The sequence below is a fragment of the Somniosus microcephalus genome, chromosome 2 (assembly GCF_052327205.1).
Source record: "Somniosus microcephalus isolate GS21.2 chromosome 2, FLI_Smic_1.0, whole genome shotgun sequence".
Taxonomy (NCBI): Eukaryota; Metazoa; Chordata; class Chondrichthyes; order Squaliformes; family Somniosidae; genus Somniosus; species Somniosus microcephalus.
This window is the reverse complement of record NC_140988.1, coordinates 325911499-326033394: the sequence shown is the minus strand read 5'-3', so window position 1 is coordinate 326033394 and position 121896 is coordinate 325911499. Positions and strand designations below refer to the sequence as shown.

Below are 121896 nucleotides of genomic sequence, written 5' to 3'. Positions count from 1 at the left end.
CTTTGACAGCAGGAGGTAGGCTACACACTGCATACACATCGATAACATATGCTGTATGTTATATGTGGTATATATCTGTATATAATGTAAAGAAATAGATGAACTTCTAGCCTTGCACTTCCTTTTGGTTAAAACTCCTCGGCCGCCATCAATACCCCTTTGTGATTAGCCAAGGGTGTTTGTGCTTTATTGCTGGGGAATGGGATCTTGTTCACCTTTCCTCCCATAAAGAATGCTCCTTTCTAATGAAGAACTCCACCTGACAAAATCCTGTCAAGGCTGAAAATCAGTTAAGACAGGAAAATCAACCTGAACCTCTGAATGGGAATCTGGAGCAGACAAGCCCGGGATCAGTTTAAATGCAAAAAGAAACGTCCCTGATGGGGAAGGTGCGGGGTTGATCTGCTGAGTGAGGAGGTCACACCCAGAGCAACAGTTAGGAGTGCTGCAATTTGATTCAGCACCCCGCGTTAGGGAGGGGGAAATCGGCCAGGGTTCCCGCTCACGATTGTTATCTGGTGGCCCACAATTGCTCTGAAGTGCGTGTGTAAAGTTTAAGTAAGGAAAGGGTCGGGTTCAGTTGTGGTGATGCCCATGCTCAATCAGCCTGCCGACACTACCAGAACAATGCAGATATTAGAATGGTGTCTGGTATTACTGGGGCTGCAGCTGAAGACCAGGTCTGGAGGTAGTTGTGGCAGCAGCAAGGCACTCCTCTCTGAGGGTGAGCAAGTTGAAATGTACAGCTCAGGAGGGGCCTCCAAAATGCAGAGCCCAAGGCCTGAACAAGGCCAAAGATATAGGTGCATTCAAAAAAAAATTAAATTCAGGGAATAGCAGGGCCATTTAGTTAAGGTAATTGATGCCTCTGCTCTTGTTACTTTTGAGGTCTTCTTCGTGCCCAGAACGAGAGCTATGTTTGAACTCAGGCACTTTGTGGGGAATTCCAGGGGTAGCCCCCCGCAGAAAATGCTGCCAGATTGTCTGTGGATTGGAACGGGAGTGGGCATAAGAAGCACCCGCCCCCCCGGGGCTTCACCACAGTACGCCTCAGCGAGGCTGACGCACCTGATGTACTCCACTCTACGCACGGACACACGCCACAAATATTCTAATGATACCATCTCCGGGACCAGGGATGGGTTCTCCCGCGGGTCACAGTGCCAGGCAGAAATCCCCACCCTGCCGCACTTGCGCCGGAGACAACAGTACCGTGGAATTTCTAGTTTCAGCCGTTTCTTAAAAAAGCAAAAAAATGCTACTGTTTCATCCAAATGAGATTCATGCAAACCCCGTGTGACGTAAACAGTTTTATTTCATATGGTAAAACTTGCAAGTCATTTTTTTTCTTTCTAATAAAATATATAATTTATGTTGACTAACTTATTTTCTGTCATTAAATTAGAGAAAAATTTGCGACGGTTGTGTTGCATTCCTTCATCTTTCCGTGCGGATACAATCACACAGCTGCCACACACAATATCCTGGCTGCTGCTGTCCACCTAAACACAGAGCGGCAGCAGGACAAAAGCCAGAGAAGTAATGGATACAATAGAGTGATGACAAAGCTGGAAGTGTTATTATAGGGTTCACATGATTTCTGGTGTCACAGAATTCTATTAGTGAGATTACTACCTAGTGCTCAGCCCTGGTGATCACTCACACATTTTCATCATTCTCTCTCTTTCTTAAATCACGTTAGCCACCCACAAAAAATCCAATTATTTAGAAACTTCAGTCAGCTTTTTCCATCAATTCCTCTTCACGATCAACTAAAAGTGCACAGTTTATGACAATTTTTAAAAATACAGAAACCACACTGCACTGGAACCTTTCAATAGCTGCTGAGTCGAGAAATTGTTCAATAGCTGTTTATCCTCTTTAATAAGTTCAACATCCCTGAAGTGTGATACTTTCTTCACTTCCGTCAAGATAGATTAAAAAGTTCATGAGATCAGCGGCATAAGAAACATTTGGTTGAACTTTCAATTTGATTGGAGAATTCAAATCGTTCGAATACATCATGTGCTTGGCATCATGGGGGTAATTTTCCAGCTTTGTATCCAAGAGCTGGGAGGGCATATTGCAAATTTAGGAGCACACGCCATTCTGACCATTTATTTAAATGGAATGCACTCTAATCTCTGCAATGACCACCCAGTGAGGGACCTCGCCCGCTGGGAGTGCAATGGCAAGAAAGCACCCCTCATGTAGACTCTCAAAGCAGCAAAGACCAGGTTCATTTCTCAGGTGGGTTAATTTTTTATTTCTCATTTTTTATTCCATATGTCAAAGGACGAGATGAGCCTCAATTAAAAATCATTTGGAATTTTTCACCGCAACATAAATTTGATTTTTTTTTTGTTAGAAAAATAAAATCTTGCTCACATGGTTTCTATATTTTGTTGGGGGGAAAATAGTGGAAGGGTTGCCTGCAATTCCCTGATCGGTGCTCCCAGAGGGTCAGGCTCCTTTTCGGGATCATGATTCTTGTAAAAATCGCCCCCTATAGTTCAATTAGTGGCCCTCTAACACTTCCTCATCCTCTTCCAAAGTGTTTTCCAGACTTATACTCAGGTTCATCCTTTCCATCATCTCCGTCACAAAATCGACTTCTTTATACCTAGGAACCAAAAGAGTGCATTATCAATATACAAACAGAAAATGCTGGCAATACTCAGCAGGTCAGGCAGCACCTGTGGGGAGAAAAACACAGAGTTAACGTTTCAGGTCGATGACCGTTCGTGAGTGGATTATCAACCTGTGGTTTGTTCATTCAATGGAGAGTGACAACAGCAGCAACTTGCATTCATATAGCATCTTTAACGTAATAAAATGTCACAAGGCGTTTCACAGCAATTGCTAACACTCCCATTTCCAAACAGCAGTGTGCGAAAACAATCGTTCTAATGAATCAGTTATAGAGAAGGGTGGCTCGTTTTCTGGATGGACAGAGTTACATTTTTCAGGTCTGTGATGGCTGTGGGGAACTGAGCCAAGTTGGTAAAAACTCAAAGAGGGTGAATTTTCCTTGGGGTTCCTCCTGCTCCTTCACCGTAACTTTGGCGCGAGTTCGGCGGGAGCATCGCAGGGTTTCCGCTGAACTTCTGCTGAGGTTATGGCAGGGGAGTAGGAGAAGTCCTGAGGAAGATTTCCATTGGTTGCTATTTATTAGCTCAGGTTGTAAAAGCCTGTGATGTTGCTCCCCCATTCCCCACCCCTCTGCCCACCCCCCAACACTCACTGTTGAGACTATCACAGGCCAAGTGGCAATTTGGTTGCGGTTCCAGACGATTGTTGAAGCTCTCGGAACTGTACCACAGCACAAGTTGCCAACTTCAGTGTAGTGTATGTACCTTTAAGAGAGAACTACTTTTACAGCTCCTGTATACTGTAGTACCGGCAGTGACCACACCTGTATATAAGCCTTGAGCATGCCTCTGTACTGTTAGTCTTTAGACTACCCTCCTCCAGTAAACACCTGTTGATTGTTAATTTACAGCCTCCGTCTAGTTATTGGAAAACATCATGCTTTAAGAATCACGGATTCAACAGTGGCGACGAGGTCGATTCGAATCTACCTGCAACTCTGCATTTCCTTTCAAGGATTTGCTCCGGGAGGATGGTGGAAGAAAGTCGAGGCCAGAAGCATGGGCGTCGACCACGAGCAACCGCCCAGTCATCCGGCGGAGAGTGAACATCGCAGGGGAGGCTGTTGCGAGCTGGGCTTGGTTCTCCAGCCACGACGATCCAGCAACAGACTGGCAACAGGTACAGCGCAGACCCTTCCCAGACAGCGGCGGCTGGAGCCGACCAATGGCACAGAAAAGGCCGAGCAGCGTCGACGGGGTAAGAGAGAGGGTGAAGCGCACAGGGCACAGCCGGGGTTGAAGAACGAGCGGCGTCGACGGAAAACAAAAAGAGAGAGATGGTAGAGCACAGCCGGGGTTCAGGACCGAGCGGCGGCAACGAGAGAGGCGCACAGGAGAACGCGCAGAGCGCAGCCTAGGGCTCAAGGGCTGAACAGCGTCCGTGGGGAAAGAAAGGAAGCGCGGGAGACGCCATTGAGCCGCGGAGAAGAAGGGAGAGCGCGGGAGGCGCCATTTTAGAAGCCGCAGCGGAGAAGAAGGGCGAGCGCGGGAAGAAAGGAAAGCGCGGGAGACGCCATTTTGTGCCAGCGGAGAAGAAGGGAGAGCGCGGGAGATGCCATTTTAGACAGTTTAACCACACCCAGGGATGCCGAAGAGTGGCAGTGTCACTGCATTCGACAATGAAGTCGAAGATTGGGCGACATATGTGGAACGCATTGAGGTGTACTGCAAGGCGAATGAAGTGCCAGATGCTAGGAAAGCACTGGTTTTGTTGAATTCCATGGGTGCAAAAACTTATGGCTTACTGCGAAACCTAATAACCCCAGAGAAGCCAGTGGATAAGAATTTCAAAAGCATAGTGGAAATCCTACAGGACCACTTAAACCCCACACCGCTGCTGATAGCAGAAAGATTTAAGTTCCACAAAAGGAACCAGCATAAAGACGAAAGTAATGCTGAGTACATAACGGAACTGCATAAGCTATCGAAACACTGCCAGTTTGGATTGGGACTAGCAGATACGTTAAGGGGCAAGTTTGTGTGTGGGCTTCAAAGTGAAGGAACCCAGAAACGGCTTCTATCAGAAAAGGATCTTACGCTGGACAAGGCTTTCAGCATGGCAGTGTCACATGAAGCAGCCGCACGGGGCGCTGCAGACATACAACGGAGACCGCAAGAATATGGCACCAATGAAATGTCATATGGAGCAGGGAAGTGTTATCGCTGCGGCAGAACAATACACGACCAGAAGGATTGTTGGTTCAAGGACCAAGTGTGCAGACAGTGTGGAAAAGCAGGACACATAGCAAGAGTCTGCAGGTCAGGGAAGAAAACCAGCAGCAAGAAATCTCCACAGGAGAAGTACAAAAAGGTACATAAGGTGATGGACAGTAGTTCAGACTGATGTAAGCCCCCAAAGTGTGGACTAAGTGATATACAAAGTCGACAACACTGGCTTGATGTAAGAAAGACAGACCCAATAATTGAAGTAAAAACGGTTTATTCAGGCCTGGGGAGCTGTGGCTCTTGCGTCACAACACAAGGCTCCAACTCCACCGAATCTCTTGAGGTTTGCACAGTTATACACATATTCCGAGACCTCCTACTCCAGAGGTCCAATCGATTTAAAAGTCTATACATTAATCACTAACTAGGTGTGTCTAACTTCTACAAGGTAACCAATAACATAAGTTTCACTTTTCACTGCAGGGGCCTGTGGACCCTCTGATTTCTTGGAAATGAGTCATCAGGTCATGTGATTTCTGAGAAACGAGACCCTCTCTCTCTTGACCACTACTGAGTTTCGTTTTTCCAGAAAAGGGTTATGTCAGTGTCTCTTTTTGTAAGTTTAATCTCTCTAAACTGGTATGGTCATTTCTGCAATTAAACATACGAATAATTAGTACATTTCATCTTTACACATTTTGCTGCGCAATTGCGTTCTACTAAACGTGCCCTGTTACGTTCAGTATTAAATCTTACTTCAAGACGAACAGAAAAGTGATACAGACTCCGGAAGCAAGGAGCTGGGTTGTCCGAAACTACATAAGGTAATCAAAATGGAGGATCACCAGACTATCTGGGTCACGCTCAAGATAGACGGAGGCCAAGTGAAAATGGAATTGGACACAGGATCAGCCCTAACAGTCATAAACCGAAGGGACTACAAGCGGCTATTCTCACATATACCCTTGAAAGCTACAGAGATTGTCTTGAAGACGTACACAGGGCAAAAAGTCTACCCCAAAGGAAAAATAAGGGTGAACGTGATATACAAAGGCCGGGAAATACCCAAAATGGACCTATATGTATTGCCAGATGGAGGACCACCACTACTAGGACGTGAATGGATCCGGAAGATACAATTAGATTGGCATTCCATACAGGCACTGAAGGTTGAGGCCAAAAAGGATGATGATGTCACACCTGGACGACTGTCAAAAATGCTAACTGATGCACAAGAAGTGCTCCAGGAGGGACTTGGAACACTAAAAGGCATAACAGTGACGATTAAAATAGAGGAAAATGCAAGCCCAAAGTTTCTTAAGGCCAGACCGGTGCCTTATGCGATCCGACCAGCCGTCGAAGCAGAGCTGGAAGGGTTGGAACGTTCAGGAGTACTGTCCAAAGTGGACTGGAGTGAGTGGGCTACACCCATCGTTCCTGTAATGAAGAGGTCGTTGAGTAATACGCCTGGGGAACCAAAGAAGGTTCGCATCTGTGGGGATTTTAAGGTGACAGTGAACCCAGTCCTTCACACGGTACAATATCCACTTCCACGGATTGAGGATATTTTCGCCTCGCTATCTGGAGGTAAACGCTTCACCAAGATTGATCTGGCCCAGGCGTACCTGCAAATGGAGGTAGAAGAAGCCTCGAAACAATACCTCACGATCAACACTCATAAAGGTCTCTACCAATACAACCGGCTGGTGTTCGGGGTAGCATCGGCTCCAGCTATTTGGCAAAGGGCAATGGATCAAGTCCTGCAAGGGATTCCAGGGACCCAGTGTTATTTGGACGACATCCTGGTCACGGGCGAAAATGACAGTGATCACCTCGCCAACCAGGAGAAGGTGCTCACTAGATTAAAGGAATATGGGCCACGGGCTAATCGCCACAAGTGCGAGTTTTTCCAGAAGCAGATCTCGTATTGTGGCCACGTTATTGATGAAGAGGGGTTACATAAGTCCCCTGAAAAGATTGAGGCAGTAGTCAAGGCTCCAGCACCGGAAAATGTGTCACAACTGAGGTCGTTCCTCGGGCTGGTGAACAACTACCATAAGTTCTTACCAAATTTGTCTACAGTATTACACCCACTGAACACCCTACTGCAAACAGGGGTACCATGGAAGTGGAATGACGAATGTAAACGAGCTTTCCAGAAGTGCAAAGAATTGATCACATCAAAAGAGGTGTTGGCCCATTTCAACCCAGCACTACCAATTCGGTTGGCGTGTGATGCATCACCCTATGGTATTGGAGCGGTGCTGTCGCACAAATTCCCAGACGGGTTGGAGAGGCCAGTAGCCTTTGCGTCTCGGTCACTAACCTCAGCCGAGTGCAACTACGCCCAGATTGACAGGGAGGCCCTCAGCCTAGTATGGGAAGTAAAAAAATTCAACCACTATCTGCATGGGCAGAAGTTCACCTTGCTGACTGACCACCAACCACTTGTCTCCATCTTTAATCCAAAGAAGGGCGTTCCAGTGATGACTGCACAACGGCTACAAAGATGGTCCCTTTTTCTAGGGGCGAACCAATATGAAATAGAGTATAAGGGCACAAAACAGCATGGAAACGCTGATGGGCTATCACGCCTGCCACTGCCTACTGTGGAGGAAGCACCAGCAGTGGAACCTATCAAAATATTTTATTCGTCGATAATTGAACGATTGCCAGTAACTAACGCGGATATAGAGAAGGAGACCCGCAATGATCCGACACTGTCTCGGGTATATGATTTGACGGTGAAGGGATGGCCAACACATGGCGACTCACTGTTGCCAGCATTCTCATCCAGAAGAGAACAGCTGTCAGTATGCCAGGGGACAGTGATGTGTGGATCCCGAGTGGTAATTCCACCCAAGTTAAGGGAGAGGGTGCTCAATGAGCTTCACGAAGGCCATCTGGGAGGGGTGAAAATGAAAAGCCGTGCTCGGGCTTATGTGTGGTGGCCGGGGATCGATCAACAAATCGAGGACCTAACAAAGAGCTGTTCAGGATGCCAGAAGGTCCAAAATGCACCACCGCATGCCCCTCTACACCCATGGGAGTGGCCCTCCTCTCCATGGCAACGGGTGCATATTGATTTTGCTGGTCCATTCATGGACTCAATGTTCTTAATAGCAGTGGATGCGCACTCGAAATGGCCTGAGGTGATCAAAATGCCCTCCACCACTGCAGAGAAAACGATTGCAGTCCTACGGACCATATTTGCCAGGAACGGCTTGCCAGAGCAGATTTGCTCTGATAACGGACCACAGTTTGTGTCCGAAGAGTTTCAGAAATTTATGAGAAGGAATGGGGTAAGGCATTACACATCCGCCCCGTATCATCCAGCCAAAAATGGATTGGCTGAGAGGTTCGTACAAACCTTTAAAAAGGCGATAAGGGCCATGTGCGATGATAAAATTCCACTACAGCATAAGGTGGACAATTTCCTGTTAGCCTACAGAAATGCGACACATGCAGTTACCAACCAGACCCCGGCCATGATGTTCTTTAACCGAAGGTTGAGATCTCGTCTGGATTTGCTCAGACCAAATGTGCGAAGAAATGTTGAGGATAAGCAATTCCAGCACATCAATGAGAAGCCGACAAGGAGCTTCAATGTAGGACAACCAGTCTTTGCCCGCGATTACCGAACAGAGAAATGGCAACCCGGAACGATATGCACACAGCAGGGGCCACTAATGTACACAATGGATGTCGGGGAGAACATTGTGAGACACCACGTCGACCAGATCCTAGCGTCACAGGAACGAGTCAACCCCATGTCTCGCGTACCTGGGGATGAACCCGACATACCAGTAGCATCTACCCCAGAAACAGTAGCAGCGGAAACTGATGAACTAACCGACGAAAGGGGGCCAGAATCGCCTCTGCACCAAAAACAAGAACCTCAGGAACGGCGCTATCCAGAAAGGATCAGGAAGCCGCCCCAAAGACTGAATCTATAAATGGACTATTTCAGTTTAATGTGCATGTTAAAGTGTTAACTGTTATTTGAATGTTATGGGTACTGTTAATCTAAAAGGGGAGGAATTGTAGTGTATGTACCTTTAAGAGAGAACTACTTTTACTGCTCCTGTATACTGTAGTACCGGCAGTGACCACACCTATATATAAGCCTTGAGCATGCCTCTGTACTGTTAGTCTTTAGACGACCCTCCTCCAGTAAACACCTGTTGATTGTTAATTTACAGCCTCCGTCTAGTTATTGGAAAACATCATACTTTAAGAATCATGGATTCAACATTCAGGAGAAGGTGGGATATAAGGAGTACGATAGCAAAATACTGCGGATGCTGGAAATCCGAAATAACAACAGAAAATGCTGGAAAAACTCAGCAGGCCAGGCAACATCCGTGGAGCGAGAAACAGAGTCAACGGTTCAGGTCGAAACCCTGTGGTAAACCACTGTTTGTATTCCACTGTGTACATGCCTGTACATGCCTCGGCTGACTCCACCCACGAGTCCAGGTATAAAGGTGACTGCTCCACAGTCCCTCTGTATTCTGGACCGGTCGACCACTCAAGGCACACCTTCATTCTCTTGTTAATAAAAGCCTGTTAGTTACTCGCTTAATCTCAGTCTTTTGAGTTATTGATAGCGCATCAATTTTATTAACAAGATTTTTATAATGGAGAAGATCCTCACACCAGCATGCCTGGACTTAGATCATCGGGAGGCGGACTCATCCACCAAGTTTACTCACTGGCTTAGGTGTTTTGAAAAATTCCTGATCGCCTCCGCTGCAACGGTCAAATCGGACGAGGACAAACTGGATGTCCTGACCTCCAAAGTGAACCACCGAGTGTACTCGGTCATCCAGGACGCGACCTCGTACGCGGATGCTATCAAGCTCCTCAAGGACCAGTACACACGCCCAGTGAACGAGGTGTACGCTAGGCACCTCCTGGGGAGTCGTAAACAACAACCTGGGGAATCGACCGAGGAATACCTTCAGGCACTGTCTGTGCTTGGCCGGGCCTGTGGTTGTAAGGATGTAAAGGCCGCCGTGTACACAGAGGAACTTATCCGGGACGCTTTTGTAGCGGGCCACAGGTCCAATTACACCCGACAGCGACTGTTGGAGCAGAGTGACCTCGATCTCAACAAGGCCTCTGAACTCGCACTATCATTGGACGCAGCCTACCGGGGCATGGATGCCTACTCCTCGGCACCGTGGACGCCGTGGGGAACGACAGCCTGGGACACGGTAGGACCGTCTCATAGCGCCGTGCCACCCCAGCCACATCCCAGCAACGGCCCAACTACCGCAGCAGTGCCCCAAGGCCAGACAGCAGTGCCCCAAGGCCAGAAATGCTACTTCTGCAGCCAGGCCAAACACCCCAGAGCGCGCTGCCCGGCGAAAAATGCGATCTGCTCGGGCTGCGGGAAGAAGGGACACTACGCCAGCGTCTGCAGAGCCAAAGCCACCCCGAACCCCAGCAGCGCCGCGTGTGGGCCGTGCGGGCCGCCATCTTGGGCCTCCCCAGCCATGTGCGAACCACCGGAACAGCAGCCATTTTGGACGCCTCCAGCCACATGGGGATCATGGACGCCGCCATCTTGGACGACAGCCGGGACACAACAGGCCCCCAACACCGCCTCATCTGATACCCGCAGCGACACACCGACCCCTACGCTGGCCTCCGTCACGCTGGACCAAGCGAGACCGCACCAACTGGCCCGGTCCACAATGGACATTAAGGTAAATGGTCACGAAACAATCTGCCTTTTTGACTCTGGGAGCACGGAGAGCTTCATCCACCCCGACACGGTGCGGCGTTGCTCTCTCCCAGTCCTGCCTGCGCGCCAGCGGATTTCTATGGCCTCCGAGTCCCAGTCGGCGGACATTGGCGGCTACTGCGCAGTGACACTCGTAGTAGACGGGACTGTGTACGATAATTTTAAACTTCTGGTCCTGCCCCACCTCTGCGCTGCCGTTCTACTGGGGTTAGATTTTCAGTGCCACCTTAAAAGTGTTACGATGGCGTACGGTGGACCCCTCCCCCCACTCACAGTCCGCAGCCAGCAGCTTCAAAATTGCCCGCCGTGCACCAGGTGCAACCTCTCCACACTCAGAGTCACCCCCCCACCACTGTTTGCTAACCTCACCCCCGACTGTAAGCCCATCGTCACAAAGAGCAGGCGATACAGTGCTGGGGACAGGGTTTTCATTAAAACCGAAGTGGAGCGGCTCCTGAAGGAGGGGATTATTGAGGGCAGCACCAGCCCCTGGCGAGCCCAGGTTGTGGTCGTTAAGACTGGCGAGAAGCAGCGCCTGGTCATCGACTACAGCCAGACAATAAATCGCTACACCCTGCTGGACGCTTACCCACTCCCCCGCATAGCTGATATGGTCAACCAGATCGCGCAGTACCGCGTCTTCTCGACCATTGACCTGAAATCAGCGTACCACCAGCTCCCTATCTGCCCTGAGGACCGCCAGTATACTGCCTTTGAGACAAACGGCCGCCTCTATCACTTCCTTAGAGTTCCCTTTGGCGTCACCGTCTTCCAAAGGGAGATGGACCGGATGGTCGATCAAAATGCGTTGCAGGCCACTTTCCCATATCTGGACAATGTGACCATCTGCGGCCATGACTTGCAGGACCATGACGCAAACCTCGAAAAATTCCTCCGCACCGCCCAACTCCTGAACCTGACGTATAACAAGGAGAAGTGCATATTCCGCACAACCCGCCTCGCCATCCTTGGCTGTGTTGTGGAACACGGAGTCATCGGTCCCGACCCCGACCGGATGCGTCCCCTTATGGAACTCCCACTGCCCCACTGCCTCAAGGCCCTGAAGAGGTGCCTAGGGTTTTTCTCCTATTACGCCCAGTGGGTCCCCTACTATGCGGACAAGGCCCGTCCGCTGATCAAGTCCACCTCCTTTCCCGTGACGGCAGAGGCCCGCTTAGCCTTCCACCGTATCAAGGAAGACATTGCCAAAGCCACCATGCACGCAGTGGACGAATCCATCCCCTTCCAGGTGGAAAGCGATGCGTCCGACTTTGCCCTGGCCGCTACCCTTTATCAGGTGGGGAGACCCGTGGCCTTCTTTTCACGAACCCTCCAGGGCCCGGAGACCAGACACTCCGCTGTTGAGAAGGAGGCCCAGGCTATTGTGGAGGCCATGCGTCATTGGAGGCACTACCTGGCTGGAAAATGATTTACCCTGCTCACTGACCAGCGTTCAGTTGCTTTTATGTTTAACAACAAGCAGAGGGGCAAAATCAAAAACGACAAGATCTTGAGGTGGAGAATCGAACTCTCCACCTACAATTACGAGATCTTGTACCGGCCCGGGAAGCTCAATGAATCCCCGGATGCTCTATCGCGTGGCACCTGCGCCAGCGCGAAGATCGATAGATTGCGGGCCCTCCACAATGACCTCTGCCACCCGGGGGTCACCAGGTTCTTCCACTTCATCAAGGCCCGCAACCTGCCTTACTCCATTGAGGAGGTCAGGACCATGACCAGGAACTGCCAAGTCTGCGCTGAGTGCAAACCGCACTTTTATAGACCAGACAGGGCTCACCTGATAAAAGCCACTCGCCCCTTCGAGCGCCTGAGCATCGATTTTAAAGGGCTTCTCCCCTCCTCCGACCGCAATGTGTACTTCCTCAACATTATTGATGAGTACTCCCGTTTCCCGTTCGCCATCCCCTGCCCGGACATGACCAGTGCCACGGTCATTAAATGTCTGAACGACCTCGTCACCCTGTTCGGTTTCCCCAGCTATATCCATAGCGACCGGGGCTCATCGTTTCTGAGCGACGAACTCCGCCAGTACCTGCTCGCTAGGGGTATTGCCACAAGCAGGACCACCAGTTACAACCCCCGGGGGAACGGACAGGTGGAAAGAGAGAATGCGACGGTTTGGAAGGCCGCCCTGCTAGCCTTAAAGTCTAGGGGCCTTCCGACCTCCCGCTGGCAGGATGTGCTCCCCGATGCGCTCCACTCTATTCGGTCACTGCTCTGCACTGCCACTAACACCACCCCTCATGAGAAAATGTTTGTCTTCCCAAGGAAGTCCACATCGGGGACATCGCTACCGCCATGGCTGACGTCCCCAGGGCCGGTCCTACTGAGAAGACGTTTGAGGACCCATAAAATGGACCCCCTGGTCGAGATGGTCGACCTCCTCCATGCCAACCCCCAATATGCTTACATTGCATACCCGGACGGGCGGGAGGACGCAGTCTCCATACGAGACCTCGCACCCTCGGGGGCCGCAGTAACCCACAACCCACTACCACCCCCCCCCACGATCCAATATCCAGCCCCAGCAGACGGCAGGCCTGGTCCCCGCGACCCACTCGACACCCACGAGGACTACACACCAGTGCCCCAGCCTACGCGGGACTCGACGCCGGAAGCTTCACTACCCCTGCCATCGCCACGTCGATCACAGCGGCAGACAAGACCTCCGGAGAGACTACAATACACTAACTTTTAATACACTTCACCCCGCCGGACTCATTTTTAAACAAGGGGTGAATGTGGTAAACCACTGTTTGTATTCCACTGTGTACATGCCTGTACATGCCTCGGCTGACTCCTCCCACGAGTCCAGGTATAAAGGTGACTGCTCCACAGTCCCTCTGTATTCTGGACCGGTCGACCACTCGAGGCACACCTTCATTCTCTTGTTAATAAAAGCCTGTTAGTTACTCGCTTAATCTCAGTCTTTTGAGTTATTGATAGCGCATCAAACCCTTCGTCAGGGATAAAAGGAGTATTGGGAATATAAAATGAAATGTCCACTACCTAATAGGATATATTTTCATTTTAGTTATTAATTTTTACTACATTGGACAGCTACTAGTTTTGTGCCTAGCAGATTTTTGGCTGCAAAACGGCCTCCAAATATGGCAGGCAGGAAGTGCACACTCATTACGAGCCGCAAGTGCACCACCCGCTATATTGGTAAAGGCCAAAAATTTGGTGTGCAGCACCCACGCCTGAAGCAGACATTAGGGCCTTTGCATATACAAATTAAGGGCCCAATGCCTGTCTGAGGCCCCCACTGCAAGATTGGCCCACGCTGAGGCAGTGGGCACCAGTGCCGCCTGCATTCAGGAAAGCCAGGCCGAGCTGCAGCCTAACAGGTGGTTCTTAAAGGGACCGCTTGTTAGGCTGCAATCAACAAGTTAAGTTTAAAAAATATACTTACACGAATGTGGAGCTGGAGATAATAGGATGCAGTTGGCAACCCTTTATCATATGGTCACTCCCTTCCCCCCCCACCCCCACCCTCCACCCCCGATCGCCACCGCTCCTTTCTCCCCGACCACTGCACCCGACCCGGTCGCCCTCCTTCCTCAATTATCTGGGGGCTGCTGTGACACCAGCAGTGGCCGATCTTCAAATACAATTCATCGGCGAGCTGCCTACTATTCTCCACAGCTCACCAGCTCGATGAAAATAATGTCCGGGACCCAATATCAGGCGCCACTGGGGCCTCACCATTGAGGTGCAAGGATAGATACACCCACACGGCCAAAAGTGGGCGTGCCCAAATTGCCATGCCTTGGTCTCCACACGGATCTGGTGACACTCCAATGCCATACGATAAGGGATTGCCATCTGCATCCCACAGCAGCTCTATTCATTTCTGCGTCAATGCCAGCACTTCATTCCAACATTTAGGTGAATTGAGAAGTGCCAAAACTGGAAGAGCAACTCCAGCTGGGCATTGCTTCATACTGAAAGCATTCACTTAAGTTTTCCTTCTCTTTTAATACTCCTAACTAGAGAAGGAAGAAAGCAAAAAGGAAAGCGAATAATGTAGTGAGTTAGGGGGTGGAATAAATCCTGTCAAATTGAAAGTTAAATCAATAGTTTCATTAAGTCATAGACTTATGATCGGTTGCTGAAAGTGCTAATGTATTAATTTGATAACATGAATCATTCAGTGGCTGCCTCACTTGAGCTGTTTCTGTAAATTGGAGATTTGCATTCTGAGCTGTTCGCTCAACTCCTCCTGTTCCTCAAACTCTCTTTGGTCTCGTCTGCAATGAGCATCAAGCCGCTCGATCTCTTCCTCACTTTCATTCAATTGCCGTTTGAGGGTCTTTATACGTAAAAAAAACTGTAAAAGACAATTTTTAAAAAAACATAGGGAGTTAGAGGATATCACACAGTTCATCAAAGTCAGAAAATGTTGCATTTTCTTTTTTATTTCAGATTTCCACCATTTGCAATTTTTCTTTTTTAATGTCCATGTGAACTAAAGGCCTCTCTCTGACCGCACTGTATCAGGATTCCACAGAAGAGATTGCAATCGCACCAGGTAATGCTTAAGAATCAGGAGTGCTGCTCACTTCAGAAAGGATAGATTTTCAACAGCCGCATCTTCTTTGTTGCTAGAAAAGATGACAGGGTAGCTTTTCCTCTTTGTTGCACTTGGGGAGTCAGGTTAGGAGGGACAGTAAGTAGTGCCGATGGGAGCAGGAAACTGCAAAGGGGCACAGACAGATTAAATGGACGGAATTTTCACAGGAAAAAAAACAGGTGGATTGGAGGCATGAGAGGGAAGTGAAAGTTGTAAAAATATAAAACCCGACCGCAACACACCTCCAACCCGACCACTTTCACCTTTTACTCAGGCGGGGTGGGTGGGCGGGCTGCCAACCCACTGCCAGGAAGCGGGTTGGCAATTTAAATATGATAATGAAGCCTGAAGCCTCTACTGGGTCAAAATCCTGGAACTCCCTCCCTACAAGCATTGTGGGAGTATCTTCACCACACGGACTGCAGCGGCTCAAGGAGGCAGCTCACCACCACCTTCTCAAGGTCAATTAGGGATGGGCAATAAATGCTGGCCTTGCCAGCGACGCCCAAAACCCATGATCAAATTTTTAAAAACTTTAACCTGCTGTGCTGGTTTTACTGCAGGCGGCCGGGGATCCCTGGGCTCGGGATTCCCGGTGGCTGCAACAAGGCGGCTACAGCTTCGGGGAGCAATCCTTGTAGGCCGGGATGAGCAGGAGTGCTTCCTCCCAGCCCCACAAGCTCACCTAGCAGCAGCCTGCAAACCCCCCCCCCCCCAACCACTGGGTCCGGTATTCTGACCCCCCAGGGATCGGAACCCCCCCCCCCACCCCACGGGCTTGGAACACCAACCCCCCACCATCCTGGGCCCAGCACCTAGCTGGTCCTGCGGCCTCCTGGTCCGCGTTCACTGCCTGACTGGAAGCCAGCCTTTACATCGCACGCACGCTGTGGCGTTAAAACTCCATAGCCTGCCGGGAAACCCGAACTTCTGGGTTTCCCGCCGTCTCCTTGGTCCCCCCACACCGTGCGGATGGGAAACAGGAAAATCCCGGCCCACGAGTGGGCAAAACTATGCCAAATGGAATTCAATGTGGGCAAGCATGACATCATCCACTTTGGACTGAAGAAAAATAAATTGGAGTACTTTTTACATGGTAGGTAACTAGCAACTGTAGAGGAGCAAAGAGATTTGGGAGTCCAAGTAAACCAATTATTAAAAGCTAGTAGACAGGTACAAAAAACAATCAAAAAGGCATAAACTAGGCTTGTGTTCCCTTGAGTATAGAAGATTGCGGGGTGATCTGATCAAGGTGTTTAAAATGTTAAAAGGATTTGATAGGAAAGATATGGAGAAACAATTTCCTCTGGCGGAGAAATCAAGAACAAGGGGACATATTCTTAAAATAAGAGCCGGGCCGTTCAGGAGCAAAATCAGGAAGCACATTTTTCCACACAAAGGGTAGAAGAAATCTGGAACTCACTCCCCCAAAAGGCTGTGGAGGCTGGGACAATTGGAGCTTTTGGGACTGAGATTGATAGCTTTTTGATAGGTAAGGGTATCAAGGGATATGGAGCAAAGACGGGTAAATGGAGTTGAGGCGCCGATCAGCCATGATCTAATTAAATGGTGGAGCTGGCTCGAGGGGCTGACCTACGCTTGTTTCCCTTAGCTTCTGTTATCCAGCATCCACAGCCTTTTGGGGGAAAGGATTCCCGGTTTCCACGACCCTCTGTGTGAAAACGTACTTCCTCATTTCACGCCTAAATGGCCTCTTGTTCTGGATTCCCTAACCAGAGGAAGCAGTTTCTCTGTAGCGACCCTATCAAATCCCTTTGTCACTCTAAACATCCCCATTTTGCACATAGTCCACATGAACCTTTCCTCTGCCAAATGTCATCTCCTTACATTTCCTTATATTAAATTGCATCTGTCATTTCTCCATCCATTAATCAATCTTTTAAAGTTCCTTTTGAATTTGTGTGCATTGATATTCACCACTTGCCACATTCCCAATTTGGTACTGTCTGCAAAAATTGGACACTTTGGACACAATTCCTGCCTCTAAATTATTTATAAAAATTATAATCAACAATGGCCCCAACACTGAATCTTGCATCACTCCACAGGTAATTCGTTGGCAACCAGAGACCTGTTTGTGCACTATTACTCATTTTTGTCTAGCAACCAACCATTTGCCAATCTATGTTAAGACATTCCCATCTATCCCATAGGCTTGGACATTATATAGTCACCTGTTATATGGGACAGTGTCAAATGCCTTCCTGAAATTCAAGTAGATAATATCCTCTGGGGGTAATTTTAACTTTGGCCGATGGTGTAAAATGGATGACATCAATTGACCGCCCATTATACACCACGTCTGACTTTCCCTTCCATTGACTTCAAAGGAAAAGAAAATCAGGCAGGATGTATAAAGGGTAGTTAATTCAATATCACCCGTTTTATGCCATCACCCAAAAGTAAAATTACCCCGTGTCTCTCCCCTATCTAATCGGCCTGTCATCGCCTCAAAAAAGTTCAATAAATTAGCCAGGCATGATGTCCCACTCCTAAAACCATGCTGACTGTCTCAGATTAGCTCATTTCCCAAAAGATACTCCCTTATAGTATCCTTCATAATACTTTCAAATGATTTCTAACGGTGGAAATAAGGCTTACATGTCTACAATTTGGTGGTACAAGAAACTCTTTGGCATCCAGTACTGACGTGTTGCCGGTTGATCAAAAATTCCAGATGACGGAGAGGGTTATCTACCGAGGCTATTTTTAACAAAGAAAAATTAAAAAACCAAGAAACATGCAGTATACAGTAATTGGGTACTCACCTATGGAATGTTGCGTTAAATGTATGGTGGATTTTTCTGTTTTAAAGTTAACACCACTCTCTTCCTTTTGCTTGGACCAACTTTTGGGATTTCTATAATGCAATGCAATGACTACCAGCAGCGTGGGAGACACACATACCCCTGTAAAATGGCGGATCAGAAGAGACTACCGGCAGCGCGGGAGAGTCAGACTCCTGTTACAGGGGCATTGAGGTGTTCCGACTTCTGACAGCGCCAAGAAGCCGAGTAGTGGCAGTTTAGAGAACTACCCCCACTGACTAACTCGGCCACCGCGGGAGACTCGGACTCGGACTCGGCAATATTGCCAGTTATTCAGGTGTTGTTTTCGGAGTGAGAATTTTGCCGGTTAATAGAGAATTCTGGATATTTAGGTGCCGTTTAAACAAGAGTTTCCTGTACATCCATTTCACTTTTTTTGAAGATGGGAGTGAGTCACATTCATTATTTTACAATCCTCTGGAATTTAGTCCCGAGTCCAGTGAACTCGGAAAACACTCCGGAAGATGACTCACAATCGTTTGAGCCAATTCCTTCAGAACCCTGGGATGAAAGTTGTCAGTGCCGGGAGACTTATTTACCTTGAACTTCAACAACCTCTCTAATATGTCCTCTCATGATTTTAAGATCTCTCAGTCTACATTTATCTTTAAACAGTAGCCCCAATTCTCCCTCATTTCTTTTGTGACTATTGTTGATAAATAACAGCTAAGAACTTCAGCAATTTCTATATCTTCAGACACCAATTCACCGCTATCATGTTCTAGTGGGCCAACCCCACCTTTGCACCCTTTTTGTTTACTCATGACATACTTGAAGAATGCTTTACTGATCTGCTTTATGTTTCCAACTAGGTTTTCCTTGTGATCTCTCTTTGCAGCCCTTATCTTTGGCACTCCTCAACCTATATGTAACCCCACTATTCAAGAAAGGAGGGAGAAAGAAAACAGGGAACTACAAGCCAGTTAGCCTAATACAGGAAACTTTGTGATATCCGGCACCGACAGGACCAGCGTGTTGCCGATCTATCAAAATTGCCGGACATACAAAGTTAATGTTGAAGCATACGGGGGTTTTCATCTCCGTATCTGACAACAAACACTGTTGCTTAGCAATAGCTACTAAAGAGTCGGCTGCAGCTGCAAGCGTCTGTAGTTGAAGCTGTTGCTATAGCTACAGACCTTGCAGTGGCTGACTGGGAAAAAAAAAGAACGAGATCTAAAAAAAACTTACAGAAAATGGCTCCTGATTTTTGCTGTTAGATCGAGTATTCCGGACATACAACCTCCGGATAAACCAAAGTTTCCTGTATCAGTCGTCGGGAAAATGCTGGAATCCATTATTAAGGAAGTGGTAACAGGGCACTTAGAAAATCATAATATGATTAGGCAGAGTCAACATGGCTTTATGAAAGGGAAATGGTGTTTAACAAATTTATTAGAGATTTTTTGAGGATGTAACTAGCAGGCTAGATAAAGGGGAACCAGTAGATGCAGTATATTTGGATTTCCAAAAGGCATTCGCTAAGGTGCCACAGAAAAGGTTGCTACGCAAGATAAGGGCTCATGGAGTTGGGGGTAATATATTAGCATGGATAGTGGATTGGTTAATGGACAGAAAACAGAGAGTAGGGATAAACGGGTCATTTTCCGGTTGGCAGGCTGTAATTAGTGGGGTGCCGCAAGGATCAGTGCTTGGGTCTCAGCTATTTACAATCTATGTTAATGACTTAGATGAAGGGACCGAGTGCAATGTATCCAAGTTTGCTGATGATATAAAGCTAGGTGTGAAAGTAAGCTGTAAGGAGGACACAAAGAGCCTATACAGGATATAGACCGGTTAAGTGAGTGGGCAATTAGGTAGCAGATGGAGCATAATGTGGAATAATATGAGGCTATTCCCTTTGGTAGGAAGAATAGAAAAACAGAATAATTTTTCAATGCTTAGAAACTATTAAATGTTGGTGTTCATAGAGATTATGGGGTCCTCATACAGGGAGCACAGATACAGGTACAGCAAGCAATTAGGAAGGCAAATGGCATGTTGGCCTTTATTGTATGAGGGTTGGAGTACAAGAATAAGAAAGTCTTACTACAAATGTACAGGGCTTTGCTGAGATCACACCTGGAGTACTGTGCACAGTTTTGATCTCCTTATCTGAGGAAGGACATACATGTCTTAGAGGCAGTGCAATGAAGGTTCACTAGATTGATCACTGGGATGAGAGGGCTGTCCTATGATGAGAGATTGAGTAGATTGGGCCTATACTCTCTGGAGTTTAGAAGAATGAGAACTGAGCTCATTGAAACATACAAGATTCTGAGGGGGATTGACAAGGTAGATGCTGAGTGGTTGTTTCCCCTGGCTGGAGAGTCTAGAACTAGGGGGCATCATCTCAGGATAAGGATTCAACCATTTAAGACTAAGGTGAGGAGGAATTTCTTCACTTAGAGAATTGTGAATCTTTGGAATTCTCTATCTGAAAGGGCTGTGGATGCTGAGTCATTGAGTATATTCAAGGCTGAGATAGATAGATTCTTGGACTCTAGGGGAATCAAGGGATATAGGGATCGGACGGGAAAGTGGTGTTGAGGTCAAAGATCTTATTGAATGGTGGAACAGTCTCAAAGGGCCGTATGGCCTACTCCTGCTATTATCTCTTCTGTTCTTATATTTATAGGTCTAGAAAAGGGAAGACTCAGAGATGACCTAATAGAAGTCTTTAAGATTATGAAAGGGTTTGATAGGGTAGACGTAGACATTTGCTGGGGCAGAACAGAACCAGGGGCCATCAATATAAGATTGTCACTAATAAATCTAATAGGGAATTCAGGAGAAACTTCTTTACCCAGAGAGTGGTTAGAATGTGGAACTCATTACCACAAGGAGTAGTTGAGGTGAATTGCATGGATGCATTTAAGGGGAAGCTAGATGAACACATGAGGGAGAAAAGAATAGAAGGATATTGTAAAGTCTATGGGTTGCATAGCGAAGTAATACACAGACTACAAGAGTAACTTAAACAGGACTTTACCATTCGAAGGTCAGGGCGAATCTGCCCAATAAATTCTGCCACAGCACTTATATACCGGTGTGGTCACCGTCAGTATTACAGTATACAGCAGCCAGGATAAAGTAGTGCCACACCTAAAATAGTTCTCTTAAAGGTGGACGGTTACATACAATAGTTCTCTTAAAGGTAGAACAGTTACATACACTACAATCCTCCCTTTTTAGCTTACAACATACTTATTCCCCATTAACATAACATCATAACATATCCAACTTCATGTTATAACAGTTCACAGAGGTAGTCTCTGCGGAAACAGTTCACAGATTCAGTCTCTGCGGGAAACAGTTCACAGATTCAGTCTCTGATCTTGACTCGGTCCGGACCACGCCTCCGTGGTGTAGTCGGGTCACCTTGCTAGAGGGACTCCTCCCATAGTCCTTCCCTAGACTTAACAGCTTTACTTCCATCACTTCTGAACCAGCATTGCTGACTTTTTTTAAACAAACAAAAAAACAGTTGGATTGCCTTGGGAAATTTTCCTACTTTCCAACTGATTTGGCTCCGTTCGGGGGACCACGTGTGTGATCGGGTAGAGGTAATAATGGTTCAGATGGTTATCATCTTCTGCTTCGTCTTTTCCTTTTTTGCTTCTTGGAGACTCTCGGGGCTCCATTGTCAGCTGCCAGCTGTAACGCCACCATCTCCCTATGTTCCTTAGACTTTAAGTGATTCATCCTGATTTCGGCACTTTGGGAGTTCTCGGCACAAGCTGGGCAGACCAGGTCCTCGTAATATTCAGTGTCACTCAACAGATCATGGTAATATTCGGTGTCGTCCTGAGCTAGGCCAGCGAGAGGGTCTTCTATTTCCTCCTTACCCAGCTGGACGTTAGCCAGCTTTTGTTCCAAATCCAGACATCTTTCCTGAAGAGACTTCTTCATGTGTTCCGCTTCATCCAGCTTTTTCTGGGCTTTCAGCAAGTCTTTTACTAATGACCTCATTTGTGATTTCAATACTTCAACTTCCTTCGGAGATTGATTGATCGGACTATTCAATCCCTCTACTGAAGTAGCTGTTTCAGCATTCTGTTGTTCTACATTGACGTGAGTCAGCGTACTTTTGGCATCCAAGGGCTGCTCTGCTGCAGTCTTCTCCGTCTGTGTTGCCACTTCAGCTATTTCAATAACTTTTGAGAGCTCCGAACCCCTTTTCTTTGAAGATTGAGGCTCGTGTTCAAGTTTTTCCCATTTCAGAGTCTTGTCCCTCAGCATATGAAGGAGTTGGCTGACTGTTAACTCTTCTGCCATCATCCCTTTCCCATTCGCTGCAGGGCTGTTTATAACCTTGCCCTGGAGGAGTTGGCTGACTGTTAACTCTTCTGCCATCATCCATTTCCCATTAGCTGCAGGGCTGTTTAGAACCTTGCCCTGGGGCTCCTTTGCTGTTTCTACTTCGCCATCATCCGCAGCCCCCACCATTCGAATTTCCACAATTGAATCGTCCGGTGATGCTGCACCCGACTTCAGTAGGAGCTCGGAATTCATGGCGACCAAATCAGCCTTTTCTGCCTGCAACCTGCTAACAAGCACCTTCAGTTGCTGAACATCTTGCTCCACCAGATTAGAGCACGCACCTTCAGAGACCGAATCAGCTTTGATTCGTTTGGCCTCCTCGCGCAGACGGTTTGTGTGCTCCTGCTCCATTTTCTCCCTCAGCTGCTTCTGTTGTCTTTCCAGATTCTCCCACTCTGTGTCCAAGGACTTTTTCATTGCTGTTATCTCTTGCTCAAGACGGCGACTCAATTGTTCTAATTGCTGTTGTAATTTGAAATAAAGTTGAGTTCGAGCCCGGTGTTCCTCAATAATGTATATGTCTGTAAACTGGACAGACTCAGAATTCTCTGTCAAACTATGTTGTTGTTGTTCAGTGGAATTCTGTTCTGAAACTTTGTTCTCCTCTGGCGCATAAGCCTTTATGCACGCCTTCGTTTTTCCAACCTCAGTCAGCAAGTCCATTTTAGCCTTGTCTTTCATACTTGGGCTGGTCTTATCGTCATCCGTTTCAGAGTTTGAGCTGATTGTCTGCACCGAGTCCTCACTCGTTATTGCTTTTAGGTAGTGCCATTCCATGTCTATTTTCTTGATCCACTCCCGTCCTAGAAGTGGTGGTCCTCCCTCAGGTAGTACATATAAGTCCATTCCTGGGTGTTCTTTGCCCCTGTCTCTCACCTTGACTCTTATCTTCCCCATGGGGTATACTTTATGCCCCATGTATGTCTGCAATACGAACTTGGTATCTCTCAAGGGTATATGTGAGAATAGGCGGTTGTAATCCCTTCGATTTATGACTGATAGGGCTGATCCAGTGTCCAACTCCATTTTCACTTGGACTCCGGCTATTTTTAGCATGACCCAGATAGTTTGTAGGTCAGCTTTCTTACTCACATTGTGAATTCTCAGACTACCCAGTTCCTGGCCGTTTGGGTCTGAATTCGAATTCTGTTCGTCTGAACTCTTCTCAACCACCTTGTGTACTTTGTTGTACTTTCCCTGTGATGGCTTTTTTTGGTTGTTGGTCTTCTTTCCTGACCGGCATACTTTAGCTATGTGACCCAGTTTGCCACATTTTCTACATTCCTGGTTTTTAAACCAGCATTGGTTCTGGTCGTGTGTTGTCTTCCCACAACGATAACATTTCGTTGTACCCGAAGTAATTTGATCCACACTGAGTACCGCTGCCTTTTGCTGCATTTCCGCAGTTCCTTTCGCTGCGGCTTCGTGCGATGCTGCAATAAGGACAGCCCTCTCAAGTGTAAGGTCGTTCTCTTCGAGTAGTCGCTTTTGCGTTCCTTCCTTCGACAACCCGCACACGAACTTGTCTCGCAATACCTCTGTCAGATTTCCTCCAAACTGGCAGTATTTCGCTAGCCTACGCAGTTCGACCAAGTATTCCGCGTTGCTTTCCTCTTTCCGTTGCGTTCTCGCATAAAATTTGAATCGTTCCGCCAACATCAGCGGTGTGGGGTTCAAGTGATCCTTCAGAACAGCAACAATATTATCGAAAGTCTGATCCGCCGGTTTAGCTGGTGATAGAAGATGCTTCAATAACCCATATGTCTTCGCGCCCATCGAGTTTAGCAAGGTTATAGCTTTATCATCTTCTATTTTATTGGCCTCACAATATATCTCGATACGTCCTACGTACGTGGTCCAATCTTCCACCTCGGCATCGAAGTTGTTGATGTTACCATGCTTAGACATCTTCACTATCTCTCACTATCTTTCTGCGAAACAACAGGATTTCTCTTTAACTTTTTAACTTTTTTTTTCCAAAAATGGCGGTTTCCCGCGCTTGTCTTCTTCCCCGCCTACTGGCAAAATGGCGGTTTCCCGCGCTTGTCTTCTTCCCCCCTACTGGCAAAATGGCGGTTTCCCGCTCCTGGCTTCTTCTTCTGGTGGGAGGGGTAAGCTTTGCCCTCGGGCGACGACCGCTGGTTTACGGGGTTTGTAGCCTGTGCGCCGGCTTCAGTTTATTCTGAAGCGCGCGCTAGAAAAGCCGATCGCGTTCCTTGTTTCCCCCCCCCTTCTTCTTTTCGGCAGGGGCAACCGGCGCTGGGGACAACCAGTTGGCGTCGGACAGATCCAGCTCCTGGTCCTTCACGGCAGCTGCTGCAAGCCACTGGCCGGAACCTCGCTCGGTCTCTCTCTCGGGCTCTGTCTCTCCCGCTCGCGCGGCTCTCGCTCGCTCTCTCTCGGGCTCTGTCTCTCCCGCTCGCACGGCTCTCGCTCGCTCTCTCTCGGGCTCTGTCTCTCCCGCTCGCTCGACTCTCGCTCGCTCTCTCTCGGGCTCTGTCTCTCCCGCTCGCGCGGCTCTCCCTCAGCGGCTTTAAACGCCTCTCCCAGACCTCCCGCAGTCCGGTCCTTTCCTCCCCGGCTGCGGCTGATTCTTTGCGGGTTATTTAGTTATTTATTTATTTATTGCCTCCGCGCCTTATGATCCCGGTCGCAGCGCCTCGCGCCCTCGGTAGGTGCCCGGCCTTTTTCGCTCCAATCGCGCCTCCCAGCCCTGTCGCAGTCCGGTGCTTTCCTCCCCGGCTGCGGCTGAGTTCTCCGTGGCTTATTTATGTTTATATCTTCCCGCGCCTTACGATCCCGGTCGCAGCGCCTCGTGGTCGCGGTATTTGTCCGGCCTTTTTCGCCGTCGCGGTCTAGTCGTCTCACGACGCTCCCCAGCCCGCTTGTACCGCGGCTTCTGCTCCACGCTGCCCCAGTCTCAGCGCCTCTAGGCCCGACTTCTGTCCGGCTCCTTTCCCCCTCGACCGTGGTCGAGTGCACCGCCCTTATCCTCCGTTTATTTGTTTCTATTTTCCCTTTACTCACAGTCACCGTGGCCGACTTACTTCTCGTGTTGATCGGCTCACTCACCACCGTGGCAGAAGGGACAATCCGTGCCTGTTGCTGATGGAAGACTTCGTGTTTGAAATCTTCCTCCTTTCTTGGTCTGCAGACTCGAGTTTTCTCTCAGCAAAACGACGAGGGCGGGTGCCTCTTCTCGACGCTCGTTTACTTCTTCAGAAGTATTGTTGCCGCAGGGTAAGATCGAACTCGTCGCCACTGTAAAGTCTGTGGGTTGTATAGCGAAGTAATACACAGACTACAAGAGTAACTTAAACAGGACTTTACTATTCGAAGGTCAGGGCGAATCTGCCCAATAAATTCTGCCACAGCACTTATATACCGGTGTGGTCACCGTCGGTATTACAGTATACAGCAGCCAGGATAAAGTAGTGCCACACCTAAAATAGTTCTCTTAAAGGTGGACGGTTACATACAATAGTTCTCTTAAAGGTAGAACAGTTACATACACTACAGATATGTTGATGGGGTTCGATGTAGAAGGGTGGGAGGAGGTTCCTGTGGAGTATAAACACTGGCATGAACCTGTTGGGCTGAAAGACCTGTTTCTGTGCTGTAAATACTACGTAATCTCCTTCTCCTATTCTTTTCCTGAACATTTCAAGCATTTATATTCTTTCTTTGTCTTTCTCCCTAATGCTTTTCTTAGTAAGACAATCTAGTTTCACTCTTGTATTCTATCCCTGACTTTGTTCAGTGACAGTTCCTTTTGCATCTTAAAAAGAACTATGGGCAGGATTTTCATTGGGCCGTGGAGGCGGGATTGGAGGCATGCGGGGAGTTAAAATCCCGAAATCGGGGGTCCTGACCCCATCCCACACCCAACCCGCCTCCATGCCCGTTTCAAAGGAGGCGGGTGCCCGCCCCGCACTGGGACCCGCCTCCCCGAGGCGGGAATGGGATTACTGCCAAATAACTGCCTATTAACAGGTAGTTAACAGGCAGTTTTTAGCCTAATCCCTATTTTTAATGTTGAAGCGTGGGATTCCCGACGGCTCCAAACCACGCCAAGTTAGAGGAGGCGGACCATCGGGATGAAGGGCTTGGAGGGGTTGAGATGTCCGGTGTTCAGGTGAGTGATGGGTGCATGCGTGCAAAGGTAAGTGTGTTTGGTGTGTGTAAAGTGTTTAAATAAGTTTTACTTACATGTACTTACCTTTACAGCCTTCCTTCCTTCAGGTCTCAGGAGTCCCTCATCTCACTAGCACAGAAAGCAGAACGGCTGCGAGCTGTCAAAAATTGCAGCATTCAGCTTTCTGTTCTGGGGAGATCTCTCATTCATCCTGAGAGGGCGGAATTAACGTGTAGTACAGATTGTCAGTGTTTCACAGCTGTGAAACGCTGATATTTCATCTGCCAAAAGGTCTTGACAGATGAAATTTCAATCTGACGTCACCTGTTGCCGGGTGGCCCTTAATTGGCCTGCTGAGCCCGCTGGGTGGGCTCAACAAGGTCAATCAAGTCTAAATCGCGTGGATTGGCTAGAACTCGATGGAGGCGGGACTACAACCCTGAAAGTTGTAGTCCCGCCTCCTACCCAACTTCTCAATGAAAATCCAGCCCTATCTCTTTGAAGCTATTGCACTTTCCTTCCACATTGTTTCCTTTCAATATCTCTACCCATTTTACTATTCCCATGCATTTACTCTTCCCTCAAAATCAGATATTCTTTTGAAATAACTTTTTAACTGGCTTCCTATTGCTTTCTACCCTTATGACTACCCTGAATCTCAGAACTTATGGCCACTAGATCCTAAATGTTCCCTTACTTCTACTTTGCTAAAGAGGGGGAAAAGCAGCCTGGGTTCAAGCTGCTGACTGCTATCCAGTGAATCCAGCTGTGAGTGAGCAGATGTTGAGAGTGAACAGGATTGGGCATGGTTTCAGAGAGTCCCGATGATGAAATAGCCTACATTGGCTAGGCTTACACATTAAGAACGCACACTTGGGTAAGGTACCAGAGGGCAGCCTGGGTCCATGTAACCATATTGCAGCATGAGTCAGCATCTTCTGGAGGGGTGGGGATGGAAAGAAACTGAGAAACGACTGCTTTGTGTAGACCGGAAAAAATTGGAGGGAGCAAAGATGAAAAACAAAACAGTAGTTCCTGCATTTGTATATAAGGTGCTGCATTAAAAACATTGGAAATGCACAGCAGGTTGGCCAGCATCTGAAGAAACATATCTTAACACTTTCAGGTGGAATTACAGAGCCACTGTTATTTTTCTCACAGAGATAGTTTAATAGTCCAGTGTGATACCTGATTCCTGTCCTCCTCAAACTGCTGGTGATCTTCATTGATTTCCTGTGTCAGCTCCTGCAGTTTCTTCTCCATCTTGTGAACAAGGGCCAGGAGCACAGCTTTCTCCCTAGGGCACAACAGGCTTAAATCACCTCACTCATCCGAAAACAACCAATAATACATTAGCTGGGAACCAGGAAGTGCGACATGTCACATTATTGGCTTATTGAGCATCTCTGATTTTCATCACACCACCAATGGCGGCCGTGTCTTCAGCTGCCTCGGCCCTGAGCTCTGGAAATTCCCTCCCCAAACCTCTTCGCCTCTTTAGCTCTCTCTCCTCCTTTAAGTTGCTCTTTAAAACCTACCTCTTTGACCAATCTGTTGGTCATCTACCCTAATATCTTCATATGTGGCTCAGTGTCAAATTTTGTTTGATAACGCTCCTGTGAAGCGCCTTGGGACGTTTTACTACGTTAAAGGTGCAATATAAATGCAAGTTGTTGTTGTTATTGTTGTTGCATCATGTTAAATGAGAATCTGAATTCTAATCCCACTATTGACCATTAAGCATGGACCACCTCCAATTGGCAAGTTTCTGATATTAGTGGAGTATCAGACACAGCACAGAATGGAGGCAAGGTTCCACCATTTCCTACATTACAACAGTGATTCAAAAGTACTTCATTGGTTGGAAGGCGCTTTGGGACGCCCTGAGGTTGTGAAAGGCGCTATAGAAATGCAACTTCTTTCTTTTTTTCTTCCACCATGCTCTGAATTCCAGCCGATGTCTGTTCAAATCAATCAGGTAACCAACAACACAAATGATGGACAATTCGAAGGGATCTTCACACTGCACATAAATGCTGCAACCAAGCTGTACACACAATTTACAGCACAGTGGAGAGAAAAGAATAAGTAAGGGAACGTTTGGGTGGTGGTGGTGGTGGGGGATTCAGGTGGAAAGAGAGGATGCAGGTGAACTGACTGAAAAGAAGATGAAATCAGCAGAATGCCAGAGTGACAAGAGCAAAATATTGTTTAGGGAAGAAGGAGAAACTGAAGATATACAAGAATTAAACTAATAGAAAGAAGATTCTACAAGGTGGACAGTTGGAATCATGAAACTGGTCAAATGAAAAAATGAAGGCTGAAAACAGTAGTAAACACTTAAACCAGAAACATAGTGAAATACAGTGACGCAGTTGCACTGGCAGAAGGGTCAGTAACCAGAGGACACAGACGTAAGGTAATTGGCACAAGAACCAGAGGGGAGATGAGGAGAAATTTCATTATGCAGCACGTTGTTGTGATCTGGAATGTACTGCCTGAAAGGGTGGTGGAAGCAAATTTAATAGTAGCTTTCAAAAGGGAATTAGATATATACTTGAAAAGGAAAAAAAATGCAGGGATATGGAGAAACAGCAGGGGACTAATTGAATAGCTCTTTCAAAACGCTGGCACAGGCATCATGGGCTGAATGGCCTCCTTCTGTGCTGTATGATTATGATTCCATGATATCAAAGAGTAAGAGGAAAAGGAGGAACTTTACATGGCTAGAAATAGAAAATTACTGATAATCAAAGCGAATGGCAAATGTGATTGTTAGTTACTAGATGGATTTAATATTGGTTTACATCAGAATTAATTTAGAAATTGGTGCTGTATTTATTAAACCTTAATATGAATATTTTGTATTGGTGTAAAAAGTTTGTATGTAGGGGTCAAAGTTAAGATTGTGAAGGGGTTGGATCGGGTGGATGCGGGGAAGGTGTTCCAGATGATGGGTGAAACTAGAACTAGGGGGCATAGTCTTAGAATAAGGGGCTGCTCTTTCAAAACTGAGATGAGGAGGAACTACTTCACTCAGAGGGTGGTAGGTCCATGGAATATGCTGCCCCAAAAAGCTGTCGAAGCTACATCATTACATAAATTTAAAACAGAAATAGACAGTTTCCTAGTAGAAAAGGGAATTAAGGGTTACGGGGAGCGGGCAGGAATTTGGACATGAGTCTAGGTTCGGATAGGTCATGGCCCTGTGGGTAGCGGTGCGGGCCCAGGGGCCGTGTAGCCTGATCCTGCTCCTGTTTTTCGTGTGTCTAATGCTGTTAGATTCAGGAGATAGTCCTGTCATAGTGGATTGGCGGTTAGGATCAGATCAGCCATGATCTTATTGAATGGCGGAGCAGGCTCGAGGGGCCAATTGGCCTACTCCTGCTCCTATTTCTTATGTTCTTATGGAACCGAATTTCGGGTCCGGGGCACTACCGGGACGATGCGCAGGACGCAGGAGATCATGGCGCTAGGGGTTACTGCCGCTGCAAACCTCCAGCTGAATTTAGAGGGAGTCGCTTCTTTCACCGCGCCCAGGCGGTAAGTCGTTAGCAACCTGTTATTGCCCCCTGGAGGCGCTAACCAACCAAATTTCTCAAAATTCATTTGGTTAGCACCTCCATAGGGTGATAACGGGGTGCTAACGACTTATCGCCCGGGCACGGCTGACATGCATAGGTTAGTCAGAGCCCAACTACCGCACTTATTACAGCAGGGGACGGTGCAATGAGTCCTGATTTCACACAGTGAGTAGGTATAGAGCTCTTGCACACCATTTAATCGCTGTGTCTTTTTCAGAAGCCCACCAAATGAAATGAGCAGAAAAATTAAATAAACGTACTTCTCCCCGGTGTGAAGACGGTCCTCCAACTCCAAGAGCCTCATCTCCCATGAGCATTGTCTCGAGTTCTCCAGTTTCTTTACCTGAAGGCAAAGTTCTTTGTTCTAAAGGAAATTTAGAAACATTAAAGGAATAAATAGGAAGAATTAATTTATAAAATATTAACATATAAGTGGCTTTGATGGCTACGATGCAGCTGGAGCACGAGGAGCAGTTTGGTCAACACCACCATCTGCTGTATATTTGTTGTACTGTTTGAGATTGAATATAACTTTTTTTTCCCAAATGATATCAAAATTTATTCTCAAGGCAAATGTTCCAAAGTTTTATACTGGCACTAACAGATTTTTGATCAGGGTGGTATCAAAATTTCATAAGACTTAATAACTCCTGCTTTTCTTTCTGAGCAACTTAAAATGTGCCTTCCCTCAGTTTTTTTTTCACTCTGGCTACAATATTCAGGTTTCTAAAACCCAAGCTTGGTATCACCTAATCACTAATACCTCAACATCTATCGTGATGATTTTTTTAATTCATTCTCAGGATTTTGATATCGCTGGCAAGGCTGGCATTTATTGCCCATCCCTCGTTGCCTTGAGAAGGTGGTGGGCCTTCTTCTTGAAGCGGAGTCCAGTTCAAAGGGCAGTTAAGAGTCAACCATATTGCTGTGGGACTGGAGACACATATAGGCCAGACCTTGGTGGTGTCCTGCACTATGTGCTTTGACCCTTCACCTTGGTTTCTCTATATAAAGAAAATTATATCTGTTTTGGTTTGGTGCTCAAAATCCAAACTGCTAGACATTGCATGATTGGCCCTGAGTTGCTCAATAATATATCCAACATTCAGGTTTATCTTCATTTGTTTTTAAAGACACAGAATACTTCAACTGTGGCTTTGTACAAATTTATTATTACCTCTTTGCTCTCGTACTCTATGGAGGAAAAATGGGGTTGTTTTGCCGCTAGCGCCCGGGCGCGGCGCCGCTAATGCTTCCCGCAAAATTCAGCAGGAGGTTAGCGGCGGCGGTAGCTGGTAGCGCCCTGTGGCGCTGTGCCACCAGCGATGACGTCATCGCCGTGCGCTGCGCCCCGCTCGAGCCCCAGCCACAAACTTCAGTCACGCCCCCTGACCTACCGTCGGATGATATGTCCGACAGGGTCAGGGTGACGTTTTTGCAGTGGTGCTAATTAAAGGGCATTTTTTTTGGGGCCGCCTGCCAGCACCTGCCCCCTTTCCGTTCCCTCCTGCGGGGTGCCGGCTGCGATCGGTCAGTCCGGCACTCCTCTTGAGTGCTGTGCTGTTTTCCCAGCACCCCGCTCCCCGGTGGTCTGGCAGGGCCCCGGTGCGTGTTGCACTAGGCCCCTCCCCTTTAATCAGGGGAGGGAGGCCTGTAATACCGTGGCGCTATGTGCCGACATGCATGGCGCTTGACGTAAGAAAAATACTAGGCACTTGGTCTAAGCATTACACAAAGCTTTAATCAACTGTTTTACAACATGGAGATCTAGTTGTGTCCTTCACTAGTTCCTGTTAAAGAATGTCCTGAGCAAGCTGGGCCCATGCCCGAGTATTTATACTCTCCCTGGACAGCGCCACCAGCTGGCCACCCATTATTATTTCATAAGTCATTTCCACATGAATGACAAGATTCATGTCAGCGCTGTTGCACGTAGCGCCACAATATTGAATGGTAGCGCCCCAGGAAGGTGGGGGAGCACTTCCAGTAGTGCCCCGCCTCCTGCTTGGGGCGCAACCACTCAATTTACGGCGCGGCAAAGTTAGCGCCCCAAAGGGGGCGTGGCCGAAGTTTACCCCTTTTCCTTTAATTATAAAACTCAAAATGCCAGTAGCCTTTTTTATGGCTTTATTTACTTTCAGGGAATGATGCACATGAACCCCTTAAGCGTCTTTCCATTGATTTTTTACTTCTAATACTTGTTTTTCTTCCCAAATTCATATTCTCACCTGTCTATGTCTTCCTGAAGTCTTTTTCGATCCTCTTTGCTCTTTGTTAAACCCCCTACTTCAGCGTTATCAGTAAATTTTGATATTGGGTACAATAGCCCAGTGATTATGATACTGGACGAGAACTCCAGAGAATTTGAGTTCAAATTCCACCATGGTAAATTGGGAAATTAAATTCACCATTTGTGGGCTGGCAGCAGATACATGTTAAAATTGGACTGGTTCACTGGTCACTCCGCTCCCCGCTCCCTACCATGCGACTCCAGTTCTACAGTTCATGTTTGCTTCTTAATGCCCTCAGGCGACTAGGGGTGGGCAATAAATGTGGATTTGCCCAGTGTTGTAAGCTTCCTGAGAACAAATAAATTAAAAAGTATATAAAATATGCCCCTATCTCCAAGTCCAAATCAAACTGAGAACAAAAGTGGACCTAGCACTAACCCCTGGGGTACCCGTCCAATCTGAAAAACACCCATCACGTTTAAACTTTTAGGGGGAAAAATTGTGTTGCGCCCCCTTTGGGGTGCTAACTCCGCCAGGGCGCTACTTTTAGCACCCCGAAAAAATTAGCGTCCAACGGCCAAAATTTATCAGTAGCACCCCAAGAGGGAAGCAGGGCGCTACTAGAAGTGCCTTGCCTCCCTCTTGGGGCGCTGCGAGGGAATATCGCGCCACGCGTTGCGGCACATCGCGCTGCGGTACTGCGGGCCTTCCTCCCCTTCTTAAAGGGGAGGGGCCTTGCGCAGTGCAACCCGGGGCCCAGCTGGGCCACCAGGGATCGGGAGTGCCGGCAGAAGAGCCCCCCACTCCGCGGGAGGGCTGCAGAGGAGGCCAGGGACGGCAACGGGGGCAGGTGCTGGCAGGCGGCCAGCAACAAAAATGGCCGCCCTGCACCTCGCCTTTAATTAGCGCCGCCCCGGTCACAGGTAGGCCCCCCTGACCCCGTCGGACATAGCGTCCGGCGTTAAGTCAGGGAGCGCTACTGAAGATCGTGGCCGGGGCGCAAGCGGGGCGCTGCGCATGGCGATGACGTCCTCGCCGGCAGCACAGCGCTGCGGGGCGCTAACGGTTACCACCGCTGCTAACCTCCCGCTGAATTTCGCGGGAGGCGTTGCTGGCGTCGCGCCCGGACGCTAGCAACCGAATTTTTCCCCCTTACTTCCTATTGAACAACCAATTTGACTTTGCAATTATCTTTATTGTAAGTCAATATAGTTTCCAGGGCATGTTATAAAGCTGGACTTGAAATGTTGGGACTTATTAAAGAACAGGGTGAGTGATACGCAAGATTAGACTCCCGCCTGAACCTAGCAGGAATCAGTAGCTGGCTGGCAAGTGAGAGTTGGGATTCTAGCAGCAGGAGACTGAGGGACCCTGTCCCCAGCATAAGGCAAGTCCATCAGAGGGCTCCGAGAGGGGAATCCTCATCGAGAACAATATTAAAAACTTACTTTGTAGCCACCACTGCTCCCCCGCTCAGGCCTCAGGTTAAAATGGCAGATTGGGCAATGATGACATCATCAGAGCTCGACCTACATATTTAAGGAGGACCCCACGGGCTTGGGGTGGGCGCCCATGCCACTTGGAATTTAAAATCGCAGTCAGACATATCGGGGAGGGAAAGGACTAGGTAAGTCTGGTTTCCGCCAGGCAGGGGGAAGTTAAAATAGAGGCCTCTGTGTTTTCGCCTCACAAATGCTTTTTTCTTCCTCTCCATTTTCATATTTCAGTTATTTTTTCCCTTCCCTTCAAATCTGTCTGTGCCACACACCATTCTAGAACCAAGGATCCCAGGCTAATGTCCTCCTTCAGCTAGTCAATAAGTGGCATGGGAGGAGTGACTTGGCTTCCAATTTTTCCCTCTCTCCCTGCGCCTTTGACCTTTGCAAAGATTTTTGGGATAAAATTGCCACGGGAAATATTAGCACAGAAACCCATTAATGGGCTGTTGGCACCTCGGCTTAACGTCTCATCTGAAAGCATCTCTGACAGTGCAGTACTGAGGGAGTGTCAGCCTAGATTTTCTTGCTCAATCCTTTGATGTGGGACTATGAACCCACAGCCTTCTGACTCAGAGACGATACTTTATCGATAGTTTGAAAAAGAACGAGGCTCCTGGAATCGATAATATGACGGCAGAGTTGTTGCAGGCGAGTGAGGGATGCACTGTGAAAGTGATGCAAAGGCTGGTTATCAAAATTCATAAAGAAAAGCAAGTACCCGAAGGCTGGGGAAAGGCAATAATAATCTTCAAAAAAGGAGATAAAAGCGAATGCAGTAATTACAGAGGAAACAACTTGCTCTGTGATAAGACAGATTTTGTGATAAGACAAAATTTGTGATAAGACAGATTTCGGGGAAATTTATAGAACACAAGCAACAGGATACCTGTTGGTAATTTGGGTGCGGAAGTCAACACGCCCAATTTGCGGTCCATTTTCCATCCATTCAATTTACTTTTAATGGGCGGAAAATTGTATGGAGGAAAAATCAGGTGTGCGGACAATCACACCCAAATTCCCAATACGCACTCCCATCATGTGAAGCTAGACACTGAGCACTAAACCATAAGATCATAAATCATAAATTCTGTGAAAAAAAAATGTCTTTTAATCTCTGGTCTCACTTGAAGCCTGTTAATTTAAATTTTGTTTGCAACTAATTGAAATCTCTGACACTCATTAGTTACTGACCCGAACATCACTTTATTCTTTGTTTTCCTATAAACCACTGTTCATATACGATTCCTATAATCCTATACGATTCCTTTGATCCTATACAATTGGTTGAACCTTTCGGACAGTACCTGTCTCTCCAAAGATGCTTTCTGACACTGCAGTTCCTCTTGGGCTGTCTGTCCCTGAATTAGTTTGTTCTGTAGCTGTTTGATCTGTAAAGAAAATCAAACGAAAATTGTTCATCTGAACACAGCATAAGGATCTCAGAAGTTATTTCAGGCACAGAGCATCAACAATAGAGCCATTCAATTAACAATCACTAAGTCGTTATGGCAGAACATTACAGTGGCTGTGCGGCAATGACTTGTTTGAGATTCATATGCCCATTCACATGCCCATTTACGATAAAGGTGCATTTTCAGCTGCATCATTTTGGCTACGGAGTTCCGCCGATATCAAAATTGCACTCCTGTCATGTGCAGGCTTCATAGCTTAGTGGTTATAATACTAAACTAGTAACCCAGAGATGGTGGGCTCGATTTTCAGTGTGCCGTGGAGTCGGGATTGGAGGCGTGCGGGGGGTTAAATTCCCGAAATCGGGGGTCCCGACACCATCCCGCCCCCAACCCGCCTCCATGCCACTTTCAAAGGAGGCGGGTACCCGACCTGCACTGGGATCCGCCTCCCCGAGGCGGGAAGGGATTAGTGCCAATTAACTGCCTGTTAACAGGTAGTTAACAGGCAGTTTTTAGCCTAATCCCTATTTTTATGCTTGAACTGTGGGATTCCCGACGGCTCCAAACCACGCCAAGTTGGAGGAGTCGGGCCGTCAGGATGAAGGGCTTGGAGGGGTCGAGATGTCAGTGTTCAGGTGAGTGATGTGTACATGAGTGCAAAGGTAAGTGTGTTTGATGTGTCTAAAGTGATTAAAGAAGTGTAAATTACCTTTCCTTACCTTTTCAGCCCTCCTTCCTTTAGGTCCTGGGAGTCCATCATCTCACCAGCGCAGAAAGCAGAACGGCTGCGAACTGTCAAAAGTGACAGCCTGCAGCTTTCTGTGCAGGAGAGATTTCTAACTGAGTCTGTGGAGAAGGACTCAGGTTAGAAGTAAGACTGTCAGTGTTTGACAGCTTCAAACAGCTGTGAAACACTGATATTTCATTTGTCAAAACATCTTGACAGATGAAATTTCAATCTGTGACGTCACCTGTTGCCGGGTGGCCCTTAATTGGCCTGCTGAGCCCGCTGGGTGGGCTCAACAAGGTCAATCAAGTTAAAATCACGTGGATTGGCCGCAAAGCTGTAGTCCCGCCTCCAACCCAACTTCTGAATGAAAATCCAGCCCTTAAATCCCACCTTCATAAATCAATTTGTGGATGTCAGATTGTTGTTAAAAGCCAACTGGTTCACTATTGTCCATTAGGAAAGGGTCCTCCTGCCCCGGCCTAGCTGGCCTACATCTGGCTCCAGTCTCACACTAAGTGGTTGACTCTCAGGGGGTGATTTTGCCAATGGGGGCGCGTTGGAGGCAGGACTGCTGCTTGTCCCGCCTCCATTGACTTGTGGCCAACCCACACTATTTTCCCTTGATTGACCTTGTTAAGCCCACCAATTAAGGGAAAGCCGGTTACAGAGAACGTCAGCATATGACGTTTCATCTGTCAAAAATTTTTGACAGATGAATTGTCATCGTTTGACAGCTCTGTGAAGCTGTCAAGCACTGACATTCTCTGTTGTTTGATGAGTTCTTGTATTCAAGACTCCAAACCTCTTGTGAGCAGAAATCAGATGGCTGTCACATCGGAGAATGCAGCAGCCGTCTGTCATCTCTGCCGGTGAGATGCGAGAGTCTCCAGTTCCCCAACTGTTGAAGCCTGCAGGAAGAAACAAAGGTAAGAAACATTTTCTATCACTTCTCACTCACATACTTACCTCTCCACACTTGTACCCATCACTCACCTCCACAGCGCACTTTAGCACCCCTCCGACCCCTGCAGACCCACTGCTCACCTCAGTGACCTTGGCGGGGTTTCCCAATGCCGGGAAGCCTGCACCTCTGGTGGAAAAATGGGGATAATCCTCTTAACTGCCTGTTAACTACCTGTTAACAGGCAGTTAAGTGGCTGGAATCCCCTTCCCGCTTCCATGAGGCGGGACCCGGCGCGGGTCGGCTACCCGCCTCTTGGGAAGATGGCACGGGGGCGGGTTGGGGGTGGGATGGGTACCCGCCCCCAGATTCTGCCATATTCCCGGCAGTCCCGTCTCCAAACCCGCCTCCCCAGAGCTGGAAAAATCCAGCCCTCAGTGTCTTCAGGGCAAAAGGGATGAGCAATAAATAGTACCTCAACCCTGATTTTGCAAGATAACTTAAAATCCTGATACTCAAATATTCTCGGTTGCTTGACTGTTTACCCGCTCAACACTGATCAAGATTGATTCTCTTTTCAAAAAGGGTCATCATCTTCGAGCACAAAGGACTACAACCACTACCACCCTCTCAAAAACAACAGCATCTTTCCTATGATTAGGTGACCTGGCTGTTATAAAGGAAGATGTCCGCACATCTGCTGTTTCTATGGCCCGTAATTTGCGGTCAGCGGTGAAGCAAAGGTGTTTGCCGCTGGTCCTGAAGAAAGCTGCCCACAAAGATCTTGTGATCTCCTGTGGCGAGTAGTTTGGCTTTTTCGGCGTTCAATTGAGACCAGCGCAGTGCAGTGGGAATTCTACAGCGCGAGCTGCTGCGATGTCAACAAGCTGTCTAAGCAGCCAATCACAATGCAGAATTTTACGGACAGGCAACCAGGAAGTGAAGAAGCTCCTTTCATTCTGACTTTAAAAAAAATGTGACAGAGAGCAAAACAAAGGCTGGGGCTTTCACAGGGGGAAAAGGTAAATCTGAAATAAAGATGAACAAACTTGTAAAAAAAAAAATTTTTTTTTAAGTTCCTTAAAAATTGTAATTTTTATTATAATGGAGAAATTTGACACAAAATTAAAATGAGTTTTTCTGGGCCATAGCGTTTGTTTAGCAGTCAATACGCTGTTAAACCCCCAGTTATACCTACCCCAACAAGCTCTAACTTTTAATGGGGTATTTAACAGCGATATTAAAACATAGAAACATAGAAGATAGGAGCAGGAGAAGGCCATTTGGCCCCTCGAGCCTGCTCCGCCATTCAATGAGATCATGGCTGATCATCCAAATTCAGTACCCTGTCCCTGCCTTCTCCCCATATCCCTTGATCCCTTTAGCCTTAAGAAATATATCCAACTCCTTCTTGAATATATTTAATGAATTGGCCTCCACTGCCTTCTGTGGTAGAGAATTCCACAGGTTCACCGCTCTCTGGGTGAAGAAATTCCTCCTCATCCCTGTCCTAAATGGCTTACCACTTATCCTTAGACTGTGACCCCTGGTTCTGGACTCCCTGGCCATCGGGAACATCCTTCCTGCATCCAGTCTGTCCAGTCCTGTTAGAATTTTATAAGTTTCAATGAGATCCCCTCTCATTCTTCTAAACTCCAGCGAGTATAAGCCCAATCGACCCAATCTCTCCTCATACGTCATTCCTGCCATCCCAGGTATCAGTCTGGTGAATCTTCGCTGCACTCCCTCCATGGCAAGAACATCCTTCCTCAGATAAGGCAACCAAAACTGCACACAATACTCAAGGTGTGGTCTCACCAAGGCCCTGTACAACTGCAGCAAGGCATCCTTGCTCCTGTACTCGACCCCTCTCACTATGAAGGCCCATGGAAAAGCTCAAGCTTTCGTCAGTTTCACTGATTTCGCTGATTACACTGATTGCTGGCTATGGGGGGGCGGGGTGCTGGGGGGGGCTGCAAACAGCGCAGCCAGTGTCAGAGCAGTGAGTGACTGACCACAACTTCTAGATTTCCGCGTTAGGTTGCGCTTGCATTAAATGCTGACGTTGCGGTCAGTTTCAAAGGGGTACTAACAGTGAACGCTGTTTGCTCGCTGTTATTACCCACCGCAAATTCCGGGCCTATGTCTTCTTTTGTGCCCCTATTTTGTCAGGGTGGTGATACAGTGCCACAGTACATTGATCTGCAAGACACACAGCTTCAACCCTTCAGTTCACCATTCACTGTGGGGCCAGCGTCTGACCCCACAGGGGTCTCATCAGTAGGCTGCTGAAAAGTGCCGTTGGTGAAGAAGTTTATTCGCTGGGCTTCTTTGACACAGATGTTTTGTGGCTCAGTGAGGCCTGTACAGAAATGACAGAAGCGAAGAACAGGAGAGCTTTTTTTAAAAAAATGTTAAAGGTACTGGTGGTGACCTAAAAAAGCCAGGTGCTATGCGAGCCCCTAGCCCGTATCTTTAATAGCTCGCTGGAGTTGGGGACTGTTCCTTTAGACTGGAAGGAGGCTAACGTAGTTCTAATTTTTTAAAAGGGGGCTATGGAAGAACTGAGTACCTACAGGCCCATGAACTTGACATCAGTGATAGATAAGATGCTCAAGGGAATCATTAGGGGTGTGCTGTATGACAACTTAGATACAGAAGGCCATATCAGGGACATCCAGTACAGCTTCTGGAAAAGAATGTCATACCTTACCAAATTGATTGAATATTTTGAAGATGTCACCAGGTTGGTGGACGAGGGTAACCCAGTGCCTACTTGGACTATCAGAAAGCTTTTAATAAGGTGCCAGATAAGAGGCTTCTCTACAAGATGGAATCTTATGAAATTAGTGGTAATCTGCTGTAGTGGATTGCGAATTGGTTGAATGCCCGTGGGCACATAATGGTTGTCAATGGATTTGGATCTGCTTAGAGACCAGTTACCAATGGTATCTTACAGGGGTTGGTATTAAGGCCTTTGCTATTTACTATTTTCACTAATGATCTAGATATAAATGTTGGGGGAATGATCCACAAGTTTGCGGACGGTACCAAGATATGTATGAGAGTCAGCACTGTAGAAGATGCTCAACGACTACTAGCAGATCTAGATGTACTGGGTGTCTGTGTTTGGCAAATTATGCTTCACTTATAAAAGTGTAGTGTTATGCATGTGGGCAGTTCAAATGCCAAACATACCATACACCCTACAGGGAAAATAACTAAAGCCAGTGGTGAAAGAAAGATCTGGGTGTTTTAGTGCATCAATATCTAAAGGTTCATGACCAATCCCATGAAGTTACAGCTAAAGTGAATAGGGTTCTACAGTATAGTCACAGGATAATTCACTATAAAACAAGGCATACATACCATTTTTTCCTTGTACAAGACTTTGGTTAGGCCTCAGTTAGAATACTGTGTCAAGTTTTGGTCTTCTCACATGGTGGGGGATATTGAGGCTTTGGAAAGGGTGCAGAGAAAGGCCCTAAGATTGATTCCCAGTTTAAAACACAGTAGTTACCCAGAGAGGCTGTAGAAGACACTAAGAATATCCCAACACTGGACAAACAGGGGGCTAAAGGGGGGGAGGAGCTAAACACGATCAAAATCACTAAGGAAGTGGTACTCGGTAAAATAATGGGACTCAAGGCGGATAAATCACCTGGACCTGATGGCTTACATCCTAGGGTCTTGAGGGAAGTGGCGGTAGGGATTGTGGATGCATTGGTAATAATTTTCCACAACTCCCTGGACTCGGCAAAGGTCCCGGCAGACTGGAAAACTGCTAATGTAACACCCTTATTTAAAAAGGGCAGTAGACAGCTCCTATTTCTTATGTTCTTATGTAGGCTCAACGAGCTGGGTCTCTCCACTTTAGTAAAGCAGAGACTTAGGGGTGATTTGATCAATGTTTTTAAAATAATGAATGGACTTCAAGCGAGAGCTGGACCTTTTCCTGGCTGGGCAGAAGTCACCTCGTACAAGAGGAGGGTATCCTGTAATGTAAATCAAGGCCAATGTGATCTCCTGGACTAGTTTTGATCGCTTAAGGGGCTCGGAAAGGAGTTTTCCAGCTTTTGTTCTCCGAATTGCTATTTGAAGAAAAGAACCCTGCTTCAGCTTACCAAGTCCAAAGAATCTCACGGGCCTGAGAGGTGCTATCAAAGAAGGCTTGGTGAGTTGCTACAGTGCTTCCTGTAGATGAGTGTTATCATGGCTACACCCAACCAGGCAAGTCGTTAGTATTCCATCACACTCCTGATTTGAGCTTTGTAGATGGCAGAGAGGCTTTGAAAGGTCCCTAGGCTACCCAGCATCTGCCTTGTTCTTGCAGCCACATTGTTGATATGGCCGGTCCAGTGAAGCTTATGGTCAGTGGTGACCCCCCCCCCCAGGATATTGATGGTGACCAACTCAACAACAGTGGTGCTATTGGAAGTCAGGAGGAGGTGGCTGGCCATTTTCTTGTTCGGGTTGGTCATTGTCTGGCACTTACATGACAGGTGTGTCACCTGCCACTTGCTTAAACTGGCACGGCGTAGACGCCAGGGGCAGAGCCTCACCTGAAATCAGAACATTCAGCAAGGCATCTTTTTTAAAACGTATCCTATTACTGAGACGAAGCTGTGCCTGCAGATAACACAACCTCATTTTTAGTCCTCTAAAAATCAGCCCTTAAGAGTAATTTCACCTGCAAGGAATGCAAACAATTTACCAACTTAAACAGATTATAAACAACAGAGAAAAACAAAACACAGAAAAGAGTTAATACACAGTGCACAGCCGTTTTTTTTAACAATGCAGCCTGTTATTGTAACATAATTCTTTGTCAACACTACTTGTGTCTGTGATTACCTTCTCCCAAGCCTTGCTGTGTTTATGTTCCCACAATTTTCTATTTGTGTAAAATCCTTCAAAGTCAGCCTGAAGTTCTGTTACCCTCTCCTGCAGAATTACCAGAAGAAATGGACATTAATAATTGTATTCACTTTCAGCAATAAAAACAAATTTACTTTGTTTTGTAAAAATAATGGTTTGAGGCAGTTGAGGACAAGCTATGAACAGCATGGTAAAGCCACGACTCAACTGTGTAAGACTAGGACCACTGCATCTCAACCTGAGGCCTGATGGGTTGTCTGTACATGGGCATTGTTTAAGTAAACACAAGGAGGGGGGTGTAATTATCAAATGTCATGGAGCTTTCCCCTGCCAGAACAGCATTATCAGAAACTTAGGGACGTGCTGCACAAAACTTTCCAAACATTTGAAAGAATGGTCAGTAAATCATCCACAGTGTGCGCTCGAATTTCTGATCTGTACTTCTGACAGGTGAAGCTCCTGATGCAAAGTTGGAAAATGATTCTGAAAATCTTTTACATCATAAGAACATAAGACATAAGAACATAAGATGTAGGAGCAGGATTCGGTCATTTGGCCCCTCGAGCCTGCTCCGCCGTTCAATAAGATCATGGCAGATCTGATCTTGGCTTCAACTCCACTTCCCTGCCCGCTCCCCATAACCCTTGATTCCCTTATCGTTCAAAAATCTGTCCATCTCCACCTTAAATATATTCAGTGACTCTGCCTCCACAGCTCTCTGGGGCAGAGAATTCCAAAGATTCACAACCCTCGGAGAGAAGAAATGCCTCCTCATTTCCGATTTAAAAGGGTACCCCCTTATTCTGAAATGATGCCACCCACCTCAGAAATTCTCAGTTGCCGAGCTAGGTCTCCTTTGATCAGAAGCGCAGTCTCAATTTCTGCTTGTGAATGTTCATGTTGGCGCTCCATTTGCTTAGTCCTCAACTGGTATTGTTCACATGCCTCTTTCTCGTGTTCAAGCTCTGCATCCAGCAGGTAAAACTGTATTTAAACACACACACATCAAATGGTGGCTCCGAAAGAAAGGGTAGTGAAGTGGAACCATAACATTAGTCACTTTTCAGCTCCGATAAGCTGAATACAAAGCAAGTTGCCACCTCATCGGTAACATCAGAATGTTTGACCTACCAGCTTTCATCCTTCATTGTGTTCTCACATGCTTCCTGTGATACCTGGTCCTCCGTGGCCTGTTTCTGTTTCTCTTACCCCAGTGACGAGCTCCTCAGCTATACCTAAGGTGATTTTTATCCCTTTCTAGGGTTCACTTCAGAGAATTACTTTAATGCTTCCCCGTCATCTGAAGTTCTGCTAATTTTGAGCTGGGCCAGATGGTTAATGCCCGACCCGGTGTGGGACAAAGCTTCAATCCCCAGTTTATGGTTTCAGCCAGGGTAGCAATAACAGTGTTATGACTGGCCACAGCGCACTGAGTTAGGGAGTGAACATAAGAACATAAGAAATAGGAGCAGGAATAGGCCACTTGGCCCCTCGAGCCTGCTCCGCCATTCAATAAGATCATGGCTGATCTTGGGCTCAAAGCCACTTCCCTGCCCGCTCCCCATAACCCTTCACTCTCTTATCTTGCAAAAATCTGTCTATCTCCACCGCAAATGTTTTTAATGACCCAGCCTCCACAGCTCTCTGGGGTAGAGAATTCCACAGATTTACAACCCTCTAAGAGAAGAAATTCCTCCTCATCTCAGTTCTAAAAGGGCGACCCTTTATTCTGAAACAATGCCCCCGAGTTCCAGATTTCCCCACGAGGGGAAACAACCTCTCTGCACATGCCATGTCGAGCCCCCTCAGTATCTTATATGTTTCAATAAGATCACCTCTCATTCTTCTAAATTCCAATGAGTATAGGCCCAACCTGCTCAACCTTTCCTCATAAGTCAACCCCCTCATCTCTGGAATTAACTTAGTGAATCGTCTCTGAACTGCCTCCAATGCAAGTATATCCTTCCTTAAATAAGGAGACCAAAACTGTATGCAGTACTCAAGGTGTGGTCTCACCAATACCCTGTACAGTTGTAGCAGGACTTCCCTGCTTTTATACTCCAACCTCCTTGAAATAAAGGCCAACATTCCATTTGCCTTTTTGATTACTTGCTGTACCTGCTGCTACCTTTTTGTGTTTCATGCACAAGGACCCCCACGTCCCTCTGAACTGTAGCATTTTGTAATCGCTCTCCATTTAAATAATAGTTTGCTTTTTTATTTTTCCTGCCACATTATACTCCATCTGCCAAATGTTTGCCCACTCACTTAGCCTGTCTATATCCCTTTGCAGGTTCTTTGAGTCCTCTGCACAACTTGCTTTCCCACCCATCTTTGTATCATCTGCAAACTTGGCTACATTACACTCGGTCCCTTCATCCAAGTCATTAATGTAGATTGTAAATAGTTGGGGCCCCAGCACCGATCCCTGTGGCATCCCACTAGTTACCATTTGCCAACCAGAAAATGACCCATTTATCCCGACTCTCTGCTTTCTGTTAGTTAGCCAATCCTCTATCCATGCTAATATATTACCCCCAATTCCATGATCTCTTATCTTATGCAGTAACCTTTTATGTGGCACCTTATCGAATGCCTTCTGGAAATCCAAATACACCACATCCACCGGCTCACCTTTGTCCACCCTGCTCGTTACATCCTCAAAGAACTCCAGCAAGTTTGTTAAACATGATTTGCCCTGCCACTGCTTCCTTAATGAAGGACTCCAGCATTTTCCCAACGACAGATGTTAGGCTAACTGGTCTATAGTTTCCTGCTATCTGTCTCCCTTCTTTCTTAAATAGGGGTGTTATATTTGCAGTTTTCCAATCTGCTGGGACCTCTCCAGAGTCCAGGGAATTTTGGTATATTGCAACCACTATCTCTGCAGCCACTTCTTTTAAGATGCTGGGATGCAGGCCATCTGGTCCAGGGGACTTGTCATCTTTTAGTCCCATTATTTTACCAAGTACTATTTCCTTAGTGATAGTGATTGTCTTTAGTTCCCTCCTCCCTGTGGCCCCTTGATTATCCATTATTGGGATGTTGTTAGTATCTTCTACCGTGAAGACAGATACAAAATATTTGTTCAGAGTCTCTGCCATTTCCCCGTTCCCCATTATTAATTCCCCAGTCTCATCCTCTAGGGGACCAATGTTTACTTTAGCTACTCTCTTCCTTTTTATATACCTGTTGAAGCTCTTACTATCTGTTTTAATATTTCTTGCCAGTTTGCTCTCATAATTCATCTTCTCTCTCTATTATTTTTTTAGTCATCCTTTGCTGGTTTTTAAAAATTTCCCAATCCTCTGGAATAATCAGCCAGAATTGCCACTTCTGAAAGCATTGTACAGCTTAGAAGCCCACTTGATCCATTGGCCTAGAAAAATTCCCACTCCAGAGACTTGAGCACAAAAATCTAGGCCGACACTCCAGTGCAGGACTGCAGGAGTGCTGCACTGTCGGAAGTGCTGTCTTTTGGATGAGACGTTAAACTCTCAGGTGGACGTAAAAGATTCCATGGCACTCTATTGAAGAAGAGCAGGGGAGTTATCCCCGGTGTCCTGGCCAATATTTATCCCTCAATCAACATCACTAAAAAGATTATCTGGTCATTATCACTTTGCTGTTTGTGGGAGCCTGCTGTGCTGCTGCGTTTCCTACATTACAACAATGACACCACTTCAAAAGTACATCATTGGCTGTAAAGCACTTTGGGACATCCTGAGGCCATGAAAGGCACTGTATAAATGCAAGTCTTTCTTTTTTTTAATGGCCCGTTTTCAGCACGCACCTGAACCAGAAGGCCCAAGGCTCGACAGAAGTTGGACCTTGGGCGGGACTCATTGTAATATTACCGGCGAGCTGCGGGCGCCTGTCACGCATACTGAGGCAACTCGCTGTGGGACCAACATGGGCTGGCAGGAGCCCGCAGCAGTACCATAGAGTCGGGAGGGGCAGTCCTGCTCCTTCTGGCTCCACAGGAAGTTAAGCAAAAAAAATAAGCTTACTGAACTTTTCTTTGGCAGCCTCCAGCAGTCCCTTTAAGGATTGCTGGCTAGGTTGTTTTAGAACTTGAAAGCTGATTGGAGCATGCACGAGCCTGCTCCGGCTAGTTTTTGGCCAATATTTGGGAGGAGGTCTAAATCAGACCGATTATTCGCAATGGGCCTAATGCTTATTTCAGGTGGGAAGCCACCTTTACCAATATGGTGGCGCCTGTACTCCAGGCATAGATTGGGCGCGGGATGTTGTGCCCTGAAATTGCTCCTTCTTATCCCCGTTTTTAAGCCTGAAAAATGGGGGCAACAAAGACCATTTACACCGCCGCTCCCCGCCCCCCCCCACCCCCGCCCCCCCCCTACTCCCCCCGCTTAATTGTGGCCAGAACTAGTCCTATTACCCTCTTCTGTCCCCATAGCCTTGTAGCTTTCTCTGCTTCAAATATTTATCTACCCTTCCCTTAAGCAATGCAATTGCCTCAGTCTCACCCACTGCCTGCAGCAAATGTTCTAACAACTCTCTGCCGAAAGAAATGTTTCCTAATCTCTCTCCTCACTCTCTTAGTGGCAATGCAAAATTGATGACCCCTTGACACCGATTCCTCAACCAGAAGAAATAGTCTTTCCCTCATTGCTCTATCAAAATTATTCATCATTTTACAGACTATTAATTCTCTTAACCTTCTCTGCTGGAAATAATCCCAGTATCGCACGCCTCTCCCCATAAGAGTATTTTTTCATCCCTGGTATCGTTGTGGTGAATTAATGCTGTGTACTTTCTAAAGCTTTGATATCCTTTCTATAAAGGACAGTACTCGACCTGTGGCTTGTACAAAATTGTCATTCAAACTCTGGTCTTGTTACTTTGTGCTCCTATTTATACAACCCAAAATGCCATTGGTTTTACGGTTTTATCTACCCGTACTCACACTTTCAAAGAATGATTTATTTGCACTCCTAGTTCTCTCTGTCCCTCCCCACCCTTCAGTATCTTTCCATTAAATATATACTCCTATGCCTTGCTTCTTCTCCCAAAATGCATTACCTCAAACTTATCCACATGAAATTTCATGTCACTCTTCTGCCTATTCCACTAACCCTTCTGGAGTTTTTTCCAGTACTTCTCACTGTTTGTTAAACTTCCACCTTTTGTGTTGTCAGCAGATTTTGATATCATTCTCTCTATGCTCCAATCTAAATCACCATTGATACTCGGAACAAAAGTGCACCCAGCACTGAGCCCTGGGGTACACCACTTCCAATCCTTTTCTAAACTGCATAACACCTGACATGAATCTTATCATTCATGTGGAAATGACTTATGAAATAATACTGGGCGGTCTGCTGGTGGCGCTGTCCAGGGTGAGTATAAATACTCAGGCATGGGCCCAGCTTGCTCAGGACATTCTTTAACAGGAACTAGTGAAGGACACAACTAGATCTCCATGTTGAAAAACAGTTGATTAAAGCTTTGTTTAATACTCAGACCAAGTGCCTAGTAGTTTTCTTACGTCAACACCCATTAACCCTTAACTTTGTTTCTTGTCCGTCAATCAACATTCTATCCATGCTCCTTTGTTTTCTCTTATACCATAAATTTGAATTTTTGTAACAAGCCTCCTGTGAGACACTGGGGTAGATATCCTCCTTGCTGTTTGGGGGTAAAACCAGCCTTGAGACTGGCCACTCATTATAGAAACAGCTCGATTTTCGGTAAATGAAAATAGAACAGTTTCTATAATGGGCATCTGATCTGTAATGCTAGTTTTACACTGGGTGGCAAGTTGAAAATCCACCCCACCTTATTACATGCTCTCCAAAAATCCACATGCACTATGTCTACTGCCCTTTATCTATACAACAGTCATTTCTTCAAACAACTTTAAGTTTTTCCAACATGACTTGCCATTAACAAGATCATTCTGGTCATCCTTGATTGTCCCTTTCATCTCTAAATGCTCATTATTTTGATGTAGCATTATGGAATCTAGGAGTCTGCCCACCACTGATGTTAAACTAACTGGCCTATTTTTACCCAATTTATCATTTTCTTCCTTCTTGAAGAGGTTTTATATTGGCTACCCTCCAGTCCCCTGGAACAATTTGGATATTGAAAAATGTGATCAGACCCTCTGCTATCTCCTCTTAGCTTTTTTCAACAGCCTAGGCCATATGCCTTCAGGGCCCGCTGACTTGTTCACTTTGAGTTCTGCTATTCTGTTCTACAGTTATCTCCAACAATTTTTCCACATCCAGAATAACTCTTAAAAGGGAAGTAGATAAATATTGAAAAAAAGATAAAAATAAAAGAGTATGGGGAAAGGGCAGGAGATTGAGACTAAGAGGATAGCTCTTTCAGAGAGCTGGCACAGGTGCAATGGGTCAAGTGTCCTCCTGTTGCGATTCTCTGGTCAAATCCTCCTTTAGTACTTCTAACCTGCCCAGTGCCTCCCGCTGGGAAGTGCATTTGTGTAGATGTTTGCTGAGGACACAACTGGGCTCAGCTGTGATTATCCGCACCCATGAAAAATGGCAACTTGCACGAGGTACTAGAGGGTGGCCAATATCTCTGGAACTGAATCCAATCATGAGTCAATGCCTTCAGCAGAGTATTTCTCTATGTTAGACATTAAAAAGGGAAGCAAGCTGGTTTGACATTTTAGAACTCCAACAGAGTTCCATCAATGGCAATACATAGATTCCCAGCATGATGAGTTCCCAATCTCTGCCATGCATCATGGGAGGAAGGCAGAGGAGGTACTTGCACAGGAGACGGTAAGGAAAATATGACAGAGCATCAATTCGGGCCACTCTTACGCACTTCCCAGCAACTAGTAATAGAACGGCATCGGCAGAGTTCTAGAAAACTGCTTGCTTTCTGTTTCTGATAGGAATACTATGCTATTTAAAAATTTTAGATAATGCTCTAGTAACCAGCTGGCACAGACACGATGGGCTGAAGGGCCCCCTTCTCTGCTATAAACTGCCACAATTCTGTACATGAGAGTAATGTATTCCATGTGTCTAGGCTCCTGACCTGCAGTGCTATTTACTTAGCATTCATCAAGTTCAGGACAGACTGGGATACTCTGGAATGACACCTCAATGTCAAGCCAAATCCTGCCTGTGCTCCATGGTGTGTGCTCAACCTGTGAGAACACATGGAAATGCAGTCAACATTCAAACTTTGTTTTCTATAGTTGGGGAAAGATGTATCTGGAAATCAAATGTATGAGGTGAAAAGAGTAATTCAACACTCCCAGCGGGCAGGTTCATTCTCAGGGAGCGTGGGTTTGAGAACACGGGCTAATGTTATAGCCCTGCGTCGAAACCGCACTCCCTCGTGAGGGTGACTCCGAAACTTATTCTTGAAAAATATTTTTTGGGAGTTTTACGATTTTATTAGTTGATTTGATTTGGTGGTTATCCGTATTAATCCAGATCGCAGTAACAACTTTCATTACACTGCACGAGTGGTTTGGGAACTCAGGCAGTTTTCATGTCTTCCCATTTGTGACATCGTAAAAATTTAAACTTTGTATCCAAATTATGTTTGAAAACATGGTCTAAAAAGAATAACATAGGCAGCAATGAGATGTGATCATTACCATTACTTGTGAGGATAACAATTAATCACTGGTGGAGATATGGGACTAGATTTTCTGCTTTGGCAAATGGTGGAGGTAAACTCGGCAGGGGGGGGTCCATCCCATAGTTCCACTCTTGGCTCCACCCAGTATATGTTCTGTGGGATAAAAACAGAAAATGCTGGAAATACTCAGCAGATCAGGCAGCATCTGTGGAGAGAGAAACAGAGTTAACGTTTCAGGTCGATGACCCTTCGAAGGGTTAACTCTGTTTCTCTCTCCACAGATGCTGCCTGACCTACTGAGTATTTCCAGCATTCTCTGTTTTTATTTCAGATTTCCAGCATCCACAGTATTTTGCTTTTATGTCCTGTGGGAGTCTACCTCGGGGGACACTGCAACTCACCTCGGGGCCAACTGCCTCCATAGCAGCTGAAATGGTCTCTTCGGGGCTGTGGAGTTGAATGGATTGCTCTGCAATCGATTCAACCCACGTGCGAGCATTTAACATTTAAGTGCCCTCCACCATCCACATGCTATAGCGAGGATGTTATAAACCTCATCATTCATTAAGAAACTACTCGGGAAATAACGCTGGACGGCCAGCTGGTGGCGCCGTCCAAGGAATATAAATACTCGGGCGTCGGCCCCAGCTCTCCAGGGGCATTTTGTAAGACAAGGAACTAGTGAAGTACAACTAGACCTCCAAGTTCTGAAATAAGCTGATTAAAGCCTTGCTTTATACTCAAACCAAGTGCGTAGTGAGTTTTATTACGTCAGAGGGTGTACACCAGGAACGCACTCGGCACTCTCAGAATGCAAATTACAGGGAATACGTCAGACGACTTATCCCCATGCCCTTTGAATACGCTCACCCATGTTTGTTTTACTACATTGTTGAAGTGGGCGGGGGGGAGCGGGAAGCTGGCAGAACGATCCCCACCCCCACCCCCCCAAAAAAAAAATTCCCGGCCCCATCCTCGGGGGTGTAACTCCAGCAGAAAACCCCATCCATTTAGTATATGTTTGCTGGTCCCTCAGGGTTGAACTTCAATCGGCGGAACGGCTTTTCTTCTTCCTCATTTTTCTGGCATTCTCAGAGGGCAGTCTCACTGATTCCATGCTCCATGGGAGCCTCGCTGGAAGTGAGTGCAGGTCAGCGAGAGGTCGACAGCACCGTGGTATGATTCCCCCACAATGCTGGCAGTGCAGGATCAGTGAATTTACACTGTATTATGTATTCTCCATATGTCATTACAGGAAGTAACTTTATCCCACAGTCTAGTCGATGCATCATTATCCTTTCAAGTCCAAATAGTCAATAGTTACCAGTGTAGAAAATTCTACACCTCTTTTTGCAATAACTACATGCCTTCTGATTCATTATTATCATTCATCCATTTAGAGATACTACTCATTAATAATGATAAAAAAAACAAACCCTGAGTTTGAATTGCTGTGACTGTTACTTGAAGACCATGACGAATGTTTACTTAGAGTCTCATAAACAGCGTAATTAATGACACTGATGTAATGTCCCCACCTAATCCACAGCTTCATCACTTCAAGGGTGATTTCTTCAGAGTTCTCTTCACTGATTTCCCGCCACTCTTCACAAACTTCTGTTAATTCGAGAAGCTATGGCCCACACGTTCATCACCTTTGCCCTCGCAGAGTTCCACTAGCCACCCTCTTTCTTGAACCCGTCTATACTTTACACTGCAACGAGCTTGCCCAGAATCCTATCCCACAGGCCTGTTATGTTTTGTTTAAAGGCTTCCACCTGGCATTCTTTATCCCTCATTTTTGCTCTTTGAGCGAGCCCTTTGCCATGGTGTTTCCCCATTGAATAAATTCTATTTATCAATTTATCGGTTCACAAATATGAGCTGGACAAGGGATCCAGCCATTTGACAACAGATTGGCCATTACGTTAATGAGAAAATTACTGACCCATAGCTACTGCAGCTCTGACTTTCAGCAAAGGTACCTCATTCTGTAGCTCTGCAATAGCTTCCAGTGCTTGCTCCAGTTCTCTTGTCTTCTCAAACAGCTGCTCCTCCAGCGATTTTTCGCAAAATGTCCTGAACACCACCATTTCTGTGGCTCTTTGTGGTGAGGCCTGTGAAGCCACTTTCATCTAAAATGAACATAAGAATGCAATAATATTAATTTAAAATGTTTGTTTTATTTTGCTATAAATATGCGATGGCAGGGCCAATAGTCCACAGTGGGGTGGGGTCGGGTGGGTGGGGGGGGCATCTTGGCGCAAGTTCTGGATTGTGCCCATCTGGGACTTCGGCCCCTGTCCCTGTCAAAATTCACGGGGTCAGGGGAAGGTCGCTTAATTTGCCTGTGCTGAAGAGGCTGTAAATTGTGTTGGGGGGGTCGGGGTGCAGGCCTCCCTGGAAAAAAATTAAATAATTCCCAACTTTATATATTTTATATTTTTATCTACCTTACTGCCTCTTCTTCTAGGATCCCGGCCTCCATCTTTTCCTGGATCACCACTGGTAGGTGGGGCCATCTCTGACCTTTGGTGATCTGAACAGGAGTGCTGCCACCCCCTACACCGGGTCGCTTTGAGGGTTTACATAGATACATAGAAGATAGGAGCAGGAGTAGGCCATTCGGCCCTTCGAGCCTGCTCCGCCATTCAATGAGATCATGGCTAATCATCCAAATTCAGTACCCGGTCCCTGCCTTCTCCCCATATCCCTTGATCCCTTTAGCCTTAAGAAATATATCCAACTCTTTCTTGAATATACTTAATGAACTGGCCTCCACCGCCCTCTGTGGCAGAGAATTCCACAGGTTCACCACTCTCTGGGTGAAGAAATTCCTCCTCATTTCAGTCCTAAATGGCTTACCCCTTATCCTTAGACTATGACCCCTGGTTCTGGACTCCCCGGTCATCAGAAACATCCTTCCTGCATCTAGTCTGTCCAGGCCTGACAGAATTTTATAGGTTTCGATGAGATCCCCTCTCAATCTTCTAAACTCCAGTGAGTATAAGCCCAATCAACACAATCTCTCCTCATACGTCATTCCTGCCATCCCAGGTATCAGCCTGGTGAATCTTCGCTGCACTCCTTCCATGGCAAGAACGTCCTTCCTCAGGTAAGGCGACCAAAACTGCACACAATACTCAAGGTGTGGTCTCACCAAGGCCCTGCACAACTGCAGCAAGACATCCTTGCTCTTGTACTCGAACCCTCTTGCTACGAAGGCCAACATACCATTTGCCTTCTTAACCGCCTGCTGCACCTGCATGCTTACCTTCAGCGACTGGTGTACAAGAACACCCAGGTCTCTTTGCACTTCCCCTTCTCCCAATCTATTACCATTCAAATAATAGTCTGCCTTCCTGTTTTTGCCACCAAAGTGGATAACCTCACATTTATCCACATTATAGTGCATTTGCCATGTTTCTGCCCAATCACCCAACCTGTCCAAATCGTGCTGGAGTTTCACGACATCCTCCTCACAGCATATCCTCCCCCCCAGCTTTGTGTCGTCTGCAAATTTGGAGATATTACATCCAATTCCCTCGTCCAGATCATTAATATATATTGTGAACAGCTGGGGTCCTAGGACCGATCCTTGCGGTACCCCACTAGTCACTGCCTGCCACTCAGAAAATGACCCGTTTATTCCAACTCTTTGCTTTCTGTCCGCCAACCAGTTCTCTATCCAAGTCAATACCTTGCCCCCAATCCCATGTGCCTTAATTTTGCACGCTAATCTCTTATGCGGGACCTTATCGAAAGCCTTCTGAAAGTCCAAATACATGAGTTTGAGAGGCGCAAACTCCTGACATAGGGAGCCCCTGCCTGCAGCCCAGCCCCCACTTGTGCCGATGGGCTTCTTTAGGGCAGGCAGCGGCTCTTCCCACAGCAGGCCACCGTGGACACTCGGACATCAGGCCAGGACCCAGCATGTGCACTCGCCAGGAGAGTGCACTATAGAAACATAGGCCCCAATATTTACAGGGAGGCAGGGAGGGAGCGGGGTTGCATTTCAGCAGCCAGGAAACCTGGAAATACCGGGAACATGGAAGTCCAGCCAAATTTAACAGCAGGACCTCATTAGAATTTTGTTGCTTTGTTTACCACCCACCAATCGAGTAGATCAGGGGTTGGTAGGGGGCGGGAGGGTGGGGGAAAGAGGGGCTTGGAGCATGGCAGCAAAGAGGCAGGGAGGGAGAGATCGTGGGGGGGGAGTGATTGCGAGGAGGAGAGATCGTGGTGGGGAGAGAAAGACCTCCTGGGGGAAGAGGTAGAGGTCATGGGGAAGAGAGCGAGGTCGAGGGAGAGGAGAGATAGAGATCGCGGGGGAGGGAGAGATAGAGATCGCGGGGGAGAGAGAGATAGAGATCACGGGTGGAGGGATAGAGATCACAGGTGAAGAGATAGAGAACACGGGTGGGGAGATGAGATATAGTTCGCACGGGGGGGAGAGAGATAGAGATCGCGGGGGAGAGAGAGATAGAGATGGCGGGGGAGAGATAGAGATGGTGGGGAGAGATAGAGATCATGGCAAGGAGAGAGAGATAGAGATCGCGGGGGAGAGAGAGATAGAGATGGCGGGGGAGAGATAGAGATGGTGGGGGAGAGATAGAGATCATGGCGAGGAGAGAGAGAGATCATGGGGAGAGAGATCGCGGGGAAGAGAGAGAAATCACGGGGGGAGTGGATTAATTCAGATAGGACTAAAGGCCTTCCTCATCCATAATTATCTTGTATGGCACCACCTCAATCTCCTTGATCAACGAGTCTGAATATGCCGCTGCGCATTGAAATAACAGGCAGCTATTTTTGCAAGTTAAGGGAGTGAAGGGTTATGGGGAGCGGGCAGGGAAGTGGCTTTGAGCTCAAGATCAGCCATGATCCTATTGAATGGCGGAGCAGGCTCGAGGAGCCAAGTGGCCTATTCCTGCTCCTATTTCTTATGTTCTTGTGTTCTTTCTTCTTCTTGTTCTTGCCTTTCAAATAATGAACGGACAAACGGACAGGCTCCGTTATGGGTGAGTGATCCTCCCTGCCTGCCCGGGTGAACCTTTACAGCCACGTGCAACGGGAGGAAAGTCTGCCCTAGACGTGTACCTCTAAAGTTGTTATTTTATTTTTAAGTTGCGCCTCTTCTATTCGCAGCTTGGCCAGTGTGAGCCTCAGCTCCTTGTTCTCAGCCTCGAGGATGTCACTCCTCCTCAGTGACATCTCACTGTGCATGAACAGGTCTCTCATTCGGAGCTGTGTGACACTCCTCTCCCACTCCGCCTGCAACTGTTCCGCCTCCAGAGCAGCAGTTCTCTGCAAAGAAACAATGATGTACAATTCCTTATTGTTTTGGGGATTTTATTTCTTTGTTCAAAATCGTGACATATATTTTGGGAAGTCACTGAGCAATTTTGTTACACATATTACAAGAAAATACAATGATATAGTGAGATTGCTGGCACAGTTAACAGCAAGCTGGGGGAGTCAAGGTAATTTGCTGGGATTCATCGGGAGATGTCAAGGATCCTGCCTGTGTGGGTTGGGGGGTGGAGGGGGATGATTCCGACAGGGCTGGGTTGTTACCCTTTGTGAGTCTTTCACAGCTCAATCGAGTGGAAGAAAATCCTTCATAGCTTGTGACCAGATTCTCAGTTAACCTATTCTTACCTTCCTCTGGGGCAGTCTGGGTGACATTGTCTTGGTGGACTAAGCTACGAGGAAAGGGCTCAAGATAGTCTGGCACTTCTGAAGCTCCAGGCACAGTTTGTGCTTTACACATTCCAACTGGCGTGTGTCTCACAGTTGTTTCACCTACATGTTTGCTATGGGGAGGGCTACACTTCATCACAAGGGAAACGCTTGAGTTACAAGGAGGAGGTCTTTCTCCAGTGGTTTGGCCCAATTCTCTATGGCCACCTGGACTGCTATCCAGAATGGCTAAATGTAGGGATGTGACCATGTCCACATAGGCTGTGATCACATTCCAGTTAACCGTGAGTCAGCCAGGAACTTATTGAATGGTGGAGCAGGCTCAAAGGGCCGGATGGCCTACTCCTGCTCCTATTTCTTATGTTCTTACATTCTAACCATTCCTACCTCACCTAATGTTGGAGTATCCAGGATGGTGGCTAGTTTTGGTGTGCAGGATCTTCAGCACTACAGCCAGGATGTTGTCAAGAGTCATAGCTTTTGCTGTGTCCAGTGTACTCAGCCACTTAGAAAAATAGAAAAATAGGAGCAGGAGTAGGCCATTCAGCCCTTCGAGCCTGCTCCGCCATTCAATATGATCATGGCTGATCCTCTATCTCAATACCATATTCCCACTCTCTCCCCATACCCCTTGATGCCTTTTGTGTCCAGAAATCTATCTATCTCCTTAAATATATTCAGTGACTTGGCCTCCACAGCCTTCTGTGGTAGAGAATTCCACAGGTTCACCACCCTCTGAGTGAAGAAATTTCTCCTCATCTCAGTCCTAAATGTCCTACCCCATATCCTGAGACTGTGACCCCTCGTTCTAGAGACCCCAGCCAGGGGAAACATCCTCCCTGCATCCAGTCTGTCTAGCCCTGTCAGAATTTTATATGTTTCAGTAAGATCCCCTCTCATTCTTCTAAACTCTAGTGAATACAGGCCTAGTCGACCCAATCTCTCCTCATATGACACTCCTTAGTGACATGCAGAGTGAACCAAATTGACTGGGCACTGCCATTGGTGGTGTTCGGGACCTCAGGTGAAGGCCGAGTAGGATCACCCACTCGGCACAATTTGAAGCACTCTCACCCCCCCCTAGTGGCTCATTAAAGAACAATACTGGCAGCACCTTGGAAACAAATCACTTCTCGATCATTTCAATCCGGCAATGCTTTGTAAAGTGCTGCAAACTTAAAGGAGCCAAAATAACTAATAGAAATGTGTTTGTGTGTGGGAGGGAGCAGGGTGTACTGAAACAAAGCAAAGTACTTGCCCTTTCACTGGTGTTTAAGAGTAGCATCAACTCCTGAATATAATCCTTCCGTGCACAAGCTTTATATCTCAGTTCAGGTAGTAAGGTCTGTCGGTACAAAAGGTAAACAAAAACAATCAATGAAATAAAGTTGCTGAAGGTTTGGTTTCACCGTTAGACATCATTGTATTTCCATGAATTTATAACAGAAATGAAGGGAAGCAGTCGTGTGATATACTGTGCTTCCCTCCAGCCCCATTTTATATTTCACTCAGGCGAAATCTACTGCAATAGTATTTTACAACAGTCGCCAGCACAAAGGGGCTTTAGATTGATTGGACAAAAAAAGGTCTAATTTTAAATCTAGATCTACCCTAATAAGCGAGTGAGGAGAGGAGAGGAGGTACGGCTCTCTGGCTATCCCTTTGGGAGGTTTCTGTGCCCATTTCCTGGTGCTTTGATAACAGCATTAGTAAGAGTCCATCTAATTGTCTGAATTCCCTTGGAAGTTTCCGTTCTGTCTCTTCTGTCCTCCAATCTTTTGCAGTTTATCACAGCTTTTTTGTCTTTCTTTCTCGCTATCACATTGGTCAGTGTGCCTCTGAACTTCCTGCTCTTCTAATTTCTTCCCAAGTTCCAGTACGCCATTCCAGGCCCTCTTCTTCCTCTCTGCACTTTCACTGTGTTGAAAACAAGACTCCTTGCAACTTCTGCTCTATTTTATTCTTTTGCAATGCCTGAAAATTGTAGAACTCTTTACCTCCCTCAGGCTTCCCTTTTTCCTGCACACTATGGACTGTTAAAGCCCACATTTAGCATCAGTTAGTCACTAATTCTTGATTTATTTCATACTCTCTCCTACTCTTTTTGGCCATGGTTATTCCCTCCATGAAAGGCCTTAGGTTTATTAATAGAAAAAGATGAGAGAAGGCTGCTTTTTGCAGACTCACAGTTTGAACATTAGATTCAGAGGGTCTAAACTTATCTGAGCCTTTGTTCTGAATTACTGTGTACTGTAGCAAAATATTACTTCCTTTATCTTTATGCATATTACATGAAATAGATTTAGAATTGACTAAATAAGCATTAAAAGCAACCATATTTCCTATTTAATGTAGGGCATCAAATTCAATATCCCAAGAGTCATTACATCACATGTAGTACATTAACTGAATTGTCCACTGTCAGTGAAACCTCATGGCGAATATCACTGATACATAAATGGGGAATTCTGTGTTTGCTGCAGTAAGGGATGTCAATATCGGACTGAAAGTCCCTTCCATTTCGGCCAGCATCAAGTATTGTCAGGTCAGGAATAGCAGGGGTAAGGTGCAGAGTTAAATTCTGTCAACTCTGCCACAAAAATGAACCTTAGCCCCAAGCTTGGAATAGTGCACCTTACTGTACCAGTAAGAATATTTTCAATTTCCAGCTCTGTTCACGACCTCTCTGTAATTGAAATTTGCACCACATGGTTGGTATTCTTGTGCTGTGATCCTGCAAACCCAGTGACTGAATTGAGCTAAATTCATTTCACATACAACCCTTATAGACAGTAGAGAAGCAAACCTTCCACCTCACTTTGGCTGGATCTAAACCCTGGTCCCAGAGATGAACACACAGGGGTGGATCATGACTTTGTGCGATAGTGTAAAATGGGTGATTAGGGCGTTGCAAGCCCATTTTACATCTCTCCCAGTTTTTATTTCTATTGACTTCCCGCCTCACCATGAGTGAGGTTCTGCAGGCCCGTGGGAGTGGCAGTGACTTAATGGGAATGGCACACGTTTCCCATCTCTCAGGATTTTTAAAAATTTGTTTATGGGATGTGGGCGTAGCTGACAAGGCCAGCATTTATTGAACATCCCTAATTGCCCTTGAGAAGGTGAGCCACCTTCTTGAACTGCTGCAGTCCGTGTGGTGAAGGTACTCCCAAACTGCTGTTAGGGATGGAGTTCCAGGATTTTGACCCAGCGACGGTGAAGGATCCGCGATATACTTCTAAGTCAGGATGGTGTGTGACTTGGAGGGGAACTTGGAGGTGGTGGTGTTCCCATGCATCTGCTGTCCTTGTCCTTCTAGGTGGAAGAGGTCGTGGGTTTGGGAGGTGCTGCCGAAGAGGCCTTGGCGAGTTGCTGCAGTGCATCTTGTAGATGGTACACACTGCAGCCATGGTGTGCCAATGGTGGAGGGAGTGAATGTGGATGGGGTGCCAATCAAGCGGGCTGCTTTGTCTTAGATGGTGTCGAGCTTCTTGAATGTTGTTGGAGCTGCACTCATCCAGGCAAGTGGAGAGTATTTGTGTTTGGAAGTGTCTTAGTGAGTTCCAGTGAATGTTGAGACATTACTTCCCCCCCCCACCCCGTCCCAATTGTGATGAGTGTAAAAGGAATGGCTTGGACATTGTAGGGATGCTTTATGGTGCTGGTGTGGGGTGGTGTCAACCTGGCACATCATGTGGCAGCCAGGGTGTACAGCATCAAGTGAAGTAAATCTGGCCATCGTGATACCATCCCTGGCCTTCCGGGCAGCAATGTTGTCAGGTGCTGATGCCCTGTGTCCTGTGCAGAGAAGATTGGTACTGTTGTTAGTGATGTTGGTGCTGGGGCTGATCGTGAAGGGATTCAGAGGACCAAGGTGAGATTTTTTCATGGGCACCGATGTTGCTGGAATAGATGGCAGCTGAAGTTGAGATGACAGAAGCGATCTGTCAATGGTGAGAGAGCTTGCTCCAAGGAGGTGACAGTGGATAGAGAGTTTACTCCAAACATTTCCAAACTGCATATAGCTCAAAAGTGTCTTCCAAGTCCTGAAGGCTCAAGCTTCTGACATTGCAAAGTGAACAGCTGTGAAATGGTAGCTTTCATACCACTTTTGCAGCTGTCACCTATTCAGAGCAATGGGGAGACATAGAGAACCCGACCTACTTACCTGACGAGATCTCCGAACGACGTGAACCCCGTTAAAAAAGTGGTAAAATAGAAATAGGCTGGCAAAATAGTAGTTAACAAGCGTTTAACAATAATTTAACTATCTTAAATGCCTCCCCCGCCACTTGGTGCCGGGTCTGTTCTGAAATCGCAGACCCAACACTTTAGAAACTTGCATGGAGGCGGGTTGGGAGCGGGCTCCCAACCCGCTGTCAATCATTTCGATTTTGACAACGGACCCGCCTCCGAACCCGCACTCTCAGCACTGGCAAAATTCAGCCCATTGCTATGGGCTGTACCATAAACCTAGCTCATCATTAATACAATGTTCTCATCCCCCCCCTCCCCTTACGCTGTGCAACAGTCTTCCTGTGCCTGTTTGCACCAGACGTAAACATTTTCAGGGTAATTAATGTGCAGTAGGTGGGCAACTAGCCAAACTTTTCACCAGCACGTTGAGTTGAATGAGGAGGTGAAACGTGCAGCAAAGCCTACGTGCAGTCGGAACTTGACAGATCGCAAGTTCAGGATTTAGCAGAAATCCCGAACTCGCAGTCAATTTCAAAGGCAGTATGACGCCGTACTCTGAGAGTACGCCATCATACCGACCGCAAATTCAGGGCCACCATTTTTAACCACTGTCAATGGGGTTTCGAATTCATTATGATCCTAATGATAATTGGGCATGACTCACTTTTGAACTGTGATACCGTCAAAGAAATCAATATGAAAGCGATCCCATTGAAAATTCTAAAATATGGGGAGCTGGTGGAAGATCAACACTAAATGGTAAATCATGGGTTTGGGGTCTGATTCCCACCTCTCGGGGTGGAAGCCATTAAATCCTAATGGAAATGCTTCTTTAAAGCGTTACAACATTATGAATTTCTGACATATAAATCAGAGGACGTCTATCCTGGGATTTATCAAATATATTAGCTCAACAGCACAACACATTGTCATGGAGCATGTACTGCATAGGGAGTGATAGGATTCAAGATGCACTTCTAAATATGTCACTCATAGCGCTTCTGATCTCAGTCAGACTGTCAGGGGGAGGGGATGAGTGGAGGCTGGAAGCTTTGGTAAACAGGTTAATGGAGAACATTGGTAAATGCCAGCCCAGTTGTTTTGTGCCATTCATGGCTGGTTATGGAGTGGTATCAGCAGAGATGCTGGAGTCACCACAACTGGACACCTGTCAGCCAAAAGTAGGTGGGAAAATAGATAAATAATGAATGTGGGGATGGAAAATTAAACATTCATTGCAAATCTGACACCAATATTATATTAGATATTTTCTGGGAAAGTTTCAAAAGTGTGATTTTCAAAACAACACACATATATAAAAGGAGTTATTTAGTATCAGAATTATTTCATCTACAGTCTGTCCTGAATAGTTGATCTCATATGGGACAATGGTGTTCACTACAATTGTTTTCAGAGTCTAGCGGATTGGAAATCAATCTGAATTCGAGTTCCTGATTGCTATCTAATGACATTTGTTGGAAATTGCTGTGTGTCGACATCAGATGAAGACAGGATCGTGTTCGGTTGTGATGCACAATAATGGTCAATAGTCAGCCAAACGTACCTTCTCAGCTTGCAAGTGAAGGAAGGGCATCAGTGAGGTACCAGAGGGTTGTAGGTGCTTGTGGAGCCGGACCCCAGCGTGATTTAGTACCTTCAGAAAAGAAGGGAGAAAAGGGGGGTGGGGAAGTGTGGGAAGGGGAAAAAGGAAGTTTAAACAAAATCAGAATTAGCTTTTAAATGATTGTACTAATGGGATTTACTTGAGAACAACTCATTGTGCTAACAGTTCCCAAATACCTGTTGCTCAGGCATGGTAAAAATAATTCGGCCTTCAGAAAGTGACGTCCTCAACAAGACTGGGTGGACAATGCAGGGTTGTTGGGATATAAAAAGTAGCGGTGTCAGGAAATGTGTAGCTCGCTGGCCATATTTCTGACAGTCATAGAGTTGATTATTCCCCTTTTCCACTGCTCCCTACTGGCAATTCTACTCATCTGCAGTAGACATGATTTTCACACACAGGTATTAAGGCTGCCATGTTACTGAAATTGCTTCTTTTGAAATGAAACCCCAAAAACTTGTAAAATTAGTTTTGGCTTTAAAAATGTACCATTGGAGGCTGAGTACATTGCAGAATAAACTTGCTGCATTGCAGAATGGTGTGATATGAGTTCCCGCTGACAGCCCTTCCCCCAGGCTCAATAGCAGAGGACCACCGTATTCCACAGAGTATTTGTGTAAAATGTTGATCATCTCAATTGGCACAGAGAGACTCAAGGACCCTTAAGACCCAATTCATTTCATTTCCCAAGGAAAGATTTTACTAAGTTTCTCCCTGTCCTCGAAAAGTAAATCAAGTAAAACTTCAGAATATCTATCTAACCTTGCATTCTGCATCCTAGGTTAATTCCCTCCTATGGCGTAACATTTTTTTTTAAACTGTAAGTGCTGGAAACCTGAAATAGAAACAGGAAATGATGGAAATCTGCAGCAGGTCAATCAAAATCTGTGAAGAGAAAATACAAGTTAATGAATGGCTATATACCCTTCATAGAATTCAAAAACTAGAAGATAAAGATTGAAAAAGAAATACTGTAAAGAGACGAAGACAAACAACATATACAGCAATCAGAGAGTTTAAGGGATGGATTTTGTGAACCTCGGCGGGTTGGTGGCGGGCGACGTTGGTGGCAAGTCCCGACTCCGCTGTTGTCTCCATCCTGGCCTCTGAAATGACTTTCCCCTGATTGGGCTTGCGAAGCACCCAGCGCGCTTCCCGGCCAATTAGAGGAAGCGGGTCTGGTGATGTCATTTGATGACGCGTCATCAGCCAGTTTCCTTAAAGGGACCATGGCCAACTTTCTTTTGACAGTTGTACTGTCAGTGTTCTACAGCATTGAGGTGCTGCAAACACTGACAATCACTGCACAGAGGTGCAGGGTTGCACCCAGGCTCTCCCATGAATCCCTCCATATGCTTATGGAGGGAGTCACAGCACGCAGGAAGGTCCTCTTCCCTTCCGATGGGTGGAAGAGACCTCCCCAGGAGACCAACACAGCCTGGTTGCACATTGCACAGGAGGGCACAAGTAGGGATGTGGTCAGGAGGACCAGGCTGTAGTGGCGCAAACCTTTCAATGATCTCAGTAGATCATGAAACGTTAGTACAAAGCCACGCTCAACCTCATCCTACTGTGCCACTCATCACATCCCCATCACTCTCCTTCCCTACCCTACTTCTGCACAACCTTACACCAACTTAGCTTGCACCTCCACCCATCCCTCTCTATCTACATTATCACATTCCCATCTCACTAGCCACCCCTCACACTCACCCACATCCTAGTGCAATCATACCAACCAACGACACACAAGGGCAGGCACCTGGGTGGTTTAGCTAATGTTCATGTGAAGTTTCTGTTAATGTCTTGTCAAACATTGAAACCTTTATTTTCAACACTTTACCTTATTGGACAGATTTATGTGCACCTTTGGAAGTGGCTTAGTGAGTTGCAGTGAATGGTGAGACATAACGGTACCCCCCACAATAGTGATGAGTGTGAAAGGAATGGCTTGGGCATTGTAGGGATTTTTTATGGTGTTGGCATGGGGTGGTGCCAACCTGGCGCACCATGTGGCAGCCAAGGTGTACAGCGTCAAGTGAAGTAAATCTGGCCATGGCGAGACCATCCCTGGGCAGCAATGTGGTCAGGTGCTGATGCCCTGTGTCCTGTGCAGCATCAGTTGATTACGGAGAAGGTTGGTGTTGTTGTTGGTGCTGCTGGTGTGCCTGGTGATGCTGGTGTTGGGGCTGATCGTGGTGGGATTCTGAGGATCAAGGTGAGATAGTTTGAACGGCGCCCGTGCTGATGAAATAGATGGCAGGTGAAGTAGAGATGACAGAAGCAATCTGTCAATGGTGGGAGACTGGATGGAGACTTGTGTAAAGACTTGCAGCATCCTGAGTCTGTAGTGGAAATGCAGTTTAGAGAAACTAATGGTTAAGGGAACACTTCTCAATCAGCTGGGAGCTTTGACTTGACATTTGAAGCTGCCACCTCATCAGCTAATTCAATGGCCACTGACCTCCTGCCTCAGCTTCACAGACGAGGTCTAGTCACAGTGGGAAACTGGTGGGCAACCTGTCAAATTCAAAAAGCTGGAAAAAAAACAAGCCACTAATGATTTTAATTGCCTCCCCCTCCGCTGCGTGTCGGGTCTGCTCAGCGCCGACAGACCCGACATTTGGTAAAGGCGCGTGGCGGCGGGTTCACAGCGGGGTCCTGACCCGCTGCAGGAAAATAACCACTTTCCCACCCGACCCGCTACCGATTACGTTGGCCTACCCCCCGCAAAGTCCAGCCCAATGAGTTGAATTAACTGCAAATGGCTTAATAGAAAACTGTTGGATGATATAGAAGATTCTCAGTAAGATGATGTAAAGACACTAGAAGAAAATAAGACCATGCAAAGAGTTAAGAGGGTGAAAAGACATGATGGTTCCAAAGTCCTATCAGCTCAGCAGACATCATGCCCCTGAATTTCTGTAACTTCAGCAGAAGTTCAGCAGACATTCCCCTCAGTAAAACACCATAAATGGCAATTTTTAGCTGTTTCTCCGGGGGTTCCACTGATATCCCACCAGAAACGCTGCATGGAAATTACAGCTGCATGTTTCGCACAGCACTCGACCATTTTTATATAGACTTATAACCCTCAATTTCATTCATTCCAGCACCTTTTTAAGCTGTTAATTGTACCTATGCTGAACCATGAGGGCCTTCTAATGCAAGTAATAAATTGCCTTTTCTGCCTACAATGTGATTGCTGCTGCAGTCCACTTGCTGCCAGTGCAGTGTGAAGGTAGGTGTTTCGAGATTTATGACCAGCAATAAAAGTTTTGAGAAGGTTAAGTGGTTGAAATCACTTCAATATGTTAGTCACCACATGACACACATGTTCCATTAGAACAGTGAACAAGGATCAATATCGGGTACACATTATCACAGGTGGAATGGTATTATTGAGGTCACCAAAGAAAAGCTGAGTGTTGCCTGTCACTTATTCCATATAATACATCCATAAGCCCCCAAAAATGCTGGAAATTCACAGCAGATTAATCGGCATCTGAAAGAGAGACAAGTTAATGTTTTAGGTGGGACCTTCCGTCAGAAGTGACTTCTTCGGAACAAGGGTCCCGCTTGAAGTGTCGTTACTCCACCCAATGTTTGGGGTTAGTTGCACTGTAGACCCTGAAGAGGCCAGATGGCAGCATTTCTGCAGCTGTGCTTATTCACATTCAATCCAAATGAACTGACACATTTTTGCGCATGTAGTCAAACCGGTCCAGTACATTTGAACTGCCCCTCTGTGACTGTATATAGACAGGTGGTCTCTGTGTAAAAAAAAATCTCATGACGTGTGAATTGCCAATGGTGTGTAAGTAACCATTTGATATGATCAGTGGATGTATCTTCAGGCTGACAGAGACAGGCTGTATCCATTGGTATAGCTGTTCCGCTGTGGACAGATTCTGACAGTTTTTGAATCACTGATTAAACGCGTCTTTCTAACTGGTCTAGCAAAAGCAAAAGGTCATCAAAGGAATGCCTCAGGCTGCTACTGACATATGGTCAATATAAACAGGGTTTTGTTCAAATTAGCATACAACACAAGGAAACTCATTGGATCTAAGGATTAGTGACTGTCACAGACAAAACTGACTGCATTTAATTTATGTTTAAGTATTTGCATAACATGGCCTGACATTTCCCTGAACGTATACTGTCATTTCAAACTTCAAAACGACAACCACTTCTGTGTCTGATAAACAGGACCACGCTTACAAACCAATCAGAATGCATCTAAAGCTCCAGAGAGGCATCTACTCATGCAGAAATTTATTCTGGTTTTTAAAATTTTAATGATGCCAAAAAGAAAAACAGACACTCAATGAGAAACTAGAGATCTCCCTTGGTGTTGTGCTTATGATTTTGGAATGCACAAATAGAGCTAATTTATGCCGTTAAGCCTACCTTAATTTCCAAGTTTAAAAAAAATGTACACTGATTTACATATAGAATTATAGAATGATACAGCACAGAAGGAAGCCATTCGGCCCATCATGCCTGTGCCATTTCTTTGAAAGGGCTCTCCAATTAGTCCCATTTCCCCAGAGCCCTGCAAGTTTAGCTTTTTAAAATTACTATTGAATCTGGTTCACCACCCTTTCAGGCAGTACATTCCAGATCATAACAACTTGCTGCGTAATTTTATTTCCCCCATGTCACCTCTTGTTCTTTTGCCAATCACCTTAAATTCGTCCTTTGGTTGCTGACCCTTCTTACAGTGAAAACAGTTTCTCTTTATTTACTCTATCAAAACCCTTCATGATTTTGAACACCTCTATCAAATCTCCCCTTAGCCTTCTCTGCTCCAAGGAGAACAATCCCATTTTCTCTAGTCTCTCCACATAATGGAAGTCCCACATCCCTGGTACTATTCTCCTCTGCACCCTCTCCAAGGCCTTGACATCCTTCCCAAAGTGTAGTGCCCAGAATTGGTCACAATACTCCAGCTGGGGCCTAACCAGTGTTTTATAAAGGTTTAACATAACATGTTTTTTTTAATTTGTTTATGGGATCTGGGCGTCGCTGGCAAGGCCAGTATTTATTGCCCATCCCTAGTTGCTCTTGAGAAGGTGGTGGTGAGCCACCTTCTTGAACTGCTGCAGTCCGTGTGGTGAAGGAACTCCCACAGTGCTGTTAGGTAGGGAGTTCCAGGATTTTGACCCAGTGACGATGAAGGACCGGCGATATACTTCCAAGTCAGGATGGTGTGTGACTTGGAGGGGAACTTGGAGGTGGTGGTGTTCCCATGCGCCTGCTGTCCTTGTCCTTCTAGGTGGAAGAGGTCGCGGGTTTGGGAGGTGCTGTCGAAGAAGCCTTGGCAAGTTGCTGCAGTGCATCTTGTAGATGGTACACACTGCAGCCACGGTACGCCGGTGGTGGAGGGAGTGAATGTTTAAGGTGGTGGATGGGGTGCCAATCAAGCGGGCTGCTTTGTCCTGGATGGTGTCGAGCTTCTTGAGTGTTGTTGGAGCTGCACTCATCCAGGCAAGTGGAGAGTATTCCATCACACTCCTGACTTGTGCCTTGTAGATGGTGGAAAGGCTTTGGGGAATCAGAAGGTGAGACACTTGCCGCAGAATACCTAGCCTCTGACCTGCTTTTGTTGCCACAGTATTTATATGGCTGGTCCAGTTAAGTTTCTGGTTAATGGTGACCCCCAGGCTGTTGTTAGTGGGGGATTCTTCTGACAGTTAACATGTTAATTATTACTGAACTAGTCTTACAGAATGCAAAGAAGACGGTATTGGGACTGTCATTTGTGGAGGGCAAGATCTCACAAGATCTCCCTCAGCTGATCTTTTTAATTCTTTATTCTTTTTAAATACTTATTGGGCTGGAATTTGCGGGAGCAGGGGCATCTGCCCGGTCAGTGAAGACTTTTTCCTACACCCTTCAGCTCAAAAATGTTTTGCTCTGTAAGTTGCTGGACGTGTGAGCTCATAACAGGAAACAGGGAAACAGGGCATTTGGGACCTCGATGAACAACGGGACCAACAGTGTATCTGCTTAACCAATGAGATTTAAGGATTGAGAAATAAACAGAAGGGCTAAGAAGGAGGGTGAATTAGAGTGGGTGAATTCAATGTCAAATCAGGTACAGAAAGAGAAATAAAGAGAAGGAAAGAAAGATTGGATTAAGAGCTAGAGAGAAAAAAGAGACAGGAAGGAAAGTTAATTAAAAAAATTAAAATCTCCAATAGCAATTCAATACCTTGCATTGAATTGTTCACTTTCTGGGCCCAGCAGGGTTGATTGGCAGTCATTAACAATTATCGTGTTGTTAAAAGGGTATTTACGCTATTAATTACTAGACTTAACTTTCTGTGGTGAGTTTAATGGCCAAGTAACGTTCAAATGCAGCAATGTCATGAAGCTCATGAGGAGGTTAAGGGTGAGAGGCCGTTTTCACAAAGCTAACGGCGGAGTGCCACAAATTGGCCAGCAACTTGTGGCAATTTGCAAATCACGGGGTATCTCGTCCTCGCCATAAGTTACTGCCTGATTTGCGCATTAATAACGACATGCGTCATAGAGTCATAGAGTTTTACAGCACAGAAAGAGGCCCTTCGGCCCATCGTGTCTGCGCCGCCCATCCATCCCTGTCCAGTCTAATCCCATTTTCCAGCATTTGGTCCATAGCCCTGTATGCAATGGCATTTCAAGTGCTCATCCAAATGCTTCTTGAATGTTGTGAGGGTTCCTGCCTCTACCACCCTTTTAGACATTGAGTTCCACATTCCAACCACCCTCTGGGTGAAAAAGTTCCTCCTCAAATCCCCTCTAAATCTCCTGCCCCTTACCCTCAATCTATGCCCCCTTGTTATTGACCCCCCTACTAAGGGGAAAAGTTCCTCTTTATCTACCCTATCTATGCCCCTCATCATTTTGTACACCTCAATCAGGTCCCCCCTCAGCCTTCTTTGCTCCAAGGAAAACAACCCCAGCCTGTTTAGTCTTTCTTCATAGCTGAGGCGCTCCATCCCAGGTAACATCCTGGTGAATCTTCTCTGCACCCTCTCCAAAGCAATCACATCCTTCCTATAGTGAGGCGACCAGAACTGCACACAGTACTCCAGCTGTGGCCTCACCAGCGTTTTGTACAGCTCCATCATAACCTCCCTGCTCTTATATTCTATGCCTCGGCTAATGAAGGCAAGTATCCCATATGCCTTTTTAACCACCTTATCTACCTGTTCCGCTGCCTTCAGAGATCTATGTACATGTACACCAAGGTCCCTCTGACCCTCTGTACTTCCTAGGGTCCTACCACTCATTGTGTATTCCCTTGCCTTATTTGTCCGTCCAAAATGCATCACCTTGCACTTTTCAGGGTTAAATTCCATTTGCCACTTTTGCGCCCAACTGACCAACCCGTCTATATCGTCCTGTAGCCTGAGGCTTTCCTCCTTGCAATTTACCACCCCACCAATTTTCGTGTCATCTGCAAACTTACTGATCATCCCTTTTACATTCTCATCCAAATCATTTATGTAGATCACAAACAACAAGAGACCCAGCACCGATCCCTGAGGTACCCCACTGGACACAGGCTTCCAGTCACAAAAGCAACCTTCGACCATCACCCTCTGCCTCCTGCCACTCAGCCAGTTTAGGATCCAACGCGCCAAGGCACCCTGGATCCCATGGGCTCTTACCTTCTTGACCAGTCTCCTATGCGGGACTTTGTCAAAAGCTTTACTGAAGTCCATGTAAACCACATCCACAGCATTTCCCTCATCCACCTCCCTAGTCACCCCCTCGAAAAATTCAATCAGATTTGTCAGACATGATTTACCCTTGACAAAGCCATGCTGACTATCCCCGATTAATCCTTGCCTCTCCAAGTGGAGACTAATTTTGACCCTCAGAATTTTTTCCAATAATTAAAGAAGTTTCACTTACATTTACATACCTTTACAGCCTTCCTTCCTTCAGGTCTCGGGAGTCTCTCATCTCACCGGCACAGAAAGCAGAATGGCCGCGATCTGTCAGAAGTTCCAGCATTCAGCTTTCTGTTCCGGGGAGATCTCTAAATCATCCTGACAGGAAGGAATTAACTTGGAGTACAGATTGTCAGTGTTTGAAGTGAAACGCTGATATTTCATCTGTCAAAAGGTCTTGACAGATAAAATATCAATCTGTGATGTCACCTGTTGCCGGGTGGCCATTAATTGGCCTGCTGAGCCCGCTGGGTGGGCTCAACAAGGTCAATCAAGTCAAAATTGCGTGGGTTGGCTAGAACTCGATGGAGGCGGGACTACAACCCCGAAAGTTGTAGTCCCGCCTCCTACCCGACTCCTCAATGAAAATCCAGCCCACAGTATTCATTAAGAACCCTACCGACGTCTCCCGCCTCCACACACGGATTACCCTCATGATCTCTAATAGGCCCTACCCTTTCTTTAGTTATCTTCTTACTCTTAATATATTTATAAAACACCTTTGGGTTTTCCTTGATTTTACTAGCCAAGAATTTTTCATGCTCTCTCTTTGCTTTCCTAATATCATTTTTAATTGCATCCCTGCACTTTCTGTACTCTTCTAAAAATTCTGGAGCATTTAGCCCTCGGTATCTGTCACACGCCTTCCTTTTTTTCTTTATCCTACCCTGCATGTCTCTAGACATCCAGGGGGCTCTAGATTTGTTAGTCCCACCTTTTTTCTTTAAGGGCGCATGTAGTGGCATAAAGTCATACGGGTTCAAGCAGCATACCATGGATTTGAGCACATTATCTAGGCTGACAGTGCAGTACTGAGGGAGTGCTGCATTCTTAGAAGTGTGATTTTTTTTCAGGTGAGATGTTAAACTGCGACCTGTCTACTTGTCCAGGTGGATATAAATGATCTCCTGGCCAACTGAAGTTCTGCCAGTGATCCTGGCCAACATTTCAACATTTATCCTGCAACTAACACCACCAAAACAAATTAACTGTCATTTATCTGATTTTGATATGTTTAGCATCTTATTGTGCACAAATTGGTTAATGGCCACACTTGCCCACATAACAACAGTGACTTCACTGCAAAACTCTTTCATTAACTATGAAGCATTTTGAGTCATCTTGAGGGTGTGAAAGGTGCTATATAAATTGAAGTTCTTTCTTACCAATGGGAGGTTAATGAGTCTATGATTGCTTGGCTTATATCTTTCTATTGTTTTGAACAGGGTTTAACATTTGCCACCATCTAGTCCTATGATTCTTGTTCCAAAGAATTTTAGTAAATTATTGCTTGCGATTTTGGAGTTTAGATCATTTGGGACAGGTCAACTTTAATCAACAACAACTACTTGCATTACTTATGTACCTATATAGCACCTTTAATGTTAAAAAAAAAACCAAGGCATTTCAGAGAGGCGTAAGGGGAAAAAATGTCTGATTTGTCCTTTTAGTGCAGTTTAAATATAGAAACATAGAAGATAGGAGCAGGAGTAGGCCATTCGGCCCCTCGAGCCTGCTCCGCCATTCAATGCGATCATGACTGATCATCCAAATTCAGTACCCTGTCCCTGCTTTCTCCCCATACCCCTTGATCCCTTTAGCCTTAAGAAATATATCGAACTCCTTCTTGAATATATTTAATGTATTGGCCTCTACTGCCTTCTGTGGTAGAGAATTCCACAGGTTCACCACTCTCTGGGTGAAGAAATTCCTCCTCATTTCTGTCCTAAATGGCCTACCCCTTATCCTTAGACTGTGATCCCTGGTTCTGGACACCCCGACCATCGGGAACATCCTTCCTGCATCTAGTCTGTCCAGTCCTGTCAGAATTTTATAACTTTCAATGAGATCCCCTCTCATTCTTCTAAACTCCAGCGAGTACAAGCCCAATTGACCCAATCTCTCCTCATATGTCATTCCTGCCATCCCAGGTATCAGCCTGGTGAATCTTCGCTGAACTCCTTCCATGGCAAGAACATCCTTCCTCAGATAAGGCGACAAAAACTGCACACAATACTCAAGATGTGGTCTCACCAAGGCCCTGTATAACTGCAGCAAGACATCCTTGTTCCTGTACTCAAACCCTCTCGCTACGAAGGCCAACATGCCATTTGCCTTCTTAACCGCCTGCTGCACCTGCATGCTTACCTTCAGCGTGTGATGAAATATGCCATTCATCAGACTCTGTAGTTAACTGTATATATTGTATTGCCTGCTCCGGTGTTTGTACCTTGTATTGTGTATAGGGCACCGCCCCCTTTGTGTGTCGGCTCCACCCATACCTGGCCCTACTTAAGACAAGTCCAGGCTTGTCTGGCAGTAGAACAGCAGCACGCTAGGTGAAGCTAGGTGCAGACACCGGCATCTTTTCTTTGCTAATAAAAGCCTTGTTTTATTCTGCTAACTTCGAGTCTTGAAGTTATTGAGGCGCATCAATTTTATTAGCAAACTTTTAACGATGGATCAACTTTTGAAACCGGAACGTTTGGATTTGGACCCGCATGCTTCGGATGCATCGGCACGGTTTGGACACTGGTTCCAGTGCTTGGAATTCTTTATGGCCAACTCCGAAGCCGTCACAGCCTCTAAAGCCACCGGAGATGTGAAACTCGGGATCCTGCAGAATCGGGTAAGCCACCGGGTTTTTCCACTCATACAAGACGCCGCCACCTACCTGGATGCCTGCAACATTCTAAAGGCCAACTATCAGCGGCCTACCAATGAGGTGTACGCCAGGCACCTGCTTGCTACCTGCACACAGCGACCCGGAGAGTCGCTAGAGGACTTTCTAGTCACCCTAAAAGTGCTCGGCAAAGACTGCAAATGCAAAGACGTGAAAGCCACGGTATACACAGACGAGCTGATTCAGGGTGCCTTTATCGCAGGCCTTAGCTCTAATTACATCCGGCAGAGACTGCTAGAGAAAACGGGCCTAGATCTGACACAGGCTGTGGACACAGCGCGATCGTTGGATGTGGCTCAGAAGAACTCTGACTCCTACTCGGCAGGCCGCGCGGCCCACGCCACCTCTGCTTCCCCGCCCGGTGGCCCAACACCGTCGGGGCCCTGCTCTCCCCCCAAAAGCCCTACGACCGTCGCGACGCATCGGGGCCCCAAATGCTACTTCTGCGGGCAGCCGAAGCACACCAGGAACCTGTGCCCGGCGAAAGGCACCACCTGCTTTAAGTGCAGTAAGAAGGGGCACTTTGGGAAGGTGTGCAGAGGCAACCCCGCAGGCAAAACCGCCACCGCCGCGTGCGCGCCGTGGGAGCGGCCATCTTGGACGCCATCTTGTCCGACCTCGTGGGGTCCGCCATCTCGCGAGCAGACAGCGTGGCCGCCATCTTACCCGGCCTCGTGTGGCCCACCATCTTGTCCCGATCAGGGCCCTACAGTGGCGTCGATCACAGTGGACCAGTCCAGACCGCACCCACTATCCAAATCGATGGTGGACATTGAGGTAAACGGGTGCAAGGTTAAATGTTTAATTGACAGCGGGAGCACAGAGAGCTTCATTCACCCTGATCTGGTACAACGACTCTCTCTAACTATAGTCCCTACTCAGGGCAGGATCTCTATGGCCGACAAAACCCAGATATCGACTATTGCGGGTTACTGCGCGGTACGATTGTCCGTTAAAGACACTGTATATAATAATTTTAAACTGTTAATTATGAAAGATTTATGTGTGAGCGTGATCTTGGGCCTGGATTTTCAGTGCCACCACCAAAGCATCACGCTCAATTTCGGTGGGACCCAGCCGCCCCTCACAGTGTGCGGTCTGGCTACCCTGAAGGTAAAGCCGCCTTCGCTATTCGCGAACCTTACCCCTAACTGCCGGCCAATAGCGACCAAAAGCAGGAGGTACAGCTGGGAGGACAGGCGGTTTATCGCGACCGAGGTAGACAGGCTCCTGAAGGAGCGCATTATTGAACGCAGCAACAGCCCGTGGCGCGCCAAATGGTGGTGGTGAGGGGTAGCGAGAAGAAGCGGATGGTGATTGACTATAGTCAGTCAACATCTATACCCAACTAGACGCCTACCCGCTACCCCGCATATCCGAGATGGTGAACCAAATCGCCCAATACTGGGTGTTCGCCACCATCGACCTCAAGTCAGCGTACCACCAGCTCCCTATCAGACCAGAGGACCGTTCGTACACCGCCTTCGAGGCAAACGGACGCCTCTACCAGTTCCTCAGAGTCCCCTTTGGGGTGACGAATGGGGTCTCGGTCTTTCAGAGGGAGATGGACCGCATGGTCGATGACCACCACTTGCAGGCATCCTTCCCCATCTCGACAACGTCACCATCTGCGGCCACAACCAACAGGACCACGACTCAAACCTCGCGAGGTTTCTGAAAACCGCACAAAAACTCAACCTCACCTACAACGAGGACAAGTGCGTTTTCAACACCACGCGCCTCTGCATACTAGGCAGCATGGTGGAGAATGGGGAAATCGGACCAGACCCCGACCGATTGCGCCCCCTACGGGAGCTGCCCCTGCCCAACACTCCCAAAGCCCTGAAAAGGTGCCTGGGGTTATTCTCGTATTATGCCCAATGGGTCCCTAACTACTCCGATAAAGCCTGTCCCCTCTTGAAAGCATCCTCTTTCCCGCTCTCTGCTGAGGCCCATGCTGCCTTCAAAAGCATTAAGCAGGATATTGAGCGGGCCACGCTACAGGCAGTGGACGAGAACACTCCCTTTCAAGTGGAAAGTGATGCGTCTGACTTTGCCTTGGCGGCCACCCTCAACCAGGCAGGGCGGCCCGTAGCTTTCTTCTCGAGAACCCTCCAGGGGCCCGAGATCAGACACTCCTCCGTGGAAAAGGAGGCCCAAGCCATCGTGGAGGCAGTGCGCCACTGGCGCCACTACCTAGCCGGCAAACGCTTCACCCTACTTACCGACCAGCGGTCGGTAGCGTTTATGTTCAATAATAAACAGAGGGGGAAGATTAAAAATGATAAGATTCTTAGGTGGCGGATCGAGCTCTCCACCTTCGAGTACGACATCATATACCGGCCGGGGGCCCTTAACGAATCCCCCGACGCCCTCTCACGAGGGATGTGTGCCAACGCCACCGGGGATCGGCTACAGACCCTCCACAACGACCTCTGCCACCCAGGGATCACACAGCTGTTCCACTTCATAAAGTCCCGCAACTTACCCTACTCGATTGAGGAAGTTCGGTCCCTGACCAGGAACTGCCGCACTTGCGCTGAGTGCAAGCCTCGGTTCTACCGCCCTGATAGAACCCACCTAATCAAAGCTACACGGCCCTTTGAGCGGCTTAGCTTAGATTTCAAGGGCCCCCTCCCGTCCGTCGACCGCAATGTTTACTTCCTGAACATTGTGGACGAATACTCCCGGTTCCCATTCGCCTTCCCCTGCCCAGACATGACCAGCGCCACGGTCATTAAATGCCTCAACAGCCTGTTCTGCCTGTTCGGTATGCCAAGCTATATCCACACGGATAGGGGGGCGGCCTTCATGAGTGAAGAGCTACGCCAGTACATGCTGTCCAAGGGGATTGCCACGAGCTGTACCACCAGCTACAACCCCCGGGGTAACGGTCAGGTGGAGCGAGAGAACGGGACAGTATGGAGGGCAGTCACCCTAACTCTAAGGACCAAGGCCCTCCCTATCTCCCGCTGGCAGGAAGTCCTCCCAGATGTGCTCCACTCAATACGGTCACTATTGTGTACCGCCACTAATGCCACGCCTCATGAGCTAATGTTTGTGTTTCCCCGGAAATCCACCTCAGGCGTATCCATACAGTCATGGCTCTCCACCCCAGGTCCGGTACTTCTGCGAAAGCATGTGAGGGGTCACAAGACGGACCCTCTCGTGGAGCCAGTGCACCTGCTCCATGCCAACCCACAATATGCGTATGTCCGGCACGCCGACGGACGGGAGGACACTGTGTCCATAAAAGACCTCGCCCCAGCCAGTAACAATAGCAACAACGACAATGGCTACAACAACAACAACAACAACCACAACAACTATTACCCACCCACTCCACCCACTATTCTTTCATCACCCCCGGAAGAACACCAGCCAACGGTACCCCCACCACCTACCCCCCCCACCACCTACTCCTTCAACAACCCCGGTGGCACCCCCGGCAGAGACCCAGGAGACCACCCGGGACACCCAGCCGGCACCCGCAGCACCGCAACCATTACGTCGGTCACAGAGGACTATCACACCCCCGGACAGACTAAATCTGTAGAAGGGGTGAATGTGATGAAATATGCCATTCATCAGACTCTGTAGTTAACTGTATATATTGTATTGCCTGCTCCGGTGTTTGTACCTTGTATTGTGTATAGGGCACCGCCCCCTTTGTGTGTCGGCTCCACCCATACCTGGCCCTACTTAAGACAAGTCCAGGCTTGTCTGGCAGTAGAACAGCAGCACGCTAGGTGAAGCTAGGTGCAGACACCGGCATCTTTTCTTTGCTAATAAAAGCCTTGTTTTATTCTGCTAACTTCGAGTCTTGAAGTTATTGAGGCGCATCACAGCGACTGGTGCACAAGGACACCCAGGTCTCGTTGCACTTCCCCTTCTCCCAATCTATTGCCATTCAGATAATAATCTGCCTTCCTGTTTTTGACATCAAAGTGGATAACCTCGCATTTATCCACGTTATATTGCATTTGCCATGCTTTTGCCCAATCACCCAACCTTTCCAAATCATCCTGCAGTTTCTCGGCATCCTCCTTACAGCACACACGCCCACCCAGCTTTGTGTCATCTGCAAATTTGGAGATATTACATCTAGTTCCCTTGTCTAGATCATTAATATATATTGTGAATAGCTGGTTTTTAAAAGTTATGTCAATAAGTGGTTCTTCAACATTCTCCTCTGGTACTGTTGCACTCCTTCCTTTGAGCGCTTACAGTCACAATCCTGCTTCCAACCCGCTACTTTCCTGGCCGTATAATATTAACAGCGGCAAAATAGGCCATCGACAATGCTCCCGCTAAAGGCAGGTAGGAGCCTGTTTAACATGCAAAAGTCGCAGCCCAATGACATCATCAGTGTCGCGACATAAGATCAACGTCAAGCCAGGGGGAGTCCTGCACTGTCTGCCATGATGGGAGGCACTGACTGGCCAGAAGAGGCCAAGGGAAGTGTAAGATATTTCCTTCTATTTACATTCCTTGTAGGCTAGGAGGAACAGGAGTGCTCCCCATAGGCACCTCAAGGAGTCCTTGGGCCTCCCCTAATCATGCTGAAACATGCCCTCCCCCCAGATCCCCGATCACCTCCAGACCTGACTGTTGGGAACTATTCTAGCTCCCACCTGACACCCAGCTAGATCCACTAACTGAGGGATATTCAGCAGGAGAGTCCTCATTGTGCTGGTGTCTATGCTTCTTTACTGGGCAAAGAAGAGCAAAGGTATGCTTCTGGAAGCAGGGCATCTGCCTGTCCTCTTAGTGGTAGCAAAGGTACATGCACTGAAAGGACCTATCAAATGTAAGAAAAAAAATAGGAGTAGAAGAAAAATAAAATTGAACAATTAGCTCGATACATCTCAGAACAAGTACTAACCATTGATAATGCATAGCACTTCTTCTCTGAACTCAGTTCACCGGAAGATAAGAATGTCACACTAATCTGTCTGTAAATCTTGAAAATGATGGCTTACCAGGTCTTTTTGAGGTGCGATGCCCAATTTGTCTGGTACATTCTGATTACTACTCAAAGGTGGTGTTTCAGTGCCCTCATATATCTTCTTACTTTCAGTGCTTGTCAACCGAAAAAATTGCGTACCATCCTGAGATTCCACTTTAAGGAGCAAACTGTTCTGCAATGAGCTGGACAGCACCTGAGCTTTGTCATCACTTAAGGCAAAGATTGAGTCTGGTGGCCTATTATGAAGAATTTCCACTCCAGGGTATGAATGTGTAATGTTTGCATTACGCCATCTCTTTAAAAAGTCTTTCAATGCGGAATGCTCATTTTTAATAATATCCGAGTCAATTTTGTGCTGCCCCTTTCCTTGTGTTTCAGATTCGCTGGCTCTTGGCTGATGTTCCTCGATATGCTCCGCAGCTGCACGTTGTTCTGAATTCAAGGTTTCCTCAGCTTTGAGAGTTCCAGCCTCTGACTTGTTCCTCTGAGGTCCGCTCTCCAGTTTGCTAGTTACATCCTGTAATTTCACATCATAACAAAACAGAAGAAACACGTCATTTAGAGAAGATCGTACGTGAAATGTCATTGCTGTGTTCTCAGCAGAGTTTGTAGTAGGCATGTGCCTAAACCACAAAACTGCCCCAAGTAGACCACTAATTTCCCCTAAATTGTCAATATCACTCAAATAGACAAAATGTGGGAAATAGAAAATTGTCACACTTGCAATGGTTGCTCTTCTGAGACAGGGGTTTTGGCAGTTTGTTGTGGAAGAGCGAAGGGATCTTTACTCTGCAGCAGGTCCTGCTATACCTGACCTGGGAGTGCTTGATGCTGACATTTGGTACCCAAAAGGGAGCATAATCTATTCCTCAATGCTAAAATCTTCCATCTTTGATGAACACAAAATGCACACAAAAGTAAGGTTAAAAAAGAAATATGATTCAGAAAAGGGAAAAGAGCCAGTATCTCCTTACCTAGTGTGTTTTGACTACAAAGATCATTTTTAACTCATGTTTCACTAATAATGGAGACATCTCACATCGAAGAGATTGCCTGTACTACATATAAGGCCATTTCAACAACCATGAGACCTTGCTTGACTGGAATTACATTCCCAGGAGGTATTGCATACTTATTCTATTGATAATATAATAGCAACAAAGGAACAAAATGTAAGGAAATAAGAAGTTAGATAGTGGCGGAGCAATTTGCCTTCCTTGCACCCGTTATACAGTTGGGTTTAGCGGTGTGACAGCCAATCCACGCACGCATTCGGGTCACTGCTAAATTTATCGGCCCTTTTCAGGCGCCTCTGGCAGCCACCTGAAATAAGCACAGGCCTCATTTCAATATTAAAATGAGGGTCCTGCGCCCGTTTCAACATCCGTTTGTGAAACTTGTTAAGACCAGTCGGAGCTTGTGCTGTGCTAGCTCTGACTAGTTTTTCCAGATCTACCCTTAAAGGGACCGCAGGAGGCCGCCAAAGAAACGGTCAGGTAAGTTTTTTGTACTTACCTGAATGCAGAGCCAGGAGGAGCAGGAGTGCTCATCTTGCCTTCACATTAATAACTCGGGCTGCTGTCGGCCTGCACTCATGCCCCTTCCCTCCTCCCCTTTGGCTCCCTGAACTTAGCTGCAGGCTGCTGACAGTGAGGCGGCCAAATTGGTGTGCAGCAAAGTGGCGCATTGCCTCTGGAGGCACGACAGGCAACTCGCCGCAATTATTAAAATAAGGCCCGATGTCCAATTTCTGTCGAGCCTTGGGCCTCCCAGTTCAGGCCCACACTGGAATTGAACCAATAGCTATGCGCCTGAAAACGAGCCTTACCAGATTTTTACCCCAGTAAGTTTGATAATGTAGACATTTTGTAAGGAAATGGCAACGTATTATAAATTAATGACAAACATGTTAACACATTCACGTGAAATTCCTTTGTAACAAAGGTGTTAACCCACCTTATTTTAAATGTGTTAATCTTGTATTAAAATAGTAGGTGAAGAATTTTCATTTGAACGCATTTATGTATTTTTTATTAATATTGTAGGAATGGTCAAATTCCTATCTAGAGATTGAGTTCGACACAGGCAATCAATCAAAAAGGTTTTTAATGTCAAACTAACGAGTTTAAACAGATTGATGCAAGAGAACTATGAATACAGGTCTTAACAGGTCGGAGGCTCCACGAGGACTGCCAGGGCGGTCCCGTGGATGGCATCATGATGTCATCACGTTTTTCCCGCGTTTGGGTGATCACGTGATTAGCGGCATGACGTCATCGCATTTGCCCGCGCTCTTAAAGGGACCGCGCACTGTACATGCAAACAGTATATACAATGGTACAGATTTAGTCTGTAGCTAACACATCGTTAAAGGGAATTATGTACAGTTGTTCAGAGTCCCTCAGTGGCTCTGCCACAATATTGCAATTTTAACCCTGAGGATTGAAATATTTATACTCTTTCTAAATATTTCCTTTTTCTTTCAAATGATGTTGCCAAAATTGATTTTTTTTAAATATGAATGAATGTCATAAAGTAAAAATAGTGAATTACATTCGTAATGTTCAGGGAGTAAACTAAAAATATTGTAGTCTTCATATGTTTTCTTTATTTTGAGACTGTAGAAATTGCCTATGGTGTGGCTAATTAGTGGCCCAATATGTGTTGATGCAGGTTTGTCTTTACAATGCCCCAAGCACTGAGTTTGGAGCCTCAGCAAGGTCACCATGGAGAGGTGCTCAGTGGAGGCAGAACAGTTCCCCTCAGGAAAGGAAAATCAGAGGACGAATTGTTTTAGATGATCTGAGGCGAGACTTAATTGAGGTGGCCTAGATAGAGTACATAGGAAGGACCTATTTCCTTAGCAGAGAGGTCAATAACCAAAGGGTTTAGATTTAAAGTAATTGGTAGGATTAGAGGGGAGTTGAGGAGAAGTTTCTTCACCCAGAGGGTGGTGGGTGTCAGGTATTCACTGCCTGAAAGGGTGGTAGAGGCAGAAACCCTCAACGCGTTTATAAAGTACTTGGCTGTGCAGTTGAAGTGCCGTAACCGACAGGGCGACGGACGAAAGAGCTGGAAAGTGAGATTAGGCTGGATTGCTCTTTTGGCCGGCACAGACACGATGGGGTGAATGGCCTCCTTCTGTGCCGTAAATTTCTATGATCTGGCCCACAAAATATTTTTTGGTTACTACAGGTATCTGCATTTGTTCTAAGTTCTGACAAAATGAAAAAGCCTAATCATTATTTTATCACTCACCTCCACACTCTTGAAAATGTTGGCGTCTTGCCTGATAACTCTTTACTAAAATTAGGAATCTTAAATGTTTTGCTTTCTTAATTTTTTATTGTCTTCTTGTGACATGTTATCTGAAGAATAACAATAGCAGGTTAAACCAAAGTATAAATGACCACAGTGGTAATTTTCCAACTTTGGCAGGAAGACTCACCAACAAGCAACATATATTGGAAAATTGGGTGCATGCTGGTTGGAAATTTATGCACATTATACGCCTGAATTGCCCACATGTACTACAAGGCTTCCCACCGGCTATGCAACATCTAAAAAATATCCCTATCTGTTAATTGAAATGAGGGGACAGTCTCAATCCAACAAATGTGAATTCACAGCAGTAAATTATTTCAGTCGGTCAAATCATCTTCTTGCAATTTTACATTCATTTCTAAACCTCAATTTATATATTAAATTATGGAAAACTTTCTTTCTATTTTCTGTCAAGTGTGAGACGTGTTCAGCAGAAGCCAAATGAAAAAGCTGCAACATGCTGTTCCGTAGACAGACATAGCTTCACATTAATACATACATATCCATCTGGCTATAAACATTCTGGCTTCTTTGGATCAATTATAACTATATGGTAAACTGATTGAAGACAAATTCCAGACACAATGGGGATGATTTTGACTTTGTGCAATTGTGTCAAATGGATGATAGCGAATCAGCAGCCCGCTTTGCATATCTCCCTATTTTTATTTCCATTGACTTCAAATACAAAGGCATCTGGGGATAATGGGAAGGTGGGCTGATGAGTGGCAAACAGCCTTTATGTGAACAAATGCAAGATAATGAGACTAAAGAAGGGAAATAAACAGTGGGAATACAAATTTAATGGCTCTAGGCTACGCAGCACAACACAAGAGAGGGATCATGGGTCATTGGTGGATAACTCACAGAAACTATGGCAGCAGTAAAGAAAACTAACCGGATCAACGGGCTGGATTTTGCAGGGGGGTCAGCGGGCGCGATCGGTGGGGGGTCGGGTGGGAAAGTATTTTTTTTCCCCAGCGGGTTGGGACCCTGCTGTGAACCTGCCGCCATGTGCCTTTACCAAATGTCGGGTCTGTCAGCGCTGAGCAGACCTGACACGCTGCGGCGGGGGAGGCAAGTAACATCATTAGTGGCTTGTTTACAATAAATGGTTTTTGTCCCAACTTTTTGGATTTGACAGGTCGCCTACCAGTTTCCCCATGTGCCTAGACCTCATCTGTGAAGCTGAGGCAGGAGGTCAGTGGCCATTGAATCAGCTGATGTGTTGACAGCTTCAAATGTCAAGTCAAAGCTCCCAGCTGATTGAGAAATGTTCCCTTAACCACTACATTCTCTAAACAGCATTTCCACCACAGATTTAGGATGCTGCAAGTCTTCACACAAGTCTCCATCCAATCTGACTTCATTACCTCTCCCACCATTGACAGATCACTTCTGACATCTCTACTTCACCTGCCATCTATTCCATCAGCACGGGCGCCGTTGAAACTCTCTCATCTTGATCCTCAGAATCCCACAACGATCAACCCCAACACCAGCATCACCAGGCACACCAGCAGCACCAACAACAACACCAACCTTCTCCGCAATCACCTGATGCAGCACAGGACACAGGGCATCAGCACCCGACCACATTGCTGCCTGGGAGGCCAGGGATGGCCTCACCATGGCCAGATATACTTCACTTGATGCTGTACACCCTGGCTGCCACATGATGCGCCAGGTTGGCACCATCTCACATCAACACCATAAAGCATCCCTACAATGCCCAAGCCATTCCTTTTACACTCATCACTGACGTGTACTGTTATGTCTCACCATTCACTGCAACTCACAAGGCCACTTCCAAAGGTGTACATGTAGCTGTCCAACAACGCAAAGTGTTGAAAATAAAGGTTTCAATGTTTGACAATACATTAACAGAAACTTTACATGAACATTGGATAAAACACCCAAATGCCTACCCTTGTGTGTTGTTAGTTGGTATGATTGGACTAGGATGAGGGTGAGGGTGAGGGGTGGCTAGTGGTATGGGGATGTGATAATGTAGATATAGAGAGGGATGGATGGAGGTGCAAGGTAAGTTGGTGTGAGTAAGAATGTGCAGGAGTAGGGTAGGGAAGGCAAAGTGATGGGGATGTGATGAGAGGCACAGCAGGATGAGGTTGAGTGTGGCTTTGTACTAACATTTCGGGATCTACTGTGATCATTGAAAGGTTTGCGCCACTGCAGCCTGGTCCTCCTGACTACATCCCTGCTTGTGGCCTCCTCTGCAATGTGTGACCAGGCTGTGTTGGTCTCCTGAGGAGGTCTCTTCCACCCATGGGAAGGGAAGAGGATCTCCCTGCATGCTGAGACTCCCTCCATAAACATATGGAGGGAGTCATGGGAGAGCCTGGGTGCAGCCCTGCACCTTTGTGCAGTGTTTCTCAGTGTTTGCAGCACCTCAATGCTGTAGAACACTGACAGCGGAACTGTCAAAATAAAGTTGGCCGTGGTCCCTTTAAGGAAACCGGTTGATGACGTGTCATCAAATGATGTCACCAGACCCGCTTCCTCTAATTGGCTGGGAAACACACTGGGTGGGCTTAACAAGCTCCATTAATGGAAATTAATTTCAGAGGCCGGGATGGCGACAGCAGCGGGGTCGGGACCTGCCACTGACCTCGCCCACCATGGTTCGTAAAATCGCGGCCCAAGAGTTTGTAGCCAAAGGATAGAGCACAAATCATAGGAGGTGATAACGAGTCTGTACAAGGCACTGGTACAGTCACACCTGGCGAACTGTGTATAAGTCTACTTGCCATATGACAGCAAGGATATCCAGGCATTGAAGCAATACAGGCAAGTGACACCTAGCTTAAGGTATCTGAGCTATGAGAGGTTAAGCAACCTTGGATTATTTACTCTGCAGAGGAGAAGGCTCAGGGAAAGTACAATTTAAGTATTCCCGATTCTTAAGGGAATAGAAATATTGAACCCTGATAGTATGTTCGACATTGCCACAAACCCTAGAAGCTTAGAAAAGGGAAAGTGCGCGGACGGTTTAGATTGAACTACTCCAGACAGAGTAATGAATGTGGAATGAACTGCCCAGGGAGGTAGGCGAGACAGATAGTGCGAAAAAACCTAAGGGAGATTTGGATAGATATTGCGGGGTTGGACAACTGCAAGGTGAGACTGGCCAGGTGCACTGCATATTCTTTTCTGATCCTGTAGTTTCCTACTTTCTTCCACTTGGGCAGAGATCACCTACTTCAGCACAGTGCAGGCATCAAACCTGGGACCCTGTGATCGGTCTGGTTCTATACCACACTGCCCGACGTATTTGCCCAGAAAGCCTTTAAGAGCACACCGTGATAATGCCTTCTGATGCTCTGTATTTGAGGCATTTGGTAATACTAGATGACATGTACGTCCCACGCTCAACTTTACGATAAATTAATTAGTTAATGATTAGAATGAAATTATTTGCACATTGATATGTTTGTCGTTGCTGCTTAAGACAAAAAAAACGAACATGCACACACAAACAATTTAGAATCACGCACTCCAGAGACCATAGAACAGTTTGTTGCTATGGAGACAAAGCCAAAAAAAATCTGTTTTGTGCATACGTTAATGAGGTCCAAATGTGTTGCTAGGCAATTACAGCTAATGCACTTGTGAAAAAAAACAATGTTCTAGATTATTAGTTTTTTAATTATAATGGTTAATTGGCATTGTTCACATTAATTACTTAAGATTCATATCTACATTATATATTTTTTTTAATAAGTCACAGACTTTTGCTGTTAAACTAAAAAAAAACTTTCAAACACTCTGCAGGCCATTGTGCTCTATAGTTGCCAAGTTATTGTCATAGAGACGTATGAGATTCATTAGCACAACTCATGCTTAATGATAGTAATATGTCTTATTATCCTTACATCCTAACTGTGCACTGTACTGTGCAAAATAGAACAGCATTAAGAAACAATGAATATTTAAATAGGTCAAAGGTAACTAAAAGAAGCGACAGTTAAATTCCCTGATACACTAATCCATCTATTTGAATTTATTTTTTTTAAATGCCAGTTTCCACCCTTTCACTTCAATGACATTTAGTCAGTGTTGCTACAGATATGCAGATTCTCAATAGCAAAGGAGAAAAAGAAGGAAAGTTGCTATAGAATCATTGGGTAATGTCTGTACAGATAGTGCAAATTAAATAGCTTCAATGAAGTGTAACAATCAACTTAGCAGTCTAGCTTTAAACACTAGTTTTGACTTTCAATGTTGTACATGCAAAATGCTATTAGAAAAATCCATGATTTTTTTTTCCAAATTTTCTCTTTTCTTCCCTCAGCGAAATCTCTGGGCCAAGATGGTCTCCATTCACATTTATTAAAAGAAATAGGTGAGGAAGTGGAAGATGCATTCGTTATGATCTTACAGAACTCATTGGGGTAGATAGAGAGAGACTATCCTCTGCTGGGGGAATCCAGAACAAGGGGCACAATCTTAAAATTAGAGCCAGGCCATTTACGAGTGAAATCAGGAAGCATTTTTCCACACAAAGGGTAGTGGAAATCTAGAACTCACTCCCCCAAAAGGTTGGGCATGCTGGGTCAACTGAAATCTTCAAGACTGAGATTGATAGATTTTTGTTAGGTAAAGGTACCAAGGGATAGGGAACAAAGGCGGGTAAATGGAGTTGAGGTACAGATCAACCATGATCTAATTGAATGGCGGAACAGGTTTGAGGGGCTGAATGACCTACTCCTGTTCCTATGTTTCCCTTTATATTTCTCAATTCAGGGAAACATTCACCCTCATCTAACGTGCCTCTTGCCAGAACCATGAGCAGTCACAGGCCAGTTGTATCCAAAGGGCACCATGACAGGGCAGCATTTCATAAAAGGGTAGTGGATTCTTCACAGGAAGACCTGCGAACCCTCCGGGAAGAGTGGAAGATAGGAAAGTCTAACTCCTGAGTGATGTTGCGCAGATCCCCTGAGGCACCTTGAAAGGACCCAGTGCCTAAACAATTCAGGGCACTGGCTGTTTCACGTCAACAGACAGCTGTTCTGGCAATGGAGCGAAGCTGAAGATCTTCGCGAAGAAGGTCACACAGAGGTGCAATGGCCACCTTGGTCAATTGCACCCTGTGAACACAGAGCTCCTTGAAGGGCGTGTGGTGCATATCGACATGCTATGGGGGGGGTGGGGGGCGGGGGGTGGGGTAGTACCTGCTGGGCTGGTGTCTTCTACCATGCTGCTTAATTTTCCTCACCCACATGTATTGTTCTTCCTCCTCCTCAATAAATCTAGCATAGAGAGGAATGCCCAGGAGCAATGCCATACCTATTCCACAGTTGTTCAGAATATGTTGGGGAGCTGGGAGCTGGGGTGCAATTGTAGCGCTATGGAGTCGGGGAGGAGCTCAAGTGCAAGTCTCACTGAGCAAAACTATGAAAAAAATGAGTTGAAAAAGCATCTGTGAAGCCAGAAATAAGCAAGCAAACTTTGGGAGCTCTTCAAAGCTCTCAAACTCCTCATTTCCATCGGAATCGGTGACTCGGGGAGCAGCGGTGCCTGTTTTATACGCTTCTAACTTTTCCACAGTGCAGTAGTGGCATAAAAGCAGGGAATTCCTGGGCGCAGAGCCACAGTTTGGCGCTCCTATGGAAATGAGCCCTACGGGGCTTGGGCAGGCGGATAGTTAAAGCTGCCAAAAAGATCGAGGAACTTCATGTCCAGCACATTAATGGTGCATAAGTGGCGTAAAGCGCTAAACACAATATTTATCGATATTTTTTAATGCAAATAATGGCATAACATGTGTAAGTGCTGAAGACAGTGAGGGAATTCAGGCCCCAGGACACCAGAGAAGTCTCTCGCTCTTCTTAAAGTAGTGTTATTGGATCTTTTATGTGCTCCTGAACAGGCAGATTTGGTGCAATGTCTAAAAGATGGCACCTGTGATGATGCAGTATTCCCTCAGTAATGGACTGAGGTATCATTGTAAATTAAGTGCTCAATTCCTGCAGCTGATCTTGGAGGGCATTACAACCAAGCCTGATTCTGTCCTCACTTGGCAGCCAATCATATGCAATTTCCAGCAGGACAACAACAACAACTTGCATTTATATAGCATCTTTAACATAAAGAAATGTCCAAAGACATTTCACAAAGGCGTAACCAGACAAAAATGGATGCTGAGGCAAAAAAAGAAATATTAGGAGGGGTGACCTAAAGCTTGGTCAAAGAGATGGGTTTTAAGGAGAGCCTTAAAAGGAAGAGAGTGAAGGAGGGAATTCCAGATTGTAAGGCTTACACAGCTGGTTAATATCTTATTTAAAGGATTGCACTTCCTACAGTGCAACACTCCCTCAGTACTGTACTGACATGTCAGCCTAGATTATGTGCTCAAGTTCCTCATTTTGGGCTTGAATCCATGACCTTTTAACTCAGAGGTCGCCAATGGTAGGGTGAAGGCGGGGAGGGGCACAATTGGTCAGAGAAACAAAGAGATTTTGGGGTGGGGGTGTTACAGAGATAGGAAGGACAAGCATATGAAGGAATTTCAATGCAGAATTTTAAACTTGAAGTGCTGGAGTACTGTGAGCCAACTTGGTGCAGGATAGGATACAGGTTGCAGAGTTTTGGGTGAGAAGGAGGAATAGTGCACCACGAGCACAGTTACAGAGGATGTGACTTTGATTAGGGACATTTCAGTAATGTGGCAGGGGTGGAAACCTGATTGGAAAGATTCAAACCTAGAGCTGTGGGTAAGATGGGCACGGATTTGGGAGTCAACAACACGTTCAAGGACTTTGGAGAGGAAAGGAAGGTTGGAGATTGGGTCGGATTTGCAAGGACAGAGGGACTGAGGATGGGTTTTTGAGGAAGGGGGTAATGACAGCAATTTTAAAAGGGAGGCGGATAAAACCTGAGGAAAGTGAACGGTTTACAAAGTCAGCTAGCAAGGGTGGTCAGCAGTTTAGTAAGAATGGGGTCAAAGGGGCAATAGGTCAAGTCTGGTGGACAAGATGAGCTCGGAGAAGGCACGAGGGGAAGATAGAAGAGAAACTGGAGAAAGAAGTGGGATCAGAGCTCGGGCAAGTGGAGTCGGTCGGAGATCTGGCTTGGTGGCAAGGGGAAGGAAAGGAAGCAGCGGTTGCAGCTGAACAATTGGTCTCAATCTTAGTGACAAAGAAATCCATGAGTTCTTCACAGTTGTTGTTAGGGGTGAGGCTGGAGGGGCAGGGGAGAGGTGTTTAAGGACGCAGTTGGTAGTGGAGAAAAGAAGCCAGGGGTTATGTTTGCTCTGCAGAATGATCCTGGAGTAGTGGGTGAGTAAGTCAATTACAGTCAATTAACCCTTGCGTTAGTCCAGTGCAGCTGAGGCCAATTGTACTGCCCGTAAATCTAACTGACCAGCGATCAACTCTGGGACTTGCAGTAGCACTGTGATGCTATATTGCTTCACATGAAAATGTAGCTGTATGCAAGATATATAAGCATTTGAACAGAAGAGAAATGCACTTTTCATCTTTACTTATCGGTTATTTTTCCTTTGGTCTGATTAGTTTAGAAACTAGTCCTTAAAGGCTGCTGTAAAAAAATAGGGTGTTTTGACTATGTTGCTCATTCAAATTCCAATATGTATGACTAACAGTGATGTCAGTTCACTTTGGAACTCTTCTTCAGCCTCCTTGTGTTGACAAATGTAAATATCCAATAATAAGTATCACAGGTGTCAGCCTTAGCTCAGTGGTAGCATTCTCACCTCTGAGTTAAAAGGTCATGGATTCAAGCCCAAGTCGAGGAACTTGAGCACATATCCTAGGCTGACAAGTCAGTACTGCACTAAGGGAGTGTTGCACTGTTGGAAGTGTGATCCTTTCAATAAGACATTAAGCTAAGGCACAGTCTGCACTCTCAGAGGGAGGCAAAAGATCCCGTAGCACAATTTGAAGAAGAGCTGGTGTCCTGGCTAATATTTATCCCTCAACGCTCATTACTAACACGTTGAGCCAACATTTGCGATCGGAGGCTTCCCACGGGTGGACGCCTCCGACCTGCAAAATGTGTACGAAAGTACCTGGTGGCCTAGGAAGAATGGCGGCTTGCGATCCTGGGCCTCTCCGGGTCCGCGCAGGCAGAGCCCCACATATCCCAGGGGCGCAAGCGGTTTGTAGGCGCTCCTGGGATCACATGCGCCGGCCCAACCAATGGAAGAAGGGAAACCCCATTCATACTTTTGACAGTTCTGTATGTACGGAACTGTCAAAAGTATGAATGGGGATCACCTAAAAAATACACCAACACATTAAATAATTTTTTTTTTAATTACATATTTAAAATTAATTAAAATGCCATTTAATTAAATATTTTAAACAAAAATTTAATTTTTTGAAAAAAAAAATAATGTTTTTACGGGGCTAAAAATAAACTTACCTTTTTGAAGAGTATTTTTAATTTATAAATGAGTTATCAAATTTCATTTCTCTTTTTTTTAAAACTCAAGCTGTTAAAAGCTTTGACTGGCTTTCAGCAGAGGCCCATCTCCCGGGCATGCGGATGATCTGTCAAGACAATTCTTGACAGATCGCAAGTGCTGAGTTGCAGCGCATACGCTCCGCATGCCTGAAACCGGCACTTGCGCGGCCCCTATGAGCGCGTACGAGGCGCGTACGCGCTCATAGGGGGTCGCAAAAGCCGGCCCTTAAGATCTGGTCATTATCTCATTGTTGTTTGTGGGAACTTGCTGTGTACAAATTGGCTGCTGTGTTTCCCTACATTACAACACTGACCACACTTTAAAAGTACTTCATTAGCTGTGAAGTACTTTGGGACATCCTGAGGTAATGAAAGGAACTATGCAAGTGCAACTTTTTTTTGTATAAGGGGAAAAAAGCTCAAGGAGAAACCACAAAGTAGCGTACATGTCTATTAGTGAGAGAATGTTAATGGTCTTTGGTCCAAATGGCCTTTTCTTGTTCAATGCTTTCTTAACTCGGTCTCCTGTCTTGTATGCCAGTCCCAGGGCCATTCGTTATTTAGCATATGATCTCATGCAATTCCTAGTGGCCAACTATAATGCAGCATTAGCAGATGTCTGTGAGTCGACTGTGTGTTTGCTCTCTTAGTCGGAGTTTGTGTGTTTTTTAGACAATGGTGGAGAAGAGAAAAATATTATTTAATTTTCTTCAAAGGAGTAGAGCATGCATTATTAGGCTCACACTTCTTTCAGTCTACAGTTTTTGGTCTTCACCTGCACCAATCTGTCAAGTTATTTTATCTTTTTCCACTTTTACTGCAGCTTTTATAACTTGTTATTCCAGAAATGTCACTCCGTAAAGTTACGTCCTACAATTGGAGCAAATTATCGTAACAGGAAATGTCCTGCTCAGCAATGTCTGCACGAAATAAATGCTTACCATTTTCTCTTTCATCACGTTCATTTCTTTGCCTTGCTTCTCATTTGTACTGATCACTTGATCTGTCCCAAAAAGAATGCTGAAATATTCTTCACTGTCATCTGTTAAGCTAAAGAATGAATAAGAGTCAGAAAGGATCTGTTGATGATTCCCACCTGCCCTTTCTCTTCCACATGTTCACTGAGCTTCAGTGAATTTCCAGCATCTTGTGTTGTTATTTCACATTTTGTCAACACTCGCAGATTTTCTTATCATTGCTATATATCACTGCGCACATAGTCGCTCTGCTCTCCTCAGTTGTGTCGATGGAAGCATTCAGTACCTGCTCACTCTTAATCATTTATTCAAAAACAAACTATAAAATCACTGTAGGATTAATAATAACAAGAAGAATGCTGTGATAAGTGAATCAATTATACCGTGGAGATAAAGAGATACAGCTGGCCTAGCCACACTTCTGAATCTATTCTCTTGCTAGAAGCTAAACTCAAACCAAAGCATGGAACAAGGATTTAGGGAATATAAGAACATAAGAACATAAGAAGTAGGAGCAGGAGTAGGCCATTAGGCCCCTCGGGCCTGCTCCGCCATTCAATAGGATCATGGCTGATCCGAACCTAGACTCACGTCCACTTCCCTGCCCGCTCCCCATAACCCTTAATTCCCTTATCAGCTAGGAAACTGTCTATCTCCGTTTTAAATTTATTTAATGTCGCAGCATCCACAGCTCTCTGAGGTAGCAAATTCCATAGATTTACTACCCTCTGAGTGAAGAAGTTTCTCCTCATCTCAGTTTTGAAATGGCAGCCCCTTATTCTAAGATTATGCCCCCTAGAATGTAGAGAAGGGCAGAAGAATAGAAATGGCTTTGATATTAACCCTATATCATTGAATAATACTGAAAGTAAGACTGAAAGGCAATCAAATAGTGAAAGAGTTAGCCTAGAATCTACAGCCAAGATCCTTCGAAGTCCACGGCAACAATTGGCCCAGAAATTCAGGTCGGGGGCTTCCCGCGGGTGCAAGCCCCCGACCTGCACTTACCTTGCACGCCGGCCGTTGAGCTGTGGGCCCGCGTAGGATTCTGATCCTGGGCCTCCTCCAACTGCCGGCGTGCAGGGCTTGCGTATCCCAGGGGCGCAGTTAGTTCGATGCGTCCGCTGGGATCACGTGGGCCATGGAGAGCCAATGGTAGCAGGGAATGCTTCATTCATAAGTTTGACAGGAAGAGCTGTCAAACCTATAAATACTATAAGCCCCAAAACATCACTAAAACTTCAAATAATTTTTTTTTAAAACATCACATTTTTAAAATAACTATAAATTACATGAAATAACTATTTTAAACAATAATTTTAATTTTTGCAAAGATGAATTACATTTTCTAACGGGGCTAAAAATAAACTTACCTTTCTTTAAAGTATTTAAAAATAATAAACCTGTGGAAAAAATGTTTTAATTTTAATTAATTCACCACTTACCTTGTTAAAAGCAGGCCTTGCGCCTGCTTTTTAAAAGTGTAACTATTGGAGACTTACCCTCCCGGAGAAACCTGCAAAAAAAACGTAAGTTCGATGCGCACGCGCTGCCTCTCCGGTGCACGCGTTCAACCTCTGAACCCCTTCTTTCAGGGGAACGGAAGCTCCGGTTTCCCACGCATGCGCAGTGCATGCACGAAACCGGCACTTTCGTTGGTCCTATGGGTGAGTACTCCGTGCGTACTCACGCGTTGGGACCCGAATTTCTGGACCATTAAGTTAATGACGAAGGGTCTTCGACCTGAAACGTTAACTCTGTTTCTCTCTCCACGGATGTTGCCTGGCCTGCTGAGTTTTTCCAGCATTTTCTGTTGTTATTTCGGATTTCCAGCATCCAGAGTATTTTGCTATCGTATTAGTGTTTGGCTCATTGCCACCTCTCTTCTAGGAATGCCCACCTTGAAGAAGTTCTGCTCTTCTCTTCGACGGGATCTCCGTTTGGCTCTTCTTAATCAGTTTCATTTCCTGCCTTTTTTTTCTCAGTTCTGACGAAGGGTCTTCAACCTGAAACTTTAACTCTGTTTCTCTCTCCACGGATGTTGCCTGGCCTGCTGAGTTTTTCCACCGTTTTCTGTTGTTATTTCGGATTTCCAGCATCCGCAGTATTTTGCTATCATGTTAAGTTAATGTCTGTGGCAAGCTCAACAAAATTTTGCAGATAGAGAATGTAGTTTCTACGGCACATTACCAAGTAGTCGACACATTTTTATGTCTTACATAAACTATAACAAAAGCAGCTACTAAATTTTAAAAAAACCCAAAGGAGATGTTTAGCAAATGGCACTTGAACTACAAACGTTATTTGATGAGGAGATGGGACAGTAGCAGCAGAGCAGGAGCTGAAGCAAAGACAAGCATCCAGCAGCAGAATGAGAAACAGATCAGGAGCAACCAGCCAGCCAGCCAGCCAGACCACCCATAGCCAGCCAGCCCACCCATAGCCAGATAGCCCACCCATAACCAGCCAGTCTACCCACAGCCAGCCAGCCCACCCATAGCCAGACAGCCCACCCATAGCCAGACAGCCCACCCATAACCAGACAGCCCACCCATAGCCAGCCAGCCCACCCAGAGCCAGACAGCCCACCCATAGCCAGACAGCCCACCCATAACCAGCCAGTCTACCCACAGCCAGCCAGCCCACCCATAGCCAGACAGCCCACCCATAGCCAGATAGCCCACCCATAGCCAGCCAGTCTACCCACAACCAGCCAGCCCACCCATAGCCAGACAGCTCACCTAGAGCCAGCCAGTCTACCCACAGCCAGCCAGCCCACCCATAGCCAGACAGCTCACTTAGAACCAACCAGTCTACCCACAGCCAGCCAGCCCACCCATAGCCAGCCAGTCCACCTAGAGCAAGACAGCCCACCCATAGCCAGCCAGTCCACCTAGAGCCAGCCAACCAGTTCACGCACAGCCAGCCAGCCAGCCAGCCCACCCATAGCCAGACAGCCTACCCATAGCCAGACAACCCACCCATAGCCAGCCAGTCCACCTAGAGCCAGCCAGCCCACCCATAGCCAGCTAGTCCACCTAGAGCCAGCCAGCCCACCCATAGCCAGCCAGCCCACCTAGAGCCAGCCAGCCAGTTCACTCACAGCCTTCCAGACAGCCCAACCTTAGCCAGCCAGCCAACCCATAGCCAGCCAGCCCACACATAGCCAGCCAGTCAGCCCACCCATAACCAGCCAGCACTCACATAGCCAGTCAGGTGGTCCACTCACAGCCAGCTAGCTAGTCAGCCCGTGCACAGCCACCCATAGCCAGCCAGTCCACCCAGAGCCAGTCAGCCAGCCCATAGCTGTTACAGGCACCCCATCAGTCTGCCTAACACAAGCACGCCACCAGCCAACGTGCAGTCAGTCATCACCAGCAGAAGGAGAAGGCCGATGCCCACCAGATTATGCAAGCAAGAGCAATGGGATCATCATTAGGAGAGTCTATGTGGGAATTCAGGGACGCTGCCGGTGTCCCTGATGACCACGTGTGCCAGAAATGGGTCCAGCTGCGGCTACTAGCAGACCACATTGCGGCGTTGGAGCTGCAGATGGATGGGCTTTGGAGCATTCACGATGCTGAGAGGGTCGTGGATAACACGTTTAGTGAGTTGGTCACACCACAGGTAAGGGCTGCACAGGCAGAAGGGAAATGGGTGACCATCAGGCAGAGCAGTAGAGACAGGCAGGTAGTGCAGGGGACCCCTGTGGCCATCCCCCTCTCAAACAGGTATACCGATTTGGATACTGTTGAGGGGGATGACTTACCAGAGGAAGGCAGCAGCAGCCAACTTCCCGGCACCAGGGTGCTTCTGCTGCTCAGGAAGGGAGGAAAAAGAGTGGGAGAGCAATAGTGGTAGGGGATTCTATCGTAAGGGGTACAGATAGGCATTTCTGTGGCCGTAGACGTGACTCCAGGATGGTTTGTTGCCTCCCTGGTGCCAGGGTCAAGGATGTCACTGAACGGCTGCAGGGCATTCTGAAGGGGGAGGGTGAACAGTCACAGGTCGTGGTTCACATTGGGACCAATGACATGGGTAGGAAGAGGGATGAGGTCCTGCAGCAAGAATTTAGGGAGCTAGGTAGCAGATTAAAGAGCAGGACCTCAAAGGTTGTAATCTCTGGATTACTCCCGGTGCCACGTGCTAGTGAGTATAGGAATAGGAGGATAGAGCAGATGAATGCGTGGCTAAAGAGTTGGTGCAGGAGGGAGGGCTTTAGTTTCCTGGATCACTGGGCCTGCTTCTGGGGAAGGTGGGACTTGTACAAGTCGGATGGGTTGCACCTGAACCAGAGCAGGACAAATATCCTTGCGGGGAGGTTTGCTAGCACTGTTCGGGGGGGTTTAAACTAAAATGGCAGGGGGTTGGGAACCTGAGCAGGGAGACAGAGGAAAGGGAAACAGGGATAAAAGCAAAAGATAGGAAGGAGAAAAACAAAAGTGGCAGTCAGAGAAATCAACGGTTTAAATCAAACGTGGCCACAGTAAATAATAATCCTAATAGGTCTAAGAGCGTTAAAAAAACAAGCCTGAAGGCTTTGTGTCTTAATGTGAGGAGCATTTGTAATAAGGTGGACGAATTGGCTGTGCAAATAGAGGTAAACGAATATGATTTGGTTGGGATTACGGAAACGTGGCTCAAGGATGGCCAAGACTGGGAACTCAACATCCAGGGGTATTCGATATTCAGGAAAGATAGGCAAAAAGGAAAGGGAGGTGGGGTAGCATTACTGGTTAAAGAAGGGATTAATACAATTGTAATGAAGGATATTAGCTCTGATGATGTGGAATCTGTATGGGTAGAATTGAGAAATACTAAGGGGAAAAAACCATTAGTGGGAGTGGTATATAGACCTCCCAACAGTAAGGCGGAGGTTGGGGATGGCATTAAAAGGGAAATTAAAGAAGCGTGCAATAAGGGCACAGCAGTCATCATGGGTGACTTTAATCTACATATAGATTGGGCCAACCAAATTAGTAACAATACTGTGGAGGAGGAATTCCTGGAGTGTTTACGGGATGGTTTCCTGGACCAATATGTCGAGGAACCAACCAGAGATCAGGCCATTTTATATTGGGTATTATGTAACGACAAAGGATTAATTAGCAATCTTGTTGTACAAGGCCCCTTGGGTCTGAGCGATCATAATATGATCGAATTCTTCATTAAGATGGAGAATGAAGTAGTTGACTCAGAGACTAGGGTCCTCAATTTAAATAAAGGAAACTACGATGGTCTAAGGAGCGAGTTGGGTAGGATTGATTGGGGAATGGCACTCAAAGGGTTGATGGTGGATAGGCAATGGCAAACATTCAAAGACCGAATGGATGAGCTACAGAATTTGTTCATCCCAGTTTGGCATAAAAATAAAACAAAAAAGGTGACTCAACCGTGGCTAACAAGGGAAATTAGGGATAGCATAAGATCCAAGGAGACGACATATAAATTGGCCAGAAAAAGCAATAATCCTGAGGATGGGGAGCAGTTTAGGATTCAACAAAGGAGGACAAAGGGATTAATTAAGAAAGGGAAAATAGAATATGAGAGTAAGTTAGCGAGGAACATAAAAACTGACTGTAAAAGCTTTTATAGATATGTGAAGAGAAAAAGATTGGTGAAGTCAAGCGTAGGTCCCTTACAGTCAGAATCAGGGGAGTTTATAATGGGAAACAAAGAAATGGCGGACCAACTAAATTCAGACTTTGGTTCTGTCTTCACAAAGGAGGACACAAATAACCTCCCAGAGATGCCGGGGAACATAGGGCCTGATGAAAGGGTGGAACTGAAAGAAATCAGTATTTGTAGGGAAATGGTGTTAGGAAAATTGATGGGACTAAAGGCCGATAAATCCCCAGGGCCTGATAATCTACATCCCAGGATACTTAAGGAAGTGGCCCTAGAAATAGTAGATGCATTGCTGGTCATCTTCCAGAACTCGATAGACTCTGGAACAGTACCCATGGATTGGAGGGTAGCTAATGTTACCCCACTATTCAAAAAAGGTGGTCGAGAAAAAGTGGGGAATTATAGACCGGTAAGCCTGACATCGGTAGTGGGGAAAATGCTAGAGTCCATTATAAAAGATGTAATAGCAGAGCACTTGGTAAGCAGTGACAGGATCGGACAAAGTCAACATGGATTTACAAAAGGTAAATCATGCTTGACTAATCTACTGGAATTTTTTGAGGATGTAACTGGTAAAATAGATAAGGGAGAACCAGTGGATGTGGTGTATTTGGACTTTCAGAAGGCTTTCGATAAGGTCCCACATAAGAGATTAGCGTGCAAAATTAAGGCACATGGGATTGGGGGCAAGGTATTGACTTGGATAGAGAACTGGTTGGCGGACAGAAAGCAAAGAGTTGGAATAAACGGGTCATTTTCCGAGTGGCAGGCAGTGACTAGTGGGGTACCGCAAGGATCGGTCCTAGGACCCCAGCTGTTCACAACATATATTAATGATCTGGACGAGGGAATTGGATGTAATATCTCCAAATTTGCAGACGACACAAAGCTGGGTGGGAGGGTAAGCTGTGAGGAGGATGTCGTGAAACTCCAGTACGATTTGGGCAGATTGGGTGATTGGGCAGAAACATGGCAAATGCACTATAATGTGGATAAATGTGAGGTTATCCACTTTGGTGGCAAAAACAGGAAGGCAGATTATTATTTGAATGGCAATAGATTGGGAGAAGGGGAAGTGCAAAGAGACCTGGGTGTTCTTGTGCACCAGTCGCTGAAGGTAAGCATGCAGGTGCAGCAGGCGGTTAAGAAGGCAAATGGTATGTTGGCCTTCGTAGCAAGAGGGTTCGAGTACAGGAACAAGGATGTCTTGCTACAGTTGTACAGGGCCTTGGTGAGACCGCACCTTGAGTATTGTGTGCAGTTTTGGTCGCCTTACCTGAGGAAGGACGTTCTTGCCATGGAAGGAGTGCAGCGAAGATTCACCAGGCTGATACCTGGGATGGCAGGAATGACGTATGAGGAGAGATTGTGTCGATTGGGCTTATACTCACTGGAGTTTAGAAGATTGAGAGGGGATCTCATCGAAACTTATAAAATTCTATCAGGCCTGGACAGACTAGATGCAGGAAGGAGGTTTATGATGGCTGGGGAGTCCAGAACCAGGGGTCATAGTCTAAGGATAAGGGGTAAGCCATTTAGGACTGAAATGAGGAGGAATTTCTTCACCCAGAGAGTGGTGAACCTGTGGAATTCTCTGCCACAGAGAGCGGTGGAGGCCAGTTCATTAAATATATTCAAAAAAGAGTTGGATATATTTCTTAAGGCTAAAGGGATCAAGGGATATGGGGAGAAGGCAGGGACAGGGTACTGAATTTGGATGATCAGCCATGATCTCATTGAATGGCGGAGCAGGCTCGAAGGGCCGAATGGCGTACTCCTGCTCCTATCTTCTATGTTTCTATGTTTCTAGGAAAGGTGGCAGGAGTGGTAAAGGCAGTAACATAATGACAGGAGCAGAAGAGACAGGAGAATCGGGAGTGGGGGGAGTACGAGATAAACAGTCAGCTTTTACAGTAAATCTCTTCGTTAATATGCAATTCTCATTGAGAGCCTGAGACTCTTGTGCTAAGAGCTGAGTGTCACATTATCTCATTCAAAATCTCATGTCTTGTCTGCTTCTGCCTGCTCTCCTGCTTCTGATTCTGCAGCAGAGGAGGAATTCTGTGTTGGGGGACAAATCCAAGGCAATTTCCACAGCCACAGAATTGCGGCGCACTAGGGGTATTGTCGATAGCATATAAACCGGCCAAGAATTTATAGCATACAGTACCAGCAAAGAATCTATAGCATGTAGCATTAGTCAAGAATCTATAGGAGACAGAGCCAGCCAACAATCTATAGAACACAGAAGTTTCAAAATCACACAGTTGGCCAAGAATCCATCGAGTGTGCAGTCAGCCAGGCTGTCGCCAATGATTAATAGAGTTCAGAACTAGTCTTGGTGCTTTTCTGTGGTTAGGGCCAAGTCACGCTGTTGGGGTAGTGTAGAAGTAGCAGTACTTTATATGACACCAATGCTATGCTCTGCTTGAGAGTTCATTCTAGATGCTGAAAGTTGTCTTCCCAGCAATGACATCCTTATTCTTGATGAGCAGCAAAATATAAATAAATAGCAAGTAATTAAAGAGATCAATTCCATGAGACATTCAATATGTGTTTTTCTAACAAAATGTCACCGTTTGACATTTATCTATCCGAATGAAACAAAATCAGTGCATTTCAGATTCCTTAGCAGCTTCACAGCCCGCCAACAAAATGAGGGCGTGTGTGGCAATGGAAAGCATGACTACACTTAGCGACACCTCATTCAATCTTAGCTTTCTCCAAAAGAATTATGACCTGTCAGACCAACCTTTCCTCGAAATCAGTGGAAGCTTTCTGTGGAGGAGCATCATATCCGTCCAGTAGATTATTTGACATTACAATATTCTGAAACACAGATTGATACAAGAGGGTTATGTTCCATCGCCAATATGTCAGCGTCTAACCTGTAAACAATTCAGAAATCCAGGATTGAACCAAGCCAACCTGCTCACTTACAAAATATCAAGAAGCTGGATACTAAAATTGTATGTGCTTTATCGAGGGTAGTTTTTTTTTTTTTGCAGTAAAACCGCTGAATTTATAAATTTTGTTCATTTTTCTCCCACCCCGTTGGGTGAGGACAGGACTAGGCTCGGCTATGATGCCCCACAGTAAATAGCCTACGGCCACTCACTTGTTAAGGCTCACGCGTGAAGTAGGGGTCACTGGTTATCAGTCAGGAGTGGGAACCATGGCTGATTTTGAAACAACCCCTCCAGCCCAGCGGCACTGAGGCCAATTGTAGTCTCTGCACGACATCCCCCACTGATATCAGTTAACTTAGTACAGATCCATGGTTGAACTGGAGGCCTTCCTGATTTATAAGCTGCAGTAGTACAACATTTATTTAAACACTTGTAATTTGATATAAAAACTACAAAATTACAGCACAAACCTAATCATAAAATGTTATATAATTTAATAATTTATACAAAATATTATGGCTCAGGGACATGTGAGTGATGTCAGAACACCACTGGTCCCAGTAGCTCAGTCATACACTCAAGAGTTGTGAAGCGATTCTTTAAAAACACAGCCTGAATTACATTCTCCAAGGTGGCCTTCGAGACACACGACAACGCAAAATCGTCGAGCAGAAACTGATAGCCAAGTTCCGCACCCATGAGGACGGCCCCAACCAAGATCTTGGGTTCATGTCACGCTACATGTAACCCCACCTGACGCAGGGTCATCCAGACTCGAGTCGACATTGGCTTGTTCTCTCTACACAGATGCGGCCGGACCTGCTGTGATTTCCAGCCAAAAAAAAATGTTTTTTGTCTGTTTTTTTGTTTTTCATACAGACCCCAGCATCTGCAATATTTGACCCCTTGTGACCCCACCTCATTGTTCTTTGATGTAATGTTTCCCTGACTGACCTGTTTGGACACCATTCACACCTTTGACTGCTGTGATTATCTCTCTGCCGAGGTGTGATAAATGGCAGTTGGAAAGGTTACCTGTAAACATCTGACATGATTCTCTGACTATATAAGCTGTGTCTTTATGCATTTCTCCACTTCACCTGAAGAAGGAGCAGCGCTCTGAAAGCTTGTGATTTCAAATAAAGCTGTTGGACTATAACCTGGTGTTGTGTGACTTCTTACATAAGAAATAGGAGCAGGAGTAGGCCATTCGGCTCCTTGAGCCTGCTCCAACATTCAATAAGATCATGGCTGATCTTCTACCTCAACTCCACCTTCACACGCTATCCCCATATCCCTTGATTCCCTTAGTATCCAAAAATCTATCGATCCCTAACTTGAATATACTCATCGACTGAGCATCCACAGCCCTCTGGGGTAGAGAATTCCAAAGATTCACAACCCTTTGAGTGAAGAAATTTCTCCCTATCTCAGTCCTAAATGGCCAACCCCTTATTCTGAGACTGTGACCCCCTAGTTCTAGACTCCCCATCTAGGGGAAACATCTTCCCAACACCTGCCCTGTCAAGCCCATTAAGAATTTTATATCTTTCAATGAGATCACCTCTCATTCTTCTAAAATCTAGGGAATATAGGCCTAGGCTACTCAATCTCTCCTCATAGAACAATCCACTCATCCCAGGAATCAGTCCAGTGAACCTTTGTTGCACTCCCTCTAAGGCAAGTATATCCTATTAATTATTATATTCCAATCTATATTAATGACCTAGATGAAGGGACCGAGTGTAATGCATCCAAGTTTCCTGACGATGCAAAGCTAGGTGGGACTGTAAGCTGTGAGGAGAACACAAAGAGTCTGCAAAGGGATATAGATAGACTAAGTGAGTGGGCAGTAAGGTGGCAGATGGAGTATAATGTGGGGAAATGTGAGGTTATTCACTTTGGTAGGAAGAATAGAAAAACAGAATATTTTTTAAACAGTGAGAAACTTTCAAATGTTGGTGTTTAGAGAGATTTGGGTGTCCTTGTGCAAGAAAGACAGAAAGCTTGCAGGCAGGTACAGCAAGCAATAAGGAAGGCAAATGGCATGTTGGCCTTTATTGCAAGGGGGTTGGAGTATATGAGTAAGGAAGTCTTGCTACAATTGTACAGGGGCTTGGTGAGACCACACCTGGAGTACTGTGCACAGTTTTGGTCTCCTTATCTAAGGGCAGCACGGTGGCATAGTGGTTAGCACTGTTGCCTCACAGCGCCAGGGACCCGGGTTCAAATCCGGCCCCGGGCAACTGTCTGTGTGGAGTTTGCACATTCTCCCCGTGTTTGCATGGGTTTTCTCCGGGTGCTCCGGTTTCCTCCCACAGTCCAAAGATGTGCGGGTTAGGTTGATTGGCTATGATAAATTGACCCTTAGTGTTAGGGGGATTAAATACGTGGGGTTACGGGGATAGGGTGGGATATGCGTTGGTGTAGGGGTTACAGGGATCGGGTGGGATATGTGTCGGTGCAGGCTCGATGGGCCGAAATGGCCTCTATCTGCACTGTGGGGTTTCTGTGATTCTGTGAAAGATATACTTGCCTTGAGGGTGATGCAACAAAGGTTAACTAGATTGATCCCTGGGATGAGAGGGCTGTCCTATGATGAGAGATTGTGTAAAATGGGCCTATACTCTCTGGAGTTTAGAAGAATGAGAGGTGATCTCATTGAAACATACAAGATTCTGAAGGAGATTGACAGTAGATGCTGAGAGGTTGTTTCCCTTGGCTAGAGTGTCTAGAACTAGGGGCTGTGGTAAACCACTGTCATACCTGTCTGTGTCTGTATGTGTATTCCACTAGGTACAGGTCTGGACATGCCTCGGCTGACTCCTCCCACTATTCCAGGTATATAAGTGACTACCTCCCAGTCCCTTAGTATTCTGGACGGGTCGACCACTCGAGACAAGACCTTCATTCTTTAGTTAATAAAAGCCTGATTGTTACTCGCTCAACTTCAGTCTTTTGAGTAATTGATGGCGCATCAATTTTATTAACTAAATTTTTTATAATGGAGAAGATCCTCACACCAGCATGCCTGGACCTGGACAGTCGGGAAGCGGACGCTTCCACCAAGTTTGCTCACTGGCTCACGTGCTTCGAGACATTCCTGACTGCCTCCACTGCGGTCGAAACGGATGCGGACAAACTGTCTGTCCTGATCTCCAAGGTGAACCACCGAGTGTACTCAGTCATCCGGGACGCGACCTCGTACACAGCCGCCCTCCAGCTCCTCAAGACCCAGTACACGCGCCCTGTGAACGAAGTATACGCTAGGCACCTTCTGGGGAGTCGCAAGCAACAACCTGGGGAATCGACTGAGGAATACCTCCAAGCACTGTCCGTGCTTGGCCGGGCCTGTGGGTGTAAGGCGGTAACGCCCACTAAGTACACGGAGGAACTGATCCGGGATGCCTTCGTAGCGGGCCACAGGTCCAACTACACCCGACAGCGACTGCTGGAGCAGAGTGACCTCACCCTCGACAAAGCCTCCGACATCGCACTAACGCTGGACGCAGCCTTCCGGGGCATGGATGCCTACTCCTCTGCACCGTGGACGCCGCGGGGAACGACAACCTGGGACACGGTAGGACAGCCCCATAGCACCGTGCCACCCCAGCCACAGCCCAACAACGGCCCAACTACCGCAGCAGTGTCCCAAAGCCAGACAGCAGTATCCCAAGGCCAGAAATGCTACTTCTGTGGCCAGGCCAAACACCCCAGAGCGCGCTGCCCGGCGAAGAATGCAACCTGCTCGGGCTGCGGGAAAAAGGGACACTACGCCAGCGTCTGCAAGGCCAAAGCCACCCCGAACGCCAGCAGCGCCGCGTGTGGGCTGTGCGAGCCGCCATCTTGGGCCTCCCCAGCCATGTGCGAACCACCGCAGCAGCAGCCATCTTGGACGACTCCAGCCACATGGGAATCATGGGCGCCGCCATCTTGGACACCAGCCGGGACGCAGCAGACCGCCAACCCCCCCCCATCTGATACTCGCAGCGACACACCGACCCCTACGCTGGCCTCTGTGACGCTGGACCAAACGAGACCGCACCAGCTAGCTCGGTCCAAAATGGACGTTAAGGTAAACGGCCATGCAATAAACTGCCCTTTTGACTCCGGGAGCACAGAGAGCTTCATCCACCCCGACACGGTGCGGCGTTGCTCTCTCCCAGTCCTGCCTGCGCACCAGCGGATTTCTATGGCCTCCGAGTCCCAGTCAGCGGACATTGGCGGCTACTGCGTGGTGACACTAGTAGTAGACGGGACTGTGTTCAATAATTTTAAACTCCTGGTCCTGCCCGACCTCTGCGCTGCCGTTCTACTGGGGTTGGATTTCCAGTGCCACCTCAAAAGCGTTACGATGGCGTACGGTGGCCCCCTCCCCCCACTCACAGTCCGCAGCCAGCAGCCTCCAAATTGCCCGCCGCGCACTAGATGCAACCTCTCCACACTCAGAGTCCCACCCCCCCCACTGTTTGCTAACCTCACCCCCGACTGTAAGCCCATCGCCACAAAGAGCAGGCGATACAGTGCCGGGGACAGGGTTTTCATCAAAACCGAAGTGGAACGGCTCCTGAAGGAGGGGATTATTGAGGGCAGCTCCAGCCCCTGGCGAGCCCAGGTTGTGGTCGTTAAGACCGGCGAGAAACAACGCCTGGTCATCGACTACAGCCAAACAATAAACCGCTACACCCTGCTGGACGCCTACCCACTCCCCCGCATAGCTGACATGGTCAACCAGATCGCGCAGTACCGCGTCTTTTCGACCATTGACCTGAAATCAGCGTACCACCAGCTCCCCATCAGCCCTGAAGACCGCCAGTATACTGCTTTTGAGGCAAACGGCCGCCTCTATCACTTCCTTAGGGTTCCCTTCGGCGTTACCAACGGGGTCTCCGTCTTCCAAAGGGAGATGGACCGGATGGTCGATCAAAACGAGCTGCAGGCCACTTTCCCTTACCTAGATAATGTGACCATCTGCGGCCATGACTTGCAGGACCATGACGCAAACCTCGAGAAATTCCTCCGCACCGCCCAACTCCTGAACCTGACATATAACAAGGAGAAGTGCATATTCCGCACAGACCGCCTCGCCATCCTTGGCTGTGTTGTAGAACACGGGGTCATCGGTCCCGACCCGGACCGGATGCGTCCCCTTATGGAACTCCCACTGCCCCACTGCCTAAAAGCTCTGAAGAGGTGCCTAGGGTTTTTTTCCTACTACGCTCAGTGGGTCCCCTACTATGCAGACAAAGCCCGTCCGCTGATCAAGTCCACCTCTTTTCCCGTGACGGCAGAGGCCCGCTTAGCCTTCCACCGTATCAAGGAAGACATTGCCAAAGCCACCATGCACGCAGTGGACGAATCCATCCCCTTCCAGGTGGAAAGCGATGCGTCCGACTTCGCTCTGGCCGCCACCCTTAATCAGGCGGGGAGACCTGTGGCATTCTTCTCACGAACCCTCCAGGGCCCGGAGACCAGACACTCCGCGGTCGAGAAGGAGGCCCAGGCTATCGTGGAGGCTGTGCGTCATTGGAGGCACTACCTGGCCGGAAAACGATTTACCCTGCTCACTGACCAGCGTTCAGTTGCTTTTATGTTCAACAACAAGCAGAGGGGCAAAATCAAAAATGACAAGATCTTGAGGTGGAGAATCGAACTTTCCACCTACAATTACGAGATCTTGTACCGGCCTGGGAAGCTCAATGAACCCCCAGATGCCCTATCGCGTGGCACCTGCGCCAGCGCGCAGATCGATAGGCTGAGGGCCCTCCACAATGACCTCTGCCACCCGGGGGTCACCAGGTTCTTCCACTTCATCAAGGCCCGCAACCTGCCTTACTCCATTGAGGAGGTCAGGACCATGACCAAGAACTGCCAAGTCTGTGCTGAGTGCAAACCGCACTTTTATAGACCAGACAGAGCCCACCTGATAAAAGCCACTCGCCCTTTCGAACGCCTGAGCGTCGATTTTAAAGGGCCTCTCCCCTCCTCCGACCGCAATGTGTACTTCCTCAACATCATTGACGAGTACTCCCGGTTCCCGTTCGCTATCCCCTGCCCGGACATGACCAGTGCCACGGTCATTAAATGTCTGAACAGCCTCTTCACCCTGTTCGGTTTCCCCAGCTATATCCATAGCGACCGGGGCTCATCGTTTATGAGCGACGAACTCCGCCAGTACCTGCTCGCTAGGGGTATAGCCACAAGCAGGACCACCAGTTACAACCCCCGGGGGAACGGACAGGTGGAAAGAGAGAATGCAACTGTTTGGAAGGCTGCCCTACTAGCCTTAAAGTCTAGGGGCCTTCCGACCTCCCGCTGGCAGGAGGTGCTCCCCGATGCGCTCCACTCGATTCGGTCACTTCTCTGCACTGCCACCAATGCCACCCCTCACGAGAAAATGTTTGTCTTCCCAAGGAAGTCCACATCGGGGACATCGTTACCGCCATGGCTGACGTCCCCAGGGCCGGTACTACTGAGAAGACACGTGAGGGCCAATAAAACGGACCCCCTGGTCGAGAGGGTCGACCTCCTCCACGCCAACCCCCAGTACGCTTACATTGCGTACCCGGACGGGCGGGAGGACACAGTCTCCATACGAGACCTCGCACCCTCGGGGACCGCTGTAACCCACTACCCATTACCACCCCACCCCACGACCCGATATCCAACCCCAGCAGCCGGCTCGCCTTGGACCGTCACCCACGAGGACTACACTCCAGGGCCCCAGCCTACACGGGACGCGACGCCGGAAGCTCCACCACCCCTGCCGTCACCACGTCGATCACAGCGGCAGACAAGACCTCCGGAGAGACTCCAATACACGAACTTTTAAATACACTTCACCCCGCCGGACTCATTTTTAAACAAGGGGTGAATGTGGTAAACCACTGTCATACCTGTCTGTGTCTGTATGTGTATTCCACTAGGTACAGGTCTGGACATGCCTCGGCTGACTCCTCCCACTATTCCAGGTATATAAGTGACTACCTCCCAGTCCCTTAGTATTCTGGACGGGTCGACCACTCGAGACAAGACCTTCATTCTTTAGTTAATAAAAGCCTGATTGTTACTCGCTCAACTTCAGTCTTTTGAGTAATTGATGGCGCATCAGGGGCATAGTCTCAGGATAAGGGGTAGGCCATTTAAGACCGAGAGGAGGAGGAATTTCTTCACTCAGAGGGTTGTGAATCTTTGGAATTCTCTGCTCCAGAGGGCTGTGGATGCTGAGTCTTTGAGTATATTCAAGGCTGAGATAGATAGATTTTTGGACTCAAGGGGAATCAGGGAATATGGAGGTTGGGCAGGAAAGTGGAGTTGAGGGCGATGATCAGCCATGATCTTATTGAATGGCGGAGCAGGCTCGAAGGGCCTTATGGCCTACTCCTGCTCCTATTTCTTATGTTCTTATCCTTCCTTAGGTAAGGAGACCAAAACTGTACACAATACTCTAGGTTTGGCCCTGTACAATTGTAGAAAGACTTTTTTATTCTTATTCCCCAATCCCTTTGCAATAAAGGTTAACATACCATTTGCCTTCCTAATTGCTTGCTGTACCTGCAGGTTAACTTTCTGTGATTCATGTACAAGGGCACGCAGGTCCCTCTGAATACCAACATTTACCAGTCTCTCACCATTTCGCCGCCGATCCTTCATCACTGCTGGGTCAAAATCCTGGAACTTCCTACCTAACAACACTGTGGGAGTACCTTCACCACACAGACTGCAGCGGTTCAAGAAGGGGGCTTACCACCACCTTCTCAAGGGCAATTAGGGTAGGCAATAAATCCTGGCCTTGCCAACGATGCCCACATCCCATAAACGAATTTAATTTTTTTTTTAATATTCTGCTTTTCTATTTTTCCTACCAAAGCGGATAACTTCGCACTTCTCCGCATTATATTCCATCTGCCATGTTCTTGCCCACTCACGTAACCTGTCTATATCCCTTTGCAGCCTCTTTGCGACCTCCTCACAGCTTACTTTCTCACCTAACTTTGTATCATCAGCAAATTGGTGCACAGATATCTGCAATGGGTAGCTGACCTAAGTCAATAATCTAATACCTACCTGTCCAGTCTCACACATTATCGACAACTTTCTTTCTTGCTTTGAATATCTGGAGTAAATCACTGGCATTAAAAATATCTCTACAACTCATTAATCATTGGAGAAGATGAATGGGAAATGTTCAGTTCACTGAAGGTAAGGGATTAAGTTCCATAGGGCAGGATATACAAAGTTTGAAAGAAATGTAGGAGGGCAGTCAAGCTAAATCAAGTAGTGAATAGGTGACTCCAAGCTTGGATTAAGGGAGTAAAAGCAATACAGAAACATAGAAGATAGGAGCAGAAGTAGGCCATTCGGCCCTTCAAGCCTGCTCCACCATTCAATGAGATTATGGCTGATCATCCAAATTCAGTACCCTGTCCCTGCCTTCTCCCCATATCCCTTGATCCCTTTAGCCTCAAGAAACATATCCAACTCTTTCTTGAATATATTTAATGAACTGGCCTCCACCGCCCTCTGTGGCAGAGAATTCCACAGGTTCACCACTCTCTGGGTGAAGAAATTCCTCCTCATTTCTGTCCTAAATGGCTTACCCCTTATCCTTTGACTATGACCCCTGGTTCTGGACTCCCCGGCCATCAGAAACATCCTTCCTGCATCTAGTCTGTCCAGGCCTGACAGAATTTTATAGGTTTCGATGAGATCCCCTCTCAATCTTCTAAACTCCAGTGAGTATAAGCCCAATCGACACAATCGCTCCTCGTACGTCATTCCTGCCATCCCAGGTATCAGCCTGGTGAATCTTCGCTGCACTCCCTCCATGGCAAGAACGTCCTTCCTCAGGTAAGGTGACCAAAACTGCACACAATACTCAAGGTGCGGTCTCACCAAGGCCCTGTATGTTGGATGTCATATTTTGAATTTAGCAGGAACAAGAGAGGAACTTTCAGAGGGGCTATGATCATCATAGCACCAATAACAGGGAAACAGAAGCCCCGACTTAACTCGGAGTGGATATCGAGTGGACGAGGGCCTAGAGCCAAGACAAACACCCCTGACTCTCCCCTGATTTCGGCAGCATGAGACCCAAGCGATTTTAGCATCCAGGCCTCATCTGCATTCTTCGGGTTAATTGCCTGCCCGAGAGTTGCACGTGGAAGGGGAGACTTAAACTTTCCTTGTGGAGCCTGGAGGAGCATGTTTTCCTTACAAGGAAAGTAAAAAGATGGTTAAATACTTAACTCTTAGGAAATCTTCTGGCCCCGACTCCTCTTCCCGCTATTTTCATCGGCTGGGAAGGCCACAATGGATTCGCCGCTTAGGCCACCAGTTAAAATAGCAGCCAGGCTCTGATGATGTCAGCGTACCCTGATCTACATAGTCTAAGAAGTATCCCACTGGTCTCAGGTGAGCGGCCTTGCTGCCTGCTCAGAAGAGCTGGTTGAAATTGAAGACCGAAATTGAAGACTGCAAGAAGGGAGCAGATTGACAAGAAGTTGGCAGGCAAGTCTTCCAGCCGATTTTAAATGTCCGCCCAGTTTCCACCGAGCAGGTAGGGTTAAATATCTCCTATAGAGAAAGGATCAACTATTGGATGACAAGTTCTTTCTTGTATACTCTCTAGGGGCTGGAAGAGGACTGAATAGAATAGAATCCTCAAGCAGTGAGTCCCCAGTTTTAGCCATACGACTAGTGAAAGCACAGAAACAAAACCAGAGACATCCTTACAAGCAGGAAGGGAGAATCAATCTTGACTGCTCTCATTTGTCTCCTAGAGGGGAGTTACAAGGCAGCACTGGAGAAGGATGGGGGGTCCTCAGCCATTCATCTTTTTGGTCATGGTATGAATCAAGGAATGGGAGCTTAAAAGTAGGAAAAGAGAAAATATTGCAAAATTTATAAAAAGAAGAAGGCCCCGATGTTTATGGGGAGGGGGGTGAGGATGGAGGGGGTGAGGATGCAGGAGCGTGGAAGCATGGGGAAAACCTGGCAATAACAGCAACAACTCGTAATTATATAGCTCCGTTAACATAGTAAAACTTCCCAAGGTGCTTCACAGGCACGTTCTCAAACAAAATTTGACACAAAGCCACATAAGGAGATATATGGGCAGGTGACCAAAAGCTTGATCAAAGAGGTAGGTTTTAAGGAGCACCTTAAAGGAAGAGAGAGAGGTAGAGAGGTGGAGAGGTCTTGGGGGGAATTCCAGAGCTCAGGGCCCAGGCAGCTGACGGCATGGTGGAGCGATTAAAATTGGGGATGTGCAAGAGGCCAGAATTGGAGGAGTGCAAAGATCTCGGAGGGTTGTAGGGCTGGAGGAGGTTACAGAGATAGGGAAGAGCAAGGCCATGGAGGGATTTGAAAACAAAGATGAGAGTTTTAAAATCGAGGCGATGCTTATCTGGGAGCCAATGAAGGTCAGCGAGCACAGGGGTGATGGGTGAACGGAACTTGGTGCGAGTTAGGACACGGACAGCAGAGTTTTGGATGACCTTAAGTTTATGGTGTGTGGAAGATGGGAGGCCAGCCAGGACTGCGTCGGAATAGTCCAGTCTAGAAGTAACAAAGACATGGATGAGGGTTTCAGCAACAGACGAACTGAGGCAGGGATGGAGTCGGGCGATGTTAGAGTTGAAAATAGGTGGTCTTAGTGATGTCGGGGATATGTGGTCGGAAGCTCAACTTGGGGGCAAATACGACACCAAAGTTGCGAACAGTCTGGTTCAGCCTCAGACAGATGCCAGGGAGAGGGATGGATTCGGTTGCTAGGGAAACAGAGTTTGTGGCGGGGACCGAAGACAATGGCTTCGGTCTTCCCAATACTTAGTTGGAGGAAATTTTTGCTCATCCAGTACTGGATATCAGATAAGCAGTTAGACAATTTAGAGACAGTGGAGGGTTCGAGAGAAGTGGTAGTGAGGTAGAGCTGGGTGCTGTCAGCGTACATGTAAAAACTGACGCTGTGTTTTTGGTTGATGTCGCTGAGTAACAGCATGTAGATGAGAAATAGGAGGGGGTCAAGGATCGATCCTTGGGGGACACCAGAGGTAATGGTGCGGGAGTGGGAAGAGAAGCTATTGTAGGTGATTCGCTGGCTACGACTGGATAGATGAGAATGGAACCAGGCGAGTGCAGTCCCACTCAGCTGGACGATGGTGGAGAGGTGTTGGAGGAGGATGGAGTCATCAATCATGTCAAAGGCTGCAGACAGGTTGAGAAGGATGAGGAGGGATAGTTTACCACTGACACAGTCACATAGGATGTCATTTGTGACTTTGCTAAGAACCGTTTTGGGACTGTGGCAGGGGCAGAAACCTGATTGGTAGGATTCAAACATGGAGCTCAATGAAAGATGGGCACGGATTTGGGAGGCAATTGCACGTTCAAGGACTTTGGAGAGGAAAGGGAGGTTGGAGATGGGGTGGTAGTTTGCAAGGACGGAGGGGTCAAGTGTTGATTTTTTGAGGAGGGGGTGATGATGGCAGATTTGAAGGAAAGGTGAACAGTACCTGAGGAGGGAGAACTGTTAACAATATCAGTTAACATGGGAGCAGGAAGAGAAGATGGGTGGTCAGCAGTTTAGGGTCACGGGAGTAGGAGGTGGGTCTCATGGACAAAAGGAGCTTGGCGAGGGCATGAGGGGAGATAGGAGAGAAACTGGAGAAAGATGCAAGGCCAGAACACGGAGGTCCTGCCGAATTTAACGGCAGGACCTCATTATAATTTTTATCTTCGCTTTCCCGCCCGGCAGCCAGACAAATTGACAGGCTGGCCGGCTGCTGGGTGGGAAAACCAACAGCAGGAGGCTGCAGCCGGGAACCCTTGGGAATGTTTCCCGGTATCCGGAAGGGGGCAAGCTGGAGATCAGAGGTTGTGAGGGGCGGGGGAGGGGAAGGGGAGAGAGAGGCCATTGCAGGAGGGAGGAAGGCCGGAGATCGGTGCATTCAGCGGGGTGAGGGGTGAGAGGTCTGCGATGCCATTCCTAATCTATTTATGCCAACCTTCTTGGTCAAGCTAATTGGATAGTGCAGGCTGAAATGTGCCCAAGGACATTATCAATGTCAGTCATTCACTAACCCACCAGTAGATGTGCTTCAACAGTGTTCAACAGGACTAATCCTTCACTAGTATTTTCTCCCTTCACTGAAGAGTTAAATTTGCAATCCAGGAGAGTTCTTTGCTTGATTTTTACTCAAATCTATTAGTTGATTTGTGCTTTAAATTTTCTCTCCACCTATCCTATCTTGAGCAAGGTACTAGAGGGCATACCCATACCAAGATTATCAATAGCTGAGCCTGAATCTTTCCTTAGCCAATGGTCAAATATCCATTCTTCCCCACAAGAGTTACTGGATACCAATCAGGATATAAGAGCCCTGACTGATTTTTAAGCCTCCCAGTTGTGAAATACTGAGATAACATTAGCCACGAGCAATGTCTTGCATCTCTGGAGACTGCGGCCTAGATCAGGAAACAAACCTGGGACTTGCATGTTCTGTATGGCCCAGTTCCCGACTATGCATTTCATATACCAACTGAGCCATTAGGGGTGCTATGCTCAGAGTATTTTTTTAAGTTATAGGGGCCATAATTCGAGCAGGAGACTGACAGAACCCACAGGAAAATGGTGGAGACCAGGTTCGTGATGGACCTTTGCCATTTTTGAGAGTTTTCTGTCTACCTTGTAAGGGGGCAGAACCTCCATCTACCCCTCATAAGGCAAATTACTTCAAGGGGATGGAGCCAGGGGCAGTGGGGCTCCTTAAACCAGGGGTTCCTGCTTCTGAACCTGGAAGGGAATCCAACATTTTCATGGTTGCTGGTACATCAAGTGACACCAGGGCACATGTGGGTCCAACTGCTGCTTGCTTGGCCTGGGCCGACGAAGAATTAAAATTTTTGTTAAGAAAAATCTTTTGACAGATGGCCCTCGTGCTCAGGGGCCCAGAGTTTCTGGCAGGCATAGGCAGGCTAGTGCCAGAAATATACCCAAAGTGGCACTTGCTCCCCCCTGACCCATGCAAATGAAGTGCCTTCCCACTGACCCTGCAAACTCAAGCAGGTTCAATGTGACCCCAGCGTAACTGCCAGCATCACGATCTGAGGAATTTTTGGGTCATAGTCTCCAAGCACACAAAGTACAAATTGTTCTGGAAGTTTGACAAAGCTACATTCTATCTGTACATTCATAGTGCAGCCAACTGTTTTCACTGCAGGGATTTCATCGGAAGCAGGAAGCAAGAGCATGTCCCCTGTGTACTCAGTACAAATCAACAGTTACTGAGTACTATGATTGCCTACATAACAACAGTCGCTGTACTTCTGAATAGTAATTCTCTGCATGAGGAGCTTTGAGACATTTCAAAGTGTAAAGTACTGCGTAACTGCATTATTGTATTGTTATGACATTATCTGCTCAGTTTTCTGAAAAATTCCACTTTCTGCACCCTCCCTATGTGTTCCCTGGTGCACGAGCAACTTAAATATATTAAACCACAAGGTTCCGACACACTGGTCAAAGATTTCAGAGGTTGACTCTCTCCCATCTTCAGGATCATGGATTGACGGCAGTTATCGCCATAAAGTCATGCTGAGTCACACATCCCCCGCTTTTTGTCCACAACCCTGTAAGTTCCTCATCCTCGAGTACCTGCCCAACTCCCTTTTATAATTATTTATGAAATCAGGTTCCACCACCTTTTTAGGTCGAGCGTTCCAGACCCTGACAAACCTCTGTGTGAAAACATTTCTCCTCATCTCTCCTCTAGATCCTTCTCCAATGATTTTGAATCTGTGGCCTCTGGTTATTGACGGACTCGCCAGAGGGAATAATTTTTCTCTATCTACTCTATCAAAACCTCTCATCATCCTGAAACCTCTTTTAGGTCACCTCTTAACCTTCTGTGTTCCAAGGAGAACAGTCCTAACTTTTCCAACCTCTCCTCATAACTGAAGTCCCTCATCCCTGGTAACACCCTGGTAAACCTCCTCTGTAACCTTTCTAAGGCTGTTACAACTTTCCTGAAGTGCGGTGCCCAGAATTGTCCACAATACTCCAGCTGAGGTCTAACCAGTGGTTTATAAAGTTTGATCTCTCTGCTTTTATATTTTATTCCTCTATTTATAAACCCAAGTAACCCATATGTGTTTTTAATCAGCTTATCAACTTGCCGTGCCACTTTTAAGAATTTATGTAAATGGACACCAAGGTCACTCTGCTCATCAACACTTTTCAAAGTCATGCCATTTATAGTACACTGTCTTTCCATATTAGTCCTCCTAAAGTGCATCACTTCACGCTTCTCCGCATTGAACTCCATCTCCCATGCTTCTGCCTATTTCACCATCCTGTCACTCTGAAGCCTGTAACTATTCTCATCATGATCTATTACTTTGCAAAGTTTTGTATCATCTGCAAACTTTATAATGCTGTTCAATACACACGAGTCTAGGTCGTTTATAAAATTGATGCCAGTTCTTGAGGAAAGTGAATAACTAACTCCAGGTAAAAGTTCCAATAACAGATTCATACTTAAATATTCAAAATTGTTCCTTTATTTTTTGCCAGGCTGGAAAACAGCCGGAGCAGGCACCTTATTGTGGGCTTATTGGAAATTGTCGCTACAGTACCACAAAGCTATTTTTTCTCACAGAAGAGGTAATAAATAAATATTACCCTAGGGGACGCCAGCTCATTGTGCCACGGAGTGATAAGACATGCATTCCTCCAAATCTGGCCTCTTGTGCATCTCCGACTTCCTTCGCCCCACCATTGACGACTGTGCCTTCATCTGTCTAGGCCCTAAGCTCCATAATTCCTTCCCTAAACCTCTCCGCCTCTCTCCTCCTTTAAAACACTCCTTAAAACCTACCTCTTTGACCAAGCTTTTCATCACCTGTCATAATGTCCCCTTCTTTGCTCACTGTGAAGCGCCTTGGGATGTTTTACTATGTTAAAGCTACTCTATAAATACAAGTTGTTGATTGTGTTTGTGCCTACTATTCCCTACACAATAACAACCTACATTTATACAGTGCTTTTAACATAGTAAAACATCCCAAGACAATTCACAAAGGCAAAAACAGATACTGTGGAGTGGTAGAAGAGTTAGGGGATATAGGCATTAAACAGGCTTTTAAAGGAAGGAAGAAAGCTAGCAAGGCAGATAGGCAAAGGGCCTAACACCTGCTTCAGGCATGGGTTTGTCCTTATCCAATATGGCGAACGGCACACTTCCAGCTGGAAATGTGCGCATGCTTCCTTCCCACAATATTGGAGGCTTAGTAATCCAAGTGGCACTCTAAAACCGAAGACTGCATGGACCAATTTTTCAGCCATTGTGTCTGTACCAGCTCTTTTCTAGAGCAATCCAAATCTAATCCTACTGCACCATGCTCTCGAAATAGCCCTCTATCTTTCTCTGCTTCAAATAGTTATCCAGTTTTCTCTCAAAAGAAGCAACGGTCTCTATCTTAACTGTGTAAAACATTCCATTTTCCAAACAATTCTCTGTGTAAAGAAATTCCTCCTAATCTCTCTCCTCAACTCTCTTAGTGCTAATTTGAAATTGATGACCCCATCACCAACTCTTCAACCAGAGGAAACAGTCTTTTCGTATTCACTTCATCCAAACCTTTCATAATTTTAAAAACCTCTATTAAATCTCCACTTAGCCTTCTTTGCTCCAGTGGAAATAGTCCCAGTATCTGGAGTCTCTCCTCATAGTTATACTTTCCCATTCCTGGCATCATGCCAGTGAATCGACGCTGTATGTTCTCTTTAGTTTTTCTAAAATGGGGCGGCCAAAAATACAGACAGTTCGCTAACTGCGGCCTATCCAAAATTTTGTAGGACGTCATCATTACTTCTTTACTTTTGTTCTCTATGTCCCTATTTATAAAATCCAAGATTCTACTAATTTATTTTATGGCTTTATCTACCTGCACTCACACTTTCAGGGAATTATACATTTCAACCCCTAGGGCGCTCTGTTCCTCCACACCCTTCAGCATCTTCCCAATAAACATCATACTTCCATTCCTTCTTTTTTTTCTCCCGAGGAGAAAGATAAGAGTTAAAGCTGTTTTAATGCCTCAGCCGACGGACTTTATTTTAATAGTCTAAACAATCAGATCGACAGTAAATCTTTATTTTCATAACCTTGTCACAATGTGTCATGTATCTCCCTTTGAACAAAGCGCACTCTTACTCACGCAAACTCTTTTTATATTCACAATACTCTGCCATTCATGTTAGACTCTGTGGTCATACACAGTGTTTTAAATGTCAACACAACAGCATGGATCATTAAAGAGAGACTAAGCTGCATCCTGGGGAGGCTTTGGATTTAACAAGTCACAGCAGGTTTGGGGCATTGCATTGCTAATACTGTAATTAACTTCAGGAACTCTCACAACTAAATCCATCAACCGGGAAGAACAATTTGGCCCATGTGAAGTGCAAATCCGAGATTTAATTAGCGTGCTGCACAACAGTCTGTGAGCCCAATTCACAACCTTTAACCTTTCTCTGTCAAGGGTAAGCCATATTGTTCCAGTTTCAGATTGTGAAATGATATACTCATTCCATTGCTGTATATCATTAATACAATTTAGGCTGCGTGCAATTTTAAAAATTGATCCACATGAATTCTTTTTCTAAGTCTTGGTTACTTATCCTGTATTTAATTATTGCTTGCAATGGTTTTCATTTAACTTCAGAAAATATCTGAGGCCTTGAAATGACACTGCATGACACTGTTGAATCAACATGCGAAGCATTCTTATCAAGTTTCTTTGCCAGCCATTTTAACAGAGACTTCCATAAAGATAGCGGAAAATGGCAACTTTAGGCTTCACTTTACACTCAAGGGTGATTTTAATGTCTGCTGTTTTTTGGGCGGGCGGTGCTTCTGCTTTGTCCATCTGATGGTGTCGGCGGGAGGTCCAATCCATTCAATACACACTTAATTTTCTGTACCTGTCTGGGTCTGGTGTGGCGGGTCGCAACCCCATTGTTGCTTCCATCCCGCTGCAGAAAACGATTTTCCGATAAAGGGCCCTATTAAGCCCGCCCTGCATGTTACCCAGTCCAATTAAATGGTGTGGGTCTGATGCGTTTTCAGCCAGTATATTTAAAGGAGCCATGGCCACGTTGCATTTGAAGGTTCATCTAGGAGTGTGCAGGCAGCACACTGGAGGTTTTCATTGCTCCAAATAGCTGGAGAGATGTCTGCACAGAGGCAGAGGGCTGCACCCTGGTTCTCCGACAACTCCCTCCATATCCTTGTGGAGGGAGTCAGAGCACGCAGGGAGGTCCTCTTCTGAGATGAGATGAGGAGAAACTTCTTCACTCAGAGGGTAGTAAATCTATGGAATTTGCTACCTCAGAGAGCTGTGGAAGCTGCGACATTAAATAAATTTTAAACGGAAATAGACAGTTTCCTAGCTGATAAGGGAATAAGGGGTTACGGGGAGAGGGCAGGGAAGTGGACGTGAGTCTAAGTTCGGATCAGCCATGATCCTATTGAATGGCGGAGCAGGCCAGAGGGGCCGTATGGCCTACTCCTGCTCCTACTTCTTATGTTCTTATGTTTTTATGTTCTTCCAATGGGTGGAAGAGGCCTCCCCAGGAGACAAAAAGAGCCTGGCTCCAAATTGCAGAGGAGGTCAACAGCAGGAATGTGCTCAGGAGGACCTGGGTGCAGTGCCACAAACATTTCAATGATCTCAATGGCCCAGAAATTCCGTTCGCAGGCCTCCCGCGGGCAGAGAGCTGCGATCTGGAAAAATCTGTGCCTGGACCGGAGGGCTCCCGGGAGGGGCAGAGTTCCATTGCTGGGCCTCTCCAAACTGCCGGTGTGCAGGGCCCACATATCCCAGAGGCGCAGGCGGTTCGCAGCGTCCCTGGGATCATGTGGGCCATGGGGAGCCAATCAGGGAAGGGAATCTCCCTTCATACACTTGACAGGAAGACCTGTCAAATATATGAATGGAAATCACCCCCAAAACATAGTAAAACTTCAAATAATTTTTTTTTTTTAAATCACATTTTTAAAATGACTTTAAATTACATAAATTAAGTATTTTAAACAAAAATTATATTTTTTGAAAAAAATAATTAAAGTTTTTAATGGGGCTAAAAATAAACTTACCTTTCTTTAAAGTATTTTTAAATGATAAATCAGCGGAAACATTCTTTTTTTTACTTTTTTCAATTCTTATCCTGGTAAAAGCAGGCCTTACGCTTGCTTTTCCAGGTGCAAGAATTGTAAGTGTTTTCTGCGGGCGGAGGGTCTCCAAAAAGCGGAACTCTCCCCCCGCAGTGGCCCTGCTCCCGGGCAGGCGGAGGATCTGTCAAGAGCTTTCTTGACAGATCGGAAATGCCAGTTTCCAGTGCATGCCAAAACCGACATTTCCATTGGCCCTACGGGTGAGTACACAGCGCGTACACACCTGTAGGGAATGGAATTTCTGCCTCATTAGATCAGGAAACGTTAGTACAAAGCCACACTCAACTTCATCCTGCTGTGCCTCTCATCACATCCCCATCACTCTGCCTTCCCAACGCTACTCCTGCACATTCTTACTCACACCAACATATCTTGCACGTCCACCCATCCCTCTCTCTCTATCTACATTATCACATCCCCTTCTCACTAGCCACTCCTCACACTCACCCTCATCCTAATGCAATCATACCAACTAACAACACGCAAGGAGCCCACTCGGCATTGCCACCCCAATCCATCAGAGTCTCCCTCTAAAGATGTAACCCATCCATTCCTTACACTAATTCCATCACTCTCACTCAACCTTCTCTTCTTTCCCTCCTTGCAGGAGAATACAGCACATAATAAGAGGGAGAGGGAGAGAACTGGAGGTGGTCCTCCATCATTTGCGACCCTCACAACAGCAGAGGAGGCTGCGTTGGAAGTCTCAGGAGTGGCCAAGCAGCTGGAGGTAGGAGATGGAGAGTGGGGGACATCTCAGCAACCTGGTGAAGGAATTACATATTATACAGCCACATGGCACACAGCAGTCACTCATATGGGGACTGATGTCAGCAGTCAGTGAATGGTCATCATACGCATAATGGTATCTGTGCCCATTCTTGATATGACATATCTAACTCATCTCTTTACTCTTCCACAGGTCCATCAAGAGCCACCCCACCCCCCCGCCCCATTGTCCAGGAGGAAGAGGAAAACAACTCCTCAGAGGAGCCTCCAGCCTCTGAGGGTGCAGCATCACCAGACATAAGTGCACCCAGCACCAGCGCAGATACGCATACCTCGGTGGGTCCCACGCAAGATAGAGTAGTGTTGTCACTTGGTGTGTCACAAGTCATAAGTGAGCAAGAGCAGATGGTGGAGACAGGGACAGCAGGGAAGACTCCTCGTCAGAGGCCGCAGGACACTCCCAGCTCTGCTCAGCTGCATGCGGACGCTGAGTCTCGGGGGCTATCCAGAAAGAGGGCAATCTTGGAGGTGCAGGAAGAAGTGCAGGAGGCTCTGATTTGTTTTGCGAGCGCGATGTCTGCGAATGTGCAGAGATGGAGGAGTCCATCTCCAACATGAGCATCACCGTGTCGCAGGTGATGTTGATTGTAGGCTCTTCCATGGATAGGATGGCCACCTGCATGGAGCAGATAATGCGCCACTCACAGGAGCACATGCTATCTATGGAGCAAAGATGGCAGAGGCTCATAGACCTCCTCTCTAGGAGGGATGCCAGCATAGACGTGGGTCCTCATGGCCCCACTGAGGTGCAGCAAGGTGCTCTCCAGCTCCTTGCTAGCAGGGAAGTGCAGAGTGGCCCATGACAGTGAGAGGGAAGTGTGGGGTCCTCTCAAAGCACTTTCACTTCCCCATTGCCACCCCCTCAGTCAGAGCCACAGATGCCTCCTCGGATCGCGATCTGCCCCCGCACAGTCGCAGGAGGAGCAGACTTTGGCGGGGTCAGCAGAAGCTCCAAAACCCAGAAGACGTCTGCCAAGAGTGTCTAAACAGTCACAGCAGGGAAGTGAGCAGACTGCCTCTACCTCTGCTGAAGCCACAGGGGTAGCAACTCATAGAAGCACACAGAAGAGAAAGATGACACACAAATAGTATTCACAAGGGTAGCTACTTTGGAGTTTTAATCAATGTTAATGGCAAGATTCCGTTAATGTGATGTCAACCATTGAAATCTTTATTTTCACCACTTTGCTGTCTGTGCACCTTTGGAAGTGGCTTAGTGAGTTGCAGTGACTGGTGAGACATAACGGTACCTCTAGCAATGGTGGTCAGCGTGAAAGGAATGGCTTGGTTATTGCAGCGATGCTTTATGGTGTTGCTGTGGGGTGGTGCCACCCTGGCGCAGCATAAAGCAGCCATATGGGTGTACAGCGTCAAGTTAAGTAAATCTGGACATGATGAAGCCATCCCTGGCCTCCCGGGCAGCAATGGGTTCGGGTGCTGATGCCCTCTGTCCTGTGGAACAGCAGATGGTTGTGGAGAAGGTTGGTGTTGTTGTTGGTGCTGCTGGTGTGTCTGGTGCTACTGGTGTTGGGGCTGATTGTAGTCCGATTCTGAGGACCAAGGTGAGAGAGTATAAACGGCACCCATGCTGATGGAATAGATGGCAGGTCAAGTAGAGTTGAAAGAAGCAATCTGTCAATGGTGAGAGAGGTTCTTCCAATGAGATGACACTGGATGGAGACTTGTCTGGAAACACTTGCAACCTGCAGAAAGTTAAATCTGTGCTGGCAATGTATCCAGCAACAGCTTCTGCCTGAGGAAAGTGTTCAGCTGTGAGGTCGGAACTTTTATAGTACATTTAATACTGTCAAGTAATTAGCTGGAGCAATGGCCACTCAACTCCTGCCTCAGATTTCCCACATTACAACAGTAACTACACTCCAAAAGTACGTCATTGGCTGTAAAGCGCTTTGAGATGTCCAGTGGTCGTGAAAGGCGCTGTATAAATGCAAGTCCTTATTTCTTTCTTTTCGTGTTGACAGATGTGTTTCCCAAGCTGCATGAATCCCGTGACCATGCAGGGAAATTTGAAATGTAGAGGGGAAAAGGCTCTTAGGTATCTGACAACAAGCTGGTAATGATTTGAATTAGGTCGCCCACCTCTGCGGGTCAGGTCGCTGCCGCACTGGCAAATGCACCCGAGGGAAAGGCATGTGGGGGCGGGATGACGATGGGTTCCCAACCCGCTCCGACTTTTTAAAAATTTCCCACCTGACCCGCTTCCGGTTGCGCCCGCACAGACCCCAGAAAATTCTGGCCTTAGTGTCAATTAGTGCTGTTTGGGGCATGCGAATTAGGAATTCATTTGAGATTGCCCCCATGAAAAAATGCACATGTTAACAGGATTAAACAGCATTTCTTAAAATCAGAAATACCATACTAGACCATTACATGACATTTTACAGCTAAGTTACCTCGTGTCCTTCCAGAAGTCGTGTCTTTCTCCTTGGCAATGCGTCAGCTGTGGAGGTCTTTGATAATTCTTCAGTCTCATCAAATCTATTAGTGCACATTATATGCAAATTGATCTGTAGGTTCTTTTGCAGACATAGCTTCTTTGGTAGTGGCATATTAATCGGCTCCTTGTTTAATTCTTTTATATTCAGCCCATTAGAAATTGAATCACATTCGTTGTCATCAGGTTGTTGCAGCTCATTTCTCAAATTTGATGAGGCTGTATCCATATTGAGGACCGCTTCCTTAACAGTAATGACTAACCCTGTAGCACTATTATGCTTTGGTGATTGGGTTATAGTATGGTGGCTCATAGTAACTGCTGGGCTGCTTGTGTAAGGCTGAAGAGAATTCTCATGTAAATATTGTACAGGTTTTGCATGGATTTTGTGTCTGTTGTCATTTCTTGAATGGAAAGAAGAGCCTGGGAAATCAGCACCACTTACAGAATTTCTGCTGTCTAACCGATGTTTCATTGAAGTCTCGCTTCTCCAGTTTTGTGAAAACACATTCTCAAAGAGGTCAATGAGAACTCTAACTGGTGGAATGTTGCTTTGATCAATGCTGCATTCAGTGCCTGATCTGTAAGTGTTGTACCTTTGATTTTCATGTCTGTTGACGGTATCAGTATAGAAAATTCCATCAGAAATGCATTGAGGTGCAATCTTACGTGGCAAACTAGAATTTTCTGAGATTTGTGATAAGCCCTCAGGCAAACGTAATGCTTCATGAATAGAAGGACAGCACGTCAATGAAAGTGGCTTAGGGAATTCAAAAACCTCAGGAAAGTTGCCAGGTGTAGTCGGAGTAGCAAGTGCCAGTGCAGTAGTTTCTAAATTCAGTTGATAAGGAGACCGATGGGAATAACTCAATCTGTTTATTCCATGCTCAACTTTTCTAAAATCATCAGAAAGTTCTTGTTGGTCAATGTCTCTGTTGTCAAAGAACGGACTCAGTGACCTATAACCTGAGTCAACAGAATCCCTGAATGCCTGGTGTTGGCAGTCATCTTTACATTTGACACTGGAAAGTGAGTCAAACTTATGTAAGCATTTTTGGTTTGTTTGACTCAAACATGGACTATTCATCTTTTTGAAGTCAGGCAATTCATTAATTTCATTAAAATCCATTGGAGAATTCATCTGTAATGGTCTATAACAAAGATCGAGTTGAGTAAAATAACTATAGATAAATACATATATCACCAAAAATGAGTTCTACACAGGTCAAAGGAACAAATCAATTTTACACCAAATAATATTGTATTAAAGATTTGATGTCAAATTTTGTAAATGTAAAATCAGTGTTAAAAATACAAAATTAACAAAACCAAGATAAGAAATTTGGAAGGGGTGAGTGGTGCGGCGGCGTGGCAGTGCCTGGTTGTGATAGTACATTGTGCCATAGGATAATAACACTAGAAGAACATAGGAAAGTATGGAAAGAGAAAAGGGTATTTAATCGAATAAACTGACCCCTTCTGACAAAATACAATTTGCATTGACATGTACTCTGCTCGATTTACTTAATAACTTGACTTCAACAACGCCTCCCAGCCCTGTTACCTCGACCAATAAGAAACATAAAACCAGCAATGTCATGGGAACAGCATCATTTCCAGGGTTCCCCACCAAATCACACACCATCGGGACATGGACATATATATCACCGTTCCTGCATTGTCTCTGGGTCAGAATCCTGCACCTTCCTGCCAACAATATTGCGGGCGCACCATCGCCACAAGGACTGCAACAATTCAAGGAGAAGGGCAACTGGGATGGGCAACAAACGTGGTCTTGCCAGTGTCACCCACATCCCAAGAATATATAAAAGGGGTAAACAATAATCACAGGTCAAACTTTTAACAATTCTGTGAATTTTCTCCCAGATACTTAAAGATAATTGAACAAAACTATAAGATATTCCTCTAACATTGCAATCTACATTATTCAACCTGACCATATGCATTCCACAAATAGCACTTTCAAAGGTCCCAGCAGGACAGCAGCCTTTGTGTTCTACAATATATTTGATTGGTCATGTCTGTGCTTCTCCTGATGACCCTTATTGTACTTAGGTCATGGAGTATCAGCAGCTTTAGGGAAACATTTTTTTGCAACAAGTGGTTTGCACTGATGAGATTTCACTTTAATTTGCAGCATTGCATTAGGAAGTCAAATATAACGATGATCCCAGTAAAGTATCAAATGGTTGCAGAAATTTTTCAAACACACATGTATTTTAACTGGTTCAGTACCTGCATTGATAGTTTTTTAATGCAAGATTTTTTTCTCTCTATTATTTTTTCTTTTCTCATGAACTAACCGTAATGAAGAGGGCAGGCAGAGGCCCTGTTTTCAGAGCTGATCTAAAATGCTGGGTCATTTCATGCCACGATCCATCAGTTTATATGTTATTAGCTGCATAACAACAACAGCAAATTGCATTTATGTAGCGCCTTTAACATAGGGAAACGTTCCAGGGCACTTCACAAAAGCGTATTTAGACAACAATATCCCTTTAAACCTTCGGTTAACAAAAATCTATCAATCTCAGATTTAAAATTAACAATTGATCTAGCATCAACCAGCTTATACCCCTGAGGGGCAAGAGCTCTATTTGCCAATAAAAACAGCCATGGACAACTAAAGAGGTAAGAGACAGCATCAAACTAAAGGATAGGGCGACCAAAATGCAAA

At 46.5% G+C, this 121896-nt stretch overlaps 1 protein-coding gene across 2 annotated transcripts; it reads right to left on the bottom strand.

Moving 5' to 3' along the window:
* Nucleotides 1-1297: 1297 nt before the first annotated feature.
* On the bottom strand, nucleotides 1298-120372 carry LOC147123562 (uncharacterized). 2 transcript variants are annotated; one of them, XM_085974647.1, is made up of 15 exons: nucleotides 119158-120368; nucleotides 97559-97635; nucleotides 89143-89251; nucleotides 76440-76943; nucleotides 60766-60855; nucleotides 56263-56349; nucleotides 54402-54608; nucleotides 51287-51436; nucleotides 42531-42692; nucleotides 41685-41774; nucleotides 35092-35175; nucleotides 30318-30421; nucleotides 27662-27770; nucleotides 14760-14923; nucleotides 1298-2623 (listed from the first exon to the last, which is right to left on the bottom strand). In XM_085974647.1, exons 1-15 carry the CDS (start codon nucleotides 120337-120339, stop codon nucleotides 2518-2520), a joined length of 3225 nt encoding a protein of 1074 aa, XP_085830773.1. In that variant the 5' UTR covers nucleotides 120340-120368; the 3' UTR covers nucleotides 1298-2517. The 2 variants fall into 2 exon arrangements, with proteins under 2 accessions (XP_085830773.1, XP_085830782.1); XM_085974656.1 differs by lacking the exon at nucleotides 14760-14923 and having other exon boundaries at nucleotides 2533-2623; nucleotides 119158-120372.
* Between the last annotated feature and the right edge of the window lie 1524 nt (nucleotides 120373-121896).

What these genes read in the sequence shown, in the direction of transcription:
- LOC147123562 (XM_085974647.1), bottom strand. Translation starts at nt 120,339, where the DNA reads ATGAATTCTCCAATGGATTTTAATGAAATTAATGAATTGCCTGACTTC. An exon ending in TTCACTTGCAAGCTGAGAAG is followed by an intron (nt 56,350 to 60,765) that starts GTACGTTTGGCT and finishes TTGTACCGACAG; the next exon opens with ACCTTACTACCTGAACTGAG. An exon ending in AAGCATCTTTGGAGAGACAG is followed by an intron (nt 30,422 to 35,091) that starts GTACTGTCCGAA and finishes AATTTCCTTTAG; the next exon opens with AACAAAGAACTTTGCCTTCA.